At 52.9% G+C, this 140118-nt stretch overlaps 4 protein-coding genes, 1 long non-coding RNA gene and 3 pseudogenes across 6 annotated transcripts; 4 read left to right on the forward strand and 4 right to left on the reverse strand.

Annotated features, from left to right (window-relative positions):
- Window positions 1–13720: 13720 nt before the first annotated feature.
- Window positions 13721–15840, reverse strand: LOC148217922 (class II histocompatibility antigen, B-L beta chain-like; annotated as a pseudogene).
- Window positions 15841–18426: 2586 nt separating this feature from the next.
- Window positions 18427–23491, forward strand: LOC148217923 (uncharacterized). Its single transcript, XM_088158313.1, has 6 exons — window positions 18427–18450; window positions 19813–20404; window positions 20592–20655; window positions 21373–21421; window positions 22470–22579; window positions 23311–23491. The coding sequence occupies exons 1-6, from the start codon at window positions 18427–18429 to the stop codon at window positions 23489–23491; spliced, it is 1020 nt and encodes a 339-aa protein (XP_088014439.1).
- Window positions 23492–25465: 1974 nt separating this feature from the next.
- On the forward strand, window positions 25466–26244 carry LOC148217924 (uncharacterized). The gene is made up of 2 exons (XR_015800677.1): window positions 25466–25603; window positions 26022–26244. It is a non-coding gene; the product is annotated as an uncharacterized LOC148217924 (long non-coding RNA).
- Window positions 26245–30192: 3948 nt separating this feature from the next.
- Window positions 30193–34914, forward strand: LOC148217925 (class I histocompatibility antigen, F10 alpha chain-like). 2 transcript variants are annotated; one of them, XM_088158395.1, is made up of 8 exons: window positions 30193–30301; window positions 31667–31930; window positions 32186–32461; window positions 32651–32923; window positions 33016–33123; window positions 33222–33257; window positions 33377–33408; window positions 34440–34914. In XM_088158395.1, the coding sequence occupies exons 1-7, from the start codon at window positions 30226–30228 to the stop codon at window positions 33400–33402; spliced, it is 1059 nt and encodes a 352-aa protein (XP_088014521.1). In that variant the 5' UTR covers window positions 30193–30225; the 3' UTR covers window positions 33403–33408; window positions 34440–34914. The 2 variants fall into 2 exon arrangements, with proteins under 2 accessions (XP_088014521.1, XP_088014522.1); XM_088158396.1 differs by having other exon boundaries at window positions 34454–34914.
- An 8577-nt stretch (window positions 34915–43491) lies between these two features.
- LOC148217926 (H-2 class II histocompatibility antigen, E-D beta chain-like) lies at window positions 43492–48302 on the reverse strand (annotated as a pseudogene).
- A 10095-nt stretch (window positions 48303–58397) lies between these two features.
- LOC148217927 (uncharacterized) lies at window positions 58398–63194 on the reverse strand. Its single transcript, XM_088158397.1, has 2 exons — window positions 63124–63194; window positions 58398–60353 (listed from the first exon to the last, which is right to left on the reverse strand). The coding sequence occupies exon 2, from the start codon at window positions 60324–60326 to the stop codon at window positions 59421–59423; it is 906 nt and encodes a 301-aa protein (XP_088014523.1). The 5' UTR covers window positions 60327–60353; window positions 63124–63194; the 3' UTR covers window positions 58398–59420.
- A 1417-nt stretch (window positions 63195–64611) lies between these two features.
- LOC148217928 (class II histocompatibility antigen, B-L beta chain-like) lies at window positions 64612–118423 on the reverse strand (annotated as a pseudogene).
- Window positions 100735–101715, forward strand: LOC148217929 (uncharacterized). The gene is made up of 2 exons (XM_088158314.1): window positions 100735–101196; window positions 101281–101715. Exons 1-2 carry the CDS (start codon window positions 100975–100977, stop codon window positions 101713–101715), a joined length of 657 nt encoding a protein of 218 aa, XP_088014440.1. The 5' UTR covers window positions 100735–100974.
- Window positions 118424–140118: the final 21695 nt, after the last annotated feature.

The raw sequence follows: 140118 nt of genomic DNA on the forward strand, positions 1-140118 counted from the left end.
GGCACTGAGGGGGCTGCAGGAGGGGCAGAAGAAGCCCCTGGAGCACTTGGTCACAAAGGCACAGCAGGGGAATGCAAGAAGGGAGGAGGAAAAGGCCAAGGGGAAGGCAAAGGCCATGGCAGAGTTTCTACAGCCCCTGAGGGATGAACCCCAGGGCCCAAGGGGGCCCCAGCACCCAGGGGCTCTCACATCCTTACAACATCTTCAACCAGGTGCCCTCCTCACACTGACACCATTCAGTCCTTGATGGCAAAGATGCTTTCTGGGGATGCCCACTTACACAGGATGGTAAACTGGATTTTGCCTTTGAGGGGGAACAAGAGATAGAAGGGAAAATCGGAAAGACATGGACGGTCCTTCTGCAGGGATGCAGGGAAGCACCAGCCTTATTGGGGCAAGCCTTGCAGAAAATATCACAAGAATTTACCCCACCCCCAGGGATTGGGTTAATGCAGGATGGGGATGACTTGCTGCAATCAGGAGGACAAGAAGTGGCAGAAGAAGCCTCTGTGAAATGGCTGAATGTTCAGGCTAAAAAGCATCTTTGAGTATTTGAAATAAAAGAGGAAATGGTGGAGAAAAGGGTTAAAGATTTGGGACATATTTTTGACTGAAGGTTTGTGGTGTATTGACCCAGAGAGGGACCAGGGAATCTCAGAAGTAATCCAGGACGAAAAAGCAGCTCTAAGAATTCTCAGGATTAATAGGAAATTGCAGGACCTGGATTGAAGATTCTCTGCTCTAGCCACAACATTGTATGACTTCTTAAACCCAAATATCCTCAATGTTGAGGTATGGACAGGAGAAAAGGAAAAAAAAAACCTGAGAAAATGAAAAATAACAAAATTATTGGACCACCAGCTATGTCTCCTCCAGACTCAGAAAAAGAAATTTGAATTCTGTGTGTGTTATAAGTGTACATTATATTATTGAGTTTTTGCAAATATTAAAATGAATGCTATATGCTGGAAAACATTGCCGTGTGAATATAGTTTCTTTTAGTTCTGCAATCAACAAAACTCATAAATACTTGTGTGATAAATATATTTTTCTTGGAGTATAATGTAAAAATCTTTTGTTCATGTAACAAACTTGGAGAATGGTAAAAAAGATAATCAGGAAATTCTTCACATTCCTGGATTATGGGAAACCAGAACCCCAGGGAAGGAAAAAATGATTTACAGGTTGGAGGGGAATGATTCTGAATAATGCATGAAGGTCTATGAATATGCAACATGTTGCTGCATTTAGGAAGTCTTTTCTGAGTCAGTGTGTGCCCTTGGCTGAAGGCCAAGCATCCGGCCATTATAACCTTTGGCCAGAGCCAGGGCAGATATTCAATTATCTCCCTTGGAATTGATCTTTGCAATTCCTTTCCCTGGGAATTCTCCACCTAGTGCGGGCTGGAGATAAGGGATGTATATTTCAAGCAGTCTGTGGCCAGAATCCTGTCTCTTGTGAAATCTCTGCCACAGGAAGCTGGGCTGGCACAGAGCCTGCCTTGGCACTTTGCTGTTCACAGCATCCACCCAGGACTCTGCCTCTCAATTACACTCACACACTGGGCTGCCTGCAATTCCATTGCTGGAAAGTATACCAAATTTAAATTTATTTAATATTCCATTTTAATAGTCAGGCTCGGTTTGCCTTTCTCTCAGGAAAGAAATTTTAAAAGTTTTTTTTTAAGGGATCTTGCACCACTCAACAGAGATGAGTTTAACATCTCAACAGACTGGGAATAGCCCGAAAGATTCCCACAAAGAGAACGACATTCAACAAAACATCAAGGAAACATCAGCAAACATCAAGGAACACCCACCCCAGACACTGCCCCTGGCCCAGATGGAGACACCTGGTCTGGAAAAGACTGAAAAGGAAATCCAGGAATGTGGATCTAATTAACATCAGAAGAGGAGAAATCCATTTGCAATAGGAAACCAAATACTAAGAACTACACAACTTAGAAGCAATGAACACTAAACCAATGGATTTCAATGGGTTCGGACAGTAAAAAGTTTAGGAAAAATCTAGTAAAATTCACATCTCATGGAATGATTTTCTCTGCATACCCGGGCTATGTGTGGATGAAATTTTTTCTGTTGCACATCCTGACCAGGATCAAGTAATGCCTTGACTCTCTAACATTAAGATATTGTTGGAGAGTTTTTGTTTTTCTGCAGTTTCAGTGACAAGATTACACCATTAGAAAAATTTTTCATAGTAATCCTACTTTTATATTCTGAGTTGGGTTTGGACCAGTCGTGTGAGAATCAATTTTTACTCCTAGGAGAAGAAGTAGAAAAATCTAGATTGCATTGGAATTTCTTTGTGTGTATTTGTGGGTGGCTCTTAATGATGGCAAAATTTCAGAATGGGTTTTTCGATGCTCACCTTTATGTTGCATTTTGCAAAACTAGAAGAGTATTAATGGTGAGGCTTCAACACATAAACAGTTAGTACAAAATTGTTAAAAAAAAAGAGAAAAGAAAAAAAAAACAGATTGTGGGGGTGCACTTGTGGATAACCTAATGGCTGCTCTGGAATAAAAGCATTGGATCCAGGCACAGCCAGGAGAGGATCTTTAGAAATGCAAATTAACACTGCTAGGGCAATGTGTGCACAATGAACCAGGATCTTCATGCCTGGGGGAGGAATTTCGGTGATTGCCTCTGTCTCACATGCCAAGCTCTGCCTGCTTGCACAGATGGAATTTGCACAACTAAAGGCAGAGCCCACAGTGAGGATATCTGACTGCAACAGAAATTGGTTAAGCTGCAAAGGGAATCAGCAAACGGAGAATGTTGGGAAAGCTTTACTAAAAAAAGTGGGGGGGAATCATCCCTCTCCCTGCTCCAACCTGTGCTGTCACTGTCCAGGTTATATAGGGTGTATTGGGGCACTGGGGTGTTTTTGGTGCCACGAGTTCAGGGAACTGAGTTGGAAATCCAAGTATGAGGTGATTTAATTAGATGAAAGCGGTCAATTGATGCAGCCCTGGATGGAGGGGGCACCCAAAAAAGATGAACAGACACCAGAGCCAATCCTACAACACCATGGACCAGCCCCTGGGAACCCTAACGAATTCATATCAGGACACAGAAAATCCATCCATAATTTGATTGGCAGAATTAGGATAAAAAGCATCCTCTAAATAATAACCAACCACAGAGCTCCAGCTCCTGACCTTCCTGACGACCAATCCATTGAAATAAGGAAGGAGACATTTCACATGGGATAGGATCAGATTATCTATTAACAGAAGGGGGAGGAGTTTACGCAAAATTACATGACTCAAACTGCTGTTCGCAAATAGATGATAACTGAAAAGTGGTGAAACAGATAGCAAAGGAAATAAGAAAATAACTCGTATTCCAGAGAAAGGATGGGAATGGGACACGTTTTCGGGGTTCCCTGGCAGACCATGGCTTAAACGAATGCTGCTCCTCCTCTGACGTGCTGCAGCAACTCTCAGCTTTTTACCATGCACGACACCTTGCGCCAAAGAGGATGCAGGAAAAGAGACTGAGTCAATGGAAATTAAAAGTTAGTAAAGGCAATTCTTGAGAATATGAGAAAAGGAGGGATTGAAAACAGTAAGATTAATATCGTAGTAGGAGTGCATATTAACGAGGACATGCAGTAGGCGGATCGGGAAGTCTGAACCTTCCAAAAACGTCAGCCAGAGGGGAATGGGAGAGGGAGATGCAGACGGGAAAATGAGGATAAAAAGGAGGCGGCGCTTTAGAGACCGCATGGCAAATGCCGCATGGCCTCTCTCTTTGTTCATCAATAAAGTCACTTTTACAGGACTCCTCCATCTCCTTTGGGCACACAAACCTCTGCCCACGGGAATTTTCCCGCACAGCCCCGGGCACAGGGCAGACACCTCTGTGCCACCCACAGCAACCGGGACGAGCCAGCGCTGCTCCGGCACCGGCTCCTGCCGAGGCCCCAGCGGGAAGGAGACCGCGGGCAGCCGCTCCCGCAGCGCCCTCAGCCCAGCGCCAACACGGGCCGGCACCGGCACAACCAACCCGCCAGAGCCCCCTGCCGCCCCCGAGGCCCGCAGCGAGCCCCGAGCCCCCGCACAACCGAGCGCGGCTCCCACCTGCGCTGGGGCCGCCTCCGAGCTCCGCCGCCGCCTGTGGCTGAGGAATTCGATGGGATGTGTTGCCTTAACCTTTCTGACCACTCCCAGCCCATCTATGCCAGCATTCAAGCCCTGAAAGAAGGTGTGAATAAACTTCGGGTAGATAATGGGTACGACTGGCTGAACTGGCTCTTAGGGCACTGGGGACTCACTGGATGGGTTAGGAATTTAGTTCAAATAGGTTTGTATGTATTAGGCATCATATTATGCATTGCAGTAGTTATTCCTTGTATTTTACAGTGTGTTAAGAATTTAATCGACAAATCGCTGAAGAGTCTATTTTTAGTTAAAAGAAACGGGGGAGGTGTGGATATGGGTAATGCAAATGAGACTGATAGTACTGCAGATTGAATCAGCAAATGCAGCCTGACAACGAGGATGCCTGGCAAGAGCAAACAGAGACCTGACTGCAAGAGGACTGGATCAAGTCTGGGTTATGGGAAATAAGATTTTACTAAGTCCAAATGTAAAGTTTGTCTATGTGAGAGTTTGTCTATGTAAGGTTTGTCTATGTGATTGCAGTAAAATATTACCAGCCTTCCTGTAAATGGTATATAAGCACATGTAGTGCTCAGTAAAAATTGGATTTTGATCACCATTCAGTGTCCCCGTCTCTCTCTCATCGTCGATAGTTCAAGTACTCCCAGTGGGTTCCTGGAAAGAGAATGGTGGCACATCTACTGCCTGCTACCCCCCTCTAGGCAATATTCAACTGTTTAGTTCACAGACTCATCTTCTAGCACTCTTAGTGGGGTCAGCAGAACCACTTCCCACTGGTGGGGGCAAAGAGCACCCTCTGTGCCTTTGTGGTGGGAGCAGACAGTGTTGTCTCAAAGGAAAGGTCAAAGAGAGACCAAGCTGGACCTCTGCCTCCTGCCCCTCACCGCACAAGGGCAGGAGGGCACAAAGCTGAGCACTTTTTTTTTGGACCCATCTTTCCCTTGAGCTTGACTTGTTTGAAAGAGAGGATTCATAGGATTTCTTGAGGATCACTGCCAGTGCACAGCACACATGGCATCCCTCACCCCTTACATCATCATGGGATGGAGGGGTAGGAACCAACAACAGCCCTACCCCACTGCTCCAGAAGCCAAAATCCCCATGCAAGCATTTAGTTATGGCCTTCTTAGAGAACCACGTTCCCACGTGAGAGCCCTCCCGCACAGCCGAGCTGGTTCTCCACCCTCGGCCGCGCTGTCCGCGCCACCTCTGGGCTGGCGAACGCCGGGAGTTGCTGGGCTGGGTTTGATGGCCCCGCTCAGCGCTTTCGGCCGCTGCTCACGCCGCACCCTCGCGATTTTCGCTGGCAATCAATGCAGATTGGCCAGGAAAGTCCAGAAAGCAAAACTGGAGACCAAGGGCATTCCAGAAGGGGTTTCCTGCAGCCAGACACACAGCAGCAGTTTCCAGGAGCTGTCACTTGCTAGTCCACAGCTTTAAGGATGCTGTGGTGGTGCCGCAGGAGAAGACCCTTGGGTGTTGTGCTGGAACAGGTTCCTGCAGAAGAAAAGGTGATGTTCCCATGTACAGGGAACTCTGTCGTATCAGCAGTGGAGGAGCAGGGTGAGGAAGATCTCCAGCCTTGGGATATTTCTGCAAGAGCCTTCACCCCTGCCAGAGCCTGGGTGAGAGCAGCCAGAGTGCAGAGGGAGGCAGCCCTTTGGACAGGCGTCCCTGCTCCCTCAGAGCCACGGCTATGAGACAAACAGCCTCATCCCTGAGGATGCAGATGGGCAGAAAATGCCTGGAAGTAAAAAGGGGAGCCCAGACTTCTCCAAGAAGCTGTTCCCAGAGGCAAGTGTCCCAGCAGGAAGTGTCCTGGAGCCACTTGTGTTCAGCCTACAGTCAGTTCCCAGAACGCTGTCCCTGTTCCAGTGGGGAACCCCCCACGCTTTGCAGTGGGAAAGATTCACATGAAACCAAGGAGGCTCTTGCATCTGCTTCTCCCCTCTACTAGTGAGATGGCCTCTGACTACCAGGAATGTGTTTACAGATTAAGATCTGATCTTCTTCGGAGCATTCGTGTTAAATACGTTAGGATTTCTCGGAGACTTGTCAGAATGTTCCCACTGTTTTGGATTTCACTGGTGTGATAATTGATAAAAGATTCGTGTTAATCACAAAAGCATTGGGGTTTGTATAAACCAATACTAAGCTCTGAAGTGAAGCATGGACACTAGATAATGGAAATTATATGATAAAATAATTCTGTTTAAAATCACCTTGTTATGTTATATTATGTTGTATTATGTTACATTATATAATATGTTATGTTATGTTTTCCAAATGAGTTGTATCGGCTACCAGCTTTCAAAATCAGACTTCCCAAAAAGCCCTTCCTGCCTTTGTCTAATCAATACTGCTTATCTCAAGCACCAGACTCCCAGAACTTCTCTGGTGGTTATCTACAAGGACCGGATGGCTATCTGTGACTGATTATCACCCAAAGGCTTTGTGTAAGGATGTTTATTCAACCACCACTGCTTATGACAACAAAAAATCCAAAAAATTGACTACAACGAGAACCCACAGTATAAGAAGAGGCTGCAAACCAAGGTTGGGTGGAGCGTGGAGTGGGCGGTGACCCCTCACGTTCCCCAGCGCTGCTTGCTCTTTCTATATCAAATAAAGCAATCTAAATTTTGCTGAATATCGAGACTTTTGTCTCTCATTCATAACAGGGTTCACCTTTTCCTCCTCCATGTGTAACGTCGTCTGGAGCACAGAGGTCCCGGGAGCTGCTTCCTCCTGAGCCAGTGGCACTCCTGGCCCTGGGCAGCGCAGGGCCCTGTGCCCCGTATATACCCCTGCAGGGCGGGGCTGTGCCATGTCACCAGGACAACAGAATGGCCAACAGCACCCAGGAACCCGATAGAACGGCCCTGTGTCACAAAGGGCCCAGCCCAGCAGCCCTTCAGCAGCCCAAGCCCCTGGAAGTGGCATGGAGCAGGTGCCCAGCAGGTGCTGGCTTTGCAGGCTGGGCTGTGCGGGGCCAGAGGAATTGGCCGGATGGACGCAGGCAGGGAGTTGTGGTCAGCGGCTCCATGGGCGGCTGCAGGCCGGGGATGAGGGGTGTCCCTCAGGGAGGGCTCTGCCTCGGCCCCGGGGGGGCCCAATGCGAGGGCGAGGGGCTGGGGGGGCCATGGGGGCGTTCGATCAATGGGGAGGGCCCGGGGAGTGCTGAGAAGGGGGTGGTGAGTGGGGGGGAGGGAGGGGTCCCATGGATTTGGGGGGAGTCTTGATGAGTGTGGGGGGAGTCCCATGGATTTTGGGGTCCTGGTGACGGGGGGGGGGAGCGGTGAGTGGGGGGTCCCATGGATGGGGGAGGGGCGGTGAGTGAGGGGGGGTCCTGGCGCCCTGGGGTGGTCCCAAGTATCCGGGGGGGTCCCAGCGCTTTGGGGCGGTCGGTGAAGGGGGGGCAGTGAATAGGGGGAGCCCCGGTAAATTGGGGGGGTCCCTGGTGATAACCGGAGGAGGAAATGGGGGGAAAGGAGCGAGCCCCAAGGGACGCCCCCCGGTGCTGGGGACACCCCGGTGCCCCCCCAGCGCACGGCCCCCCCCCCATTCCCGCTCCTGTTCCCGGGGGAAGTCAAAGGGGAGGGGCGGAATCCCCGGGATGGGCAGGGGGGGCACAAAGGGGGGTCCGGGCCCTGTGCACCGGAGGGTGGTCGGTACACGAAGGGGGGGGGGGTCCAGTCCCGGTGCCCGAGGGGGCGTCCCGGTGCCCGGTGATTCGTGAGGGGGTGTCCGGTGATTCCTGGGGAGGTCTCCGGTGGTCCTGGTGCATGACGGGGGGGTCCCGGTGACTCATGGAGGGGTCTCCGGTGATCTCGGTACCCGAGGCTGGCGATGTTTGAGGGGGGGTCCGGCGGTCCCGGTGCACGATGAGGGGGTGTCACTGCTCGATGGTGGGGGGAGTCCCGGTGCACGGTGACGGTGCTGATTGATGGGGGAGGTCCTCTGGTGGTCCCGGTGCCCGGTGATTGATGGAGGGGGTCTCCGGCGATTCCTCGGGAAAGGGGGGGCGGTCCGGTGATGCCGGTGCACGAGGAGGGGAGAGAGGAAACTCGAGGGTCCTGAGGGGGTCCCGGTGCACGAGGACGGTTAAATTCGGGGGTCCTGGTGCTCGGAGGGGGGGTCGGTTCCTGGTGTGTGACACAGAGAGAGACCCCGGTGACACTGGGGACCCTGGCACGGGGCTGGTGACACTCAGGGGTTCCGGGTGGCACAGAGACTCTCCCCAAATTCTCTGGCACGAGGTCCTGGTGGCACGAGGGGCTCTCGGTGATACGAGGAGCTGGTGGCACTCCAGGGGCTCCTGGTGGCACAAAGAGCTGGGGGCACTTGAGGGGCTCTTGGTGACACAGGGCTCTCAGTGTCACTCGCAGGCCTCTCGGTGACACGAGGAATCCCCCCGTTCCTCCTGGTGGCACTCGAGGAGCTCTTGGTGACACTCGCGGGGCTCTCAGTGACACTAGGAGCCCCCAGATTCCTCTGGGTGACAGAAAAAGCTCCCCAAACTGGTCTGGGTGACACGAGGAGACGGTGGCACGAGAGGAGCCCTTTGCACGAGGATCCCTCGCAGGAGGACCCCCAAAATTCCTCGAGCGAACCCCCCCGAAATCCTCACGCGGGACCCCCCACTCAGAGCGAACCCAACCCCCCCCACCCCCCGCTCCTCACCCCGGGGGTCTCCGGGTGATCCCGCCCCAGGTCCTCCCCTTTCCCCCTTTTCCCCCAGGACTGGGAAGGTCGGAGGGACTGAAGGGGGGGTGCAGGTGCGGGTTTTTCCGGGGGGCTCCCGGCGGCCCCCGGGGCGGGGTCAGTGCTCAGCAGCGGGGCCGCGCCGCTCGCACCCGTTGGCCGAGATCGGGGGGGGGGGGGGCGAGGGCGGCCCGGGGACCCCGCTGGGCCCCCAAATCACACCCGGGTCTGCTGCTTTAGTCCTGTGCTACCAGCGCTGATTTTTCTTCTAATTCAGTCTTTTGGTGTATTTTTTTTTGCTAAGGTTTAATAAACCTTTATAATTTTACAAAGTGAGCGTCGTTTCTCCCACCCTGCACTGCCGAGGTAGGAGGTGCAGCTGGAAGAGGGAGGCGTGTGGAAAGCTGGTTTGAAGGGTCTTCATTTACTTCTCATTATCCTGCTCTGAGTTTTTGGAGTTTTCTGCCAGAAATCTCTCCCCTCTCCCACTCATCCACAGGGGTTTGGAGCAGTTTTCCCTTTTTGTGCGGGAAATCAAAGCCATGCACTGATGCTCCTAATTAAGGGTAGGAGAAATGAGGTTCCAGGGCTTCCCGCTGAGCCGGAGGCAGCGAACACGCAGGGCTGGGAAAGGCGTGCCGGGAGCTGCGGAGAACTTTGTTTGTGTTTCCAGGCCAATGGCGGCTCGGGCCCGGGCCCGTTCCAGGGCTGTTCCTCATCTCCGCCTTTGCCCTCCCACAGCCCGGGGGGCCCTGAGAGCGCGGGCCGAGGCTGGGCCGTGTGCAGAGCCCGGCCCTCGCTGCCATTGGCTGATTGTGCCAATGTCACTCCTGGTTGTCGCGCGCTGATTGGGCAGAGCAGCAAAGGCGCCATTGTGGCAGCGTCTGTGCGGGCCCGGCAGCGGCGGCAGCGGCCGGAGCCCGGGGAGGCGGCGGCGGAGCTCGGAGGCGGCCCCAGCGCAGGTGGGAGCCGCGCTCGGTTGTGCGGGGGCTCGGGGCTCGCTGCGGGCCTCGGGGGCGGCAGGGGGCTCTGGCGGGTTGGTTGTGCCGGTGCCGGCCCGTGTTGGCGCTGGGCTGAGGGCGCTGCGGGAGCGGCTGCCCGCGGTCTCCTTCCCGCTGGGGCCTCGGCAGGAGCCGGTGCCGGAGCAGCGCTGGCTCGTCCCGGTTGCTGTGGGTGGCACAGAGGTGTCTGCCCTGTGCCCGGGGCTGTGCGGGAAAATTCCCGTGGCCAGAGGTTTGTGTGCCCTCAGGAGACAGAGGAGTCCTGTAAAAGTGACTTTCTTCATGAACAAAAGGAAAAGCCATGCGGCATTTGCCATGCGGTCTCCCCCATTGTTGTAGTACGCAGCCTCCTTTTTATTCTCATTTTCACGGCTGCATTCCCCCTCTCCATTTCCCCTCTGGCTGACGTTTTTGGAAGGTTCAGACTTCCCGATCCGCCTACTGCATGTCCTCGTTAATATGCACGCCTCTTTTTGTATAACATGCGATATTCCTGGCTTTGTTAAGTGTTTCTCCTTCTCGAAGGTCAGGCACTGAGCAGGATCTTGGCTGAGCAGCTGTCTCTGGAAATTAGTAACTTTTTCTGAAGGTGATGGTTTCTCCCGTTACTTCCTTTTATACAAATCCCTGGCCCTATCTCCAGGCATATTCATCTTACTCCTCTCAAATCCCGTTCTCATTTTCTCAGTAATTATCTTTACGAAATTTAATTACCACTGGTTCACTCTCATTTCCTGGATCCTCTTTGGTTTGGGATTATTCTCAGTGACCTCACTGCCTGTCCTTTTGTAGCCGTTTCTGGATCAGGAGGCCTGGCTGCCACCTGCATCCCCTTGCTCACCTGCTGAATGAGCTGCACTCAGCAAGGTGTCGTGCATGGTAAAAAGATGAGAGTTGCTGCAGCTCATCAGAGGAGAAATTGCATTCGTTTAACCCATGGAACCCCAAAAACTTGTCTAATTCTCATCCTTTCTGCTTTTCTACCAGAATATGAGCTACTTTCTACTTTCCTTTGTTATCTGTTTCACCAGTTTTCAGTTATCATCTGTTTGCAAATAGCAGTTTGAATAATTTAATTTTCCACAAATGTGGCCTTCATCTTTGGCGTGGTTTGGCTTTCATGAAGGTCAGGAGCTGGATCTGTCTGCTTCATTATTATTTCGAGGACATCTTGTCATCTAGTCCTGTAGTTCGAATGATAAATGAGTACTTTTCCCCAGCACTGTTAATCTGCGTTTCTAAAGCTCTTCTGACTGCCTGGAACCAAAGGTTCTCTTCCAGAGCAGACATTGCGTGACTCACATGTGACCCCCCACAATCTGCTTTTTAGTTGATATCTTTAGTGTTAGAGAGTCAAGGCATTACTTGATTCTGGGCAGGATGTGCAACAGAAATCATTTCATCCATACATAAGTGCCCGGGTGTGCAGAGAAAATCATTCCATGACATGTGAGTTTTACTAGATTTTTCCAGAACTTTTTACAGTCTAAACCCTTTGCAATCCATTGGTTTAGTGTTCGTTGCTTCTAAGTTGGGTAGTTCTTAATATTTGGTCCTTGATTACCTCTGGGAGAATGTGCAGACTCCCTCAACATGCTGCCAAAGGACCCTTCAGAGATATTTTGGAATCATCATCCCTTTTGCCAGGAGCCCTTCGTGGCTTTCCCTTTCTACCCTCCACGGGTGCCCTGCCATGTTTAGTCCCCGAAGATCCCACTGCAGTCCCTGCTGAGATTTTCAGTGCTCTCTGACTGCCGACTCTTCCCAGCCCCCCCTGATCTGTCACTCGTCTGTCTCCTGGCCCCAGCGCCCCCCGGCAGGGGAATTTGGGGAGGTGGGAGGGGGGGAGCGCCAAGGCCGGGCCCCCCCGCGCTGTGGTGGCGGCAGCGGCTGCAGTGGGGAGCGAGTGCGGGCGGGAGCGGCCGAGAGCCCAGCGCTGCCCCAGCCCGAGCTGCCCCAGCTCCATCGCTGCCCCTGCGCTGGGATGCTGTGGGTTTGGGGGGAAGAGGGAGCCGGCAGTGGGTGCTGGGCCTGGGGGCAGCAGGAGAAGGGAAGGAGAAGCAGAATTGAAGAACAAAATGGTCAAACGATGCCTGTGGAAGGAGCAGATGGGATTGTGCAGGAGAAAGAGGAATAATGGGAGGAAGAGGAGTGTGAGGAAGAGTAGGGACACCAGAGGAGGAGCAGAAATGGGAAGCAGCACAATGTTCCACTCCTCCCTGTATCTGTAGCCTCTGCCCCAGCCCCAGGAGCGTTGGTCCCCCCGCATGCAGCAGGTGACTGAAGAGGACCATCCATGATTTTCACAGGGGTGAATCTTAGTGTTTGTGCGGTTTATTGGATTAAATGTTGGTGCTTTGATTTTTTGCAGAGGCTCAATCTTTATATTTTGTAAGGGATTTGGGCTGAAACTTGCTTTTTGGGGAGTTTTTTATCTGTGTCATGATGTTTTGGAGGATTTTTAGGCTGAATCTTGGTATTTTGTAGGTTCTTCCAGGCATCATATGCTCAATAACTTCCTGGTTTCCACTTGGGCAAGGAGGGACCCGCAATTTAAGGCACTCCCCTCTTGTTTTTTTCCCCAAACCAGAATTTTACGTTCCCAAGGTGTGAACAGATGGAGGAGGAAGAAAAGCCCCGGAGATCGCGTGGGACGAGGGGCTGCAAACCCAGCCTAGTGAGCTGTGAGGAGCAAAGACCCTCCTCGAGCCAGGAAGGAGGCTGGAGATGCAGGCGGAGCTCAGAGCTGGTGGAGAAGTCTCCTGGAGGAGAGAAGTCCCACAAGTGCTTGGAATGTGGGAAGGGTTTCAGCCGGAGCTCTGGGCTGATCCAGCACCAGATGATCCACACTGGGGAACGGCCCTACAAATGTGGGGAATGTGAGAAGGGATTCATGACGATCTTTAATCTGATGCAGCATGTGCTGGTCCACACTGGGGAAAAGCCCTATGAATGTGGGGAATGCGGGAAGAGCTTCCGCCAGCGCTCCAACCTGATCCGGCACCAGGTGATCCACACAGGGCAACGGCCCTACACCTGCTTGGAATGTGGGAAGAGCTTTGGGCATAACTCTGCCCTGAGAAGACACCAGCGCGTCCACACTGGGGAGAGGCCCTACGAGTGTCCCAAGTGTGGGAAGAGGTTTCAGACCAGCTCCAATCTCCTCCTACATGAGCGGATCCACACAGAGGAAAGGCCCTTCCGCTGCCCCGACTGCGGGAAGGGATTCAAGCAAAACTCCACCCTCACTGCCCACCGGCGCATCCACACTGGGGAGAGGCCCTACGAGTGTCCTGAGTGTGGGAAGAGCTTCTCACAGAGCTCAGCCTTGACCCGACACCAACGGAGGCTCCACTAAGGGAAGCCCTGTGAGTGCCCCGAGTGTGGGAAGAGCTTCGTGCTCTGCTCCAGCTCCATCCCCCATGGGAGGATCGGTGTTGGATGATCCTCAGTGACCCCCGTTGGGCAGAGCCCTGGTGATCCGTGGTCCTGGTGATCCCTGTTGGGTGGGGGGAAGGGGTTGGAGAGATTTCTTTCCCTTTTCCTTGTCCCGCTGTGATTTGGTTGGTAATAAATTCCCTCGCTGTGCCCAGGCTGGCTCTGTTGTTCCCGTGCCGGTGCTCGGGGCGGGATCTCTCCTGTTCCTTCTCTCAACTCCCGGGCCTCTCCTCAGCCAATCAGAGAATGCGATGAAGAAGATTCAGCCAATCAGGGAGAGCAGCTGTGATGACTCACCGGTTGCCGGGCAGACCAGCAGCACCCAGTGTTCCCCACCTGGACCCGCCCTCCCCGCCCAGTCACGATCCCCCCGCGGGGTCCCCCCGAGTCCCTCCCCAGTCTCACCCCACAATAAAGGGGACTGCGGAAACTGGGAAACTTTACTGGGAGCACTGGGCGCAGCCGGGCTCCCAGCGGGGCTGAGGAGAACACACGACACCCCCAAAATCAGTGTGGGATCGGAGCAGGGGGTCCTGGCTGCGTCGGAGGCCACAGGGCGGGGCTGAAGCCTCTGCTGGCTCAGTAGAGCAGAGAAAAGGGGGTGACACCCGGTTGGGGGCCTCAGGGGGAGCACATACGCTCCGGGACACCTCCCCCCCCATCTTCTTTCACAGGTCGAAGCCGAGCCCCAGCACCAGGAAGACGAAGCCAAACACGGAGCCCCCGATCCCCATCAGCACCTTGCTGCGGGCGGTGTCTGGTGGCATCTCTGGGGGTCTACAGGGGTCAGGACGCCCCAAAACCTCTCATGGACACCCCGAGACCCTCCAAGCACCCTCCCAATCCCCCCTAGCCCACCCAGGGCCCCCTTTAACCTCCTCCTAATCTCTTTCCAGCCTCTCCAGGACCCACCAAAGCCCCTCCTGTCCCTCTCAGGGTCTCACAGCCCCCTCCTACTTTCCCCCCACTACTCCGGGACCCCCAAAACCTTTTCCAGTCCCTTCCCAGCCCCTCCGGGACTCACCAAGCACCCTTCCACACTCTTTCCAGCACAACTAACGTCATTCCAACTCCTGCTTTTCCATCCCCAGTCTCCTTTCATCCCCTGCAGACTCACTCAAGCACTCTCCCAGTTACACTCAGCATCCCCACACTCCTTCCCAGTTACATCCAGCACCCGCAAACTCCCTCCCAGTGCCCACCAGCACCTCCGGAACCCCATAACTCCCTCCCCAGCATCCTTCAAATCCCTTCCCAGCCCTTCCAGACCCCGAGGCCCTCTCCCCATTTAGACCAGGCTCTCTCCAACTCCCTCCCAGTTACTCCCAGCACATCCCAGTGCCTCCCCCGTACCGAAGTGCTGTCTCAGCGGCTGCTCCAGGTTGACGTGCTCCACCTGGCGGGTGTAGTTGACCCCAAGCCAGGGGTGGTTTCCAGAAGCACCAGGAGCTGGTGGGTCCATTCGCCGTTGGCGACCACGTCGGTGGCTACCACGTGCTCCGGGAGCTCCTGCTGGCCCTGGAACCATCTCATGGATGTGGGCAGAAGTCCATCACGGAGCAGAGCAGGCGGCCGGGACCGGGCTGGGAGTTCGAGGGCACCAGCGAGATGGAGACACTGGGGGGCACTGGGAGAGAGTGGGGACGCACTGGGATCAGCTTGGGGGAACTGGCAGAGAGAGGGGAGGGGTGGTGTGGAACTGAGAAGGACTGGGAATGGGCTAGGAGAGACTGGAAATAGACTGGGAGGGACTAGGAATGGACTGGGAATACACTGGGGGTGGACTGGGAGAGACAGGAATGGATTGAGAGGGAACTGGGAGAGTGGGTAGAGGTCTGAGTTTGAAATGAGAATGAACTGAGATCAGACTCGGAATGGACTGGGAATGGGCTGAGAAGGTGCGGGAGGGACTGGGGCCTCACTGGGGGGTACTGGGGCAGCACTGGGAGGGTCTGGGGGAAAAGCGCCCGGCCCTGGGAGGCCGAGTCCAGCGCGGGGCACTCGGCGCTGCGGATCTGCCTGGCAACTGATGAGTCATCAGAGAGCCGCGCTCTGATTGGCTGAGAGGCGTCAGTTCCAACCATGCATGAGACAGACACGCGGGGGGGCACCAGGATGGACTGGGAGAGCCACGGGGGCCACTGGGAGGGATGGGAGGCCCCGGGAATCGGCACATGTACGCCAGGGGCTCTGGGGTGATTCCCAGAGAGGTTTTGAGGGGCTCCAGGGTCATTGCCAGGGCAGGGCCCGAGGGGACACGCTCTGCCCCACGCTCACGTCTGCGCTCCACGAGGAACGGGGCGTACAAGTCGTAGTTGTACCTGCAGGACGTGTCCACCCGAGCCCGATAATACTCCAGTAATTCCGGGTCGCTGTTTCGGTACTGGGCCAGTTGCTCCCCATGCGGGGTGTCCCCTACGTAAAGCCCCATATCGCTGCCGAAGTGTGCGAGCTGCTCCCGGTTGTAAATGTGCCTCAGCACGAACCTCACCTTCTCCGTGCCGTTAATGAAGTGACACTCGCACTTTCCCATCCTCTGGAACACCGCTGTGGGTGCAGGACACAGCTCAGGGGGTGCCTCCTCACCACCCCCAGAGGTCCGGGGGCCACCCCGGATCCCCACCCCGCACCCCCTGTGCCCCACGGCCGCCATGGGACCCTCCTGCCCGCGCTCCCACTTCCTCTTTCCCACCCTTCCCCCAATTTCCTTGTTCTCATCCTCTCCCCTCCCACCTCCAGCCGCTTCCCAAATCACTTTTGGGGTCCCATTCCTTCCCCTTTCCCACCCATTTCTTCCAATCCCCAACCCTCTCTCCCTCGATTTTGAGGTCCTACCCTCCCCTTTTCCCCACTTTCCGACCCTCTCCCACCCCTTCCTCACCTTCCCCCAATCCTCAGCCCCTCTCGCTCTTCCTTTGGGGGTCCCCTCCTCCTCCCCCTTCCATTTCGGGCTCCCACTGCCCCCTTTTCCCCCTTCTCCCCTCCCGCTCACCCGAGAGCTCCGCGCCCGCACCAGGGGGTGCTCCCAGCACCACCAGTACGGCCCCAGCTGCCGCCACTCGCCCCGTGGCCAGCGCCCAGCAGGTGCCGCCAGCCCCACAGCAGCCGCCGGGGCTGCACTGGGAGCACCAGGCCGGAGCAGGGCCGGGCTCAGAAGTGCCGCGCGCTCTGATTGGCTGAGAGCACTTTTGGGGACCCGTTTTTCTGAGGCTCCCCCTGGCAACTGAGGAGTCATCAACTCTTCGCACTTTGATTTGCCGCAGCGCGCTCCGGCTGCTTTTGGATCGCAGCTCCGGGTGGGGTTTCTTTGCGGAGGGGGAACCTTGGGGCGCTGGGCAGGTGGGAGCTCAGGTGTGCCCAGAAATGTGTGCCCAGGTGGGTGCGGGATCTCAGGGTGCCCATGGCGAGGGCTGGCCCCATGCCAGGCACCCCCCCAAAGTCGCCCTGTCCCTGCCCTCGGCAGCCGCACAGGGGACAAAAAAATGGAACCGAGAGTTCCTGGGTGGGGATAAGGACCGGGAGAGATCCCTCAGCAAACTCCGGCACGGGACAACAGAGCCAGCCTGGGCACAGCGAGGGAATTTATTACCAACCAAATCACAGCAACATGAAGAGGAGGGAAAGAAATCTCTCCAATAGCTTCCTCCCACCCAACGGAGATCACCAGGACCACGGATCACCAGGGCTCTGCCCAACGGGGGTCACTGGGGATCATCCAACACCGATCCTCCCGTGGGGGATGGAGCTGGAGCAGAGCACGAAGCTCTTCCCACACTCGGGGCACTCACAGGGCTTCCCTTAGTGGAGCCTCCGTTGGTGTCGGGTCAAGTGAGAGCTCTGGGTCCCTTCGTGTCTCCATCATTCGATCGGGCCTCTCCTTGGAGTGGACGTGCTGATGGGTGATGAGCTCAGAATTCCACATTCCAGGTCTTCCCACATTCCAGACCGTTCCCTGGTGTGGATCTTGCGGTGCTTGGTGAGGTTGGTGCTCCAGCTGAAACTCTTCCCACATTTCCCACACCCATAGGGCCATTCTCCAGTGTGGATGTTCTGGTGTTCCCTCAGCTGGGAGCTGTAGTGGAAGCTCTTCTCACATTCCAAGCACTTGTGGAGCTTTTCTTCCTCCTCCTCTCACATTCCAAGCACTTGTGAGGCTTTTCTTCCTCGTCCATCCAGCCGTAGCTTGGGAATGACAAATCCTGGTTTGGGGAGAAAAACAAGGTGGGGGCTCCTCGGGCTGGAGGCTCCTCCTGCCCAAATCCATCTCTAGAATGTAGGAGGTGTCTTGCGTCCATGAAATTCTCCAAAATATCAAGATTCAGCAAAAAAAAGCTCCCAAGGTGTTCCTCATCTCTGATCTCTCCACTTTGGGGTTCCAGAGGTTTCTCTTCCCTGGGATGATGGGGGTCCAATGGCTCCAGGGTTTCCCCCTTCTCCAGGGTCCTGCTTAGGGATGATCCAGGGGCTTTTGGGGGTCCATGGGGTCCCTTCTTCACTGATGCCTCACTTTGAGATCCCTGGGATCCCAGGGGTCCCTCCTCTCCAGACTCCCCCCCTTTCCAGGCTGCCGGAGATCACCCCTCTCTGCTCTCCCTACTCTGGAGGTCCCAGGGGTTCCTCTCCTCTGCTCTCCCGGGGTCCCCAGGACCAATGTCCTCCCCTCTGCCGACACTGGGCAATGGCCACATGGACCCCCAGAAGATTCCCCCAAGGGGCTCAGCTTTGGGGTCCTGCAAGATCCAAACATACACACACAAAAAAACCTCCCAGTGATGCCAGGCGATATTTGGGGTTCAATTCCTCAATCTGCGAGCTCCAAACACACCCCAATAAAAAAACCCTCTCAGGGACCCCCCGATAGATTTGGGACCAGCTTTCCCTCCCCGCTCACCTGCAGGATGCGGTGGGGGCGACGGTCCCGTGGCCGGGGCTGCTGCTGCCACAGGGAGCACAGGAACCTCCTGTTTCTCCTTCTCTGCCTGCTCCTGCTCCTCCTCTTACTGCTCCTCCTTTTCCTATCTTCCTCTTCCTACTCCTCCTCCTTCCTAATCCCACCTCCTCCCCAGTTTCTCCATTCTGTAAATTTAGAGTGGAGAACTTTGCTTGTTTTTAGAACTAGAACAAAGATCCCAGATGGAACAAGCCTTGCTGGTTTTAGTCAGAAGCATCAGTGACTAAAGGTCACGTTTCCTTTGGTTTTGTCCCTTCCTTGTTCCCACTCAGTGTTCAGGCTGGACTATGGGGTGTCCTTGTTTGCTGCATTTTCAGAGTTCCTCTTGGATCCTTCGGGCAGTAGGCTGTGCCCTGGAGGATTCTTTGTGCTCCTTTGGGACACAGAGAACCTTCCAAGCGTTCTTTCCGTGAGCTGCTGCTGTGATGTCACAGGAGCGTTGCCACATCCCAGTGCTGCTCCCGTTGCTGTGGGACACAGAGGCCTCAGTGCCCAGAGGCTCTGGGTGCCTGCTGACTGCCGGAGGATCCTCCTGCCCGAGGCATTCTCGGCAGCCAGCCCAGCCCTGACCCGTGTCCGTGTGTGCCTGCAGGGGTGCAGCCTGCAGACGTGTGCAGCGCGGCCACAATGATCCAGCAAGTGGTTGCTGCAGTTTGCACTCTGTACTCTGTGGCTTATTCGGGGTATTTTTTAACCCACTTGGCAAGTAAGTCGAGGTTTTATCTCGGTGCAGCATCTGTGGCTTTGGGCTTGCTGTGTGCTTTCTGTTCTTCCTCTGGACCTTTGAGTTGACTTTGTAACCAAATTGCCATGAAGACACCGTTGGTTTGGGAGAGCTCCTGCCAGCAGCTGCAGCTGGAAAAGGGGGTGTCTGCAGCCAGCGAGGCGTTTGCAATGAGGCCTGGGGGGTTCTGTTCCCTCGAGCAGGGCATCTGTGGCAGTGGAGCCTGGAACTCCCTTTGTTTGCTGACACAGCCCAGGATTTTGTGCTGTTCTCTTGCTTGCTCTGTGAAGGGACTGTGGCTCCTGGAGGGATGCTGTGAAAGCAAAATGTTCTCTTGGGGTTACCTTGCTCCATGGCATTTCCCACCACAGGCAATTTTTTTCCTACCAGCATCTGGTTCATGTTCCCTCTCCCATTGCAGGGCACCTCATGCGTGGATCCCAAGCAGCTCCTCCTTCGGTGAGTGGGAAGAAACCTCTGGTGCTCAGAATTGTGCAGCAAGTTGTGAACTCTGTGTGTGGCAGCCGAGTGCCATCCTGGGAGGCTGAAGGAAAGTCCCTGTCAGGGTCTTTGCAGCAGCAGCAGCAAAGGGATCCCTGTCAGTTTTCTCCTTTTCTGCTGAAGAGTTTTAGAAGAACTGCAGGTCTGGTTTTGCAGGCAGAGGATTGGCCTTAGCCATGGTGAAATATCGAATTCCCAACAATAAGTGGCAATGTCACTTTTAGCCCATTGTTAGTTTGTACAACTCTGTTTGTGCTCCGTGCAGCTGGATGTGTAGCTGAGGATAAATAAGGTGACAACTGAGACAGAACTTCCTGTCCCTCACGCTGCTGTCTGTCCTCAGGGCACCAAAGCTGCATCAGCACCTCCTCTGGCTCCCTCTGCTTCCAAAGAGGAAGAAGACAGCAGTGAGTTTCCCGCTGTTCTGGGGGACGATGGTGAACACCCCGTGGTTTGGGAATACAACAGCAAGGCTCCCGCAGTGTGGGACAAGGACAGTGGACATCTCCCGGCATGGGAGGAGGATGGTGGATATCCCCTAGCATGGGACAAGGATAGAAAAGCTCCCATGGCGTTGGATGAGGGCGATGGACATCTCCCGGTGTGGGATGAGGACAGAGGACATCCTGTGGCTCGGGAAGAGGAGGGTGAACATATCCCAGCACGGGATGTGGATGGTGAACGTCTCGTGGCTTGGAAAGATGATGGAGAACCTGCAGCATCTCGGGAAGAGGATGGAGAACCTGCAGCATTTTGGGAAGCGGACGAGGAACCTCCCTCTGCTTGGGAAGAGGACACTGAACCTCCCTCCGCTGCGGGATCCTGGGCTGAACATTCTGACAGCAGCACAGCCCTGCAGCCAGAGGGGACAGGGGAGCGGTGCCTGATGCAGCTGAGTACGTCTGTTCTGTTCCTGTGTGCCAGAGCAGGGTGCTGTGTGTGTGTCTCAGCATGAGCTGCACCCAGTGCTGCTCTGCAGCTGAATGTCACCGAGTCATTCATTGTCCTTCCCCAGCTGACACCAAGGGGCTCATGGCCCCAGGGAGTGGGGCTGCATTCTGGCTCTGCTGCAAGGGGGGGTCTCCATCTGGGAGGGAGCATCTTCCACGTGGTTTCTTTCAGGGAACATCGTGAGCGTGGGGGAGCCTGCTGAGAAATACCTGGGACTGGAGCAGATTGGCCAAGGGTAAGTGCATGGCAGGTCCTTCTGCACAAGCAGGGCCCAGGTATTTTGCTGGAATCAGGAGAGCTCCAAACACCTTCAGACACTGGGGGATGATCCTGCTGTCTCTCAGTCCTGGTCAGAATTGATAACTGTGGTCAGAAGGCAAAGGCCCCTGAGGCTGGCAGTGTCCTGCCTGCAGCAAGGAGCAGGACCTGCAAGATCTTCTGTGTCTGGAATTTGATTGCCCTAAAGAGCAACTCACCATCTGGTGACTCTCAGAAAACAGTTCTCAAGAAGAACTAATAAGTGCTTTTTTCAGCACAGGTAATAAACTCCATGCATTCAGTAACAGACACAGAGCTGCTGCACTCGAGGGGAAAATGCATCACCTGCCTGATGGCAGGGCCCTTGTGGATCCTGCAAGTCTTAGGCAGGAAATGCAAAAGGATGAAATACATTCTTTTCCAGTTCTTTAGACACCAACTCCCACCTCAGGTTTTGAACTAAAGGGATTCAGTGTGGACATTCACTCCAGCCCTTTTCCTTCGTGTTGGGCTCAGTTTTCTCTTGCACACCTTGCCTGGCAGACGGCTGGTGGCTGCTGCACTGCTGTTTGAAGGGTCGATGCACGCATGTGTTTTGTGAATGCTGCAGGCAGCAGAGATCTCCTGTCTGGGCTGCCTTTCACTCCCAGGGCCTAAAGCTCTGATTCTTTCTTCTCTGCTGTTTTGTCTCCAGGGCTTTTGGAACTGTTTATAAAGGACTCGACAGGGCCACTGGAGGAGAGGTCAGTGCCACCACGTCCAGCACGTCTGGCAGCTCTCGAGGGCTTTCCCCTCTGCTGGGAGCTGTGGCTGCAGCTTTGGGGGCCCAGCAGAGCTTTCCTGCACAGGCTGCTCCTCTGAAGGCAGAGCAGTGTCAGCCTTCAGAACACAGCTGGGACAGACTTGGTGCTTCTGAAGTGCCCAGAGGAATGCAAGGAGGGCAGTGGTGTCTGTCAGAGCCGGACACCATGGCTTGGTCTTCATATCTAAAACCATGAATGCATCAGCAGGTGGAATTGAGGCTCAATTTATCTTAATCCCAGCCTTGGACAGGAACGCTATTTAGCAGTTTTTCTATCCTGCTTTTCATCTTCAAAGGATACCTCACGGCCTATCTAGGGGGAGATCCTGTTTGGGCTCAGTTTGGGGTTTTAGTCCTACTGCAGCTGTTCACAGAGAGAGAGGGAGAGAAATGAGAAGATGGATGTCCAGAGCAAAGCTCTCTCCTCAACGCTGCAGTTGAAACACAACTGGGTCTGGTGTTAGTGACACCCTGTGACAGTGGATGTCTGTGTTTGCTTTGTTGTGCAATCCCAAACAGAGCAGTGGCACTTGAAATCATGACCAAATCCCACAGAATTGCTAAAGGGTTCTGGGCTGTTTTGCTCTGTTTCATAGCATCAGAATTACATCCTGCTTGCAAAATGTGTTTAAATCATAATAATGATGATTATGATCATCATCATCATCGGAGTGGTGATAAACTAAGGCCATTTGAGAAGATGCAGATTCTGTAGGTGCAGAAAATGTTGTTAAGAGCTTTGAGGCTGACAGCTGAGGGACCATTTCTGCAGAGCTTACAAGGCCAAATGTCTCTGGCCACGTGTCCTGTAAGCAGCCCCCAGCCAGCAGAGGAATGGGCTGTGGGAATGGCACTTGCTGAGCTCTGGTGTCCCATGCCAAGGCAGTTTGGCACAGCCTGGCTCTGTCGCTCCAAAAAGATTTGTTCTGTGTTTGCTGTGGTCTCCTGCCACAGACCCCTCCAGCTAAAGGTCTGCAATGTCACTTCAGGTGGCCATAAAGAAAATGAGTCTCAGAGAACAGAACAGGGAACGAGCTGTGAATGAGATCCTGGTCCTGAAAGGCAAGAACCACCCCAACATTGTCAACTCTTTGGACAGGTGAGTGCTTCAGGTCTTATCCTGTGCAAGGGCCCTGTGTTAATCTTTCATCCGTAGTCAGTAGCCTGTTTTGAAAAAGCCTGACCTGGACATATCTTCAACAACAGCCGGGCAGTTCACTCCCATGCTTCATGCTTTTGTTTGTTTTTTTCTTCATTCTGGAACCCTGTGCTGTGCCTTATGATAAGTGCTGATAAACCATGGCAGAAATTATTTCCCTTGGCTTCTTCTTCCCAACTCTTTTCCATTGCTGCAGATGCCAGGAAGTCCAGGTTTCCAGAAATGCCTCATTTGCCCATTTTTCAATGGCCTTGCCTGTTTCTGAAGGGACTTTGTGCAAGGTTTTCCAAACAGTTGATAACTTTTGTCCCAACTTTTGACCTCCTTGCCTGGATAACTCTGGAAGTTGCATTGCCTTGTTCTGGAGGGAATGGTGGAACTGATGAGTTCAGATGCTGAACCAGCTGGGGGCAAGTGTTGTGGTTCCACACTGATCTGGGCTGTTGCTAAACTGCGTTTTTCACTTGCTTGCCATCTAAGGCATCTCCTTTCTCACAGGTGTCTCCTTCTCCTTCAGACTGTGCAGATTCCAAGGCCTGTGCAGGAATGTCTCTCCATCTGATCATGTTCTCATGGACAAGTGACCTGGAAACAAAACTCCACTCGAGGCTTTTCCATGGGGGAATTGAGCAGTGCACATTCATCTCCATGCTGTTGTTTTCCTCTTCCAGCTTCCTTGTTGACGAAGATCTCTGGCTGGTGATGGAATACATGGATGGAGGAACTTTGCAGGACGTTGTCAGACAGACACACATGGCTGAAGGAGAGATGGCAGCTGTCAGTCGGGAGGTGAGGGATCCTGCTTGTGCTTCCCATGGCTTGGACACGATGGTCCTTCCAAACAGGCTGTGAGAGCAGGAGGGGCTCCATGCTCAGGGCTTTGTTTCTGTGTGGTTTTTAGGAATTGGAGAAGGAAGAGCCTCTGAAGTCAGTGGCCTGCCAGTATCACTACACTTCTACTCTGTTCTTGTCCTCTTTCCTGCTGCTGTGGTACTCTCTCTGTCTTTCTTTGATTTGATTTGATTTGATTTGCTGTTCTCAGTTTTGCCTTGAACCATTTTCCTGGAGCTTGTCTGCACTGTCTCCTGGCCTGTCACAGCAAAGTTGCTGCTGGGAGAATTCCAAACTGTCCTTTCTTGTGTGATGCGTTCTGGCCACTGATTTTTACCCTTGTGTTTCTTGTTGTCTCTCAGTGTCTGCAGGGCCTGGATTTCCTCCATTCCAACCAGGTGATCCACAGAGATCTGAAGAGCTCCAACATCCTTCTGGGAATGGCTGGCTCTGTCAAGCTGGGTGGGTGTTCGTGGCCAGGCACGGTGCTCCCGGGGTGTGAGTGTGAGGCTGTTTCCAGTGATGGTCAGAGCCCCACAAGTGCTGCTGCTGGCACTGCCCGGCCCCTGCTGCCAGCTGAGAGCGGCTGCCCCGTGCAGAGAGCTCAGGAGAGGAGCAGAGTGTCAGGAGTGGCTTTGCTCTGGGCATGGCCCTTCCAGAGGGACAGGAGTTGGAATCTAAACTGCAAGGGAATCAGTAAAAGCCACTGCATGAACGCTGAGGGTTTATTTAAGGGTCCAGTTCCATCATTCCTTGGCCACAGCCCTGAGGACTTTTCCAGCTGACTTCACTACTGCATTCTCACACTGAGAGTGGGGAATCTCTGTGCTTGGTTTCCTCATTGCAGCTGTCTTTGACAGTGTTTGTTTCTGTCCTCAGCTGATTTTGGCCTCTGTGCTCAGCTCAGCCCTGAGCAGGACCAGTGCAGCTCCATGGTGGGCACTGCTCACTGGATGGCCCCAGAAGTTGTGACCAGGTCTCTTTATGGCCCCAAGGTGGACATTTGGTCCTTCGGCATTGTGGCCATCGAGATGGTGGAAGGAGAACCTCCTTACTTCAAGGAAACAGGGGCTATGGTAAGAGGCAAATTCTCCAGGGTTTGCAGAGGCCTGTGAGCACAGGCTGACCCTGCACTGGGAGGAGCTGCTGGAGGTTTCTGCATATTGGGAAGGGAATTCCCAGAGGACTCGAGCCTGAACACAGATGAATATTCTGCAGTCTCCAGCAACAATTTGCTTTGGGTTTCAAATTGTTGCAGCTCTTCTGTCAGTGAGGATGACCTGAAAACGTGCAGCCAGTGTATCAGCTCTAATGTTATCTTGCAAAAAAACCACAAACCAACCCCAAAACCCATCCCCAAACCCAACAAGTTTTCTGAAGGAGTTTCTTAAAGAGGTTTTTAAGAGAGGTTTAAGTTGAACTCCCCCCTGATTTTTCTCACTGGGAAACTTATCTAAAACATGAAGATGATTGCTTAACATCCCTGTAGTCCAACATATTTCTTTCCTAGTCCAAGCTACTTTCTCTGTCATCAAGCCTGAGCTTTCAGCAACCCCAACCTCCTGTTCCTTGCCTGGCAGTTTCTGGGATGGAGCATCAGGAATTCATTTACTTCAGTGTCAGTGGCACTGCAGACATGTGTTTGATGCAAGAATCCTTTGAAATAACACACACAGACCACACTGACTCTTGAAAATGGCCTGTAAAGCTGGTGTCCGTATTTGGAGGAGCAAAATGTGCTGTTTCTGATGGAGGTTCCTACTAACAAAGTCAGACAACTAAATGGCCTCTCAAGGCAAGATCATTTGGATGTTGCAATGGCTGTGGCTGCATCAGGGTTTGGGGTTATTGGCTGGCATAGAAAAATGAGCCGTGAGCAGCATTTTTGCCAGGGAGGAAACTGCCCCCGGAGCTGGGGCTCAGTTACCGGGGTCGATGTGAGCAGCTGTGGGTGTGAAGGAAGCTGGCACAGTGCTGCCTTTGCTTTTCCTGCAGGCTCGGGCTCTGATCCGGCAGAACGGGACCCCGCAGCTGCAGGAGCCGCGGCGCCTGTCGGCTCTGCTGCGGGACTTCCTCGAGTGCAGCCTGGACTCGGACGACGAGCGGCGCTTCTCTGCCCAGGAGCTGCTGCAGGTGAGCGCGAAGTGGCTGCAGGGGAAACAGCAGCGCCAGGGAGGGCTTTTCTTGGGGGGGGACCTCCGATAATCTCCAGCCTCGCTGCTTTTCACACGCAAAGCAAGCAGAATCCTCGCCTGGTTGGGGTTGGCTGGGTCCATTCGAGGTCATCTGGACCTGGTGACCCACAACGAGAAGGGACATCTTCAAGTGGGTCAGAGCCCTGCCTGACCTGAGCTTGGATGCTTCCAGGGAGGAGGCACCTCCCACATCTCCGGGCTCCCTCTGTCAGTGTTTCCTCTGGTAAAAAAAAATTCTTCCTTAGACCTAATCTGAGCTCGCTTCCGTCTCTTGAGTTTCAAACCATTCCCCTTCGTCCAGGAACTTGACTCTGGAAAGTAATGGTTCATTTCTTTCTTTTTTATCCTTTGGGCAGCACCCATTTTTATCATCAGCCAAGCCTCTCTCCAGCCTGACCCCTCTGATCGCTGCAGCAAAGCAACCACGGGTGCAGCAGAGGAGACAAAGCACTTGAGAACAGCTTTTTGTTACAGTAGTTAGGACAGTTAGTTATGGTAGTTAGCACTGCTAGTTAGTTAGGGTCGTTAGGACTGTTTGTTATGGCAGTTTTTTGAATAAAAACTCTCTTAAAACCTCAACACCCTTGTGTCCCTGCCTTCTCCCCCTGTGACTCAGCTGCCCCGAGCAATGCGAGGGGAGAGCGAGCCCAGCCTCGCCCAGAGCTGAGCCCCGGCAGAGCCCAGAGCAGCCTCGGCATCTGCAGAGTCAGCCTGGAAGGAGGCGCTTGGAGCCTCCTCGGCTGCAGCCGCCTCTTAGTTACAAACTGTGCGTGGTGGGAAATGCCACTGGTTCTGCAAGAGGGCAGAAGGGGCCCGGGGAAGGCCCAAGTGCTCCATGCAAGGGAAAAACCCACCCAGCGCTGGAGAAAAAACACGCTTTTATCCCCTCCAAAAATGTAATCCTAAACCAAGTGGAACAGGGGAAAGGGAGGAACCCCGGACCTTCGGGCCCTGCGAACCAAAGCGTCCCGCGGGTGTTGGTTTCTGCCGGGCTCGCTGCCCCCAGCCCAGCCCAGCCCAGCCCAGCCCAGCCCAGCCCAGCCCAGCCCGGCTCAGCCCAGCCCGGCCCAGCCCAGCCCAGCCCGGCCCAGTCCAGCTCAGCCCAGCTCAGCCCAGCCCGCGGGCAGGGACACGCGTTTGGAGGAACCTGCGAGGGCGAGCAGGTGAAGGGGCTCCGGCAGTGACGGGTGAAAGGAACAGGGTGAATGTGACTTAAACAAACCCTGGGAATCTGCTTGGAAACAGGGCCAGGGACTTGTAGGTAAGAAGGAACGAAAGAGATTGTCACTTCTAGAAAATGGTGCTAATTGGCATGGACTGTTGTTCAGCCAAGGCTGTGTTAAATTCTTGAACTAGAGAAGAACAGACAAGAGAATTATGAATATTGTTTTACTAAAAAAAAAAAAAAAAAAAAAAAGCAGGTGTGTGTGGTGCACATTGGAGGGGGAGATGGAGTGGACAGAGCGAGAAGTCTGAACCTTCCAAGGTACAGTCCCGGGGACAGGGCAGCCACCTCTGTACTGCAGACAGGAACCCGGAACAGTGACACGATCTGACTGTGACCCCCATCCCCTGTGTGGGGACAGGGGAGGGAATGGAGAATAACAGGAAACCCGGGAAGGAGGGAAGGGTGAGGGGAAGATGTTTTCCTAGGAATTATTTTCTCATTCTCTTGCTCTGAGTTGTTTGATAATGTTATGAATGACGTTCTATTTTTCCAGTTTATCAAGCAACAAGACTAAATGTAGCAGCAAATTTTTAATAGTAACAATTATAAATGGATACAATTAAAGTATTGGAGAAGAATACAATCAAAATGCATATATTTGAGAATATAATTTAGTATAATTGAGGTTCGTATAAAGCATAAGCAAAACTGACCGGGGATACGGGGAGTGGCTCCCATTCCTCACGTACCAAAGCATCAAGGCCAAAAATCCTATTTATATACTATGTGCTACAGAAGTTTCTAGAGAACTCCTCCTAGTTTCTATTCCTAAAATCTACATCACTATGTTGTACGGCGCATGCTCTACTAATGGGTTAGGGGGTCTCTCATCCTTTTGAGGGTCTTATTTCCGATGAAGGCTCATCATCTTCATCAGTGTCTGCTGTGTAACCTGCAGGTAGCGCATGCCCACTGTGTGACTGAGCAGATGTTTTCCATAACAAGACTTGAATTAAATCCCATGCTTGGAATCGTCCCATTTTGGCCCATTTCCAGGTCAAAATTCTATTTCTAGATGCTACTTATCAGACCTATGTCCTTCTACTATTCGCTTCCAACATCCTCCTTCGACTCCCAACATGTGGAAGATGTCCTTTGTCCTGTCTCACCCATCTCCCCCCTCACTCTGTAACAATTATCTTCTATTGATCTAAATACAATTTTGCTAATATAACGACAATTAGCACGAATCACATTTATCACAATAATAAATTCAATTAATTTCCCCAAGTCAGGTGTATTGACCAGTGATTAAACTCTCCCCGCCCTTATCCAGACCCTCGAGCCTTTCCTAATGTGTTCTGTTCCCTGCGCAGTGTGAGGAGGGAAGAGACAGAGAGGTTTTGGCCTCTCTCAGGCATCCCGTGCTCCGGCCCGGGCTCCTACAGAGGCTGCAGGTGGGTCCCGTCTCCATCCTGGACTCACCCCGAGCTCCCGGCGGTTCAGGGCAGCAGCGGTTCCTTGGCCTCCTGCCCGGGCCGGGCCCAGCGCCAGGGCCCCGCCTCAGGCGAGGTTTCCGAGAAATGGCAGAGTTCGGGGAAAGGGAGGAGGAGTCCGTGCCGTGTGCAGAGCCCGCCCCTCGCTGCGATTGGCTGAATATGCCGTCACTCCTCGTTCTCGCGCTCTGATTGGGCAGAGGGGGACAAGCCCCGCCCCAGTGCTGCAGGCGAGGCGCCCCTGGCGCAGCAAAGGCGGCATTTCCGCAGCGTCTGTGGTGGCCCAGGAGGGGCCGCGGCGGAACTCGGAGGCGGCCCCAGCGCTGCGTCCCGAGGACGGGGCAGCCACCGCTGTGCTACCCTCAGGAACCGGGACGAGCCAGCGCTGCTCCGGCACCGGCTCCTGCCGAGGCCCCAGCGGGAAGGAGACCGCGGGCAGCCGCTCCCGCAGCGCCCTCAGCCCAGCGCCAACACGGGCCGGCACCGGCACAACCAACCCGCCAGAGCCCCCTGCCGCCCCCGAGGCCCGCAGCGAGCCCCGAGCCCCCGCACAACCGAGCGCGGCTCCCACCTGCGCTGGGGCCGCCTCCCCGGTGGTTCCCAGTCTCCCCCTGTATGATCCTGGGCATTCCCAGTATGTTCCAAATCACTCCCAGTAGGATCCCAGTCGCCCCCAGTCATTCCCAGTATGGTTCCTTTCACTCTCAGTCCCTCTCAATAAGAGTTCAGTGTCGCCCCAGTTCCAGTATGAACCCAGTCGCACCTTCTATGAAGCCATTTCCCCCCCCGATGGTCTCAGTTGCTCCCAGTATAAGTCTAGTCACCCCGGTATGATCCCAGTATCTCCCAGACACTTCCACTATGAGTCCGGTTTGATCCCTGCCACCTCCAGTATAATCCCAGTTACTCCCAGATACTTCCAGTGTTATTCCAGCCACTCCAAGTTGGACGCCGTCAGTCCCAGTATGACCCCAGCCTGGGCCAGCTGCTCCCAGTATGATCCCAGTTACAACTGCATTATTCCAGTTTCTCTTAATCACCCCTGCTACAGATCTGATCACTCCCAGTATGATTCCAGTCAATCCTAGGATGATCCATGCCACTGCCAGTCTCTGTAAGTATATATCAGTTGTCCCCTGCGTGCTCCCAGTAGCCCTCAGTGTGGTCCCAGCATGATCCTGGTGCCCCAGTTCTGCTCCCAGTGGGTTCTCGTCCCAGTCCTGGTGTACCTCGGCGTCCCAGTCTGTCCCAGTACCTTCCCATTAGCCGTCGTCGTTTCCCAGATCCTGCCCTGCCCTATTCCCGGGCACTGAGACCCCCCCCTGCACCCCCTTTCCCGGGAATCCTCCTCTGCCAGTCCCTGGCTCCCCTGTTTCCGTGACCCCGGGGACCCCCAGACCCCCATTCCCGGCCAGCCCGGGGCACCTCACCACCAGGCCTCCTTTTCCTGGGAAACCCGAACAGGCACGGGGCTCTCCAGCCGCTCTGGGATGTATGATCACCCAAAAGAAAAGGAGAGAACAGGAGAGGGATAGAGAGAAGGAGACTGGGAATCAGGGATCGGGGTCACAGCGCCCAGTCCTGCTCCGCCAGGGGTGGGACCAGCACCCGCAGGAAAAATTGGATCGCGGTGCTCCCCCCGCTCCGGGCCGAACCCGGCGGGTTCCGGGCAGAGTTCGAGCGCAGGGTCCGGGAGCCCAGCACAGCCCGGCCCGGGGGTCCCGCAGTGCGGGGCTGTGCAGGGTCTCAGGTGGATCTCTGAGGGATCCAGAGGTGTCCCAGGTGCGGATCCGGGTGAATTTCCTGGAATTCCCCCTTTCTCCCTCCCCCCCGCGCTCCCTCGGGCACTTTCGCATCTCTCGAGCTGCGCCACAGCTGCGACCGCCGACGGCAGCGATGGCTCCAGCGCTGGGTCTGGGGCTGCTCTTGGCGCTTCTGGGGCTCCTGGGGGGCCCTGGGGGCGCGACAAAAGGTGAGTGAGACCCTCCGAAACCGGGACCTCCCTGAACCGCAATTCCTGGGCACCAGGATCCCCCTAAATTTCCATTTCCGAACACCGGGAACCCCCCTAAACTCCGTTCCCGGGCACGACATCCCCCGGAATCCCCATTTTAGGTCGTGTGACCCCCCCAAATCCCCTTCCCCAGCACTGGGACCCACCTGTACCTCCTTCCACAGGACAGGGACCCTCCTGTACCCTCTCTTCTGGAGAAGATCTGGAGATCCCCTTGAACCCCAATTTCTGGTCACCGGCACCCCTTGAACCTCCATTTTGGGTAACCAGAACCCCCTTGAGCCCTGAATTCCGGGAAGGAAACTCCCCCTTAACACGCATTCCCCAGCACTGGAACCCCTGAACCCTCGGTTTTGGGTACGGGGACTCCCCCGTACTCCCTTCCCCAGCACCGGGACCCCCCTGCACCCCTATACCCGGAACTGGGATCCCCCCGCACTCCCGTCAGTGCCCTGGGAGCCCCCTGCACTCCCATTCCCAGATCCGCCCTTTTCCTCGGCTTTTGGACCCCCAGATCTCCCAAATTTCTGCGTCACCCCATTTCTCCATTCCCGGCGTTTCCTGGAACGGGGTTCCAGGGGGTCCCCCGGGGTCCTGGTCTCAGCGGAGATCCAGATGAATTCCCTGGAATTCCCCTTTACTCCCGTCTCGTTTTCGCGTCTCCCAAACTGCGTCCCCGGAATCCGCCCGCCTCTCCCTGCCGCAACTCCCCCTTTCCCGTGACCCAGGAAACCCCTGGACCCCCATTCCTGCCTTTCCCAGATCCCAAAACCCACTTGTCTCAACTCCAGGGACCCCTGGACCCTCTTTCTTGTGCACTGGGACCCCCTGGGTACCCCATCCCGCCTCTTCCAGGTCGTGGAGGGTCCCAGGGGGGATTCTGGGCTCTGGGACCCCCTGAATTTCCAGTTCCCGGGCACTGGGACCTCCTTGCACTCCCTTATCCAGTACCAATCCCCCCCTGCACCCCCTTTCCCATCCATCCCACCTTTCCCATTTCCAGACCTCCCTTTTCCTGACCCCATGGACCCCCATTCCTGCTTTTCTCAGCCCCCCTTTTCCTCTGCATCAAGGGCCCCCGAGCCCCTCATTCCAGTTATCCCGGGTCTCCCCACCTTGTGACCTCTCTTTCCTGGGCACCTTTCCTGGAACCCCCATCCCACCTCTCCCAGTCCTTGTATCCCCCTTTCCTTGGCACTGGGAGTCCCCTGAGCCCCCATTGCTGGACACTGGGACCCCATGCACCCCCTTTCCATCTCTCCCAGTTCCCCTTTCATTGATCCATAACTCTCTCAACGCCCCCAAATCTCCGTGTCCCCCCAGTTCTCTACTCCCTGCATTTCCTGCACGTGGCCGTGTCGGAGCCCAGCCCAGGGATCCCCCAGTACATGGTCACGGGGTTTGTGGATGGGATCCCCTTCGAGCGCTACGACAGCGAGCGGGGCCGGGCGGTGCCACTGGCACAGTGGATGGAGGATGGAGCCGAGCCGGGATATTGGGATAGGAAGACCCAGAACTACGTGAAGGACCAGGATGTGGATGCCTGGAACCTGGATAATCTGCGGGACCGGTACAACCAGAGCAGAGGTGAGTGGGGGGATCCATGGGGCTGGAATGGGATCGCTGGGGCTTGATTGTGGATTCACAGGGCGCCAAGGGGATGAGATGGGGATCCATTAGGCTGGTATGGATATCTTGTGATCCATGGGTTGGGATGTGGATCCATGGGGCTGGGATGAGGCTCTGTGGGTCTCCATCAGATTCTGGGGCTCCATCGGGCTGGAATGGGGCTCTGGGACTGGGACATAATTCCATGGGTCTCTGTGGGTGCAATCCCCTCAGGTCTCCACACTGTACAGTGGCTTTATGGCTGTGAACTTGTATCCGATGGGAGTGTCCGTGGATCCTATCGGAGTGGCTATGACGGGGGGGAATTTGTCTCCTTTGACCTGGGATCCAGGAGATTCGTGGCGGCCGACAGCGCTGCTGAGATCACCAGGAGGCGCTGGGAACGTGAAGAGAACGAGGCTGAGGAGTGGACAAATTACCTGGGGCAAGAATGCCCAGAATGGCTCCAGAAATACGTCAGATACGGGCAGAAGGAGCTGGACCACAAAGGTGGGAGCAGAATTCCTTTGGGAATGTGGAATTTGGGAACGGAGGACTTGGGAATGCAGTAATTCCAGTGGGAATTCCATGGGCAGATCTCACCCCCATTCCATTCCCCTGGAATTCCATGGACAGATCTCACACTGATCCCATTTCCATGGAATTCCATGCATGTCTCTCACCGTTATCCCATTCCAGAGCCCCCTGATGTCCATGTGTCTGGAAAAGAGGAACACGGGACACTGATCTTGTCCTGCCACGCGTACGGATTCTACCCCAGCTCCATCGCAGTCAACTGGATGAAGGGGGATGAAATCTGGGATCAGGAGACGGAGTGGGGCGGGATCGTTCCCAACAGCGACGGCACCTTCCACACCTGGGCCAGGATCGAGGCGCGGCCGGAGGAGCGGGAGCAGTACCGGTGCCGGGTGGAGCATCCTGGAATGTTGGAGCCTGGGATCTACGCTTGGGGTGAGGCTGGGAATGTGGAATGTGGGAATTGGGAATTTGGAATGCCCAAATGGGGATTCCCCTCCCCCTGCTCACCATCCCTCGTTTCCCAGATCCAACATCTGGCAGGAATCTCACTGTGGTGGTCGCTGTGTCCATCATCGCTGCCGTCCTCATCCTCATTGTCCTCATTGGATTCGTTGTCTGGAAGCACCAATCCGGTAACGCACGGGATGGGGGCCGGGAAGGGGCATGGATCCACCTGGCACTGTTCTGGGAATCCTGTGCCACCAACGCTGATCCCACTGTTTTTCCACAGGGAAGAGGGACAGGAATGAATACAGCATGGCAGCCAGTGAGTACCAGTGGTGGATCCAGCTCTGGATCCCCTCTGTGCAGATCTCAGGATGGATCCTGGGGTTAATCCTGGTGTGTGATCCGTGCTAGAATCTCATGGATTTTCTCTTTCTGCAGGAAATGATGTGGGAACAACGGCTTGACCGCAGGTACGGAGAGGGATGAGGGTGGGATTCCAGAGAGGGATCAGGGCAGGATTGGATAGATTGGGATCAGGGAGGGACTCTGGATCAGAGCAGGGGTCCAGAGCAGGATCAGATGGAATTGTGGAGTGGGATCGGGGCTGGATTCTGGAGCGGGATCAGCTGGGATGGATGGAACAGGATTGGTTGGAATTCCAGAAAGGAATTGGGGCAGGATGGGTAGGGCGAGATTGCGTGGAATAGATGGAGCAGGATTGGTGTGGGATGGATGAAGTGGGATCAGGGAGGTCTTCCAGAGCAGGATGAGTTGGATGGATGGAGCAAGTTTGGGACAGGATCAGGTGGAATTCCGGAGCAGCTCCCGCTCTCCATGGGCTCCAGCCAGGTCCATCCTGTGGGATGGGGACAGGGAAAGGGTGACAGCATGACCCTCTCTCATCCCAGCAGGAATCACTGCCTGAGCAATCCCCAGAGATGGATCCAGCCCCTTCCTGTGGTAGTCGATTTGGCTGAGATGGACTGGGATTTAGCCCAAATTCCCTATAAAGAAAGCACAAATTTAAGACCTTGGGAGGCAGGCTGTTAAAAAGCAAGGCCTTAGACATTAGGTCTGGTCCCTGCCCTGCAGATGCAGAGGCTTTAGCCTAAAACCATGGGCTTTGTAAGGACACGTCAGGCATGCCTAGGCACGTCCCTAATTCTCATTTGTCTTTGGACATTTGCCCTCGGTATCCCTGTGTATATCCCTCCCCCTGGTCTTTGGATGCAGCCTCTCAGATCACATGTTCACAGATGGATTAAAAGGATATCACAGGCACACCATCATTCCCATCCCACTTATTATTATTATTATTATTATTATTATTATTATTATTATTATTACTAGCCACGCTGTAACCCGGTCAGGCTGGTGAAGTTGTCACAAAGGGAAAAACCCCCATTGCATTACAACAGGCAGCCATATCAGATTCCACCTGTTCCAGGTTAAATTCACATGAAGGGGAAACTGGATTTACAGAGATATCTAATGGCTTTAGGTTCCATGTTGCAGAAGCTCCAGAATTCCATCCTGCTATCCAGACCCATAGGACTGGACACACCTGCACATCCCTTCCAGCCTGGACACTGGGTCTATGTGAAGTGGTGGGACAGTGATCCTCTACAAGCCAAGTGGAGAGGACCATTCCAAGTCCTGCCGACCACCCTCACCTCAGTCAAAGTTGCTGGCAAAGGACCCTGGATTCACTGCTCCAGAGTTAAGGGTTCTGCTCCTGAAACAACTGAAAATACAGAGACTGATGCAGATAAAAATATGTTTTAAATTATTCCTCTTCTGTGCCTAAAGAACTGTTTGTAATAATCAGGATTCGTCTTTGCATGATAGCCAACTGTGCAAGACATTACTACTGTTAGATATTTACTGTTAGATATTTATATATTATTAGATATTTATCTGTTGTTAGATGTTTACTGTTGTTTGATATTTATCTATTAGATATTTATTTACTGTTAGATATTTACTGTTGTTACATATTTACCTATTTATTGGGGGTTAGGTTTCTTTTCTTTTGTTCCTTCTTACCTATAGAATTTTTCCCATGAATTGCTAGAAAATTCTAACTGCAGCTACTGGTTAGTGCTTTAGAAAACAAAAGGTTGGCCTGGCCCAGGTAAAAAGGAGGGCGGGGGTGGGCAGCTACTCAAGGCTTTGGGTTTTGGAAGACACGTTTGGAGCTGCTCTTGCTCAAGGAGAGGAAGTCCCCGTGACCCAGCACAGAGCTGCTGCTCCTTCTCCTCTGGGGTGAGCCTCTGCTCGTAAGAGCAGCCACTGACCTAAGGCCTTATTAACCCCTTCCTCACTAAAAGAGGCACCGATCACCCTCTGCTCACACCCAGCTGCCGCTGCCCGCTGCTCCTTCAGCGCTGCTCTGAGTTTCTCTGCGCTGAAGCCCCGCCCTGCCCTGCCCTGCTGGGACGTCCTGCAGTTCCAACTCCTGCCGAAAAATTGCCTGATACATCTCGTCCACCAGCCCAACATCTTTTGTTCATTCCTGCTGTTCTAGCTTAGTGCTTTTCAGTCCTGCAGGGGCACTGGGATTGACTGCCCCAAGGCTTTGAGAAGCAAATCCTCTCCTCCATCCTTTCCCATCTCGGCCAGAAATGCTGTCACAGGCTCCCTGGTTCTGTTTGTTATTAATTCCATAGTTGTTGTTTTCTTGCCTTGTTATACATACCAGTAAGAAACTGTTATTCCTATCTCATATCTTCGATTAAAACCCCCTTAATTTCAAAATTATAATAATTCAGAGGGAGGGGGTTTACATTCTCCAGTCCGAGGGAGAGTCCTGCCTTCCCTAGCAAACACATGTCTTTCAAACTGAAAGAAATTTTGGTGCCCAACATTCTCTGCGGAGAACTTTGTTTGTGTTTCCAGGCCAATGGCGGCTCGGGCCCGGGCCCGTTCCAGGGCTGTTCCTCATCTCCGCCTTTGCCCTCCCACAGCCCGGGGGGCCCTGAGAGCGCGGGCCGAGGCTGGGCCGTGTGCAGAGCCCGGCCCTCGCTGCCATTGGCTGATTGTGCCAATGTCACTCCTGGTTGTCGCGCGCTGATTGGGCAGAGCGGGGACAAGCCCCGCCCATGAGGCGGGGTGCAGCAAAGGCGCCATTGTCGGACAGTTTGTGTGGGCTCGGCAGCGGCGGCAGCTGCCCAAGGCGGTGAAGCCGCGGTGGAGCTCGGAGGCGGCCCCAGCGCAGGTGGGAGCCGCGCTCGGTTGTGCGGGGGCTCGGGGCTCGCTGCGGGCCGAGGGGGCGGCAGGGGGCTCTGGCGGGTTGGTTGTGCCGGTGCCGGCCCGTGTTGGCGCTGGGCTGAGGGCGCTGCGGGAGCGGCTGCCCGCGGTCTCCTTCCCGCTGGGGCCTCGGCAGGAGCCGGTGCCGGAGCAGCGCTGGCTCGTCCCGGTTGCTGTGGGTGGCACAGAGGTGTCTGCCCTGTGCCCGGGGCTGTGCGGGAAAATTCCCGTGGCCAGAGGTTTGTATGCCCAAAGGAGACAGAGGAGTCCTGTAAAAGTGACTTCGTTCATGAACAAAGGGAGAGGCCATGCGGCATTTGGCATGCGGTCTCTCCAGTTGTTGTAGCACGCAGTCTCCTCTTTATCCTCATTTTCCCGGCTGCATTCCGCCTCTCCCTTTCGCCACCGACTGAGGTACTTTGAAGGCTCAGACTTCCCGATCCGACTACTGCATGTCCTCGTTAATATGTACCTCTCCTTTTGTATAACATCCGATATTCATGGCTCTGTTAAGTGTTTCTCCTTCTCGAAGGTCAGGCACTGAGCAGGATCTTGGCTGAGCAGCTGTCTCTGGAAATTAGTAACAGTTTCTGAAAATGATGGCTTCTCCCATTACTTCCTTTTATACAAATCCCTGGCCCTATCTCCAGGCATATTCATCTTACTCTACTCAAATCCTCTTCTTATTTTCTCAGTAATTATCTTTACTGACTTTAATTACCACTGGTTCACTCTCATTTCCTGGATCCTCTTTGGTTTGGGATTATTCTCAGTGACCTCACTGCCTGTCCTTTTGTAGCCGTTTCTGGATCAGGAGGCCTGGCTGCCACCTGCATCCCCTTGCTCACCTGCTGAATGAGCTGCACTCAGCGAGGTGTCGTGCATGGTAAAAAGATGAGAGTTGCTGCAGCTCATCAGAGGAGGAATTGCATTCGTTTAACCCATGGAACCCCAAAAACTTGTCTAATTTTCATCCTTTCTACATTTCTACCAGAATATGAGCTACTTTCTACTTTCCTTTGTTATCTATTTCACCAGTTTTCCGTTATTATCTGTTTGCAAATAGCAGTTTGAATAATCTAATTTTCCACAAATGTCGCCTTCATCTTTGGCGTGTTTGGTTGTCATGAAGGTCAGGAGCTGGGTCTGTCTGCTTCATTATTATTTCGAGGACATCTTGTAATCTAATGCTGTAGTACAAATGATAAATGGGTCCTTGTCCCCAGCAGTTTTAATCTGTGTTTCTAAAGCTCTTCTGACTGCCTGGAACCAAAGGTTCTCTTCCAGAGCAGGAGTTGCATGACTCACATGTGGCCCCCCCACAATCTGCTTTTTACTTGATATCTTTAGTGTTAGAGAGTCAAGGCATTACTTGATTCTGGTCGGGATGTGCAACAGAAATCATTTCATCCACACATAAGTGCCCGGGTTGTGCAGAGAAAATCATTCCATGACACGTGAGTTTTACTAGATTTTTCCTGAACTTTATACAGTCTTAAACCCTTTGGAATCCATTGGTTTAGTGTTCATTGCTTCTAAGTTGGATAGTTCTTAATATTTGGTATCCTATTGGCCCCGTATTACTTTTCCTCTGATGTTAATTAGGTCCACATTCCTGGATTTCCTTCTCAGCCTTTTCCAGACCAGGTGCCTCCATGTATGCCGGGGGCAGTGTCTGGGGTGGGTGTTCCTTGATGTTTGCTTCATGTTTGTTAGCCTTGTGGGTATCTTTTGGGCTATTCCCAGTCTGTTGAGATGTTAAACTCATGTTCATTTAATGTAACATCCCTTTAAAAACACACTTAATAATTCCTTTCTCCAAGACAAATGCAAATCAAGCCTGCCTAGAGAAATAATTCTGAAAACATTTTTCAACTTGGTATAATTTCCGACCATGGAATCCCCGGGCAGCCCAGTGTGTGAGTGTAACTGAGGGGCAGAGTGGAATTGTGCCGTTGTCTTCCCCAGCAGCTGTGGCAGTGCAGGCACAGAAAGCAGCGAAGCTCCAGCAGCAAGGATTGGCCCCAGTGTGTGGAGATGCCAAAGGAGGGTGCCCAGGCAGAGGATTTCAGCAGAGGATCTGTGGGCAGGCCCAGGGGCTTGGCCCGATGTGGAGCCCTGGCTGCTGCTGCGTTGCCTTCAGTGCAGGGTCAGTGGTGCCCTCCCATGCTGCTCCTGCAGCCGGGAATTCCAAATCTCCGGGGCTTGAGAGCCCCTGAGCCCAGGGTGAGGGGTCCCCCCGTGTTGAGCTGTGCTGGCGGCTGTTTCTGTGCTCAGGGACTCTTGGAATGGGCCACGGCACTTGGCCACCAGTGGTGCTTCTTTGCACTCCTTAGGCAGGACCCGATGGCCTGGGTGGATGTTGTGAACAGCAAAGTGCCAAGGCAGGCTCTGTGCCAGCCCAGCTTCCTGTGGCAGAGATTTCACAAGAGACAGGATTCTGGCCACAGACTGCTTGAAATATACATCCCTTATCTCCAGCCCGCACTAGGTGGAGAATTACCAGGGCAATGAATTGCAAAGATCAATTCCAAGGGAGATAATTGAATATCTGCCCTGGGTCTGGCTCTTATTCTTGCCCAAGCCAATGGCAAAAGCTGTATCCATTGCATCTTGGTTTCTATCACCAGCTTCCAAAGGAGTTTGTTTATTTCCCCATTCCTTCTTTCTACCTGCCCAGAGCTCTGGGGGTGCAAGGGCTTGTGGAGGTCCCATTGTATTCCTAAAGTAGCCATAACCCCCTGAAGGATCTTTGCTGTAAAATGAGTTCCCCATCTGAGAGTCTGTTTTTTCCACAATTCTTTATCTTGGAGTTGTTTTAGAAATACCTTAATAAACGATCCAGTGATTGCTGAACAATGTTACAGTGTTAGCTGGTTTACACTGGGCAGTGAATTTGGCCACTGCTAAGAGAAGTGGCCTGGCCTAATAGACAGGCCCCCAGAGAGCAGAGATAGGCTGGAACTCATTGGGTTACATCCTTGTCTGTCTTCAATTCTGTCCTAAGCTGCAGGGGCTATTGGTCAGAGGGCTGAGCAGCCTAAACTTGGAACCAATCACAGGCGCTTACCTGGGAACATTAAGAAAGATATTTAAGAAAAAGTCAGAAAAATAAAGAGGACTTTTTCATAAGGATCAGAGAGTGCTGTGTTTTCTCTCTCAAGTACAGCAGCAGTCGACTCAACAGAAGTCAGAATTGCTTTTTTCACCCTGTTAGCTGCCATGCTGTCACCAGAAGATATTTGAGCCTTCCTGCTCAGGGCATTTCAGTGCCAGGCTCTTCCAAGCACACCCAGCTCTGCCGGTTGAGCTGACCATGCAGGCGGTAACCTGAGCTTGGTCTAATTCCCTTTCCTTCATCAGAGCGTGTCTTGGAGCCCTTTTCCCTTCTCCTGCCCTTGCAGACCCATCCATAAACACATTTTATCCCGCAGGCCAGGGAATGTCTCTTAAATCTCTCCCAGCCTGGCTCTGGAGCTCTGTCACTCGAATGCAGTCATGGGTTTGTTCCCAGCCCCCTGTGCAGGCTGTTCAAACAGGAGCCTGGGTTAAACCCTTCCCCTGTCCTCAATTCTAAATCCTCCTGTGCCACTGAACAAGTTTCATTCTGTAATCACCGAGCACTGCTCATCCATGTAGAGGCTCCTTTGGTTATCAAAGCTTTCACTTGGTGCCAGACTTGAACAACAGGAGATCTCCTGCCATCAGTTTTTGGGCCTCAGGTCCCATTAAAGCTGTGGCTGCACAATTCTGCAGACAATGAGACCACTCTGGCCACTGGGCTAAACATTTTAGCACAAGAATTCCTTTGGCATGGCCCTGTTTAACATCCACATCCAATTCAAATTTTTTTTCTGAGTCTGGTAGAGCCATGGCTGCAGCATCAATCATTTGTTTATTTCATTATCTTAAGTTTTGTTCCATTTCTTGTATCCATACCACAGCATTGAGACTATCTGGTGTTTAAAAGTCACAAAGTGTTCTGGCTAGAACAGAGAATCCTCAATCCAGATCCTGCAATTTCCTATTAATCGTCATACTTCTTGCAACTCCTTTTTAATCCTGGGTTATTTCTGAGCTTCCCTGGTCTCTCTCTGGGTCAATACACCAGAAGCCTGCAGTCAAAATATGTCCCAAATATTTTACCTTTTTCTCCACCATTTGCCCTTTTTTTTTATCAAATATTTAAAGATGCTGTTTAGCCTGAACATTCAGCCATTTCACGGAGGCTTCTTCTACCACTTCTTGTCCTCCTGATTGCAGCAAGTCATCCACATCCTGCATTAACCCAATCCCTGGGCGTGGGGTAAATTCTTGTGATATTTTCTGCAAGGCTTGCCCCAATAAGGCTGGTGCTTCCGTGCATCCCTGCAGAAGGACCGTCCATGTCTTTTCCATTTTCCCTTCTATCTCTTGTTCCCACTCAAAGGCAAAATACAGTTTACCACCCTGTGTAACTGGCCTCCCTAGAAAGCATCTTGGCCATCAAGGACTGAATGGTGTCAGTGTGAGGAGGGCACCTGGTTCAAGATGGTGTAAGGATGTGAGAGCCCCTGGGTACTTGGGTCTTAATATGCACTCCACTTTTGTACAGCTAGTGATATTCTTGGCTCTGTTAAGTCTTTGTTCTTCTGGGAGTTCATGAACTGAGCAGGACCTTGGCTGAGCAGCAGTCTGTGTGGTCAATTAATAACATTTTCTGACCCTGATGGCTTCTGCTGTCACTTCCTTATGTCCACGTCCCCGGCCCTGTGTCCAAGCGGATTCGCAGCATGTGTTTGTAGAGACCCTTTGCTGTTGTTCCTTGCATGGGGGTCCCCCGTTTTGGGGCCATCCCCCCTGGAGCAGGGTGTCCCGGCTTGGTGCAGCCCCGCCCCTCGGGCAGCGCTGAGCCAATGAGAGCGCGCGGCGGTGATGACGCAGCAGTGTCCAGGCAGAGCCGCAGCTCCCAGCGTTGCCCACCTGGAGCCACCTGCGCCCGGCCCGGGCCCCAGCGCCCCCCGGCAGGGGAATTTGGGGAGGTGGGAGGCGGGGAGCGCCAAGGCCGGGCCCCCCCGCGCTGTGGTGGCGGCTGCAGTGGGGAGCGAGTGCGGGCGGGAGCGGCCGAGAGCCCAGCGCTGCCCCAGCCCGAGCTGCCCCAGCTCCATCGCTGCCCCTGCGCTGGGATGCTGTGGGTTTGGGGGGAAGAGGGAGCCGGCAGTGGGTGCTGGGCCTGGGGGCAGCAGGAGGAGGGAGGGACAAGCAGAGTTGAAGAACAAAATGATCAAACGATGCATATAGGAGGAGAAGGTGGGATTGTGCATGAGAAGGAGGAATAGTAGGAGGAAGAGAAATGTGAGGAAAAGCAGGGACACAGGAGAAGGAGGAGCAGAAAAGAGAAGCAACAGAAGTTTCCATCCCTCCCTCTATCTACAGCCTCACCCCTGCAGCCCCAAGTTCATTGCCCCCCTCCAAATGCAGCAGGTGACCAGAGAGGGGGATCTATGATTTTCTGAAGGGTCAATCTTGGTGTTTGAAAGCTTTATTGGGGTAAAAGTTGGTGCTTTATTTCTTTTGCGGGGACTGAATCTTTGTATTTCAAGGGGATTTTGGCTGAATCTTGCTTTGTGGGGCGTTTTTGATGTGTATCTTGAGGTTTGGAGGATTTTGGGGCTGAATCTTGGTGTTTCAGAGGTTCTTACAGACACAATATGGCCAATAATTTTCTGGGATGAACCTGGGCAAGGGGGAACCGCCAGCTCAAGGCACTCCCCTCTTGTTTTTTCCCCAAACCAGGATTTTTCATTCCCAAGGCGTTGGCAGATGGAGGAGGAGGAAAAGCCCCGGAGATCTCTCACAAGGAGGGGCTGCAAACCCAGCCCAGAGAGCTGCGAGGAGGAAAGACCCTCCCTGAGCCGGGAAGGCGGCCGGAGATCCAGGCAGAGCTCAGAGCTGGTGGAGAAGCCTCCTGGAGGGGAGAAGCCCCACAAGTGCTTGGAATGTGGGAAGGGTTTCAAGTGGAGCTCCGAGCTAATCCAACACCAGATGATCCACACTGGGGAAAAGCCCTACGAGTGTGGGAAATGCAGAAAGAGCTTCAGGACTATTTATTATCTGATGCATCACCAGGTGATCCACACAGGGGAACGGCCCTACACCTGCTTGGAATGTGGGAAGATCTTTGGGTGGATCTCTGCCCTGAAATACCACCAGCGCATCCACACTGGGGAGAGGCCCTACGAGTGTCCCAAGTGTGGGAAGAGGTTTCACACCAGCTCAAATCTCCTCCTACATGAGCGGATTCACACAGAGGAGAGGCCCTTCCGCTGCCCTGACTGCGGGAAGGGATTCAACCGCAACTCCACCCTCACTGTCCACCGGCGCATCCACACTGGGGAGAGGCCCTACGAGTGTCCTGAGTGTGGGAAGGGCTTTTCTGACAGATCAACCTTTACCAGACACCAACGGAGTCACCACTAAGGGAAGCCTGTGAGTGTCCCGAGTGTGGGAAGAGCTTCGTGTTCTGCTCCAGCTCCATCTCCCATGGGAGGATCGGTGTTGGATGATCCCCAGTGACCCCCGTTGGGCAGAGCCCTGGTGATCCGTGATCCTGGTTATCCCTGTTGGGTGGAAGGAAGGGGTTGGAGAGATTTCTCTCTCTTTTCCTTGTGCTGCTGTGATTTGGTTGGTAATAAATTCCCTCGCTGTGCCCAGGCTGGCTCTGTTTTTCCCGTGACGGTGCTCGGGGCAGGATCTCTCCTGTTCCTTCTCTCAACTCCCGGGCCTGTTCTCAGCCAATCGGAGAATGCGATGAAGAAGATTCAGCCAATCAGAGAGAGCAGCTGTGATGACTCACCGGTTGCCGGGCAGACCCGCAGCACCCAGTGTTCCCCACCTGGACCCCACCCTCCCCCCCAGCCACGATCCCCCCGCGGGGTCCCCCCAAGTCCTTTCCTAGTACCCCCCACTAAATGAACTGGGTGTAACTGGGAAGCTTTACTGGGAACACTGGGAGCAGCTGGGCTTAGGCAGAGTTCCAGCAGTGCTGGGGGAGACCCACAACCCTCCCAAAATCAGTGTGTGGATGGAGCAGGGGGTCCTGGCCTTCCGTGAGTTCATGGGGAGGGGCTGCGGCCGCTGCCGGCTCAGGAACTCTGTGGGCAGAGAAAAGGGGTGACACCCGGCTGGAGGTCCCCAGGAGGAGCACACCTACTCTGGGGGCGGGGGAATATGAACCCGGGGTCCCCCCCTCACGTTCTTGCACAGGTAGAAGCCGAGCCCCAGCGCCAGGAAGACGAAGCCCAACACGGAGCCACCAATCTCCGTCAGCACCTTGCTGTCAGCGGCGTCTGGCGGCATCTCTGGGGGATCACAGGGGTCAGGGCCACCCAAAACCTCTCACGGACATTTCAAGCCTCTCCAAGAATCCTCCCAATCTCCCCCAGCCCACCTAGGGCTCCCTAAAACTTCTTCTAATTCTTCTAATCTCTTCCTGGCTTCCTTGGGACCCACCAAAGCCCCTCCTGTCCCTTTCAAAATGCCATAACTCCCTCCCATTTGCCCCCCACTGCCCCAGGACCCCCACACCATCTCCCAATCCCTTCCCAGCCACACTAGAACTCACCAAGATCCTCCCAGTCTCTTTCCAACACAACCAACCTCATTCCAAACCCTGCTTTCCAATCCCTGATCTTTTTCCAGCTCCTCCACGCTCACTCAAATCCTTCCCAGTTATACCCAGCACCCCCAGACACCCTCCCAGTGCTCTCCAGGACCCCTAGAACCGCATCCCACCCTCCCCAGCATCCTTCAAACTCCTTCTCAGCCATCCTAGACCGCCGATCCATTCTCCTGTTTTAATCCAGGCTATCTCAAACTCCCTCCCAGTTACTCCCAGCACACGCCAATCCCTCTCCCAGCTCCCCCAGTGCCTCCCCCACTCCCCTCCCACTGTGGGGTCCGGGCCGTGCTCCAGGCTGACATGCTCCACCTGGAGCTGGAGCTGACCCCGTGCCGGGGGGGTTTCCAGCAGCACCAGGAGCTGGTAGAAATCCAGTCCCCATTAGGGACCAGATTGGTGGCCACATGCCCCGAGAGCTCCTGCTGGCCCTGGAACCATCTCAGTTGGATCTCGGCAAGGCAGAAATCCATCACGGAGCAGAGCAGGCATCTGGGGCTGGGCTGGGAGCTCGAGGGCCACAGTGAGATGGGCACTGGGGAGCGCTGGGAGAGAGCGGGGACACACTGGGATCAGCTGGGGGGAGACTAGGAGAAATGGAAGAGGGCTGTTGTGGAAGTGAGAGGGACTGGGGATGAAAGTGGAGAAAGTGGGGGAACACTGGGAGAGAGTGGAGTGGATTGGGGAACGGGAGAAAGAGTGGAGGTTCGAGATTGGACTGAAAAGGACTTGGAACAGACTGGGAGGGATTGGGAATTCACTGGTAGAGAGGGTGGAGGTCTGGGAGTGGAATGCGAATGGAATGGCTGTGGACTGAGAGGAATTGGGAGGGACTCTGGTGACACTGGGAGGGACCGTGAGGACACTGGAAGAGACTGGGATGGACTGGGAGAGCCACCGGAGTTACTTGGGGTGAGGGGCAGGAGGCCCCGGGGATGGGCACAAGAAGGGCTGACGTGTCTCGGGTGATTCCCAGGGAGGTTTTGAGGGGCTCCAGGGTCATTCCCAGGGCAGGGCCCGAGGGAACACGCTCTGCCCCACGCTCACCTCTGCGCTCCACGAGGAACGGGCTGGACAACTCGTAGTTGTGCCGGCAGTGCCTGTCCACCGCAGCCCGTCTGTACTCCATCCATTGCGGGTCGCTGTTCCAGTGCCTGGCAGCCTTGTCCCCAAAGGAGGTGTCCCCACGTGCAGCCCCACATCGCTGCCCAAGTGCAGGAACTGCTCCCGCTTGGAGATGTTCCTCTCCACGAACCTCAGCCGGTCGGTGCCGTGAATGAAGTGACACTCGGACTAAACCATCTCCTGGAACAGCGCTGTGTGTGCAGGACACAGGTCCGGGGGTGTCCCCCCAGCAGCCCCCCAGCAGCCCACAGTAGCCAAGAGCTCCGGGCCCCCGCCACACGCCCCATGGCCAGCGCCGGGCAGGGTCTGACACCTCCCCCCTGTTGGAACCCTGGAAACTGAGGGGTTTGGGCTTTCTGTGCTGACAGGCATTGACCTCCAGGAAAACACTGCTTTTGACCTGAGGCTGTGAAGAAGGTTTCCAGAATTGTGATAGAACTGGGATCACTGGTGTGTAGTTTGAATAGAAGTGTGTAATGTCCCATGGTGGAAAATTTAGAATTTGTGGTTTTAGACTATATTAATACATATAAAACAAGATGGAGGTTTTAGGGTGGACTTTTCTTTCTTTTTCACCTTCTTCACGGGTCTTGGTGGTACTTTTGTAATTGGATAGAAAAATCCACAGTGCAGGTCACGGGTGATTGGTTGTTGGGTTAAAAGTAAAAAGAATTTAGCTGTGTGTTCTTATTTGGACAGATTGGCCCTTAAAAGGCCTTGTAGAGAGAGAGAGTGTCCATTTTTAGCCTGTTAGCTAGAAGTGCTGTAGAACTCACTGTAATATAGATAAGAATTAATAAATATCTGAGTTCGAACACGAAATTCCGTCTCTCGAGCATTTAATCCTGACTCTGGAACAACAAAAAAGAAGATAAAACGCAATACCCCCCTCCCCAAATTCTCCTGGCGGGGGGCGCTGGGGCGGGGCGCGGGTGGAGTCCAGGTGAGGAGCTCTGGGCGCTCTGGGACTGCCTGAGGAGTCATCAGCGCCGCGCGCTCTGATTGGCTCAATTATTTTGGTGCCTTCTCTGATTGGCTGAGGAGAGGCCCGGGAGTTGAGAGGAGGACCGGGAGAGATCCTGCCCCAGGCTAGCGGTGGAAGAACATCCAATTAACAAGGCATGCAGATCATTTCCCAGCGGACCCCACACTCCTGTAGGAACTAAATGCACCGAGGATCTCACGAGGGTCACCAACTCTCTGGCGGCCAAATCCAGCCCTGCGCTCCCTGCGGGTGCGGGCACTCTGGGAAGGGCTCAGCTGCGGGTCAGATGGCCGGAGAGTGGCTTGGTGGTCACCTCGTGTGTGAGGCAGTGATGGGCTGGGGAGATGCGTGGACACCACATGATCAGAGAGCTGACTGGGTAAAGGGACACGGCAACAGCGACACCGCAGTGACAGGCAGCCAATGCGGGCTTGTTTCAGTAAAGTTTGGGTTAAGTTTCTCTTGGGGGTTGTTTTTATTTTCTTTTTTTTCCCTCGCCTCGCTGTCTGGAATTTTTTCCCATTGACATGCTAAGATGTCTAGTGATAGGGGGAGACTCCCTGACCCTTTTTGGAGTTTCCCTCGTAGGGCAGGGGGGATGGGGGAGAAGAGGGAGAACATCGCAAGATCAAGGGCAGGTAAAGGAGAGGTGTGGGCAGCTGCTCGCTCTCTCGCTCGTTTGGCTCGGAGAAGGATGGCCACTGGAAAACCTCGCCCTGCCATCCCAAGGATGGGAGCTGCCTTTCCTCGGCTGTGGGACCCCGCACCCTCCTGCTTGGACACTCTCCCACTTCAGACTGCCACCTCCACACAACCTATTGGAGCACTGGGACTGACACTGCCTCCAAGGATCCATGAGCAGAGTCTTTCCTCCACCCTTCCCACCCAGGACACAACTGCCATCACCCCAGCACTCCTGCAGCCACACGGGATCACCGCATCTGCCCCTGCCCACCGGGAGCCGGCTGGCACTGACTGCCAAACTGGGACGGTAACTGCAGCAGAGGGGAAAGGTGTCCACAACCAGAAAAACTGTTTCTGGGTTCCCGTCTTCTATTTGTTGTTAATTACTTAACTGTTGTTGTTTTGTTTGCCTTGTTATATATATATACACATACTAGTAAAGAACTGTTATTCCTATCCCCGTATTTTCGCCTGAAATCCCCATAATTCCAAAATTATACTAATTCAGAGGGAGGGATTTATTAGCTCCATTTCGAAGGAAGGCTCTGCTCTTCTCCAGCACACACCTGTCCTTTTTCAAACCAGGACAGATTTTTGGTGCCCAACATGGCCCCTTTCCCTCTGGGAGTGGCTTTTATTGAGTGTAAGAGAGAGGTTTGTCCACAGAGAGAGAATGCAGGAGCACCATCATAGAATGTGTTGGAAGACCCTTGAGGAAGGGATCCAGCAGTTGAGAGAAGTGGCAGTGCTGGAGGTGCTCTTTGGGAGGGATGGACAGCATGACAATGACCCTGACAAGGTCAGGTGCACAGGGCAGATGTTGTGGAACCTGGCAAACCTGGGCCCATCTCAATACACCACCTTCATTGCAATGGTTAGTGCTGACAGCAGCCGAGAAACAGTGGGTTCTGTCACCAACAAACTTAGAAATTAGGAGAATATGATCAATGGCCGATGCAGGCTCATGTCTCTGCTGTGATTAAGGAACACAAAGAGGAGTTTAAAGAGGAGATGAGGGAGGAGATGAGGAAGATCAGTGCAGCACCAGTGCGAGTCACAGGCCCCAAAGTCAGAGCCCAAATGTCCCCCAGCTAGAGAGAGGGTACACCTCATGAGCTGCCTGTGGTTCTTTCTGCGTGACCATGGGGAAGACATGAGAAGGTGGGATGGGAAACCCACTTCTGTCCTGGCAGCACGGGTGCATCAGCTCAGTGAGGGAAACACAAACTGAAGGAGTTCTGATAAAGTGAAGGTAGCCTCAGCCTCCCATGACTGAGGTGTTGGATATTACAGAAGGGAGGATGATCTGTCAGATTTCCTTGAAGGAATCTCCAGCATGTATCCTCAGGAAAGAAATAATAACCAGGGCTATAGGGGCCCTTTTTCTAGCCAGGGAGAGGCACAGGAAAACCGGGTCTTTTGGATGGTGTGGATCTGATGGCCTGGCACATCAGAGCCACAGAAATATAGAGTGTTAGTTGATCCTGGTGCACAGTGTACCCTAATGCCATTGGGACATGTGGGAACAGATCCTGTGTCAATTCCTGGGGTGACGGGAGGATGGCAGGAATTGACTCTGCTGGAGGCTGAGGTGAGCCTGACTGGGAAGGAGTGGCAGAAACATCCAATTTTGACCGGCCACTTCACTAGTGGGCGTTGCCCATGGTGTCTCTGCTGCAGCTCTTGCAGCCATGTCCTGTCCATGGCTCTGAGCCCCTTCTATTTCTTCTCTGGAAAATCACATTCCTGTATCTCCATCTGCTTCTTCTTTTTGGAAGAATCTTCTATTTACAAGGGTCCCCAGCACGTTCTTCTATTTACAAGGTCTGGACCTCCACAGCTCTCGACTGCTGGCAGCTCTTCCCAGTCACCTTCCCCCACTGGGGTTCCATCTCCACCACTATCCCCACAGCCGGGCTATTGCCTATCACGTCGGGGTCACCACTCATTGCAGTTGAGACAGAAGCGATGACAAAAACTCCGTGTTCATGCAACAAAAACCAACTTTTATTGAGGGCTGTTCTCCCTATATAGCCTTTGAAGTCTGCATGGTTAGCTCTGCTTGGCTAAATTAGTTGCCACCTGGCTAACTGGCCAATGTCTGCCCGTGTCCCAGATGGCCTAGACCTGCTCCCCAACAGCCCAGACTGCTCAAGTTATATCATTACGGTAGTTATAGAATTATTTACATTATAAAATTACAATTGGGATTAGTTATAACTGTAAGGCCTCCAGGCCAGCTGTTAGCTACTACAGGTTTAGTGCTGGCCAAATCTTCCACTAGAATTATTTACTCATTTCCTGCTGTGAGATAAGTTTAGGAGGAAGGCAAAGCCGGCTCAAACCTTAAAGGGTATAAAGAATGGACTGTACTAACAGAACTAAAAAAATTATAAGAATCAGAATAAAACCTTCACAACACTTCTCCTCCCCCCGATACCTTCTTTTCTTTCCCACTGACAGAGTGCAGGAACAATTCAGCCAGTTTACCGTCTCTAAAATAGTCTTTTTCCAGTTCACTTAGGGAGAGGAGTCTCTCTTGTCGTGCTATGGAGACTTCTCCACAAGAGACAATTCTCTCGTGGCTTCAAAGTCACAGTGCATCAGCTGCCCAGGAGAATGGAAATCTCATCACTTTGTAAAAGTCTCTCCCCTCGACCTACAGCTTTCCCCATAATTGTTTTTGAGGGCTCAATCTTTGGCTAATGGGGTACACTTTTAAGGATGAGCTGCTCAGAAGCAAAGGTTCTCTTCATCTATCTCTGAGATCATCTTCATCTCTGGGAACAGAGGTTCTCTTCTTCTTCCCTGGGGTAAAGGGTCTTCATCACTCTCATCTCTCTCTGTTCAAGCTACTTCAATATCTGCTTGTTCAGCATGGATGCTTTTGCTCATGCCTACAATTTGAACACTTCATCCTCCACGTGCTTTTCAAAAAGTTACAGGGAAATGGAGTCTGACGTATCTTCCCCATAGACTTACAAGAGGATTTCAGCCCAAGAGTGAGGCATCTCCTCAATCCCTCCCATCTGGGACCTGAATTCTACTTCTCTAACCTTGGGGTCCACATGTTGTTCCTCCAGGTGTCTTCACTCTGTCCTGTTCTCTCACTCAAGAGAGAATTGAAGGTCTGCAAGTCTCATCTGTACCGTGAAAGAGATAATATCTTGTTCCAAGGCCTGCAGATAATCATATGATCCCTGCTAGGTGGTGGCCAGAGCTGTTTACAGTGGAGAATTCTGGGGGGGGGTGTGCCAGGATTTTCAAGGGGCCCAGACAGGACAGTGTGGCCACTCTGGCTGCACAGCTTTTTCAGTGGTTTAACAGGTTGTCAGTTCTCAACACTAATCACTGATTAGATTTTGTCAGACATGGAGGAAGCTCTCAGCAGCTCTTGTCAAAAAAAGTCATTTCCAGTGGTGGTTTCTTCCCTCCTCACAAAATGTCAAATGTGCAAAACCAGCACAGAGGGACCCCCTTTCTGTTGTGAGGTCTCATGTTGTCACCCTTGGCTCCATGAGGCCCTGTAAAGTCAAAATGGATCCTTCTTTCCAGGAGACCCCACAATGTCACAATGATCTCTGGACACCATAAGGCCCTGAGGCATCACAATGGTCCCTTGGTTCCAAAAATCCCCGCAGAACCATAGGGGCCTCTGGATTCCATCAGACCCCACAGTGTCACAGAATCCCTTTCATTCCCTGAAGCCCCAAAATATCACAAAGGATTCTTGGTCCCATGAGGCCCCACAGAACTATAAGGGCTTCTGGATTCTACAAGACCCCAAAGTGTCACAGAGTCACTTTCTTTCCTCAAATCCTGAATGTGTCACAATGGATTCTTGGATTCAAGAGACCCCACAGTGTCACAGTGTCCCCTCAGTTCCATGAAGTCGTGGAGAATGACAAGGCCTTGTGGGATCACAATGGATCCTTGGTTCCATGAGGCCCTGCAGAATCACAGGGGCCTCTGGATTCCACAAGACACTGGAGTGTCACCATGGCCCCACGGTTCCATGGGACCCCTGAGTGTCACAATGGCCCCACAGTCCCACATGTCCCCTCAATGTCACAATGTCCATTCTGTTCCAGGAGGCCCTGCAGTGTCACAATGGCCCCACAGTTCCATGTGTCCCCTCAGTGGCACAATAGCACCAGCGTGCCATGTGACCTCTCAGTGTCACAATGGTCCCACAGTTTCAAGAGGCCCTGAGGTGTCACAACATCTCACCGTTCCATGTGTACCCTGAATGTCACAATGGCCCCATGGTTCCATGTGTCCCCTGAAATTTACCATATCCCCAAAGTTCCACGTGTCCCATTAGTGTCACAATGGCCCAGGGTCCCATGTGTCCCTTCACTATCTCCATGGTCCCACGGTTCCAAGAGACCCTGCCATGTCACAATGGTCCCATGGTTCCATGTGTCCCCTCATGTCACAATGGCCCCACAGTTCCATGTGTCCCCTCAGTGTCACCATGGACCCATGGTTCCACGAGCCCCTCAGTGACACAATGGCCTCAGGCTTTCATGTGTCCCCTCATTGTCACAATATCCGCATGGTTTCATGTGTCCCCTGAGTGTCACTTTGGGCCCAGGGTTCCATGTGTGCCCTCAATGTCACAATAGCCCCACAATTCCATGTGTCTCCTGAGTGTCACAATGGCCCCACGGTTCCATGTGTCCCCTCAGTGTCACCATGGTCCCATAGCTCCAAGACACCCTGCCATTTCACAATGGCCCAACGGTTCCATGTTTCCCCTCAGTGACACAATGCCCCATGCTTCCAGGAGGCTCTGCAGTGACACAGTCGCCCCAGTGTTCCATGTCCCCTCAATGTCACAATGGCCCCAAAGTGTCATGTGTGCCCTCAGTGTCACAAGGGACCCAGAGTTCCATGTGTCCCCTCAGTGTCACAGACGAGCAGCACTGGAGTGGGATCAGCACCACTGGAGGGGTTGCAGCTGCACTGGAACAGGAGCAGTGGCTGTGGAACAACAGGGGAGAAGCTGTGGAACACAAGTCCTGTGAGGAGCAGCTGAGGGAGCTGGGAATGTTTATCCTGGGGAAGAGGAGGCTCAGGGGAGACCTCATCACTCTCTACAACTCCCTGACAGGAGGGTGCAGCCTGGTGGGGGTCGGGCTCTTCTCTTAGGGAACAGGGACAGGACCAGAGGACACAGCCTTAACTGCACCAAAGGAAGGTTTATCCTGAACATTAGAAAAAATTTATTCACAGGGTGATTGGGCATTGGAATGGGCTGCCCAGGGAAGTGATGGAGTCACTTGTAAATGGGGTAACTGCACCACCTAATTAGTACCATGTCTTCATTTTCTCTTGTTTTTACTCAGAGTCAGGATTAAAAACATGAAGGAGGTGAATTTTCTCGACTTTGGGCTTGGTAGTTTAATAAATCTTAATTAAAGTACAGAGAGTTCTGCAACAAGTCTAGCCACCAGCTAAAGGCCAGCAAAATGGAGGCATATCGAGCTAGTTACAAGGTTTTTTAAAGTTAAAAAGTTCAATAAAGAACTAACACCTATATTATTTATACTTCTCACTCAATAACCAAACTCCTGTGACCCACTGTGCAGCATTAACTGTCAAACCAGAAACTACTACCTGAAAATATGAAGAAGAAGGAAGAAGACAGAAAGAGACAACACTTAAAAACTTCGATCTTGTTCCATACTTTTTACTATATTCTAAAAACCCCAAATTCCAAACCCTTCACAATGTGAAATCACACACTTTCATTCCAATAAGAAACCCGTGACTCCAATTCTATTATTCAAATTTGGAAGCCTTCTCTAAGGCCTCAAGTCAAAAGCAGTGTTTTCCTGAGGGTCAGTATCAGAAAGTACAAAAAGTTCCAAACTCCCGGGTTTCTGGGATCCAACAGTCACCATCCCTGGAAGTGTTTAAGGAAAGACTGGATGTGGCACTCAGTGCCATGGTCTGGTGACAAGGTGGTGTTGGGTCATTGGTTGGACTGGATGATCTCAAAGGTCTTTTCCAACCCCAATTCTGTGATTCCGTGATTCAATGGAGCATCAATGGCAAATGGGTGGATAAAGAGTGGAACAGGCCTGGCAGCTGTTCTGGGAGCAGTGCTGGAGATGCCGAAGGGAACGGCGGCGGAGCGGGAATGGAGCGGCGCCGGAGATGCCGAAGCTGCGGGACACAGAGCGGCTCCGAGCGCTGTGTCCTGCAGGAGCCAGCCCTGCACACCAGAGCCGAGCCCGTCAGGCTGACCCAGAGCAGGGGGCAGAGGCAGGAATTGCTGCTGGGCCATGGGAGCTGTGGATCGAGTGCATTTAATGGTGACTTGGGGGTTTGAGTCTTGTCACTGCAGCCACATTTTGTGGTGCCAGGACCCTTCCAGTTCATCTGAAGTCATGAACTCAGGACAAACTGAGAAAAAAAGGAATCAAACGGCCTTCTCTACTGCAGGGAAACACATCTTGGTTTAATGATTTCTGTTATAGGAGCCAAACTGGGTTAGCTATTGGTCTGTGGTTTGTTCTAATGCAGGAAAAAATTCCTAAGTACTGACATTTGGCATTAAAAATTAGCAACGTGCCTCATCATCTGGATATTGCACACAGAGTACAGAGCTATTTGTGGTTGTTCATATTAGGTTTCGTCTTCTTTTTTCTCCTCTACCAGAGTTAGAATTAAAAGCTCTACAGACGGTATGTTGTGTTTGGACTGAAATGTTTATTAATTCTTGTCTAAATTACAGCAAGTTCTACAGCACGTCTAGATAACAAGCTAAAAATGGTGATGTATCTCTGTCGTTACAAGGCCTTTTAAGACCTAACTGTCCAATTAAGAACAAACATCTAAATTATTTTTACTTTTAACCCAATAACCAATCACCCGTGACCTGCAATGTGGAATTTCCAGTCCAATTAAACAAGATCCCACCTAGACCCATGAAGAAGAAGGTGAAGAAGAAAGAAACCTCCTCCCTAAAACCTCCATCTTGCCTTCTACATATTACTATATTCTAAAACCCAAAATTCCAAAATTTCCACCATGTGATATTACACACTTCTATTCAAACTTCACACCAGTGATCCCAGTTCTATCATTCCGTTTTGGAAGCCTTCTCCACAGCCTCAGGTCAAAAGCAGTGTTTTCTTGTGGGTCAGTATCTGGCAGCACAGAAAGTCTAAAACTCTCAGTGTCCAGGGTTCCAACAGTTATGATCAAGGAAACAACAGGAATTCCTTTCTTTCCTGGTTTCACTCTTTCTTCCTCTCTCTGGATTTAAGCCTCCACCACTCCCTGCAGGTCAGCTTTCCATAATCTGCTCCTCTGGAGTTGGGATGTGACAAATGAGCAGTGGAAAGAGGGAGGATAATGGATAATGGACCATTCCTACTGCAAACTCTGCTTTAGTAGCCTCCGGATTTCCAGTGTTTAGAAATTCTCATGTTTTAAACTACCTGACCAAATCCCACGTTTCTCACTTTTGCCCTGGCAGAAATCCTTCCTTTGGCCTTGTTTAGGAACTCACCCTCAGAAACACCTCATTGCAGACGCTTTTCTGTTGGTTTTGATAAGAGATGACAAGAAAATCAGCACGAGGGGGAGTGATGACGGAGAGGGAACAAACAATTCCTTCCTTCTGTCTCCCTTGTGGAAAGTCTCTAGAGGTTGTGCTGCAGCTGGAGACTTGGCCAGAGGGAAGGGATTGAGCTGAGGCAGCAGAGGCATCTCCTCCCTGGTTTGTAGCCCTGGGGCTGGGAGGGGACACAGGTGCCCCCCTTGCACCCCACAACCCCCTGGAATGGGGGATTCTCCCTGCCTCTGCCAGGTGCTCCTTATCCATGCCTGGCCTGGGTGCTCCTGGTCTGAGCTCCCTCCCATGGTCATTCCTGATGGTGGGGAGTGGGAGGGAGGAGTTCAGTGCCAATCTGGGAGGTGCCAGCAGGGTCAGAGATGTGGGGAGGTGACAGTGACAGAGTGACAGGATGTGCAGATGGACACAGGGACAAGACAACACCTCTGGGGGAAACCTCTTGGAGATTTGGGCAGTTTTTGTTTGTAAAATACACACGGACACAGAGCAAAGCTTTGCTCAAAGGGTTTATTGATTATTCAGGGCAAATGGCCCAGGGCTCAAAGGGTTCAGGAGGTTCCTCCAGGGATGATCATCTCCTCATGCCACCAGAGGGGATCAGGACACCGGTGTCCCCACAGCTTGCAATCCTAAAAATCAAAACCCAGAAGGTGACCTCTGGTGCCCACTGGGAAATGAGAGGGGCCCTGTCCCCACCCCTCTCCCTGCAGGCACGGCTCACCTAGACACCCAGAGAGGCAGCCAGGCGCTTCTGCCGCAGAACAGCCTCCAGCTTCTCAACAAGAGGGGGCTGGGGACAAACACAGCATTAGAGACACACTGGGGGCACTGGGCTGCACTGGGAGGTGGGGAAAAGAACAGGGGTCATTGGGGAAGGGGCCTGTGGGGGGAAATGGGGGGCAGGAGCTGCTGTGCTCCTGCCCAGAAGCCCTGGGGTCCTGCCAAGAGGCACAGCTGGGGCAGGGGCTGCGTCCTGGGTCACCCAGGGGGGTGCTGGGGGAACAGGGATGGGAATGCAATGGGGGCCTGGGAAAGGGGCGCTCTGGGGGGGATCTGTGGGGCAGGGGAGTTGTCTGGGGTGTCAGTAGGGGTGCACTGGGCTGTTCTGGGACAAACTGAGATGGTCTGGGGTGTGGTGGCCATGCAAGGGGAGGGTCTGACACTGCCAGAACTCGTGGTACCCACCAGGGGCGTCTCCAGGATCACGACATCGTCTACATCAATCTGCAGAGAGACCAGGAGACCTCGCTGGGCACTGGGATGGCCCCGGTGCCAGCAAAGGATGGGGGGACACAACTGTCCCTAATTCCCAGAGGGAATGCCCTCCAATCCCAGCACCCCACTCACCTCCCGCAGATCATCTTGGGTTCCTTCCAGGAGCGCCTGGGAATCAAGAACAAAAGTTTGGCCTGGATTAGATCCAGTGGGGCTGTGGGGGGACAGGGAGCAGGGTGGAGGTGATGGGGTGGGAATTCAGGGCCTCCAAGGAGATCTGTTTGAGGTGGGGGGAGAGCCAAAGACACTGAACTGGGGTCAATGGAGGGATCAAGGGACTGGGCTGGGTCTGGGGAAGGGGCTCGGTGTGAGGTACAGGGGAGGAGAAAGGAATTGCAGGGTAGGGACATGGGAATGCAAGGGAGGGGCTGGGTGGGGACAGAAGAACGAGGATGGGTGGGGACAAAAGCGACAGGACCGAGTGAGGATTTGGGAAGGGTGGGGGGTGACTCGGGGAACTGTTGAAGGGGAACCCGCTGCAGTGACCAGGAAGAAAGGCAAAGGATTCACGGGAGGAGACATGGAAGGAAAGGCCTCGGGAATGGTCAGTGGGAGGCGTTTGGGGACCCTGGAGAGGACACAGAGGAGGAAGCAGGGACGGAATTCCTGAAGAAACCGAAAGGGTGGGATGGGAGGGGACAAAGGGCAGGGTGTGGGGACAGCGTTTGGCTGGTGCCTCACCTTGGCCTGTGCCGGGGGGCACAGCAGGATGGAGAAGAGCAGGGCCACGCTGAGCACAGCCACCTTCATCTTCCTCTCACCCTGGGCAGCGCTGGCTGAGGCTGCAGCAGGGCAGGAGCACCTTTATCCCTGCCGGGACTCCTCCCTGCGCCCTCCCTGACAGCCCCCAGGCCAAAGCCCGGCTTGGCACAGCCCCCAGCCCTGGCCACAAGCCCAGCCCTGGCACAGAGTCCATCCCGCCTGTGGCACGGATCCAGCCCCGCTCCCCGCATCCCTGCAGCTTCCTGCACGGGGCAGCTGCCCCTGGAGGGGACCGGGCACCCGGGGGGCCGAGGGGGGCAGGCAGGGATCCAAAGGCAGCTGGGGACCCTGTGGAGACACCCCCACTCCAACACAATCCATCCTCCAACAGCCCCCAGCCCCACATCCCCCATCTCCCGGTACCCCTCCTCTCCAAGGGTTTTTCCTTCCAGACACCCCAGAGCTGAGCCCAGCCACTCACCCAGTGGGTCTGAGCAGAATTGCCACTGTTCATCCTCGTGCCCCACGGGGAAACAGGAGATGGACTGACCCCCTCTTCTTGGGACAACGAGACTCCGGAATATTGGAAAATTGGGATATGATAGGACAGAGGTGTCATGAACCTGGGAAATAGCCAGGTGATTTGGATCTCCAGGCACTGGAGACACTGGAGAGAACTGGGAAATGATCACCTCAAGACAAGGCTGAAGCTTGAGGAATTGCTCAGGTGTGGCACTTCCCACATCCACACCAGCCATTATTTCCACAGCTCTGGGCTGTCCCACGGGGAAAGCTCTGGGAGCAAACAGGCAGCGGGGGAATCACAGCCATGGACAGCTCTCAGGAACCACTTCTCAGTGGATTTTCACTTCTTGGATGCCCAAGATGTCTGAATGTCTTCCTGGTGCTTCAGGCCCTGGGTAAACAGGGCTTATCAGAGATTCTGACAGGACCAACATCCCTCCCCTGACTGGGCACCTCTGTTTGTCCAATTAGATCCCAATGGCTGCTCTAGGAGAAGTGCCAACTTCCCCATATTCCTTGGGATGGGCACATCCTGCTCAGGGCCAGTGCTGGCCTGGGCAAAGGCCAGGGCATTGCAGAGACCCTGTATGGGGACAAGGGCCTTGGGGAGCTGTGGGCAAGTCCCAGGCAGGGACAGTGCTGGAGTGGGAGCTTTGTTGGGGATGGGGTTGCTGGCCCCGGCTGCCTGCTCTGCTCCCTGATGGATTTCTACTCTGCCGACATCCAGCTGAGCTGGTTCCAGGGCCAGCAGGAGCTCTCGGGACACATGGTGGCCACCGACCTGGTCCCCAGTGGGGACTGGATTTCTACCAGCTCCTGGTGCTGCTGGAAACCGCCCCCGGCACGGGGTCAGCTCCAGCTCCAGGTGGAGCACGTCAGCCTGGAGCACCCCCTGAGCCGGCACTGGGGCACGGCCCGGACGCCACAGTGTGGGGGGAGTGAGGGAGGTATTGGGGGGACTGGTAGGGGAATTGAGGTGTGCTGGGAGTAACAGGGAGAGAGTTTAAGATAGCCTGGTTTAAACTGGGAGTAAGGCTGGGGGTTCTAGAATGGCTGAGGAGTCTGAAGGATGTTGGGGAGGGTGGGATGGGGTTCCGGGGGTCCTGGTGGGCACTGGGAGGGAGTCTGGGGATGCTGGGTGTAACTGGGAGGGATTTGAGTGAGCCTGGAGGGGATGGAAGATCAGGAATGGAAAAGCAGGGGTTGGAATGAGGTTGGTCGTGCTGGAAAGAGACTGGGAGGAGATTTTAAGGGGTCCTACGTGGGCTGGAGGCAATTGGGAGGGTGCTTAGAGGGGTTTCGGGTATCTGTGACAGGTCTGGGGAGGTTCTGACCCTTGTGAACCCCCAGAGATGTTGCCAGACACCATCGACACCAAGGTGCTGATGGGGATTGGGGGCTCTGTGCTGGGCTTCATCTTCCTGGCACTGGAGTTCGGCTTCTACCTGTGCAAGAAGGTGAGAGGGGGTCCTAACGAGTCGTGGGCCCCCTCCTCCAGAGCCTGTGTGCTCCCCCTGGGGAACCCTGGCTCAGTGTTACCCCCTTTTCTCTGCCCACAAAGCTCCTGTCCCAGCAGCCGCTGCAGACCCTGCTGTCACCATCCGCTATTAATGCAGAGCGGGGGTCGTGATGGTTCTTTTGATCTCAAAGGTGCAAACAGGCAAAATGCAGGGGACAAAATCAGTTTATTCAACAGCAGAAAATCAGTTTATTCAACAACAGCAATGCATTTCATCAAATGCCAACAATTCAGTTACGGTAAAGGGGAGAGGTATAGGAAACAAAGTATAGGGAAAGGGGAAGGAAAGGAAGGGATGGGAGAATAGCTACCAACAGATGAGACGGGCGTCCTCGTGGGTCATCCGATAGACGAGTCTTCGTCCGTGGGGAGATCTCAGGGGTCTTCTCCAGGGGGTCTTCATCAGTGGAGAGATCTCAAAGGGTCTTTCCCAGAGGGTCGCTCTTTTATAGTCCTCCAAAGCGAGTGGCCTCTGGCCAAGAGGTGGGAAGTTTTATGGACCATTGTGTGGTGCTGCAGGAGACAGGTATGGACAAGCAGTCCTCAGTTGGTACAACAGTCTCTGGTTGGTGCCACAACAGCACAGTCCAGTGAACACAATACACCAGCACACAGTCACGAGCATCCACCTGGCCCGGCCAGTAAACCATTGTCCAGAGTCAGCCTGGGTGGGGTCCTCGAGGTCTCCTTGCGACGGTTGGGAGGCAAAATCGAGGGGAATTTCGGACCGACCCTTACACCTGCCCAGGTGGGGAACACTGGGTGCTGTGGGTCTGCCCGGCAACCGGTGAGTCATCACAGCTGCTCTCTCTCATTGGCTGAATCTTCTTCATCGCATTCTCTGATTGGCTGAGGACAGCCCCGGGAGTTGAGAGAAGGAACAGGAGAGATCCCGCCCCGAGCACCGAGCACCGGCACGGGAACAACAGAGCCAGCCTGGGCACAGCGAGGGAATTTATTATAACCAAATCACAGCAGCACAAGGAGAAGGGAAAGAAATCTCTCCAACCCCTTTCCCCTATCCAACAGGGATCACCAGGACCAAAGATCACCAGAGCTCTGCCCAACGGGGGTCACTGGGGATCATCCAACACTGATCCTCCCATGGGGGATGGAGCTGCAGCAGAGCACGAAGCTCTTCCCACACTCGGGGCACTCACAGGGCTTCCCTTAGTGGTGACTCCGTTGGTGTCGGGTCAAGTCGGAGCTCCTGGAGAAGCTCTTCCCACACTCAGGACACTCGTAGGGCCTCTCCCCAGTGTGGATGCGCCGGTGGACAGTGAGGGTGGAGTTGCGGTTGAATCCCTTCCCGCAGTCGGGGCAGCGGAAGGGCCTCTCCTCTGTGTGAATCCGCTCATGTCTGACGAGATTGGAGCTTCTCTGAAACCTCTTCCCACACTGGGGACACTCGTAGGGCCTCTCCCCAGTGTGGGTGCGCCGGTGGTTTATCAGGCTGGAGCTCCACCCAAAGCTCTTCCCACATTCCAAGCAGCTGTAGGGCCCTTCCCCTGTGTGGATCACCTGGTGCCGGATCAGGCTGGAGCTGTAGTTGAAACTCTTCCCACATTGCCCACACTGGTAGGGCTTTTCCCCAGTGTGGATCACCTGGTGCCGGATCAGGCTGGAGCTGTCGGTGAAGCTCTTCCCACATTCCCCACACTCGTAGGGCCCTTCCCCTGTGTGGATCATCTGGTGCCGGATCAGGCAGAAGCTGTCTCTGAATCCCTTCCCACATTCCCCACACTCGTAAGGCTTTTCCCCAGTGTGGATCATCTGGTGCTGGCGCAGGTTGGAGCTGTTCCTGAAGCTCTTCCCACAATCCCCACACTCATAGGGCTTTTCCCCAGTGTGGACTCTCTGGTGCCGGATCAGATGGGAGCTGTACCTGAAACCCTTCCCACATTCCGAGCACTCGTGGGGCTTCTCCCCTCCAGGAGGCTTCTCCACCAGCTCTGAGCTCTGCCTGGATCTCCGGCCGCCTTCCCGGCTCAGGGAGGGTCTTTCCTCTTCGCAGCTCCCTGGGCTGGGTTTGCAGCCCCTCCTTGTGAGGGATCTCCGGGGCTTTTCCTCCTCCATCTGCCAATGCCTTGGGAATGAAAAATCCTGGTTTGGGGAAAAAACAAGAGAAGAGTGTGTTGGGCTGGGTGTTCCTCCTTGTCCAAGTGCAACTCAGGAACTCATTGGGCATCTTGTGTCTGTAAGAACCTCCAAAACACCAAGATTCAAACCAAAAATCCTCCAAACATCATGACGCAGATCAAAACCCCCACAAACACCAAGATTTAGCCAAAACCCTCTCCAAAATAGAAAGATTCAACTGCTGCAAAAAACCAAAGCACCAACATTTAGCCAAATAAAGCTCAGAAATACCAAGATTAACCCATGTGAAAATCATGGATCCCCCTCTCCGGTCACCTGCTGCATGTGATGGGGACAATGCTCCTGAGGCCTGGGGAGAGGCTGCAGATACAGGGAGGGGGGAACCTTGTGCTCCTTCCTGTTTCTTCTCTTCCTACTCCTGTGTCCCTACTCTTCCTCCTATTATTCCTCCTTCTCCTGCACAATCCCACCTGCTCCTCCCACGTGCATCCATGGCTGCTTTAGGAATACAATGGGACCTTCACAAGCCCTTGCACCCCCAGAGCTCAGGTCAGGTTGAAAGAACAAACAGGAAATAAAGAAACACCTTTGGAAGCTGGTGATAGAAGCCAAGATGCCATGGCTATGGCTTTTGCCATTGGCTTTGGCCAGAAAAAGTGCCAGATCCAGGGCAGATATTCCATTATCTCCCTTGGAATTGGTGTGTGAAATTTTTTACCCTGGTAATTCTCCATCTAGTGGAGAATAATCCTACTTTTGTGTTGTCAGTTAGGTTTGGGCCAAGGATGTGACAAGCAATTTTTACTCCTTGGAGAAGAAGTAGGAAAATCTTGATTGCATTGGAAATTTTTGTGTATATTTTTGAATGGCTCTTAATGATGGCAACATTTCCATATGGGTTTTTCCATGTTCACGTTTAGGGTGGATTTTGCAATACCAGAAAAGCTTTAAAGGTGATGCTTCAATGCATAAACATTTAAGAAATATTGTTAAAAAGGAAAAAAAAATGGCAAAAAATAATGCAGATTGTGGGGGTGCACTTGTGGATCACCCAATGACTGCTCTGGAATAGAAGCATTGGATCCAGGCACAGCCAGGAGAGGAGCTTTAGAAATGCAAATTAACACAGTTAGGGCAAAGTGTGCACAATGTACCAGGGTCTTGTTCCCTGGGAGAGGAATTTCGCTGATTTCCTCTGCCCCTCACCCCAAGCTCTGCCTGCTTGCACAGATGGAATTTGCACAACTAAAGGCAGAGCCCATAGTGAGGATATCTGACTGCAACAGAAACTGGTTAAGCTGCAAAGGGAAACAGCAAAGGAAAACGTTGTGAAAACTTCATGAAAAATGTGGGAGGGGGGAATAATCCCTCTCCCCAGTCCAACATGTGCTGTCACTGTTCAGAGAAATCAGTTGGGAATCCAAGTATTTGATGATTATTTAGAGAAAAGTGGTCAATTGATGCAGCCCTGGCTGGAGGGAGCACCCAAAAATGGGAAAAAGATGAACGGCCACCAGAACAAATCCTACAACACCACGGACCAGCCCCTGGAAGCCCTAATGATTTCGTACCAGGAGACAAAAAAAATCCATCCATAATTTGAGTGGCATAATTAGGTTAAAAACTGTCCTCGAAATAATAACTAAACAGACAGCTCCAGCTCCTGACTTTACTGCCCACCAATCCAAGGAAATGAACAATGAGACATGTCACCATGGGATAGAATCAGATTATCTATTAAAAGAAGGAGAGGAGTTTGTGGAAAATTAAATGATTGAAACGGCTATTTGCAAACAGATGATAACCAAAAAGTGGTGAAACAGATAACAAAGGAAAGAAGAAAACAGCTCATATTCCAATCCAAATGTAGAAAGGATGAGAATGGGACACGTTTCTGTGGTTCCCTGGCAGACCATGGGTTAAACGAATGCTGTTCCTCCTCTGATGTGCTGCAGCAACTCTCATCTTTTTACCATGCACTGAGTGCAGCTCATTCAGCAGGTGAGCAAGGGGACGCAGGTGGCAGCCAGGCCTCCTGATCCAGAAACGGCTACAAAAGGACAGGGAATGAGGTCACTGAGAATAATCCCAAAATCAAAGAGGATCCAGGAAAAGATACTAAGTCAACAGTAATAAAGTTAGTGAAGATAATTATTGAGAAAATGAGAAGAGGGTTTGAACAGAGTAAGATGAATGTGCCTGGAGACAGGGCCAGGAATTTGTACAAAAGGAAGTAACAAGACAAACCATCAGTTTCAGAAAACTAATTGGCACGGACAACTGCTCAGCCAAGATCCTTCTCAATTCCTGAACTTCGAGAAGGAGAAACACTTAACAGAGCCGGGAATATCGGATGTAATACAAAAGGAGGGGTGCATATTAACGAGGGCATGAAGTAGGCGGATCGCGAAGTCTGAACCTTCCAAGTACCTCAGGCAGTGGGGAAAGGGAGAGGGAGATCCGGCCGGGAAAATGAGGATAAAAAGGCGGCTGCGTTTTAGAGACCGCATGGCAAATGCCGCATGGCCTCTCCCCTTGTTCATGAATAAAGTGACTTTTACAGGACTCCTCTGTCTCTTTTGTGCACACAAACCTCTCGCCACGTGAATTATCCCGTAGAGCCCCAGAGACAAGGGCAGCTACCTCTGTGCTACCCACAGCAACCGGGACGAGCCAGCGCTGCTCCGGCACCGGCTCCTGCCGAGGTTGCAGGTGGGTCTGGGCTCCATCCCGGACTCACCCCCAGCTCCCAGCGCCCTCAGCTCCCGCTCACCCCGAGCTCCCGGCGGTTCAGGGCAGCACCGGTTCCTTGGCCTCCTGCCCGCTCCTCAGGCGAGGTTTCCGAGAAATGGCGGAGCTCGGGCAAAGGGAGCAGAGTCCGTGCCGCGTGCAGAGCCCGCCCCTCGCGGCGATTGGCTGGTTCCGCTGTCACTCCTCGAATTCGCGCGCTGATTGGGCAGAGCCGGGGAGAGCCCGGCCCCGGGGCCGCCGCCACCAGGAGACAAAGAGCGAGCGAGGGGGACGGGGCTTGTGTGACTTAGAGCAAAGGATAAATCCATCTCAAACAAAAGATGTTCTTAACAAGCAAAAAGATTTTCACAGACAAACAAGAAAGCTGGCGTGGCAAGTAGAGAAAAGATCTCAGAATTTTCCAATGCAAGAAAACTGAAAAAGTACTTCTAGCTTAAACTGTAACATAGTAACCTTTTGTGATTGGACAATAGTAACATGAATATGGTAATGTTAGTAGTAAGGATTGGCTATAGGTAACAGTAAAGGATGCTCTGTAATGGAAAGTATAGAATGCACTGTAACCAGAACTAGAGATGCTTCAGACCAACCTACAGCTGTGGCTGAAAAGGCTCCACGACCTGTGGATTGCTGTATCATCTGGATACAATAAACAGCATTTTAAAGAGCCGTCTGGAGCCCCACATAGCTCGTTTTGGCTCTTACAGACGGGCACACACAGACAGACAGACACAGACAGACAGACACACACACACACACACACACACCCCCACCCCAGCACATCCGTGCTACACACACACCCACCTAGGCACAGTCTCCACTAATGCTCACCTGCCCACAAGCACAAGACCTGTTGTCCTTAGAGAGCTCGTGCACACGAATACGTGCAGTGTCATTGACACACGGATGTCCCACACAGAGCCGTGCTCACCCTTGCGGAGCTGTGCACACCTACAAGCACAGAGCTGTGCACAGACTCCACACACGTGTACACAGCAGTGCACAGATGTGAACAGTGCTGTGCACACCCGCACACATGGACACTGTGCAAAGCAGGACGGGCACTCTTACATCTGGACACGCTAGAAAATATCCGTGTGTGCAGCTGTGCACACTGACACACGTGTGCACTTCGGTGTCTGTGTGTGCACACAGAGCTCTGCACACTGGCACACGTGTGCACTGCACTTTTCTAGAGCCCTCCTGGCCCCGACCCCCCTGTGGGTCTCTCTGTGGGATCATGACACGGTGGGGATGGGGACAGGAGAGTGGAGTATGGGTGGGACATTGTGGCACAGTTAATGCCTACAATTAGTTAAAATATGTCACTAGAAGTTCTTCTTACTTCCCCAACCCTCCCCCACACTCGAATATAGGTGCTGCATTCCTGCAGGCAGCACAAGGCTACACAGAACGCTGTCTTTGGGGACAATTTCTTGGTTATTTCCCTCTGGCGAGGCTCAGGTGGTATAATGGGATGGTTCCTCTCCTCTGATGGTCCTCTGATGTTCTAGTACTCCCAGTGGGTTCCTGGAAAGAGAATGGTGGCACATCTACTGCCTGCTACCCCCCTCTAGGCAATATTCAACTGTTTTGTTCACAGACTCATCTTCCAGCACTCTTAGTGGGGTCAGCAGAGCCACTTCCCACTGGTGGGGGCAAAGAGCACCCTCTGTGCCTTTGTGGTGGGAGCAGACAGTGTTGTCTCAAAGGAAAGGTCAGAGAGAGACCAAGCTGGACCTCTGCCTCCTGCCCCTCACCCCACAAGGGCAGGAGGGCACAAAACTGAGCACCTTTTTTTACTTTTTTTTTTCTGTCCTGTCATTTCCAGGAACTTGACTAGCTCGAAGGAGAGGATTCATAGGATTTCTTGAGGATCACTGCCAGTGCACAGCACACATGGCATCCCTCACCCCTTACATCATCATGGCATGGAGGGGTAGGAACCAACAACAGCCCTACCCCACTGCTCCAGAAGCCAAAGTCCCCATGCAAGCATTTAGTTATGGCCTTCTTAGAGAACCACAGTTGAGAGGAATGTTGAATTTGTCTTTACAAATGAGCTGTGGATCTGCTTGTAGATAAGGCTAGCACTGAGAGATAAAAGAAACAATGGGATGGATTCCATTGATTGATGAATGGAAAAAGATATTTGCCTTTACAAACAAACTGTAGGGCTGCTGATAAATGAAATTGGATATCGAAAGATGAAAGAAGCAACGGGGGGAAAACTATGAGTTCTGTAAGAATTAAAAATTAAAAGGGAGGGTTATACATTAGAGGGTAATTTCAGCTATCAGGCGTTCTGGGAAGTCTGTGCCTCTCAAGTACCTCAGCCAATGGGGAAAGAGAGAGGGAAATGCGGCCGGGAAAATAGGATAAAAAGGAGGCTACGTCCTCCAAAAATTTGGGAGATCCCAGGGGAATGTCCCATGGCCTCTCTCTTTATTCGAATAAAGCAAAAAGGACTCCTCTGTCTCCTTCTTGTACATAAACCTCTGGTGTTTGTGGATTAATTTTCCTGACATAGGTGACCCGGGAGGGGGACCTCGCCCCCAATATCTTGGGCGGTCCTGGCAGGGTTTTTTTGAAAGGGGGAGGAATATTTGGAGCTCACCCGAAGTATCTTTGGGTCTCCCTGTTTGTGTATTTCGGGAGACGGCAGGCGGAGCGATGTTTGCATCTCGCAGGGCTCCAAAGCTGTCCCGAAATCCCCTTTTGGGGGATCCTGCGGGGTCCCCGGGTGGTTTTTTGGGGATGTCTGGGTGGCGGCTGCAGACAGAGCCCCGGCGGTGGGTGGGGGATGGAGGTCCCCGGAGCCCTGTGGCGATCGCCCGGGACTGGCAGGGCGAGGGGAGCAGCCTTGAGGGGGGGAAAGCGAAAAGGGGAGAGCCCCGGGAGTGCCGGAGCCTGAAATGGGGGCCTGGAGAGGGGGGACCCCGAGAGCCGGGAGTGAGGGGAGCCTGGAGAAGGGGCAGCCCGGAGAAGGGATGAGCCTGGAGACGGGGAACCCCTGGGACACCAAGGTGGGGACCCCAAAGCCTCCCAGGGCTCTGGCCACGCCAGGGGCTACAGGGACACGAGGCCGGGGCTGCTCCGGGCCGCTTCCAGGCTGTCCCTCTGCTCTTGGGTGCCGGGGGTGGCCCTTTGTGACACGGGCGTGTGTCAGGGCCCTCGGTGATGCGGGACATTGTGGTGCTGTCATGAATGAGAGCGTTTGAGATCGCTTAAAAATCGGTGACAAAGACATGAACAAAAGTCAGATTTAATATTAAGCAACAAAGTACAATAAGTTTTTTGGTAAGACTCACTCTACTGCCTACAGGACAGGTGAGGCACAACAAGGCAAGAACAACACCAAATAAAATCCATGCAATCAGAACAGAAATTAACGGGGAACTCCCTAGGGGAGTGTGGGTGGGTGTGTGCTGTGTTTAGGTGCATGCAGGGATTAAAAGGAACACGGCCTAAAAACTTAACAACTTAAAAAAAAAACTTAAAAAAAGAACTTAAACAACTCTTTAACTTCTACCTTAATTTGTAACTTAACTTATACCTTAGGCCTAGCAATTCAACAGAAAACAACACCGAACTTATACCTAACTTAACTGATAACATGAACAATTCCACAGAGCAGTAACACTTAACAGCATTTAACCTAACTTACAGCTGTAACTTCCAAGTTGTACTTAGCAACTTAATACAAAAACAACCCTGATTACTTACATTTAAGAACTTATCAAAACACTTAGCATTTAACAGCATTTAAGTATGTTCATAACTATAACTGGACCTTGCTTCCAGGCATAACTTAGATATCCAAGGTACTTCCACATCTAGGAAATCTGTATTTCTCCCAGATTTGCTATAGCATATGTTCAGGGGCACACACACAGACAGGAACAGTCAGTGCAAACAATTCCCCCCAGAGCTCAGTGAAATCCTCCTTTCAGATGTTTTTGCATCTCCCACTGGCCGAAGGATGGGGCCTTGAGCAGTGAGGGTATGGGCCCAGGACACGTCGTGTTTCAGCGATCCTCCAGGCACAGCAAAGCCGAGGGTTTGCTGGCTCTGAGAGCCCCCTCAGAAGGAGACTGCTGGTCACAGCACACGGTGGCCCAGGAGAGCTCAAAGGTCTCCTTTTGGATTTCTGCTGACAGGGTCACAAGAGAGTGGGCTCCAGTCATAACCATGTTTCATCCTGGCCTCAGTTTGGGTTGGCACTTTCTCTAGGAGTGGGGGAATGCATCACCACACTGGGATCTCAGGGGTGCCCATGGCCTGGGTGATGCTGGCCCAATGCCAGGCACCCACCAAAGCCACTCTGACCCTGCCCCTCCAGCTGCAAGGGAAGAGAAAGTTTAACCAGGAGCACCAGGATCAGATTAAGACAGGACAAGCAAACACAGCAAACAGCAAAACGGCGTCACAGACACAGCGTGGGCACAGCGAGAAAATTTATTCCAAATCAAATCATAGCAACAGAAGGAAAAGAGAGAGAAATCTTTCCAACCCCTTCCCCCCACCCAGCACGGATCACCCAGGCTCTGAACAACGGGCGTCACTGGGGACCATCCAACACCGATCCTCCCATGGGGGATGGACCTGGAGCAGAGCACGAAGCTCTTCCCACACTCGGGGCACTCACAGGGCTTCCCTTAGTGGTGACTCCGTTGGTGTCGGGTCAAGGTTGAGCTCTGTGAGAAACTCTTCCCACACTCAGGACACTCGTAGGGCCTCTCCCCAGTGTGGATGCGCCGGTGCCTCATGAGGGTGGAGTTGCGGTTGAATCCCTTCCCGCAGTCGGGGCAGCGGAAGGGCCTCTCCTCTGTGTGAATCCGCTCATGTTTGAGGCAATCGGAGCTGGTGTGAAACCTCTTCCCACACTTGGGACACTCGTAGGGCCTCTCCCCAGTGTGGATGCGCTGGTGGCTTCTCAGGCTGGCGCTCCACTGAAAGCTCTTCCCACATTCCAAGCAGGTGTAGGGCCATTCCCCTGTGTGGACCACCTGGTGCTGGATCAGGCTGGAGCTGTAGTTGAAACCCTTCCCACATTCCCCACACTTGTAGGGCTTCTCCCCAGTGTGGATCCTCCGGTGCTGGGTCAGCTGGGACCTGTAGCTGAAACCCTTCCCACATTCCAAGCACTTGTGGGGCTTCTCCCCTCCAGGAGGCTTCTCCACCAGCTCTGAGCTCGGCCTGGATCTCCGGCCGCCTTCCCGGCTCAGGGAGGGTCTTTCCTCCTCACAGCTCCCTGGGCTGGGTTTGCAGCCCCTCCTCGAGAGGGATCTCTGGGGCTTTTCCTCCTCCTCCATCCCCGCACACCTGAGGAATGAAAATTCCTGGTTTAGGGGGAAATAACAAGAAAAGAGCTCCATAAACTGGGTGTTCTTCTTCGCCCAAGTTCATCTTTGGAAGTCATTGAGCATCATGTGTCTGTAATAACCTCCCAAACACCAAGATTCCCACCCAAAATCGTCCAAACTTTAACACACGGATCAAAAACTCCCCAAATATCAAGCTTTAGCCAAAATCCCGTCCAGAATTGTGCTGGGTTGAAAGCAAAACCAGTGAAAGACTCCAAGTCAGAAATACAATTTGATAGGAAAAAAGAGAAGAGAAATAAAATACATGCAATAGTACAAAAGAAAACAACTGACAGAATCAGAATACAACCTGACACCCCGCTAGTTAGGGTGGTGGTAGCAGTCCCGATGAAGTGGTCTTGTTGTAGTAGTGATGCTGTAGAAAGGTCTGGTAGCTCTTGTCCTCTGGAATCCAGTGGGTAAGGGCTGCCTTGGTGTTCCAAAGCTCAGATTTTATCTAGGTAGGAAAGGCTTGGCTCCTCCCCCTGGCTGGAGCATCTCCCAATGGGATGATGGAATTTTATCAGTGATGCAGTGGCACTCAATGGCCCATTAACAGAAGATATCTCCCTGGAGGAAGGATGGGTTGTGGAAAAGATAAAGAACACTGCCCCACCTGGTTTTAACAGATGGCCCTTTAGCAGAGGATATCTCCCACACAGATAAGGATCACTGCTCCACCTGGTTTTTTCCACCACTCTTTGTTCTTTTGTTTCTTCCCGGGACCTCTGACTGGTTACTTCATGTTTGCTGCTGATTTCTTCTCCCTTTTGAAGATGAAAATGGTAAAAGTGTCTTTGACCTGCCTTGCTGGATATTGTGAAGAGGAACAGTCATCTACTGCAAGTGGAAGTGTCACAGGTGGAGCAGAGTTCTGTGAGTGCTGTATCAAACCAGACCTCGTCAGACCTGCCAGAACAACTGGTCCATGCTGCCCTTCACTGCTCTGCCTGTTCCCCACTGTTTCATGCCAGAGTAATTTAACTGCTGTTAATTGGGTGTGTGTTTCACTCGAGCCAGTCCAGCAGAACCAGCAGAAACCAGCCCCAGAATGAATGGGGCTCTGCAGAGGAGCCCCAGACTATTCATCAGCCTGCCTGCAGAACTGGCTCCAACTCTGAACCCTTGTGACCACACTCTGAAGAAGACACACTTCTGATATTTCTGAGGCACTTATGACTGAGGCACTGCACGTGCTTGTGCAGGGAAGAATCCCCAAGTTCTTTCTGTCAGGAAAATTAATCCACAAACACCAGAGGTTTATGTCCAAAAAGGAGACAGAGGAGTCCTTTTTGCTTTATTCAAATAAAGGGAGAGGCCATGGGACATTCCCCTGGCATCTCTCCAATTTTTGGAGGATGCAGCCTCCTGTTTATCCTATTTTCCCGGCCGCATTTCCCTCTCTCTTTCCCCATTGGCTAAGTTACTTGAGAGGCACAGACTTCCCGAAATGCCTGATACCTGAAATTCCCCTCTAATGTATAACCCTCCCTTTTAATTTTTAATTCTTATAGAATTCATAGTTTTCCCCCCCGTTGCTTCTTTCATCTTTCAATATCCAATTTCATTTATCAGCAGCCCTACAGTTTGTTTGTAAAGGCAAATATCTCTTTCCATTCATCAATCAATGGAATCCATCCCATTTTTTCTTTTATCTCTCAGTGCTAGCCTTATCTACAGGCTGATCCACAACTCATTTGTAAAGACAAATTCAACATTCCTCTCATGGCCTATCTTGTTCTAACTGAAAAATGTAAGCAATATTCTGAACTCTAACTATTATGTCTGAAGCGAGGTTCTTGGAGCCTCGGAGGAAACACTAGCATGTCTTTCAACCTTCACTACAACATGTACTACTTCTCTGGCGTCTAAGACCTTTTACTCAGTAAAAGCACTTAAAACTTATTCCATTTACTTACTTATTGTTCCCTCGTGCTACAACCTAAACCTTCACCTCTGCTTTATGTGTGAGAGTCTTAACATATTTCAATCCATCTCAAGACTTTAATTCAATCCCTGCACTCTGATCTCTCTCTGAAGGATTCAGAGAAACTCTTGACTTAGTGACTCCAACACATCCCCACACTGATTTTAGAGGAGTCGTGTGTCCCACACCCAGCCCCGCTGTCATTCTGCCCAAGCACAGCTGCTCCAGTGTTCCCAATAAAGCTTCCCAGTTCACACCACTCCCGTTTATTGGGGGGCGGGATTGGGGAGGGACCTGGGGGGACCCCACTCCTTACAAACAGAAAATCCTGGATTTGGGTGAAACACTGGCTTGGGGTTTGCTTTCTTTTCCTCTTCCTTTTTGCCAACTCCTGCTGTTTTCTGTCTCACTGTGAATGCTAATTTTTGCTGTACACTTTCCCCCAGATAATTTAATTGCTTACCATATCAAATGTAACAGTTGTTCTTCACCCAAATTTAACACGAGCAGGTGCTACTTCTCTTTCAGGTTAAAATCAGAGCTTGAATGCAGGGATTTCAAAGTGAATAAATTACCTTTCCCTCTTTCAGTCCAAAGTGAGCTACTGCCACCTGCACTTGCCCTTCCCTTCCTCTCCTGAACCACCGAGCAGCCCCACTGGGAAGGCAGGAGCTGGGCCTGGGAACTGCTGCCTTTGGAGTTGCATCTCCTCCTCCCGTGGCCGCTGCTCAGAGCCCAGAAGTGCTCTGAGAACTTGAAGTTCTGGCAGCTGGGTTAGAGCCTACATGGGAGGAGGAGAAGGTTCACCAGAGCCCTTCTCCTGCCGTGCCAGCTCCAGGGCAAGGAGTGCAATGGAAGCCAGCCAATGTCCAAAGCCCATCTGCTCTGCCAGTTCCTGTGGGAATGAGCTGCTGCAGAGGGGAAGATTTGGGTGGGAATGTGGTTCTCTAAGAAGGCCATAACTAAATGCTTGCATGGGGATTTTGGCTTCTGGAGCTGTGGGGTAGGGCTGTTGTTGGTTCCTACCCCTCCATGCCATGATGATGTAAGGGGTGAGGGATGCCATGTGTGCTGTGCACTGGCAGTGATCCTCAAGAAATCCTTCTAATCCTCTCCTTCGAGCTAGTCAAGCTCCTGGAAATGACAGGACAGAAAAAGAAAAAAAAAAGCTCAGTTTTGTGCCCTCCTGCCCTTGTGGGGTGAGGGGCAGGAGGCAGAGGTCCAGCTTGGTCTCTCTCTGACCTTTCCTTTGAGACAACACTGTCTGCTCCCACCACAAAGGCACAGAGGGTGCTCTTTGCCCTCACCAGTGGGAAGTGGCTCTGCTGAGCCCACTAAGAGTGCTGGAAGATGAGTCTGTGAACTAAACAGTTGAATATTGCCTAGAGGGGGGTAGCAGGCAGTAGATGTGCCACCATTCTCTTTCCAGGATCCCACTGGGAGTACTTGAACTATTGATGATGAGAGAGAGACGGGGACACTGAATGGAATCCAATTTTTACTGAGCACTACATGTGCTTACATACCATTTACAGGAAGGCTGGTAATATTTTACTGCAATCACATAGACAAACCTTACATAGACAAACTCTCACATAGACAAACTTTACATTTGGACTTAGTAAAATCTTATTTCCCATAACCCAGACTTGATCCAGTCCTCTTGCAGTCAGGTCTCTGTTCGCTCTTGCCAGGCATCCTCGTTGTCAGGCTGCATTTGCTGATTCAATCTGCAGTACTATCAGTCTCATTTGCATTACCCATATCCACACCTCCCCCGTTTCTTTTAACTAAAAATACGCTCTTAAGCGATTTGTCGATTAAATTCTTAACACACTGTAAAATACAAGGAATAACTACTTCAATGCATAATATGATGCCTAATACATACAAACCTATTTGAACTAAATTCCTAACCCAGCCAGTGAGTCCCCAGTGCCCTAAGAGCCAGTTCAGCCAGTCGTACCCATTATCTACCCGAAGTTTATTCACATCTTCTTTGAGGGCTTGAATGCTGGCATAGATGGGCTGGGAGTGGTCAGAAAGGTTAAGGCAACACATCCCATCGAATTCCTCACCCACAGGTCCCTGTGCTAAAAGCAAAAAGTCTATTGCTGCTCTATTTTGCAGAGTAGCATGTCTAACACAGTCAGCCTCAGTTAAAAGTCCTGTTCCTGGGTGTCCTCCTGCCATGGTGGTATTACAGGTGGGTCTTCAGGTGCTGCAGTTAAAGGCGAATCCTCCAGTGCTGCATTCAGGGGTTCTCGAAATGGCTTCACGTTATTTGCAGGGATCCACTTGGAACCATTCTCTGTAAGGACACATGAAAAACCTCGACCCCAGGTGATCAAAGGATAAGGCCCCAATATTTTACCGGATTCTGGATCTTTTATTAAAACAGGGGGCCTTTCCTTATGTTGCAATTGTGAATTACAATTAAAATGTCGAACAGTTGGTGGATTGGGGTCCATAAAAGAACAGTTCAAAAAGTTAAAAACATAAAGAGCTTTCTGCAGTCTCTCGGCAGGGGTGCCATCTCCAGCTCCCACTTTTTGTAGTATTAAAAGACGCTAAAGAGAGCCATGAGCTCATTCAATGCTAGATTGGCCTGTTGGGGAATGAGGGATACCTGTTTTGTGACTAATTCCCCATAGAGCAAAAAAGGCAGCAGCTCGATGGGAAGTATAAGCTGGGCCGTTGTCGGTCTTCACCTCAGAAGGTGCACCAAGAGTTGCAAAAGCAGCAGTAAAGTGTCTGCAGACATCTTCAGCTGTTTCCCCTGAATGGACTGATGCAAAAAGAGCGCCAGAAAAGGCGTCAATAGAGGAATGAATGTATTTTAAACGGCCAAACTCAGCAAAATGGGTAACATCTCTTTGCCAGATTTGAAGGCTTTTAAGCCCTCGGGAATTAACACCTCCTGCAATAGAAGGAAAATAACACCTTTGACAGTCAGGACAAACAGTGATAATTACTGAAGCTTGGGCTTTAGTAATGCCAAAGTTCTGAAGCAAAGCAGCAGCGTTCTGGAGAAAAAATGAATGACTCAATTTAGCTTGGTCCATCTTCTGTACAGAATTTAGTACATGCATTGCTAAAAAATCAGCCTGCCTGTTCCCTTCAGCCAAAAATCCAGGAAGGTCTGTGTATGATCGAATATTCATAACAAAATAAGATGTTCTATTTTCTAAGGAAAAAACAAGAAGCTGTAACCAATAAAAGAGTTGTGAAAATTCAACCTCTTTCAAAACTGATGCTTCAGCTGTCATCACAATTCCTGCAACATAAGCTGAATCTGTTACCAAATTAAAGGGATCAGAAAATTTTTTAAAAACTCTGACAACAGCAGCTAGTTCAACAATTTGGGGAGACCCCTCAACTGTGGACACATCTGATTTCCGAACACCAGGTGAGAGGTCTCTTCCATACCACCACTGATTTATGAGAGCGACCAGAACCATCTGTAAATACTGTTAAAGCTTTAAGTGGGACTTCACTTCTCTTTGGTTTTTCTATCAATTGGAATAAAGGGGTTAAAAGCTTATGTTTTGGTGGGTGTATTGAAATTTGCCCGCTGAATTCAGCAAAGGCCATCTGAATAGCCTCAGATTCCTGAAATATCCAATCCAAATAAAAGGTGGTAATAGGCATGTAAATAGTGAAAAAATCCACTTGTGCCAGGGAAGTTAGTCTCTGTCGGGCTTTAACAATCAGCTGTGCCATCATTCCATGCTGGGTACTGATGGCTTTGGTTGCTTGGTGTGGCCAAAAAATCCATTCCATGATAAACAAAGGGTCTGGTTCATCGGAGTCCCATTGAAGTATCAAAGCATGAGGCTGTTTAGCTGTGCCCAAAATTATGAAAAGAAGTGCACAGAGTGCACCTTGCCGTTTTGCTAAGCTCTGCCCTGCAGGGCTTGATGAGTTTGTGAATTGAGTCTTCTAGGTGATAAAAGGTCTGAGTCTCCTTTTAGCAGTTCAAACAAAGGACTCAGCTCTGCATTTGTGTAAGAGCCAGAAATGAGGGATGTGGAGCTCCAGGTGGCTCTTTCAAATGCTGTTTCTTGTATCCAGATGATGCAGCAATTCACGGGTCATGGAGCCTTTTCAGCCACAGCTGTAGGTTCGTCTGAAGCTTCTCTAGTTCTGGTTACAATGCATTCTATACGTTTCATTACAGAGCATCTCAATACATGACACCCAATCGATACCTTTACTGTTACCTATAGCCTGTCCTTACTACTAACATAACCATATTCATGTTACTATTGTCCAATCACAAAAGGTTACTATGTTACAGTTTAAGCTAGAAGTTCTTTTTCAGTTTTCTTGCAGTGGAAAATTCTGAGATATTTTCTCTACTTGAAACATTGGCTTTCTTGTTTGTCTGTGAAAATCTTTTTGATTGGTAAAAACTTTTTTCCAAAATCTTTTGTTTGAGGTGGTTTATCCTTTGCTCTAAATCATAAAAGCCCCTTCCAACTCACTTGCTCTTTGCCTTCTGGTTACCCAGTCAGACTGGCTCAGCAATTCTTTCCTTCTACATCGAAATTTGCTATGATTTGTATTCCTACTTCAGATTCTACATTCAAAGACCTTTCTGTTATACATACATATCTGTGAGACCTTCCTGTCAAATCCTTATCCTTTCCAACACCTGTCGCTTCTCACAAGTCACCTATTACATTTTTTAAAGATTTCATAAACCTTTAAAATGTTAAAAGTGAGCGTCGTTTCTCACACCCTGCACTGCCGGGGTAGCAGGTGCAGCTGGAAGGAGAGAGGAGTGGGGGAAAGCTGGTTTGAAGGGTCTCCATTTACTTCTCATTATCCTGCTCTGAGTTTTTGGAGTTTTCTGCCAGAAATCTCTCCCGTCCACTCATCCACAGGGGTTTGGGGTAGTTTTCCCATTCTGGGGAAAATCAAAGCCATGCACTGAGGCTCCTAATTAGGGGGTAGGAGAAGAGAGGCTCCAGGGCTTCCCGCTGAGCCGGAGGCAGCGAACACGCAGGGCTGGGAAAGGCGTGCCGGGAGCTGCGGAGAACTTTGTTTGTGTTTCCAGGCCAATGGCGGCTCGGGCCCGGGCCCGTTCCAGGGCTGTTCCTCATCTCCGCCTTTGCCCTCCCACAGCCCGGGGGGCCCTGAGAGCGCGGGCCGAGGCTGGGCCGTGTGCAGAGCCCGGCCCTCGCTGCCATTGGCTGATTGTGCCAATGTCACTCCTGGTTGTCGCGCGCTGATTGGGCAGAGCAGCAAAGGCGCCATTGTGGCAGCGTCTGTGCGGGCCCGGCAGCGGCGGCAGCGGCCGGAGCCCGGGGAGGCGGCGGCGGAGCTCGGAGGCGGCCCCAGCGCAGGTGGGAGCCGCGCTTGGTTGTGCGGGGGCTCGGGGCTCGCTGCGGGCCGAGGGGCGGCAGGGGGCTCTGGCGGGTTGGTTGTGCCGGTGCCGGCCCGTGTTGGCGCTGGGCTGAGGGCGCTGCGGGAGCGGCTGCCCGCGGTCTCCTTCCCGCTGGGGCCTCGGCAGGAGCCGGTGCCGGAGCAGCGCTGGCTCGTCCCGGTTGCTGTGGGTGGCACAGAGGTGTCTGCCCTGTGCCCGGGGCTGTGCGGGAAAATTCCCGTGGCCAGAGGTTTGTGTGCCCGCAGGAGACAGAGGAGTCCTGTAAAAGTGACTTTATTGATGAACAAAGGGAGACGCCATGCGGCATTTGCCATGCGGTCTCTAAAGCGCCGCCTCCTTTTTATCCTCATTTTCCCGTCTGCATCTCCCTCTCCCATTCCCCTCTGGCTGACGTTTTTGGAAGGTTCAGATTTCCCGTTTCCCGTTTTCCTATTGGATCTGGATTTCTCCTCCTATGATGTTAATGAGGTCCCACTCCTGGATTTCTTTCTCAGCCTTTTCCAGACCAGGTGTCTCCATCTATGCCGGGGCAGTGTCTGGGGTGGGTGTTCCTTGATGTTTGCTGGTGTTTCCTTGATGTTTTGTTGAATGTTGTTATCTTTGTTGGTATCTTTTGGGCTATTCCCAGTCTGTTGAGATGTTAAACTCTTCTCTGTTGAGTGGTCTAACAGTCCATAAAAATAACTTTTAAAATTTCTTTCCTGAGAGAAAGCAAACCAAGCCTGACTAGTAAAATGGAATGTTAAAAAAAAAAATTTCTTTCTACTTGGTGTATTTTGCAACAATGGAATCGCAGGCAGCCCAGTGTGTGAGTGTTATTGAGAGGCAGAGTCCTGGGTGGATGCTGTGAAGAGCAAAGTGCCAAGGCAGGCTCTGTGCCAGCCCAGCTTCCTGTGGCAGAGATTTCACAAGAGACAGGATTCTGGCCACAGACTGCTTGAAATATACATCCCTTATCTCCAGCCCGCACTAGGTGGAGAATTCCCAGGGTAAGGAATTCCACAGATCAATTCCAAGGGAGATAATTGAATATCTGCCCTGGCTCTGGCCCAAGGTTATAATGGCCGGATGCTTGGCCTTCAGCCAAGGGCACACACTGACTCAGAAAACACTTCCTAAATGCAGCAACATGTTGCATATTCATAGACCTTCATGCATTATTCTGAATCTTTCTCCTCCGACCTGTAAATCATTATTTTTCCTTCCCTGGGGTTTTGGTGTCCCATAATCCAAGAATGTGAAGCGTTTCCTGATTATCTTTTTTACCATTCTCTGAGTTAGTTACATGAAGAAAAGCTTTTTACATCAAAATTTTGTAGTCCAAAAAAATACATTTATCACACAACTATTTCTAAGTTCTGTTAATCGCAGAACTAAAAGAAACTGTGTTCATACAGGAAAGTTTTCCAGCATAGAGGACTCATTTTAATATTTTCAAACAGCCAATAATATAATATGTACTTCTAACGCACTTTGGATTCAGATTTCTGAGTATGGAAGAGCCATAGCTGGGGCACCACACATTTTATTATTTTTAATTTTCTCAGGTTTTTTTCCTTTTCTTCTGTCCATACCACAGCCTTGATGTTTTTGGGGTTTAGAAAGTAATAAAACGTTATGGGTAGAACAGAGAATCCTCAATCCAGGTCCTGCAATTTCCTATTAATGCTCAGAGTTCTTACACCTCCTTTTCAGTCCTGGATGACTTCTGAGATTCCCCAGACACTCTTTAGGTCAATACACCACAAACCTTCAGACAAAATATGTCCCAAATATTTAATTATTTTCTCTAGCATTTGCTCTTTTTTTTTTTCAAATATTCAAAGATGCTTTTTAGCCTGAACATTCAGCCATTTCACAGAGGCTTCTTCTACCACTTCTTGTCCTCCTGATTGCAGCAAGTCATCCACATCCTGCATTAACCCAATCCCTGGGGGTGGGGTAAATTCTTGTGATATTTTCTGCAAGGCTTGCCCCAATAAGGCTGGTGCTTCCGTGCATCCCTGCAGAAGGACCGTCCATGTCTTTTCCATTTTTCTTTCTACCTCTTGTTCCCACTAAAAGACAAAATCCAGTTTACCATCCTGTGTAAGTGGGCATCCCCAGAAAGCATCTTTGCCATCAAGGACTGAATGGTGTCAGTGTGAGGAGGGCACCTGGTTGAAGATGGTGTAAGGATGTGAGAGCCCCTGGGTGCTGGGGGCCCCTTGTGCCCTGGGGTTCATCCCTCAGGGGCTGTAGAAACTCTGCCATGGCCTTTGCCTTCCCCTTGGCCTTTTCCTCATCCCTTCTTGCATTCCCCTGCTGTGCCTTTGTGACCAAGTGCTCCAGGGGCTTCTTCTGCCCCTCCTGCAGCCCCCTCAGTGCCTGGGGGTGCTCATTCTCTGACAGCTGCTGAGCTTTCTGCTAAATCATTCCTTTCTGCAGTGACCCAAGGAAAATGCTGAAAAGCTGATCTCGATCCCCATTTCCCAGCTGTTCCTTTGTGCTGCTGCTCCTTGTGCTGTGGCTGCCGTGGCCAGCCCGTATCCCAGAGCCGGTGCCTGTCCTGCCGCAGTGTCCAAACGCGGCCCCCCCGGCGGGCAGGGCCGGCAGCTCCACGGGGCCGGGCAGCGGCCGGGGCGTCCCGCAGCCTCCTGGGGGCCGGGGGCCACTGCCGGGCCTGCAATTGCCGGGGGGTGCTGGGCTCAGGCAGCGCCCGGCGCTGAGCCCCGGCTGCCCCACAGCCCCGGCCCGGCCCCGCAGCTCCCCACAGGCCCCCAGCCCGTGCTCCCGGTGCCGCCCCTCTGCGCCCGCTCCTGCCGCTGCCCAGCACAGAGAAACCCCCTGGAATCCTGACCTCCCTGTGTGCCTGTCCTGGCAACCGGGGATACAAAGGATCTGCAGCAGCTGGCAACTTCTGAGGATAAGACCCTGCTGAAAAACATCCCCATCCTCAGTATTTTTCTCTTTCTCCTCTTTTCCATCATTCTTTGTCTTCCCACATAGATTCTTTCTGCTGCTTCTTGCCTGAACCATATTCCCTGCACTTCTCATCACACCAACAGCATCGATCCCCTGTTGTCTAAATCCCTTCTGGACTTCCCTTATTGCCTCCCTGAGTGTCCATGTCCTTGATTACCTCTGTGAGAATGTGCAAACTCCATCAACATGTTCCCGAGGGACCCTTCAGAGATATTTTGGGATCATCATCCCTTTGGCCAGGAGCCCTTCCTGGCTTTCCCTTTCTACCCTCCACGGGTGCCCTGCCATGTTTAGTCCCCGCAGATCCCACTGTAGTCACTGCTGAGATTTTCAGTGCTCTCTGGCTGCCGACTCTTCCCAGCCCCCCTGATCTGTCACTCGTCTGTCTCCTGGCCCCAGCGCCCCCCGGCAGGGGAATTTGGGGAGGTGGGAGGGGGGGAGCGCCAAGGCCGGGCCCCCCCGCGCTGTGGTGGCGGCAGCGGCTGCAGTGGGGAGCGAGTGCGGGCGGGAGCGGCCGAGAGCCCAGCGCTGCCCCAGCCCGAGCTGCCCCAGCTCCATCGCTGCCCCTGCGCTGGGATGCTGTGGGTTTGGGGGGAAGAGGGAGCCGGCAGTGGGTGCTGGGCCTGGGGGCAGCAGGAGAAGGGAAGGAGAAACAGGGTTGAAGAACAAAATGGTCAAACGATGCATATGGGAGGAGAAGGTGGGATTGTGCAGGAAGTAGAGGAATAATAGAAGGAAAAGGAGACAGGAGGGAGAGCAGGAAGACAGGAGGAGGAGGAGGAGGAGTAGAAATGGGAAGTAGCACAAGATTCCAAACCTCCCTATATCTACAGAGTCCCTCCAGTCCCAGGGTGTTGGTCCCCCCCTCCCAACATTCAGCAGGTGACTGGAGAGGAGGATCCATGATTTTCAGAGGGGTGAATCTTGGTGTTTCTGAGCTTTTTTGGGCTAAAAGTTGGTTCTTTTTTTTTTTTGCTGGGCCTGAATCCTTACATTTTTCAGGGGGTTTTGGCTGAATCTTGATGTTTGGAGGATTTTGTGCTGAATCTTGATGTTTTGGAGGTTCTTACAGACGCAAGATGCACAGTGACTTTGTGAGTTGCACTTGGGCAAGGAGGAACTCCCAGTCCAAGGTGCTATCTTGTCTTGTTCTTTCCCCAAACTAGGATTTTTCATTCCCATTGCGTGGGTAGATGGAGGAGGAAAAGCCCCGGAGATCCCTCACAAGGAGGGGCTGCAAACCCAGCCCAGGGAGCTGCGAGGAGGAAAGACCCTCCCTGAGCCAGGAAGGCGGCCGGAGATCCAGGCAGAGCTCAGAGCTGGTGGAGAAGCCTCGTGGAGGGGAGAAGCCCCACAAGTGCTTGGAATGTGGGAAGGGTTTCAGGCGGAGCTCCAACCTGATCCAGCACCAGAGGACCCATACTGGGGAGAAGCCCTATGAGTGTAGGCAATGTGGGAAGAGCTTCAGCATGATCTCTGGTCTGATGCAGCACCAGAAGATCCACACAGGGGAGAAGCCCTACGAGTGTGGGAAATGTGGGAAAAGTTTCAGGGACAGCAACTACCTAATGCAGCACCAAGTGATCCACACAGGGGAACGGCCCTACACCTGCTTGGAATGTGGGAAGAGCTTTCAGTGGAGCTGCAACCTGAGAAGCCACCAGCGAATCCACACCGGGGAGAGGCCCTATGAGTGTCCCAAGTGTGGGAAGAGGTTTCAGAGCAGCTCCAATCTCCTCATGCATGAGCGGATTCACACAGAGGAGAGGCCCTTCCGCTGCCCCGACTGCGGGAAGGGATTCAAACAAAACTCCAATCTCATCAGGCACCAGCGAATCCACACTGGGGAGAGGCCCTACGAGTGTCCTGTGTGTGGGAAGAGCTTCGCCAGGAGCTCTCACTTGACCCAACACCAACGGAAGCTCCACTAAGGGAAGCCCTGTGAGTGCCCCGAGCGTGGGAAGAGCTTCGTGTTCTGCTCCAGCTCCATCCCCCATGGGAGGATCGGTGTTGGATGATCCCCAGTGACCCCCGTTGGGCAGAGCCCTGGTGATCCGTGGTCCTGGTGATCTCCGTGGGGTGGGGGAAAGGTGTTGGAGAGATTTCTCTCTCTTTTCCTTGTGCTGCTGTGATTTGGTTGGTAATAAATTCCCTCGCTGTGCCCAGGCTGGCTCTGTTGTTCCCGTGCCGGTGCTCGGGGCGGGATCTCTCCTGTTCCTTCTCTCAACTCCCGGACCTGCCCTCAGCCAATCAGAATGCGATGAAGAAGATTCAGCCAATCAGAGAGAGCAGCTATGATGACTCACCGGTTGCCGGGCAGACCCGCAGCACCCAGTGTTCCCCACCTGGACCCCACCCCCCCCGCCCAGTCACGATCCCCCCGCGGGGTCCCCCCAAGTCCCTCCCCAGTCCCGCTCCCAAGTAAATGGAACTGGGTAAAACTTGGAAGCTTTATTGGGAGCTCTGGGAGCAGCTTGGCTTGGACAGAGTAACACAGGGTTGGAGGGGACGCACTGCACTCCCAAAATCAGCGAGGGGATGGAGCGTGGGATCCTGGCTGGGTCCGAGGCCACGGGGAGGGGCTGTAGGCACTGCTGGCTCAGGAGTTCTGTGGGCAGAGAAAAGGTGGTGACCCCCGGCTGGCGGTCCCTAGGAGGAGCACACACACTGGGGGAGGGGGAACACGACCCCCGGGACCCCCCCTCTCCTTGCACAGTTAGTAGCTGAGCCCCAGTGCCACGAAGACGAAGCCCAACACAGAGCCCCCATCCCCATCAGCACTTTACTGTGGGCAGCGTCGGGCGACATCTCTAGGGGACCACAGGGGTCAGGACCAACCAAAACCTCTCATGGACATTCCAAGCCACTCGAAGAATCCTCCCAATCTCCCCCAGCCCACCTAGAGCTCCCTAAAACATTCTCCTAATGTCTTCCCAGCTTCCTTGGGATGCACCAAAGCCCTTCCTGTCCTTCTCAAAATGCCATAACTCCCTCCCATTTGCTCCCCGCTGCCCCAGGACCCCCAAACCTTCTACCAGTCCCTTCACAACCCCAGCAGGACTCACCAAGACCCCTCCAGGTCTATTCCCAGCACAACCAACCTAATTCCAACCCCTGCTTTCCAATTCCTGATCTTTTTCCAGCTCCTCCAGGTTCACTCAAATCCCTCCCAGTTACACCCAGCACCCCCAGACTCCCTCCCAGTGCCCACCAGGATTCCCGGAACCCCATCCCACCCTCCTAACATCCTTCAAACTCCTCAGCCATTCTAGACACCCAATCCATTCTCCCAGTTTAAACCAGGCTATCTCAAAGTCTCTCCCAGTTACCCCAGCACAGCCCAATCCCTCTTCCAGCTCCCCCAGCGCCTCCCCCACTCCCCCCACACTGTGGGGTCCGGGCCGTGCCCCAGTGCCGGCTCAGGGGGTGCTCCAGGCTGACGTGCTCCACCTGGAGCTGGAGCTGACCCCGTGCCGGGGGCGGTTTCCAGCAGCACCAGGAGCTGGTAGAAATCCAGTCCCTATTGGGGACCAGGTCAGTGGCCACCACGTGGCCCGAGAGCTCCTGCTGGCCCTGGAACCAGCTCAGCTGGATGTGGGCAGGGTAGAAATCCATCAGGGAGCAGAGCAGGCAGCCGGGGCCGGGCTGGGAGCTCGAGGGAAGCAGCGAGATGGACACACTGGGAGAGAGTGGGGACACACTGGGATCAGCTGGGGGGGGACTGGGAGAGATGGGAGAGGGCTGGTGTGGCACTGAGAGTGACTGGGAATGAAATTGGAGAGAGTAGGGAAACACTGGGAGAGAGTGGAGTGGATTGGGGCAATGGGAGAAAGACTGGAGGTTTGGGATTTGACTGAAAAGGATTTGAGAGGGCACTTGGATAGAGGGGAGAGATTTGGGGAGGCACTGGGATGGCAGTGGGAGAGAGGCTGGAGGTCTGGGAGTGGACTGGGAAAGGAATGTCTGTGGACTAAAAGGAATTGGGAAGGACTCTGGTGACACTGGGAGGGACTGTGAGGACACTGGGAGAGACTGGGATGGACTGGGAGAGCCACCGGAGTCCCTTGGGGTGAGTGGACAGGAGGCCACAGGGATGGGTATCTTAGTTTGAGAGACGATTTTAAAAAGCACACTCTGGAGTGAGTGCTCTCTTCTCTGCAGGGTTCCAATAGTCCCTTTCCACCAATGGGAAATAAATATTAATATATGAAAGAGGAAAAAACTCCAACAGTTTATTAACAAACAATAAGCCTACAAAGCAAAAAAACCTCCCAGACTTCTGGATATTAAATTATCAGACCTTTCCCCACACTCACCAGGGAAAATGACCCAAAATGCCAGAGAAATCCCTGCTCACAACACATTGTACAGGTGGCGCCGCTTCTCCCGCAGGGGAAAAACCAACCCGGGTCTGTCCCGAAGGAGATGAAAGCCCGGGGCTCGCCTGCCCTTGAACTCCTCCCCAGCCGGGCTCCGCGGGCACGGTCCCGGCAGGCGAAGCAGCGGGGCTGAAGCCTCGGGCTGTTTTCTCTCCCGGCTCGGCCCGGCTCGCAGCGGCTTTGGGCTGCAGCGGCGCCGCTCCGCTCCTGCCGGCGCGGAGCCCCCGGGCTGCGACACAGCAGCTGCTCAGTTCGCCTCCAGGCACGGCAAGGCTGCCCCTGCAGCCTCTCCGAGCCGAGTAAAACCAAAAATTCCATTGTTTGTCTGTGCCAAAAACGCTTTTCAGCCAAACAGAAACCCACGGTGCACAGAGAGAGCCGCGGAAAACCCGAGCAGCGAGGCTTCAAAACGCCCGCGGAATGAACAAGGAGCCTCTCCCCGCCCCGGCCCCGCACACATCCCCTCCCGGGCTGCCGGGGTTTAGATACAATAACCATTCTTTGGGCACAAAGCAGAGCATCATGGAATTACCATCACAGTAACTCACTGCAAGAGAATCGTGTACACAATAATCACATGTATCTATCTGTAAAAGCACGTACTGAACTCTGGGTACAGCAATGTGCTCTAGGACAGGAGTGGAGAGGATGAACGGACACCAGGGGAGATGGGGAATGTACGGACACAGCAAACCCTCCAAGGACTTCAACCTGATTCCCAGCTTTTCCGTGCTTCCAGGGCTTTGACTGCTGGATTTGAATGAACTGAGATGTCACCGTGAAAAGCAGAGCAGTCTGGAACCAGAACTGGAGTCTGGAACTGATGCTGGAGTTAAAGTCTGGACTTGTCACATCTCAGATTTGAAAATACATTGAATAAAAAACTCCCTTAACCACAACCTTTCCCAGCACATACCTCTTCGCACATTACAAAACACAATGGAATTATTTCTATAGGGTAAAAAATAAAGTAAAATGAACATTGAAAATATTCCCTGATAAAAAGTGACGTTGAGAAAATACAAAATAATGAAGTGTGTCTAGAAAAGCCGGCTGTGATTTCTCAGGTATTTGGCTCAGTGTCAGCTCCGAGCCGGGCTCTGTCTCCCAGGTGCCCAAGTGCCCGGGCCAGCTCTGAGCAGCCTCTCCCGGCTCTCCAGCCCGGCTTTGCCCCGGCTCTGCCCCGGGCAGGCACTCGGTGTTTCCGTGGTGCCCCTGCCCCGCTCAGCTCCCCGTGCCCTGCAAAGGCGCCGAGGCTGCGCTCGGTGCCCCTGGGTGTCACTGAGCGAGGCACTGACGAGCCCCGGTGCCCGGGCACAGCCCTGAGGGACACCCCTCGTCCCCGGCCTCCCGCGGGACACGGAGCCACTGCCCACAAGGCCCTGGCACGTCCGGCCCGGCCAATTCCTCCTGCCCCGGCCAGCCCGGGCTGCAGCCCCAGGGCTCTGCAGGCCGGGGCTGGGGCTGCCGGCTCCCACCGTGGCCAAAGCCTCCCAGGGCTCTGGCCACGCCAGGGGCTACAAGGCCACGAGGCCGGGGCTGCTCCGGGCCGCTTCCAGGCTGTCCCTCTGCTCTTGGGTGCCGGGGGTGGCCCTTTGTGACACGGGCGTGTGTCAGGGCCCTCGGTGATGCGGGACATTGTGGTGCTGTCATTAATGAGAGCGTTTGAGATCGCTTAAAAATCGATGACAAATGCATGAACAAAAGTCAGATTTAATACTGAGCGACAAAATACAAGAAGTTCGTTGGCAAGATTCACTGTACTGCCTACAGAACAAGTGAGGCACAACAAGGGAAAACAAGCAACAACAAAACCAAACAAAATCCAGGCAACCAAAACAGAAATTAACTGAGAACTCACTAGGGGAGTGTGGGTGGGTGTGTGCTGTATTTAGGTGCATGGGACAAAAGAGAGTGCGAGCAAGAATTAAAAGGAACATGGACTAAAAACTTAACAACTCTGAGCAGCACTTTAACTTCTACCTTAATTTGTAACTTTAACTTATACTTTAGGCCCAACAATTCAACAGAGGAACAACAGTGAACTTATACCTAACTTAACTTATAACTTAACTTTAGCAACCAACAGAGCAATAACACTTAACAGCATTTAACCTAACTTATAGCTATAACTTCCAAGTTGTACTTAGCAACTTAATACAAAGACAACACTTAGCTTATAACTTAAATTCAACAACTTAGCAAAAGAACAACATCTAGCAGCATATAAATAAGTTCATAACTATAACTAAACCTTGCTTACAGGCCTAACTTAGATATCCAAGGTACTTCCACATCTAGGAAAGCTGTATTTCTCCCAGATTTGCTATAGCATATGTGCAGGGGCACACACACAGACAGGAACAGTCAGTGCAAACAATTCCCCTCAGAGCTCAGTGAAATCCTCCCTTCAGATGTTTTTGCATCTCCCACTGGCCGAAGGATGGGGCCTTGAGCAGTGAGGGTATGGGCCCAGGACACGTCGTGTTTCAGCGATCCTCCAGGCACAGCAAAGCCGAGGGTTTGCTGGCTCTGAGAGGCCCCTCAGAGGGAGACTGCTGGTCACAGCCCACGGTGGCCCAGGAGAGCTCAAAGGTCTCCTTTTGGATTTCTGTTGAGAGGGTCACAAGAGAGTGGGCTCCAGTCATAACAATGTTTCATCCTGGCCTCACTTTGGGTCAGCACTTTTTCTAGGAGTGGGGGAATGCATCACCACACTGGGATCTCAGGGGTGCCCATGGCCTGGGTGACGCTGGCCCGATGGCAGGCACCCATCAAAGCCACTCTGACCCTGCCTCTCCAGCTGCAACAGTGCGGAGAAAGTTTAACCCAGAGTTCCTGGGATGGTGTAAAAAGGGAAAACATCCCATACCAAACAGCAAAATGTGCATCACAGACCCAGCCTGGGCATGGAGAGGAAATTTATTACCAACCAAATCACGGCAGGACAAGAAGAAGGGAAAGAAATCTCTCAAACCCCTTCCCCCTCACCCAACGGGGGTCACTGGGAATCATCCAACACCGATCCTCCCATGGGAGATGGAGCTGGAGCAGAGCACGAATCTCTTCCCACACTTGGGGCATTCACAGGGCTTCCCTTAGTGGTGGCTCCGTTGGTGTTTGGTCAAGATTGAGCTCTGTGAGAAGCTCTTCCCACACTCAGGACACTCGTAGGGCCTCTCCCCACTGTGGATGCGCTGGTGGACAGTGAGGGTGGAGTTGCGGTTGAATCCCTTCCCGCAGTCGGGACAGCGGAAGGGCCTCTCCTCTGTGTGAATCCGCTCGTGTAGAAGGACACCGGAGCTGGTCTGAAACCTCTTCCCACACTTGGGACACTCGTAGGGCCTTTCCCCAGTGTGGATACGTCAGTGGATTCTCAGGTTGGAGCTCCACCCAAAGCTCTTCCCACATTCCGAGAAGGTGTAGGGCCGTTCCCCTGTGTGGATCACCTGGTGCTTCATCAGATAAGAAATAGTGCTGAAGTTTTTCCTGCATTTTCCACACTCATAGGGCTTCTCCCCAGTATGGACCCTTTGGTGCCAGATCAGCTGGGACCTGTAGCTGAAACCCTTCCCACATTCCAAGCACTTGTGGGGCTTCTCCCCTCCAGGAGGCTTCTCCACCAGCTCTGAGCTCTGCCTGGATCTCCGGCCACCTTCCCGCCTCAGGGAGGGTCTTTCCTCCTCGCAGCTCCCCGGGCTGGGTTTGCAGCCCCTCCTCGAGAGAGATCTCCGGGGCTTTTCTGCCTCCTCCATCCCCGCACACCTGGGGAATGAAAATTCCTGGTTTAGGGGGAAATAACAAGAAGAGAGCTCCATAAACTGGGTGTTCCTCCTTGCCCAAGTTCATCTCTGGAAGTCATTGAGGATCTTATGTCTGTAATAACCTCCCAAACACCAAGATTCCCACTCAAAATCCTCTAGACTTTAAGACACAGATCAAAACCACCCCAAATATATAGATTCAGCAAAAATCCCCTCCAAAATTGTGCTGGGTTGAAAGCAAAACCAGTGAGAGACTCTAAGTCAGAAATACAATTTTATAGGAAAAAAGAGAAGAGAAATAAAATACATGCAATAGTCGAAAAGAAAACAACTGACAGAATCAGAATACAACCTGACACCCCGCTAGTTAGGGTGGTGGTGGCAGTTCAGATGAAGTGGTCTTGTTGTAGTAGTGATGCTGTAGAAAGGTCTGGTAGCTCTTGTCCTCTGGAAACCAATAGGTAAGGGCTGCCTTGGTGTTCCAAATCTCAGATTTTATCTAGGTAGGAAAGGCTTGGCTCCTCCCCCTGGCTGGAGCATCTCCCAATGGGATGATGGAATTTTATCAGTCATGCAGTGGCACTCAATGGCCCATTAACAGAAGATATCTACCTGGAGGAAGGATGGGTTGTGGAAAAGATAAAGAACACTGCCTCACCTGGTTTTATCAGATGGCCCATTAGCAGAGGATATCTCAGACAGAGATAAGGATCACTGCTCCACCTGTTTTTTTCCACCACTCTTTGTTCTTTTGTTTCTTCCCGGGATCTCTGACTGGTTACTTCATGTTTGCTGCTGATTTCCTCTCCCTTTTGAAGATGAAAACAGTAAAAGTGTCTTTGACCTGCCTTGCTGGATATTGTGAAGAGGAACAGTCATCTACTGCAAGTGGAAGTGTCACAGGTGGAGCAGAGTTCTGTGAGTGCTGTATCAAACCAGACCTCGTCAGACCTGCCAGAACAACTGGTCCATGCTGCCCTTCACTGCTCTGCCTGTTCCCCACTGTTTCATGCCAGAGTAATTTAACTGCTGTTAATTGGGTGTGTGTTTCACTCGAGCCAGTCCAGCAGGACCAGCAGAAAGCAGCCCCAGAATGAATGGGGCTCTGCAGAGGAGCCCCAGACTATTCATCAGCCTGCCCGCAGAACTGGCTCCAACTCTGAACCCTTGTGACCACGCTCTGAAGAAGACACACTTCTGATATTTCTGAGGCACTTATGACTGAGACACTGCATGTGCTTGTGCAGGTAAGAATCCCAAAGTTCTTTCTGTCAGGAAAATTAATCCACAAACACCAGAGATTTATGTCCAAAAAGGAGACAGAGGAGTCCTTTTTGCTTCATTCAAATAAAGGGAGAGGCCATTGGACATTCCCCTGGGATCTCTCAAATTTTTGGAGGACGCAGCCTCCTTTTTATCCTATTTTCCCGGCTGCATTTCCCTCTCTCTTTCCCCATTGGCTGAGGTACTTGAGAGGCACAGACTTCCCGGAACGCCTGATAAATGAAATTCTCCTCTAATGTATAACCCTCCCTTTTAATTTTTAATTCTTATAGAATTCATAGTTTTTCCCCCGTTGCTTCTTTCATCTTTCGATATCCAATTTCATTTATCAGCAGCCTCACAGTTTGTTTGTAAAGGCAAATATCTTTTTCCATTCATCAATCAGTGGAATCCATCCCATTGTTTCTTTTATCTCTCAGTGCTAGGATTATCTACAGGCTGATCCACAGCTCATTTGTGAAGACAAATTCAACATTCCTCTCAGCTTTGATTTCCCCCAAAATGGGAAAACTGCCCCACAGCCCAGGGGATGACTAGAGGGAGAGATTTCTGTCAGAAAACTCCAAAATCTCGGAGCAAGATAATGAGAAGTAAATGGAGACCCTTCAAACCAGCTTTCCACACGCCCCTCTCCTTCCAGCTGCACCTTCTACCTCGGCAGTGCAGGGTGGGAGAAACATCGCTTGCTCTTTTAAAACTTTCAGCAATTTCTTAAATCTTAGAAAAATACAGCAAAAGACTGAATTCGGAGAAAAATCAGCACTGGGAGCGCAGGACTAAACCCCCACGTGCTCCCCTACAGAATGGATGTTCTGCCTTTTATGCCCCTGGGCCCTCCCAAAGTCTTGTCGCTGAACTCCTTCTCTGCCGTCCATTGCTGGAGACTCCTTTCTTACACCTGCACTGGAGGTCAGGTGTAGGAACAAGCCGGCCCTCCCCAAATGCCCCGACTACCTGAGCCATGTCGTGACAACAATGCAAGGGGGAGGGGAAAGAGGACTATGGGAGGATATATTACAATAACATCATTATACATCCACAAAACTTATCTTAACATACACACACTGTTCATTCTTTAATTGTGAGAGCCAACCACCACATTGCTCATCTGTAACAACAGCGACTGCACTGGCCCCCCTAGATCAGAGGGGGATGGAGCCAGTGCCAGTCCACCCGAATTGGTGAGGACAGAGACTACCCCCTGCCCACCTGGGTATTGCATCAGCCTAATACATATTTACAAAAGGCTATACATATTCAAGCACTTAAACAGAGTTTCTCCCCTGTCCTACCTTTTTCAAGCATGTGCAGTTTTCCCAGTCCTCATCATTTGTTACTTTTCAATACATTCAACAGGTGTGAATTCCTTCACTGGTTAAATGTTAACATTGCAACAACTCTTCACCAACATTCACAACACAACATTCACATTAAAAGATCTCTAAACTTTAGGAAAACTTCTTTTACAAAAGTCAACCCTAGAAAACACATAGTATTCACTCTAAGAATTGCTAAAACAGTGTAATATATTTATCACAATGGTCTTGAGATTAGAGCCAGGATTGGACTAGGGAGTGTGACTGGGGCTACCATTGGGCTTAGGACTAAGAACGGTGTTGGCCTTAGGGCAGGAACTGGGGCTGAGTTTGGGAATTCAAGCTAAAGCTGGCATTGGAGTGTGGGCTGGCACTCAAAGCTGCACTTAGGGCTTGAGACTGCCATTGGAGTTGGGCTTAGACTTGCTGTTGGGGCTGGTTTTGCCTTAGGGCTAAACGTGGCATTTGGTTTAGGGCTGAGCATTTGGTAGGGGCTGGAACTGGGGCTGGGCTTTGCAGTTAGGGCTTGGGTTTATATGAGAGCTGGAATTGGGGTTAAGGCTAAATGTGCCATTTGCCTTAGGCCTGGCCTTGAGATTGGCTCTGGGGCTGCACGAGTCTGGCACTGGGATGAGATTGAATCCAGGAGAGTGAGTGTGTCTCAACATGGAGTGAGATTGAGATCAGGATCAGGGTGAGCTTTGGGACCGAGCGCACGCCCAGACGGACAGGGGAGATGTCACTGCAGGATGTCCCTGGCATCGTCACAGCCCTGCTCAGGCACCACCAAAAGGCAGCAGGAGCTGGCTGGTCCCACATCCAGGTGCTCCCAGCACCGAGAATATCCCTCTGTCCAGTCCCTTTGGCTGTCCTGGACAGGCTCCCTCCGGGCTCTTTGTCACCTCCTCGATGGCAGAGCATGGGATATTGAGTGGCTTCTAGGACCCTGCAGAGTCCTTGAGGAGGGCAAGCCTTGCTTAGCCACAACCAAATTCTCTCCCTGTCATACACAGCATTCCCATCCTGCATCCAATCCCATCATTGTGCTACTCTGGGAAGAAATGAAGCCCAGTCAAATCCAGAATGGTAGGAATATTCAGACAGTTCTCTGAGAAAATCCTAATGTATTTAACACTAATGCTCGTGAGAGGAATGTTGAATTTGTCTTTACAAATGAGTTGTGGATCAGCCTGTAGATAAGGCTAGCACTGAGAGATAAAAGAAACAATGGGATGGATTCCACTGATTGATGAATGGAAAGAGATATTTGCCTTTACAAACAAACTGTAGGGCTGCTGATAAATGAAATTGGATATCGAAAGATGAAAGAAGCAACGGGGGAAAACTATGAATTCTATAAGAATTAAAAATTGAACGGGAGGGTTATACATTAGAGGGGAATTTCAGGTATCAGGCGTTCCGGGAAGTCTGTGCCTCTCAAGTACCTCAGCCAATGGGGAAAGAGAGAGGGAAATGCGGCCGGGAAAATAGGATAAAAAGGAGGCTGCGTCCTCCAAAAATTTGAGAGATCCCAGGGGAATGTCCCATGGCCTCTCCCTTTATTCGAATAAAGCAAAAAGGACTCCTCTGACTTGCCTCTGGGAACAGCTTCTTGGAGAAGTCTGGGCTCCCCTTTTTACTTTCAGGCCTTTCCTGCCCATCTGCATCCTCAGGGATGAGGCTGTTTGTCTCATAGCCGTGGCTCTGAGGGAGCAGGGACGCCTGTCCAAAGGGCTGCCTCCCTCTGCACTCTGGCAGCTCTCACCCAGGCTCTGGCAGGGGTGAAGGCTCTTGCAGAAATATCCCAAGGCTGGAGATCTTCCTCACCCTGCTCCTCCACTGCTGATACCACAGAGTTCCCTGCACATAGGAACATCACCTTTTCTTCTGCAGGAACCTGTTCCTGCACAACACCAAGGGTCTTCTCCTGTGGCACCACCACAGCATCCTTAAAGCTGTGGACTAGCAAGTGACAGGTCCTGGAAACTGCTGCTGTGTGTCTGGCTGCAGGAAACCCCTTCTGGAATGCCCTTGGTCTCTATTTTTTGCTTTCTGGACTTTCCTGGCCGATCTGCATTGATTGCCAGCGAAAATCGCGAGGGTGCCGCATGAGCAGCGGCCGAAAGCGCTGAGCGGGGCCATCAAACCCAGCCCAGCAACTCCCGGCGTTCGCCAGCCCAGAGGTGGCGCGGACAGCGCGGCCGAGGGTGGAGAACCAGCCCGGCTGTGCGGGAGGGCTCTCACAAAGCGCGGAGCTCGCCAAGCCAGTCCAAGTTGCTCTCGGCGCTGCCCAAGGCCTCGAGTCAGGCCCTTCTCCGGGCCCCCCGGCATAAAGCCGCCGCCGCGCCGAGCGGGGATCGGAGCGGGCGGAGCCGCGGAGCACCGGGCTGGGGGGCGGCGGCGCCGCTCAAGAGCGGGGCTGACCCGGGGAGCACCGAACCGGGCCGGGTTCCCTGCGGGATCCGCCGGCAGGAAAAAACAACACGGGGCCGCAAGAGCCCACGGCGGGGAGGGGCTTTGGGGCAGCTGTCCCACGCTAAGAAGCCAAAAGGCAGCGGGAAGGGGGAGGGTGCCGGGCTGTGCCGGTTCCCCGGGAATACCCGCCGGCATAAAGCCGTAGGAGCGGGGCGCCGAGCCGAGGAGGAGAGGAACGGCGGAACCCACCCGGTGCTATGGGGGTCCCTGCATCGTAGGCAAATTGGTTTTACTTTCCAAGACGAACCTAAAGCCTTCTTTTTCTACTCCTTTCTTTTTATTTCCTGTCTTTTCCCTTCTTTTTCCTTGTAGCTGACTGGGAAGGCAAGATTTCTTGCGAGGACTTATAACTGTCTATCAGGAAGTTGGGCTTTTGTTGTGAGAACCGGTGATTTTTGGGAAGAATGGGACTAAGAGCAAGGAAGGAATCCCCAGGGGGGAAGAAGAAATGGAAATATATCAACAGATATACCCTTAAATAGCTCCCTGGGAAGAAAAATACCCGTTGAAAATATCACTACAACGCCAAAGAACTTAAGATGATACAGTATTGTAGAATAGAATAGACTAAAAGAGAAATTAAGTCCGACTATGTTTACTGGCCATGAGATGAGTCAAGTAAGGAATAGATGTGTCAGGTTTAGAACATCCATGTAAAAGCTAGGAGCAAGCCCGGTACTGATCTGGAAGAGGGGATTTCTCACTGAACAACCTTTCTAGCTCTCGCCTCTCAGTCCTGAATTTCAAGGGAAAGCTACTCTACTCCATTCCATACAAACAGAAAATCCTGGATTTGAAAAAACACTGGCTTAGAGTGTGCCTTGTTTTCCTCCTTCCCTTTTCCCAACTCCTGCCTTTTTTTCTCTCTCTCTGTGAATGCAAATTTTTGCTGTACACTTTCCCTCAGATAATTTAACTGCTTACCATATCAAGTGTAACACTTGTTCTTCACCCAAATTTAACATGAGCAGGTGCTACTTCTCTTTCAGGTTAAGATCAGAGCTTGAATGCAATGATCTCAAAGTGAATAAATTACCTTTCCCTCTTTCAGTCGGAAATGAGCTACTGCCACCTGCACTTGCCCTTCCCTTCCTCTCCTGAACCACCGAACAGCCCCACTGGGATGGCAGGAGCTGGGCCTGGGAACTGCTGCCTTTGGAGTTGCATCTCCTCCTCCCGTGGCCGCTGCTCAGAGCCCAGAAGTGCTCTGAGAACTTGAAGTTCTGGCAGCTGGGTTAGAGCCTACATGGGAGGAGGAGAAGGTTCACCAGAGCCCTTCTCCTGCCATGCCAGCTCCAGGGCAAGGAGTGCAATGGAAGCCAGCCAATGTCCAAAGCCCATCTGCTCTGCCAGTTCCTGTGGGAATGAGCTGCTGCAGAGGGGAAGATTTGGGTGGGAATGTGGTTCTCTAAGAAGGCCATAACTTAATGCTTGCATGGGGGTTTTGGCTTCTGGAGCAGTGGGGTAGGGCTGTTGTTGGTTCCTACCCCTCCATCCCAGGATGATGTAAGGGGTGAGGGATGCCATGTGTGCTGTGCACTGGCAGTGATCCTCAAGAAATCCTTCTAATCCTCTCCTTCGAGCTAGTCAAGCTCCTGGAAATGACAGGACAGAAAAAAAAATAAATAAAAAGGTGCTCAGTTTTGTGCCCTCCTGCCCTTGTGGGGTGAGGGGCAGGAGGCAGAGGTCCAGCTTGGTCTCTCTTTGACCTTTCCTTTGAGACAACACTGTCTGCTCCCACCACAAAGGTACAGAGGGTGCTCTTTGCCCCCACCAGTGGGAAGTGGCTCTGCTGACCCCACTAAGAGTGCTGGAAGATGAGTCTGTGAACGAAACAGTTAAATATTGCCTAGAGGGGGGTAGCAGGCAGTAGATGTGCCACCATTCTCTTTCCAGGAGCCCACGGGGAGTACTCGACGGTGAGAGAGAGAAACAGGGACACTGAATGGTGATCAAAATCCAATTTTTACTGAGCACTACATGTGCTTATATACCATTTACAGGAAGGCTGGTAATATTTTACTGCAATCACATAGACAAACCTTACATAGACAAACTCTCACATAGACAAACTTTACATTTGGACTTAGTAAAATCTTATTTCCCATAACGCAGACTTGATCCAGTCCTCTTGCACTCAGATCTCTGTTTGCTCTTGCCAGGCATCCTCGTTGTCAGGCTGCATTTGCTGATTAAATCTGCAGTACTATCAGGCTCATTTGCATTACCCATATCCACACCTCCCCCGTTTCTTTTAACTAAAAATACACTCTTAAGCGATTTGTCGATTAAATTCTTAACACACTGTAAAATACAAGGAATAACTACTACAACGCATAATATGATGCCTAATACATACAAACCTATTTGAACTAAATTCCTGACCCAGCCAGTGAGTCCCCAGTGCCCTAAGAGCCAGTTCAGCCAGTCGTACCCATTATCTACCCGAAGTTTATTCACACCTTCTTTCAGTGCTTGAATGCTGGCATAGACGGGCTGGGAGTGGTCAGAAAGGTTAAGGCAACACATCCCATCGAATTCCTCAGCCACAGGCGGCGGCGGAGCTCGGAGGCGGCCCCAGCGCAGGTGGGAGCCGCGCTCGGTTGTGCGGGGGCTCGGGGCTCGCTGCGGGCCGAGGGGGCGGCAGGGGGCTCTGGCGGGTTGGTTGTGCCGGTGCCGGCCCGTGTTGGCGCTGGGCTGAGGGCGCTGCGGGAGCGGCTGCCCGCGGTCTCCTTCCCGCTGGGGCCTCGGCAGGAGCCGGTGCCGGAGCAGCGCTGGCTCGTCCCGGTTGCTGTGGGTGGCACAGAGGTGTCTGCCCTGTGCCCGGGGCTGTGCGGGAAAATTCCCGTGGCCAGAGGTTTGTGTGCCCGAAGGAGACAGAGGAGTCCTGTAAAAGTGACTTTATTGATGAACAAAGAGAGAGGCCATGCGGCATTTGCCATGCGGTCTCTAAAACGCCGCCTCCTTTTTATCCTCATTTTCCCGTCTGCATCTCCCTCTCCCATTCCCCACTGGCTGAGGTACTTGGAAGGTTCAGACTTCCCGATCCACCTACTGCATGTCCCCCTTAATATGCACCCCTCCTACATTATTAATCTTACTGCTTTCAATCCTTCCTTTTCTTGTTTTCTCAAGAATTGCCTTTACAAACTTTTAATTTCCATTGACTCAATCTCTTTTCCTGCATCCTCTTTGGCGCAAGGTGTCGTGCATGGTAAAAAGCTGAGAGTTGCTGCAGCACGTCAGAGGAGGAGCAGCATTCGTTTAAGCCATGGTCTGCCAGGGAACCACGAAAATTTGTCCCATTCCCATCCTTTCTCCGGAATACGAGATGTTTTCATATTTCCTTTGTTATCTGTTTCACCACTTTTCGGTTATCATCTATTTGCAAACAGCAATTTGAATGATTTAATTTTCCACAAACTCCTCCTTCTTCTGTAAGTAGATAATCTGATTCCATCCCATGGTGAAATGTCTCGTTCCTCATTTCAGTGGCTCGGTCAGCAGGAAGGTCAGGAGCTGGAGCTGTCTGGTTGGTTATTATTTCAAGGATACTTTTTAACCTAATTATGCCACTCAAATTATGGATGGGTTTTCTGTGTCCTGATATGAATTCCTTAAGGTTTCCCAGGGGCTGGTCCGTGGTGTTGTAGCATTTGTTCTGGTGGCCGTTCACCTTTTTCCCTTTTTTGGGTGCTCCCTCCATCCAGGGCTGCATCAATTGACCACTTTTATCTTATTAAATCATCAAATACTTGGATTCCCAACTGATTTCTCTGGACTAGCAAAAACACCTCAGTGCTCTGGGGAGAGGGATGATTCCCCCCACACACTGTTTTTCATTAAGCTTCCACAACATTCTGCGTTTGCTGTTTCCCTTTGCAGCTTAACCAGTTTCTGTTGCAGTCAGATATCCTCACTATGGGCTCTGCCTTTAGTTGTGCAAATTCCATCTGTGCAAGCAGGCAGAGCTTGGGGTGAGGGGCAGATGGAATCAGCCCAATTCCTCCCACAGGTAAGAAGGCCCTTGGGCATTGTCTGCACTTTTCCTGAGCAATGTTAATTTGCATTTCTAAAGCTCCTCTCCTGGCTGCCTGGAAGGGATGTCTTTGTTCCAGAGCAGCTATTAGGGGATTCACACGTGCAAGCTCACAATCTGCTTTATTTTTCTTTTTTTTTTTTTAACGATTTTGTATTAACTATTTATGTGTTAAAGCCTTACGATTAATACTCTTCTACGTTTGCAAAATGCGACTTAAAGGTAAGCAGGAAAAACCCATTCCGAAATTCTGCCATCATTAAGAGTCAGCCACAAATATATAGAAAAATATTCCAGTTCAAGCAAGTCTTTTCTACATCTTCTCCTAGGAATAAAAATTCCTTGTCTCACCCCTGGTCCAAACCTAACTGATAAAATAAAAGTTGGATTAATATGAAAAAAAATTCTAATGGTGTAATCTTGTCACTGAAACTGCAGGAAAAACAAAAACTCTTCAATAATGTCTTTAGTGTTAGAGTCAAGGCATTACTTGATTCTGGTCAGGATGAGCAACAGAAATAATTTCATCCACACATAGCCCTGGTGTGCAGAGAAAATCATTCGATTACACGTGAGTTTTACCAGATTTTTCCTAAACGTTTTAGAGTCTGAACCCATTATAATCCATTGGTTTAGTGTTCATTGCTTCCAGGTTGTGTAGTTCTTAGTATTTGGTTTCGTATTGCAGGCGGATTTCTCCTCTTCTGATGTTAATTAGATCCGCATTCCTGGATTTCCTTCTCAGCCTTTTCCAGACCAGGTGTCTCCATCTGGGCCAGGGGCAGTGTCTGGGGTGGGTGTTCCTTGATGTTTGCTGATGTTTCCTTGATGTTTTGTTGGATGTCGTTCTCTTTGTGGGAATCTTTTGGGCTCTTCCCAGTCTGTTGAGATGTTAAACTCATCTCTGTTGAGTGGTCTAACATTGCTTAGAAAAAACCTTTTAAAATTTCTTTCCTGAGAGAAAGGCAAACCGAGCCTGACTAGTAAAATGAAAGGTAAAAAAAATTAAATTTGGTATACTTTCCAGCAAGGGAATCGCAGGCAGCCCAGTGTGTGAGTGTAATTGAGAGGCAGAGTCCTGGGTGGATGCTGTGAACAGCAAAGTGCCAAGGCAGGCTCTGTGCCAGCCCAGCTTCCTGTGGCAGAGATTTCACAAGAGACAGGATTCTGGCCACAGACTGCTTGAAATATACATCCCTTATCTCCACCCTGCACTAGGTGGAGAATTCCCAGGGTAAGGAATTGCAAAGATCAATTCCAAGGGAGATAATTGAATATCGGCCCTGGGACTGGCTTTTATTCTTGCCGAAGTCAATGGCAAAAGCTGCTACCATGGCATCTTGGTTTCTATCACCAGTTTTCAAAGGTGTTTCTTTATTTCCCTTTTGTTCTTTCTACCTGACCTGAGCTCTGGGAGTACCAGGACTTGTGGAGGTCCCATTGTATTCCTAAAGCAGCCATAACCCCCTGAAGGATCTTTGCTGTAAAATGAGTTCTCAGTCTCAGTCTGTTGCTTCCACAATCTGTTCTCTTGGAATTATTTCTTTAAGAAATACCTTCATAAGCGATCTGGTTATTGCTGAAGAAGTCAGAATTGCTTTTGCCACCCTGTTAGCTGCCATGCTGTCACCAGCAGGTATTTGAGCCTTCCTGCTCAGGGCATTTCAGTGCCAGGCTCTTCCAAGCACACCCAGCTCCGCCGGTTGAGCTGACCATGCAGGCGGTAACCTGAGCTTGGTCTAATTCCCTTTCCTTCATCAGAGCATGTCTTGGAACTCTTTTCCCTTCTCCTGCCTTTGAAGAGCTATCCATAAACACATTTTGTCCCTCAGGCCAGGGAATTTCTCCTAATTCTCTCCCAGCCTGGCTCTGGAGCTCTGTCACTTGAATGCAGTCATGGGTTTGTTCCCAGCCCCCTGTGCAGGCTGTTCAATCAGGAGCCTGGGTTAAACCCTTGCCCTGTCCTCAATTCTAAATCCTCCTGTGCCACTGAACAAGTTTCATTCTGTAATCACCGAGCACTGCTCATCCATGTAGAGGCTCCTTTGGTTATCAAAGCTTTCACTTGGTGCCAGACTTGAACAACAGGAGATCTGCTGCCATCAGTTTTTGGGCCTCAGGTCGCATTAAAGCTGTGGCTGCACAATTCTGCAGACAATGAGGCCACTCTGGCCACTGGGTTAAACATTTTAGCACAAGAGTTCCTTTGGAATGGCCCTGTTTAACATCCACATCCAATTCAAATTTCTTTTCTAATTCTGGAGGAGCCATGGCTGTGGCACCAATCATTTTGGTTGTATTTCATTTTCTGAAATTTTGTGGTTTCTCATGTCCATACCACAACATTGAGGCTATTTGGGGTTAAATAGTCATACAGTCTTCTAGCTAGAACAGAAAATCTTCAATCCAGGATTGAGGATCCAATTGCAGGTCCTGCAATTATCTATTCATTCTCAGAATTCTCCCAGCCCCGTTTTAGTGCCGGGTAATGTTAGTTCTGAGATTCCGTAGTCTTTCTCTGGGCCAATACACCACAAACCTTCAGACAAAATATTTAACCTTTTTCTCCACCATTTGTGCTTTTTTTTTTTCAAATATTCAAAGGTGCTTTTTAGCCTGAACATTCAGCCATTTCACAGAGGCTTCTTCTGCCACTTCTTGTCCTCCTGATTGCAGCAAGTCATCCACATCCTGCATTAACCCAATCCCTGGGGGTGGGGTAAATTCTTGTGATATTTTCTGCAAGGTTTGCCCCAATAAGGCTGGTGCTTCCCTGCATCCCTGCAGAAGGACCGTCCATGTCTTTTCCATTTTCCCTTCTACCTCTTGGTCCCACTCAAAGGCAAAATCCAGTTTACCATTCTGTGTAAGTGGGCATCCCCAGAAAGCATCTTTGCCATCAAGGACTGAATGGTGTCAGTGTGAGGAGGGCACCTGGTTGAAGATGGTGTAAGGATGTGAGAGCCCCTGGGTGCTGGGGCCCCCTTGGGCCCTGGGGTTCATCCCTCAGGGGCTGTAGAAACTCTGCCATGGCCTTTGCCTTCCCCTTGGCCTTTTCCTCATCCCTTCTTGCATTCCCCTGCTGTGCCTTTGTGACCAAGTGCTCCAGGGGCTTCTTCTGCCCCTCCTGCAGCCCCCTCAGTGCCTGGGGGTGCTCATCCTCTGACAGCTGCTGAGCTTTCTGCTAAATCATTCCTTTCTGCACTGACCCAAGGAAAATGCTTAAAAGCTGATCTCGATGCTTGCACGTCCAATGCCCATTTCCCAGCTGTTCCTTTGTGCTGCTGCTCCTTGTGCTGTGGCTGCCGTGGCCAGCCCGTATCCCAGAGCCGGTGCCTGTCCTGCCGCAGTGTCCAAACGCGGCCCCCCCGGCGGGCAGGGCCGGCAGCTCCACGGGGCCGGGCAGCGGCCGGGGCGTCCCGCAGCCTCCTGGGGGCCGGGGGCCACTGCCGGGCCTGCAATTGCCGGGGGGTGCTGGGCTCAGGCAGCGCCCGGCGCTGAGCCCCGGCTGCCCCACAGCCCCGGCCCGGCCCCGCAGCTCCCCACAGGCCCCCAGCCCGTGCTCCCGGTGCCGCCCCTCTGCGCCCGCTCCTGCCGCTGCCCAGCACAGAGAAACCCCCTGCAATCCTGACCTCCTTGTGTGCCTGTCCTGGCAACCGGGGATGGAAAGGATCTGCAGCAGCTGGCAACTTCTGAGGATAAGAGCCTGCTGAAAAACATCCCCATCCTCAGTATATTTCTCTTCCTCCTCTTTTCCATCATTCTTTGTCTTCCCACATAGATTCCTGCTGCTGCTGCTTCTTGCCTGAACCATATTCCCTGCACTTCTCATCACACCAACAGCATCCATCCCCTGTTGTCTAAATCCCTTCTCGAATTCCCTTATTGCTCCCCTGTGTCTCCCTGTCCTTGATGACCTCTGGGAGAATGGGCAAACTTCCTCAACATGCTTCCAAGGGCCCCTTCAGAGATATTTTGGGATCATCATCCCTTTTGCCGGGATCCCTTCCTGGCTTTCCCTTTCTATCTTCAATGGGTGCCCTGCCATGTTTAGTCCCCGAAGATCCCACTGTAGTCACTGCTGAGATTTTCAGTGCTCTCTGGCTGCCGACTGTTCCCAGCCCCCCTGATCTGTCACTCGTCTGTCTCCTGGCCCCAGCGCCCCCCTGGAGGGGAATTTGGGGAGGTGGGAGGGGGGGAGCGCCAAGGCCGGGCCCCCCCGCGCTGTGGTGGCGGCAGCGGCTGCAGTGGGGAGCGAGTGCGGGCGGGAGCGGCCGAGAGCCCAGCGCTGCCCCAGCCCGAGCTGCCCCAGCTCCATCGCTGCCCCTGCGCTGGGATGCTGTGGGTTTGGGGGGAAGAGGGAGCCGGCAGTGGGTGCTGGGCCTGGGGGCAGCAGGAGAAGGGAAGGAGAAGCAGGGTTGAAGAACCAAATGGTCAAAAGATATACGTGGGAGGAGAAGGTGGGATTCTGCGGGAGGAAGAGGAATAGTAGGAGGAACAGGGATGTGAGAAAGAGTAGGGACACAGGAGGAGGAGGAGCAGAATCAGTAAACACCACAAGGTTCCAGGCCTTCCTTTATATGCAGCCTCCCCCAGCCCCCGGCACGTTGTCTCCCCACATGCAGCAGGTGACTGGGGAGGGGATCCACGATTTTCACAGGGGTGAATCTTGGTGTTGCTGATCTGTATTTGGCTAAAAATTACTGTTTTGTTTTTTTACAGGGACTGAATCTTTATCTTTGGAGGGGATGTTTGCTGAATCTTGATGTTTGGGGGATTATTTAACTGGGTTTTGGTGTTTAAAGGAGTTTTGGGTTGAAGCTGGATGTTCTGGAGGTTCTTACACATACAAGATGCCCAATACCTTTCAGAGATGAACTTGGGTAAGGAGGAACCCCCAACCTAAAGCACTCTCCTCTTTTTTTTACCTCTCAAACCACGATTTTTCATTCCAAAGGCGTGGGCGCATGGAGGAGGAGAACAAGTCCCAGAGATCCCTCATGAGGAGGGGCTGCAAACCCAGCCCAGGGAGCTGCGAGGAGGAAAGACCCTCCCTGAACCGGGAAGGCGGCCAGAGATCCAGGCAGAGCTCAGAGCTGGTGGAGAAGCCTCCTGGAGGGGAGAAGCCCCACAAGTGCTTGGAATGTGGGAAGGGTTTCAGCTACAGCTCCAAACTGATCCGGCACCAGGTGATCCACACTGGGGAAAAGCCCTACGAGTGTGGGGAATGCGGGAAGGGATTCAGAGATAGCTCCAAACTGATCCAACACCAGACAATCCACACTGGGGAAAAGCCCTATGAGTGTGGAATATGTGGGAAGAGTTTCAGCGACAGCTCTGGCCTGATCCGGCATCGGGTGATCCACACTGGGGAACGGCCCTATGAGTGTGGGGAATGTGGGAAGAGCTTTCGGTGGAGCTCCTCCCTGAAGGGCCACCAGCGCATCCACACTGGGGAGAGGCCCTACGAGTGTCCTGAGTGTGGGAAGAGGTTTCAGACCAGATCCAGTCTCCTCCTGCATGAGAAGATACACGCAGAAGAAAGGCCATTCCGCTGCCCCGACTGCGGGAAGGGCTTCAAGCAGAATGGCAACCTCACTGTCCACCGGCGCATCCACACTGGGGAGAGGCCCTACGAGTGTCCTGAGTGTGGGAAGAGCTTCTCACAGAGCTGTACCTTGACCCGACACCAACGGAGTCACCACTAAGGGAAGCCCTTTGAGTGTCCCGAATGTGGGAAGAGCTTCGTGCTCTGCTCCAGCTCCATCCCCCATGGGAGGATCGGTGTTGGATGATCCCCAGTGACCCCCGTTGGGCAGAGCCCTGGTGATCCGTGGTCCTGGTGATCTCCGTGGGGTGGGGGGAAGGCGTTGAAGAAATTTCTCTCCCTTCTCCTTGTCCCGCTGTGATTTGGTTGGTAATAAATTCCCTCGCTGTTCCCAGGCTGGGTCTGTTGTTCCCGTGCCAGTGCTCGGGGCGGGATCTCTCCGGTTCCTTCTCTCAACTCCCGGGTCTCTCCTCAGCCAATCAGAGAATGCGATGAAGAAGATTCAGCCAATGAGAGAGAGCAGCTGTGATGACTCACCGGTTGCCGGGCAGACCCGCAGCACCCAGTGTTCCCCACCTGGACCCCACCCTCGCCCGCAGTCACGATCCCCCCGCGGGGTCCCCCCAAGTCCCTCCCCAGTCCCGCCCCACAATAAACGAAACTGGGTCTAACTGGGAAGCTTTATTGGGGAGGGGGGATATGCACCCCGGGACCCCCCCCCCCCCCACCTTCTTGCACAGGTAGAAGCCGAGCCCCAGCTCCAGGAAGACGAAACCCAACACGGGGCCCCCGATCCCCATCAGCACCTTGCTGCGGGCGGTGTCTGGCGGCATCTCTGGGGGTCCACAGGCGTCAAGACCTCCCAACATCTCTCGCAGACACCCCAAGCTACTCCAATCACTCTCCCAGTCACCTCTAGCCCACCCAGGACTCCTCGAATCCTCCTCCCAACCACTTTCCGGCCTCCCCACGACCCACCAACGCTCCTCCTGTCCCTCTCAGGATCCCATAACCCCCTCTCAGTTGCCCCCCACCAGCCCAGGACCCCCAAACCTTCTCCCAGTCCCTACCCAGTCTCACCAGGACTCACCAGGACTCCTCCCAGTCTCTTCCCATCACAGCCAACCTTATTCCAACCCTTGCTTTCCAGATCCAGATCTTTCTCTATCCCCTCCAGGTTCACTCAAACCCCACCCTGTTCCCCCCAGCTGATCCCAGTGTGTCCCTACTCTGTCCCAGTGCCCCCCAGTGTGTCCATCTCACTGTGGCCCTCGAGCTCCCACCCCGGCCCTGGCTGCCTGCTCTGCTCCATGGATTTCTACCCTGCTGAGATCCAGGTGAGGTGGTTCCAGGGCCAGCAGGAGCTCTCAGGGCATGTGGTGGCCACCAGGACCAGGTCCCCAACAGGAGAGGGCTGGTGTGGCACTGAGAGGGACTGGGAATGAAATTGGAGAGAGTGGGGGAACACTGGGAGAGAGTGGATTGGATTGGGGCAATGGGAGAGAGAGTGGAGGTTTGGGATTGGAATGAAAAGGACTTGGAAAGGACTGGGAGGAACTGGGGGGTCATTGGGGGAGAAGGGAGAGATTTGGAAGGGCACTGGGAGGGCATTGGGAGAGAGGATGGACGTTTGGGAGTGGAGTTAGAAGGACTGGGAGTGGACTGGGAATGGAATGGCTGTGGACTGAGAGGAATTGGAAGGGACTCTGGTGGCACTGGGAGGGACTGTGAGGACACTGGGAGAGACTGGGATGGACTGGGAGAGCCACTGGAGTCACTTGGGATGAGGGGGCAGGAAGCCCCGGGGATGGGCACAAGAAGGGCTGACGTGTCTCGGGTGATTCCCAGGGAGGTTTTGAGGGGCTCCAGGGTCATTCCCAGGGCAGGGCCCGAGGGGACACGCTCTGCCCCACGCTCACCTCTGCGCTCCACGAGGAACGGGCTGGACAACTCGTAGTTGTGCCGGCAGTGCCTGTCCACCGCAGCCCGTCTGGACTCCATCCATTGCGGGTCGCTGTTCCAGTGCCTGGCAGCCTTGTCCCCAAAGGAGGTGTCCCCACGTGCAGCCCCACATCGCTGCCCAAGTGCAGGAACTGCTCCCGCTTGGAGATGTTCCTCTCCACGAACCTCAGCCGGTCGGTGCCGTGAATGCAGTGACACTCGGACTAAACCATCTCCTGGAACAGCGCTGTGTGTGCAGGACACAGGTCCGGGGGTGTCCCCCCAGCAGCCCCCCAGCAGCCCACAGTAGCCAAGAGCTCCGGGTCCCCGCCACACGCCCCATGGCCAGCGCCGGGCAGGGTCTGACACCTCCCCCCTGTTGGAACCCTGGAAACTGAGGGGTTTGGGCTTTCTCTGCTGACAGGCATTGACCTCCAGGAAAACACTGCTTTTGACCTGAGGCTGTGAAGAAGCTTTCCAGAATTGTGATAGAACTGGAATCACTGGTGTGTAGTTTGAATAGAAGTGTGTAATGTCCCATGGTGGAAAATTTAGAATTTGTGGTTTTAGACTATATTAATACATATAAAACAAGATGGAGGTTTTAGGGTGGAGTTTTCTTTCTTTTTCACCTTCTTCACGGGTCTTGGTGGTACTTTTGTAATTGGATAGAATATTCCACAGTGCAGGTTACAGGTGATTGGTTGTTGGGTTAAAAGTAAAAAGAATTTAGCTGTGTGTTCTTAATTGGACAGATTGGCCCTTAAAAGGCCTTGTAGAGAGAGAGAGAGATACGTGTCCATTTTTAGCCTGTTAGCTAGAAGTGCTGTAGAACTCACTGTAATATAGATAAGAATTAATAAATATCTGAGTCCGAACACGAAATTCCGTCTCTCGCGCATTTAATCCTGACTCTGGAACAACAAAAAAGAAGATAAAACGCGATACCCCCCTCCCCAAATTCTCCTGGCGGGGGGCGCTGGGGGCGGGGCGCGGGTGGAGTCCAGGTGAGGAGCTCTGGGCGCTCTGGGACTGCCTGAGGAGTCATCAGCGCCGCGCGCTCTGATTGGCTCAATTATTTTGGTGCCTTCTCTGATTGGCTGAGGAGAGAACCGGGAGTTGAGAGGAGGACCGGGAGAGATCCTGCCCCAGGCTAGCGGTGGAAGAACATCCAATTAACAAGGCATGCAGATCATTTCCCAGCGGTGCCCACACTCCTGTAGGAACTAAATGCACCGAGGATCTCACGAGGGTCACCAACTCTCTGGCGGCCAAATCCAGCCCTGCGCTCCCTGCGGGTGCGGGCACTCTGGGAAGGGCTCAGCTGCGGGTCAGATGGCCGGAGAGTGGCTTGGTGGTCACCTCGTGTGTGAGGCAGTGATGGGCTGGGGAGATGCGTGGACACTGCACATAATCACTTCCAAGCAAAAATCATTCCAGGAAGGAGTAACAGCTTCTGACAGAGACCAAGTGTTGCCACCAGGTGCTCCTGCCAACAGCCGCCTGCAGAAAGGAGCACACACACCAATGCACGTGGGCTTTGGCTGTCCTCTGACAGAGAAGTCCCCAGGGGACACAGGTCTCTGTGGCAGGAGCAGGAACGAGCATTGGCAGGCCTTGGGGGCGGCAGGTCTCCTTTGGCAGGGACTCTGCCACACCTGCTGATTTCACTGCTCCCAGGGCTCAGAGCAGCATTCGTGCCCTGGGCCATACGTCCCGTGTCTGTGTCACACTCCTGTGTGTGTGATGGCCACCCAGCACCGGGTCTTGTCCCAGAGAGGCCCTGGCAGCTGCTGTGGAAGGCCCCGATGCCCTTCCTGCTGCAGCTGCATCGGCAACCGTGGGGGCTCCTTCTGCTGCCCTGAGCCGGCAGAGCAGAGGAGCATCTGCTTGTTGTTTGAGCCATTCCTAAAATTCCTGTTGGGCTGTCCTCGAACCATGGGGGAACGTCTTCCTTGCAAGCTGGGCCACTTTGGGGGGGGGGGGGGGGTGTCCCCAGGGCACGTGGAGGTGTGTCCTAGGGCTCTTTGTGACACAGTGCACCGTGGTCACCGTGCAATAGGAAAGGGACAGAGCGTACAAGGGTGACCCTTTGTGACACGTCGTGACATAGGTGCTGGCGGTGACACGGCCACACCACAGTGCTCGGTGCACTCGTCGGGACAGGACGGAGAGAGCGGTGCTGTGAGGAGCCCCCACACAGCCAGCTTGTTCCCTACTGACCCGGAGCTTTTCCAAAGCGTTTCCTCTGCAGGTGGCCTCGAGGACAGACTGCAGGACACGGTGTCCTGTAGCCTTCCCAAGGCTTCTCTGTTGCAGCTGCCTACAAGGCACAACTGCAGCACTTGCTCATCTGGAGCTTTTCTGAGACATCTCTCCTGCAAGCAGTCCCAAGTCCAAACAGTGACATGGAGCAGACACCACCCAGAGTGCCCAAGCTGGCCTGGGTGAAGGAGGAGGAGGCTGCAGCTCCCTCAGCACAGCAGCCTGAAGAGCTGGAGCAGATCCAGCTGCTGCAGGAGGGTGAGTAGCAGAGCTGGGCCACAGGGCTGGTGCCTGCAGCCAGCTTAGCCCCATCCCATCCCATCCCATCCCATCCCATCCCATCCCATCCCATCCCATCCCATCCCATCCCATCCCATCCCATCCCATCCCATCCAACATGCCCATGGATAGGACAGAAGAGGGGCTGGGGCTGAACGCCCAGGCAGCCACACCCCATCCCTGGAGCATCCCAGGGCTGTCCCTGCCTGGGAATGCAGGGCTGGCCTGTGTTCTCCGGCCTCTCCCACAGCCCCTCAGCCCTGGCTGCGCTCGCTCTTTGCCAGGTGCCGCCATGGACCCGACACAAGAGCAGGACCCTGCCCGTGGCCGCTTCCGCAGAACAGCGCAGGTACTGCAGCCATCCCCACCTGGGCTGGGCCTGCTGTCACTGCTCAGCCCAGCACCCTGCTTGGAGCACTCCATGGATTCTCCCTCTCTTCCTTCCCTTCTCCTGCAGATGATCTATGAATTCATCATGTGCATTTGGCGGGAAGAGCCCACCGGTGTGGGCACTGGGCTCTTGGCAAACTTTCACCTCTTCACTGCTGAGACCGGGGCTGCCATGCTGGATTTGCTTGTGGAGAAGGGTGTCTCCAATCCAAAGCAAGTAAGCAGCCTGTGGCCAGGGCTTGATCACCCCAGGAATTGTGTGGCGCCTCAAGCCAGCTCTGCTGGGTTCCTTCAGTCTTTGAGGCCCAGACCAATAGGGTGGGAAGGGCAGCACTTCTCAGGGGAAGCTGGGGAACCTGCTGCTCGGGCAGGTGTCCAAGTCTCCCCGGGCCTTCTGCAGGTGCCAGCCATGGTGAGGTACATCCACAAGTGGCTCACGGCCAATGAGTCTGCTGGGCACAGGCTGGACAAGGCCCTTCTGGAGCTGACCAGGGAATACCCCTGTGATGTGCTGATGACTCTCTTGCGCTGGGCCCCATCGGGTGACAGGTATGGCAGCCCCACCTGCCTTGAGGGTTTAGGGTTCCCCGGCCCGTTACCCTGTAGAGCCTGTCCCTGGTGACTGCCAGACAGGGGGACAGTTCCAGGAGCCTCTGGCTCCTCCGTTTGCCAGTGCTGCCATGTCAGCCCCTGAGCGTGCTGCCACGCTCCCTCCCTGCCCCTCAAGATGCCTGCACCCCCGTGGGCTGGCTGGGTGCTGCCAGCGAGGGCCGGTGGGCAGAGGCAGGGCTGACGGCCAGCGCGGGCCCCTGCAGCAGCCCAGGCCACAGTGCTGTGGCCCAGACCCCCCTGACACAGAGCTCTGACCCCACAGAGCTGCTACGGCCATGTGGGGAGTGATCATGTCCTCCACTGGGACTGCGGAGCCGGCGCTGCAGATACTCCTCAATGTGCTGAACGCCTGGCCAGTGGACAGTGTGTACACCTCCGATGGCGACAGCACAGGAGTCTTTGCCCTGGCTGTGAGTTCCTGCAACTGACCTTGGCTTGCCCCTAGGCCACCTCTCCAGCAGCTAGCTCTCTGTCCTCCCCCGAGCTGCATCTCTCTGCCTCAGGCACTGCGTTGAAACCTGCCTTAGGGGCAAGGTTCAGGGGCACCAGGCTGGGTGACCCCGAGGTGTCTCCCCCGGCCTCTCCCTGGCATGCTCGGGCCCTGCCACACGGATGTCTTGGCACTGAGTGTTGTCTCTGGGTGGTTCATTTTTTGCAGGCAACCGTGACACTGTGGAGGGTCTTCAACCTGACCTGGTGCCCACCTATAGTGTTGGAGTATTTTCCCCGTCTCTTTCTGTGTCTGCTCTTCCAAGTTTACATCAGCGCACTGGATACGCCAGAGGAGGTTGATACCTTCTGGAAGGGGTGCCAGGAGCAACTGGGCCTTGCCACCAACCCCCAAAGGTGCTCCATCCCAGTCCTCCCAGTCTCCCCATCCCTTCCAAGGCAGGAGCCAGGGCTGCCAGCATCACCTGGGCTTTGCTCTGCACACAGGTTTGCGGTGCAGACCCTGAAGGTCCTGCTCTGCCGAGTGCACTGTGAGCGTGTTGTGGTAGCCATGGAAGGCAAAGCTGGCTGGGACACGCTGCTCTGTACTGACACCCACCACTATGCAGTGGGACTCCTGGCCAGGTGAGACCCCCTTCTCCCTGCTGCCCCAGGCACTTGTGCCCAGGGTGCCCCACACAGTTCCCATGGGCATGGGTGAGAGGGCTTTGTCACAAAGAGACGGACGAGCAGACTGGAAAAGGCTGGCACAGGAGGGTGCCCGGGAACAGCCGCCTCCCAAAGCGCCCATGGGGTGCTTGGGAAAAGACCAGAGCTCTGTGAGTCAGTCCTGGGAGAGCTTTGCCCTCTCGGCTCAGGGGCAATGATGCCTTTTCCCCCCCACCAGGGAGATGCGCTGTGTCTCCATGATCTGGTGTTGCAGCTTCATCTCCTGCCTCTTGGAGCTCCTCAGCCAAGACATTTCAGACTGGCAGCTGCCTGCCATGGCGTTCCTTGTGGAGGTGAGCCCCATGGGCAGCACAGCTGAGCTGCCTCCCACCTCTCTGCCCTCTCACAGCCGCAGCTGCCTGGGACGGTGCCCGTGCCCTGTGCTGCTGCCTTGGCTCAGCCCTGTGCAGTTCTGAGCTCCTGCCAGCTGGGCACCCCGGTCACTGCTTTGTGCCTTTCAGGTCCTGGACCTCCTGGACATCAAAGAATGGGGTGACAGCCTCCTGGAGATCATGGCAAGGCGCCTGCAGAGCACGTCCAGGGAGATGCGTCGCCTGGTGCTCAGAGGCCTCGTGCAGCTCAGCAAGGACCCCTCGATGGTGAGAAGACAGCAGCGGCTGAAGCTGTGCGGGCAGCGTGGGGCTGGGGAAAGCAGCCCCTTGGGCTTGGCTGGGCTTTGGGAGCTGTGGCAGCTGCTCCCAGCTCTCCTGCGTTGCTGTTCAGCTGCCCGAGTGCTTCAGGACAGGCCTTCGGCCCCTGGGCTCCACGGCAGCAGCAGCAGTGTGGGCTTGCCCTGCCTTGTCTTCCATGCAGAGCATTAGAATGTACAGCCTGACAGAAAGCCTTGTGGACCTGTTGCGGGATGCAGATGAAGACATCGTTGAGATGACCGTCGCGGTGCTCAGCTTTCTGCTCTCGCACAGACACCTCGCAATACCCAGCCCCATCGCCCTGCGGCTGGCTGGCGCGCTCTGGCCACTGCTGGACAACGTAAGGCTCTGTGCCCCCAGCCACGGCCACTGGGTGCTGCCCCCAAGTGTGGGGCCCCATGGATTTTTGGGCCTGTGCACAGAGGGGTCTGGAGCAGCTGATGAGGAGGGCTTTTGCTTCCTTTCCAACAGGACAACCGCCATGTGCAGCTGCTCTCCATTCGCCTCTTCCAAGAGGTGATGAGGTTGGTAGCGGCCAAGGGTAAAAAGCCCCTCAAGATGCTTGTGAGCAAGAGCCTGCTGCCACTCTTCTTCAACTGCCACCATGAGAACATGCGTGTGGCAGAGGTGAGGACTCCTGGGCGCTGCTGTCCTCCTGGCAGGGGGCTCAGCTGTCTCCCTGCACCCGGGCACCTCATGGGCTCCAGCCTCCTCCTGGCCTTGGCACAGGGAGGCAGCTCCTGTGCCCTGGGCTGCGGTGCCATCTCTGGGTCTCTGCTGCTCTGCAGGCCTCTTGTGAAACGCTGCTTTCTGCGCTACGCTTCCTGAAGAGGAGGGATCTTGAGCACCTGCTGATGGCGGATCAGATGTGGAGGTTTGGCGAGTGCTTGGTAAGAACGCTGCTCCCTTCCCTGGGCTGCCCACGCGGGCTCTTCTCCAGGCTCCTCTGGCGCCAGGGCCGGAGCTGATGGAGCCCCGAGCTCCATCAAGCCCGCGCCTTGCCGGGCCCTCTGCCCCGCTCAGGGCTGTGCGGGCAGGGCAGGCCGGGGCCAAGGGACAGAGCCCGCGCCAACCCTTCCCTCCGTGCCCTGCCGCTCTCTCCAGCTGGCACAGGACAGGAGCCGAGCGGCCGAGCTGCTGCGCCAGGCGCTGCCGTACCTGCGGAGCCCACAGGAGCCCCTGCGAGAGGCGGCCCTCAGGTTTCTTGGTGAGCCACAAGCCCGGCTCCCTCCCCGCCCCGCCGCAGCTCGGCCCCAGCCCCGCCTGCTGCCCCGGCAGCGCCATCCGGGCCGGGGCTCTGGAGCCCCGCCTGCCCTCGGCGCCGCTGCCGCCCTCTCGCAGCCGTGTCCTTGGGCGTCAGGATGCGGCGAGGGCCGGGCCTGAGCCCTGCAGGGGAAGGCGCTGCTGTGGCCGCAGGGCTGGCAGCGCCGCTGCGGGGCAGCTGTGCGGCTGGGGCCGTGACAGGCTCTGTGTTGGCAGGGATGGCCGGGCGGTTCCTGAGAGAGCAGCAGCGAGAGTTGCAGCTCATGTGCAGGGGTGAGTGAGGCCAGCGGGCTGTCAGCGGGGGCTGGCGCTGGCAGCTGCGTTCCCTGCCCCGGCTGGGAGGGCTCTGCTCCCTGCGCGCACGAGGGGCGGCGTGGGCAGAGCACAGAGACCTTCCAGGGGCCTGCGGGAGGGACATTCGTGGCCAGCGCCTTCCAGCTGATCCTCGCTGTCTCCTGCTTCCTCCAGGCTATGGCAAGAGCTGCCGTGTGGGATGGATGGGGCAGGAGGGTCTCCCCAGGTCCCTGCAGATGCAGGCTCTGACTGTGGCTCTGTTCCTCTCTCTTCCAGCCCTTCAGGACATGACAGATGACACCAGCCCTGCCATTTCATGCCTGGCTCTTCAGACTCTGTACATCACCAGAGTTGTACAGAGCATTCCCTCCTCCCGACTCCAGCAGATGCGAGATGGATTCCGCCGCCTCTGGAAGTCACGGCCTTCCCTGTGTCGCAGGGGCTGGTTGTCCTGTGTGAGCACTGTGGAGAACTGATCTGGTAGGCTGCGTCTGCTGGGGCCACCTGAGCCTGCAGGGAACACCTCTGCTCTGCAAGCACTTTGTTTCACCCCACTGTAGGATTAGTAAATTGCTGTTGTCATACACAGAGGTCCAGGAGCTTTCTTTTGGTGCCCAGAGTCTTCAGGCCAATGGGGAAGAGGGCAAAAAGGGTGCTTGTGCTCACCAAGTTGGCCAAGCGTGCGGTGTGGAAGGGAAAGTGGCCAAAAGGCCCTTGGCCTTTGGTGGTTCTGTGGAAGCCTTAAGGCTTCTGACAGAGCGGGCGGGCAGAGGCCGGAGCTGCGGCGGGGATCCCTGAGAGACCGGTCCCTGGAGATGGCCAGCACCCCTCTGCCAGCCTGGAAGCGCCATCTGTGTCCTGCCCGTGTGTTGCTGGCTGGATTGCTGAGGGCTCTGAGGTGCCTCTTGATGCGGCTCCTCTGGAGCTCCTTCAGCAGCCAGGCAGGCCTGGGGGAGGCGTGGAGGGCACGGGACAGTGGGAGGCCATGAAGGGCTGCGGTGCTGCCAAGGCCTGCCCGGAGAAGGCAGTGGGAAGGCGTGAGGGGGATGCGTGTGGCGCTGGGTGGCGGGAGGCTGTGATGGGCCAGGAGGACTTGTGTGGATGGGTTGGTGGGAAGCCCTGAGGAACTGGGTGGCAGAGGCCACAAGCAGCCCCCAGACAGCCACCTTCTTCCTGCCAGCCGGCTGCTCTGGCGCTTCCCCGACGCGTCTCTGGTGCCCGTGGCAGAAGCCCTCGAGGCCTGGCCTCAGCAGGACGGTGGGGACAGCCCCGAGGTGCCCAAGCTGCTTTGGCCAGGGACAAGGAGGGACAAGGAGGGACGAGGAGGCCCTGCTGGAGCACGGCCACTGGCTGCTGCAGGCGAGGAGTAGTGGGAAGTGGCAGTGCTGGCGATCAGCCCGGGTCCCCAGAGCTGTCCAGGCCACTGTGCTGTGTGGCCAAGACTCCCCTGACACTGAGCTCGGGACCCACAGAGCTGCTGCCACCATGGCAAGAACGATGTCTCCTGGAGCTGGCCTGTGGAGCTGCTGCTCTCAACGTGGCTCTGGACATCAGAGAAAAATCACCAGAGTGTGCACAGGAACAGCAGCACCCAGAAGGCTTGTACCTCCTCAGGAAGACATGCACACCAGACAGGATGCCAAAAGAGGGGATGCTGTGTGCACAATTTTTCGTGGCTTGGCAAAGGGTGTAAGGCAAAGTGGTCACCATGGATTTCTCTTGACTTGCCAGAATCACAGCAACGCTTGGCAGCTTCAGCTGCAGCCTGTCCCCCTGACTGACCTCAGCGGCTCTGCTCGAGGGCACACTCGCCTTCCAGAGTCGGCTGTCCCAATGCAGCAGCGTTGGTGCCATCGTTAGAGACTCTGATGGGACACGAGCCCTTAGCTGCAGCTGCTGACACTCTCCTCCATTGTTATAGTTTTGACTTGCCAATTTAAATATACTCATTTTTCTGTTGTGAGACCGAACTAGGAGCAAAAGAGCAAGGCAGGACTAAAACTTAAAAAAGGTATAAAAGACTTTATTAACTACACAAAGAAAGAGAAAGAAAAGCAAATTCAAAATAAGATCTCTAGAGCACTCCTTCCTTCCCTCTCCCAACCTTCATAACAACAAAACAAACATACAAAAAACTACTTCAGCCAGTTCCCAAGTTAAATAGTCCTTTTCAGTTCACTTTGGAGAGAGAAGTTTCCTCTTGTCAGGCCATAGGGACTTCACCACAAGAAGGGAAAAAAACAGTCCCCTCGTGGCTTCACTTTCACGATTTGCATCTGCCCGGGAAAAAACTTGCAAAGTCGTGAAGTTCCTCCCATCTTCACAGCTTTCCCAAAGCTGTGCTTATGGGCCATACTCATGGGGTATTTACTTTTAAGAATTAACTGTTCCAAACCAAACATTTTCTTCATCTCTCTTTCTCTCTGTTCATGCTCCATCTCCAGAAAAAGAGATCTCCTTTTCTCCTCGGGGCGAAGGATTCTCAACACAGATGCATTTTGATTAACAATCTATCAAATGGAACATCTCCAACCCCCCATGTCTTTCTCCATGGTTTATAGGAATATTCAGTACATCAGTTCATCCCTACAATCTTACAAAAGGATTTTCAGCCATCTTCACAGCATCTCCTCATTCTCCTTTCATCTAAAGAAACTTAGCTCTTGCTTCACTGACTTTGGAGCATCTCCTTTTTCCCCTCTCATATTCAAAGTAAAGCCGGAGGTCTGCAAAATCTTACCTGAGCACTGAAGAGTTAAAGTTTCCCACAGAAGTCACGGCGCTGGGTGTGGGGGCGGCTGAGATGTTAATCAGCTTTTCTGGAGCTTGCTGCAGCCCCGCACTGCCCATGGCCACCCCTGCTTCCAGACAGGGCCCGGCTGCCTCCCCCAGGCCGTGCGGGGGCTGGGCGGGCTCGGCCCCTCCAAAGCTGCTCCGGGCCAGCAGCAGGAGCCGGGCCCCCCCAGAGCCGCGGGCTCGTAGGGGAGGAAGCCGGGCTAAGGTCTCATCAATGAGCCTTTCCTCCCCCCGGCCATCGGGTTCCCTGGTTTGCAAACGGGGCCCAGCGGCCTCCCGAGCTCCCCCCACATGGGAGGGGGCCCGGGCTGGGCCGTTGTTACCTGCTCAGCCACCGGAAATAAATGAGAGTTTTTTCATGGGTTACCGCCTTCAAAATGTGTGTTCACCGAGCGAACTAACTTTCTCCAGTTGGTTGTTCAGGCTGTCAATAACCAAACCAAGCCTCTAATTGGTCCCATCAACTCCCAGAGGGAGTTCTCACAGAGAGAATTTCTCTCTTGAGTTTCTTCTCCCCAGGTGTAACTAGCACAGAAGTCGATATTAGGGAAGATCCTGCTGCTTTCCACCAGTTTTAGAGGTCATAAACGCTTTGGGGGATTCCCCGGTTAGTTTATGGGCAGATGTGACCCCTTTTTTGGGAGAATCCTGATGCTTTCCGCCAATTTTGGGGGTTCTAAACGCCTTGTGGTGGACTCATTTCCGTGGGTTCTGGTGCCGCCCGCCCACGCTTCCAACTGGTCCGGACTGGTGCTCCCAGTGCCGCGTGGGGCGGGGCCGCGGGGACCCCCCCAGGGCACAGCGTGGCTGCTTTGGGGCTGGCGGCACCGCCCGGCGCTGGCCATGGGGCGTGTCGGAGGAGCTGGGGCCCTACTGGTGCTACTGGTGCTGCTGGGAGCTCACCTGTCTGGGGCCAGCGGGACTCGGGTGAACGTGTGTGCTCCCCCCGGGGACCCCCAGCCCGGTGTCACTCTGCCCCTAAATGGCTGCTTCTAGTATTCCCAATAAAGCTTCCCAGTTTGCCTGATCCTGTTTATTGGGAGCCAGTGGGAAGGACTTGGAGGGACCCCGCAGGGGGAGCCATGATTGAGGGGGGGGGGGGGGTCACAGAACTGGCCCCAGCATGGATCAGGAATGGGGACCCCCAGGAATGGTCGTGTCACCCCCTTCTCACCCTGCTCTAGGGGGCCTTGGGAAGACCCTGAACCCCAGCATGGCACCGCCCCAACCCCAAAGGTGCCAGGACCCCGATAAACAAACAGGGGAATTTGGGGAGGGGGTGCATGGGGGGTGCCCAGGCTGGCCCAAGAGCCCAGCGCTGCCCCAGCCCGACCTGCCCTGGCTTCATCCCAGCTCCTACCACAGGATGTGATGGTGTTGGGAAAACAGGGGGGTGAACGGTGGGTGCTGGGCCCAGGGTGAGCAGGAAAAGGGATGGAGACAGAGGAGGGCTGAGGAAGGACTGGGAGAAGGACTGGAGAGGAGGCAGGACTAGAAAGGAGGAGGAGTGGGACCTCTCTAAATGCAATTTGGCAGTCCCAGGGCCTTGACCAATTCTTTAGGGGTACCAGCCACCTCTTTTCCCATGCTCTTCCAGTCCTTTTCCACTGTCCCCCAGTCAACCACCCCTGACCTCATGCTTCTTTTTGAAAGAGGTTTCCAGGTCCCTCCTGCTCACTCTCGGGGTCCTATCCCTCTTTTCCTCAATACGGGCAGCTCCTCAAAGATTCTTTCTAGTGAAATCCCAGTTTTGGGATTTTCGGTGCTCAGTTTTGCGACAGCTCTGTCTGGCTTTCCCCTCCCTGTTGTGGCCTCTCACCTGCCCCTGACACCCTGGGGGGGCTGGGATTTCCCTGCTGGGGACAAGGACGTTCATTCCCTTCCAGGAGCCCAATGCCCGGCTGGGGCTCCAGGGCAGGGGGTCCTTGAGCAGCTGCCCCAGAACCTCCGCCAGGGTCTCCCAGCGCAGCCGGAGCCGCTCGGCCTGGGGTCCCCAAAGGCCTCAGCGAGCCCCAAGTCCCTGCCAGGAACCCTCAACTCCCTCCAAGCCAGCATCCCCCACAGCCCCTGCAAGTTCCCCCCATGGCACCGGCCGTGGCCGTGTCCCCACATGTCACTGGCCACGTCCCACCATGTCCTCACCCATGGCTGTGTCCCCACCATGTTTCCATCCCTGTCACTGTCCCCCACATCTCCATCCATGCCTGTGTCCCCCCATGTCCCCACGAATGGCCACGTCCCCCACCATGTCCATGTGTCCCCATGTCACTCTCCATGTCTTTGTACTACCATGTCTTTGTCCCCCATGTCCCCACCCAAGTCTCAGTTCAGTGTCTTTATTTTTACCCCAGTGTTGGATGTTTTAAAGGGATGAAGAGAAATGAAAAGCAAATCAAGCCCAAAATAAAAGGACTTCTGTGTCCATGCTGGCTGAGAATCCAGCAAGGAAGGAGGGAGGGAAGAATATTTTTGGAGGTGTTTCCACCCCACTGTCTCCAAAATCTTAGTCTTTGCCCCAGTTCATCACCATTTTGCTGTGGAAGACACCCTCGGACAATCAAAAAATCAAAAATCAAAATCAAAATCCTGGAATCTCAGGGGATGGAAAAAAACACCAAGACCATTCAGTATTCCTTGAAGCCACCAGAAGACAGGACAGAAAACAGAAGATTTTCTGGGGTTGAACATCAACAAATTCACTCTCCCCAAGGAATTCCCAATGTTGGTTTCCATCCCGATGAACGTTCCTGTCCCTGCATTCATCCAGGGAGACAGGAAGATGCACAGCCCCCCCAGCCAGGTGTCTTCCCAACACGGATCACCAGGACCACGGATCACCAGGGCCCTGCCCAACCGGGGTCACCGGGGATCATCCAACACCGATCCTCCCATGGGGGATGGAGCTGGAGCAGAGCACGAAGCTCTTCCCACACTCGGGGCACTCACAGGGCTTCCCTTAGTGGTGACTCCGTTGGTGTCGGGTCAAGTCGGAGCTCCTGGAGAAGCTCTTCCCACACTCAGGACACTCGTAGGGCCTCTCCCCAGTGTGGATGCGCCGGTGGACAGTGAGGGTGGAGTTCTGCTTGAATCCCTTCCCGCAGTCGGGGCAGCGGAAGGGCCTCTCCTCTGTGTCAATCCGCTCATGTCGGAGGAGATTGGAGCTGGTCTGAAACCTCTTCCCACACTTGGGACACTCGTAGGGCCTCTCCCCAGTGTGGATGTGTCGGTGTTTCTTCAGGTAGGACATCCATCCAAAGCTCTTCCCACATTCCAAGCAGGTGTAGGGCCGTTCCCCTGTGTGGATCACTTGGTATTGGATCAGTGTGGAGCTGTCTCTGAATCCCTTCCCACATTCACCACACTCATAGGGCCATTCCCCTGTGTGGATCCTCTGGTGCCGGATCAGGTAGGAGCTCCATCTGAAACCCTTCCCACATTCCAAGCACTTGTGGGGCTTCTCCCCTCCACGAGGCTTCTCCACCAGCTCTGAGCTCTGCCTGGATCTCCGGCCGCCTTCCCGGCTCAGGGAGGGTCTTTCCTCCTCGCAGCTCCCTGGGCTGGGTTTGCAGCCTCTTCTCGTGAGCCATCTCTGAGGCTTTTCCTCACAAAAATTATCGAAACATCAAGACACAGATCAAAAACTCCCCAAAAAGCAAGTTTCAGCCCAAATCTCCTCCAAAATATAAAGATTCAGCGCTTGCAAAAAACAAAAGCACCAACATTTATCCCAATAAAGCTCACAAACACCAAGATTCACCCCTGTGAAAATCATGCGTGGTCCTCTTCAGTCACCTGCTGCATGTGGGGGGAGCAACGCTCCTGGGGCTGGGGCAGAGGCTGCAGATACAGGGGAGGGGTGGAACATTGTGCTGCTTCTCATTTCTACCCCTCTTGCGGTGTCCCTACTCTTCCTCACACTCCTTTTCCTCCCATTAGGGAGCCTCCCCTGGGCTCTGTGAGGGGAAAGGCGGAGATGAGGAACAGTCCTAGAACGGGCCCGGGCCGGGATTAGCCTGAAAACACAAAGTTCTCCGCAGCTCCCGGCGCGCCTCTGCCGACCCCGCGTGCTCGCTGCCTCCGACGCAGCGGGAAGCCCTGAGAGCGCGAGCCGAGGCTGGGCCGTGTGCAGAGCCCGCCCCTCGCTGCGATTGGTTGATTCTGCCGTCACTTTTGGTTCTCCGCGCTGATTGGGCGGGGTGGAAAAGGCCGGCCCCCTGGGGCCGGGTGCAGCAAAGGCGCCATTGTCGGACAGTTGGTGCGGGCCCGGCAGCGGCGGCGGAGCTCGGAGGCGGCCCCAGCGCAGGTGGGAGCCGCGCTCGGTTGTGCGGGGGCTCGGGGCTCGCTGCGGGCCTTGGGGGCGGCAGGGGGCTCTGGCGGGTTGGTTGTGCCGGTGCCGGCCCGTGTTGGCGCTGGGCTGAGGGCGCTGCGGGAGCGGCTGCCCGCGGTCTCCTTCCCGCTGGGGCCTCGGCAGGAGCCGGTGCCGGAGCAGCGCTGGCTCGTCCCGGTTGCTGTGGGTGGCACAGAGGTGTCTGCCCTGTGCCCGGTTCTGTGCGGGAAAATTTCCGTGGCCAGAGGTTTGTGTGCCCGCAGGAGACAGAGGAGTCCTGTAAAAGTGACTTTATTGATGAACAAGGGGAGAGGCCATGCGGCATTTGCCATGCGGTCTCTCCAGTCGTTGTAGTACGCAGCTTCCTTTCTATCCTCATTTTCCCGGCTGCATTCCCCGTCTCCCTTTCGCCACCGACTGAGGTAGTTTGAAGGTTCAGACTTCCCAATCTGCCTACTGTATGTCCTCGTTAATGTGCACCTCTCCTTTTGTATAACATCCGATATTCCTGGCTTTGTTAAGTGTTTCTCCTTCTCGAAGGTCAGGCACTGTGCGGGATCTTGGCTGAGCAGCTGTCTCTGGAAATCAGTAACAGTTTCTGAAACCGATGGTTTCTCCCATTACTTCCTTTTATACAAATCTCTGGCCCTATCTCCAGGCATATTCATCTTACTCTGTTCAAACCCTCTTCTCATTTTCTCAGTAATTATCTTTACTAACTTTAATTACCATTGGCTTAGTCTAATTTCCTGGATCCTCTTTGGTTTGGGATTATTCTCAGTGACCTCACTGCCTGTCCTTTTGTAGCCGTTTCTGGATCAGGAGGCCTGGCTGCCACCTGCATCCCCTTGCTCACCTGCTGAATGAGCTGCATTCAGCAAAGTGTCGTGCATGGTAAAAAGATGAGAGTTGCTGCAGCACATCAGAGGAGGAACTGCATTCGTTTAACCCATGGAACCCCAAAAACTTGTCTCATTCCCTACTTTTCTACATTTCTACCAGAATATGAGCTACTTTCTACTTTCCTTTGTTGTCTGTTTCACCAGTTTTCCGTTATTATCTGTTTGCAAATAGCAGTTTGAATAATCTAATTTTCCGCAAATGTCGCCTTCATCTTTGGTGTGGTTTGGCTGTCATGAAGGTCAGGAGCTGGATCTGTCTGCTTCATTATTATTTCGAGGACATCTTGTCATCTAGTCCTGTAGTTCGAATGATAAATGGGTATTTTCCCCAGCAGTGTTAATCTGCGTTTCTAAAGCTCTTCTGACTGCCTTGAGCCAAAGGTTCTCTTCCAGAGCAGGAGTTGCATGACTCACATGTGGCCCCCCCACAATCTGCTTTTTACTTGATATCTTTAGTGTTAGAGAGTCAAGGCATTATTTGATTCTGGGCAGGATGTGCAACAGAAATCATTCCATCCACACATAAGTGCCCGGGTTGTGCAGAGAAAATCATTCCATGACACGTGAGTTTTACTAGATTTTTCCTGAACTTTATACAGTCTTAAACCCTTTGGAATCCGTTGGTTTAGTGTTCATTGCTTCTAAGTTGGGTAGTTCTTAATATTTGGTATCCTATTGGCCCCGTATTACTTTTCCTCTGATGTTAATTAGGGCCACATTCCTGGATTTCCTTTTCAGCCTATTCCAGACCAGGTGCCTCCATGTATGCCGGGGGCAGTATCTGGAGTGGGTGTTCCGTGATGTTTGCTGATGTTTCCTTGATGTTTGTTAGCTTTGTGGGAATCTTTTGGGCTATTCCCAGTCTCTTGGGATGATAAACTCATGTTCAATGAGTGTAACATCCCTTTAAAAACACACTTAATAATTCCTTTCTCCAAGACAAATGCAAATCAGGCCTGCCTAGAGAAATAATTTTGAAAACATTTTTCAACTTGGTATATTTTCTGACCATGGAATCCCGGGCAGCCCAGTGTGTGAGGGTAACTGAGGGGCAGAGTGGAATTGTGCCGTTGTCTTCCCCAGCAGCTGTGGCAGTGCAGGCACAGAAAGCAGCGAAGCTCCAGCAGTGGCAGCAAGGATTGGCCCCAGTGTGTGGAGATGCCAAAGGAGGGTGCCCAGGCAGAGGATTTCAGCAGAGGATCTGTGGGCAGGCCCAGGGGCTTGGCCCGATGTGGAGCCCTGGCTGCTGCTGCGTTGCCTTCAGTGCAGGGTCATTGGTGCCCTCCCATGCTGCTCCTGCAGCCGGGAATTCCAAATCTCCGGGGCTTGAGAGCCCCTGAGCCCAGGTTGAGGGGTCTCCCCGTGTTGAGCTGTGCTGGCGGCTGTTTCTGTGCTCAGGGACTCTTGGAATGGGCCACGGCACTTGGCCACCAGTGGTGCTTCTTTGCACTCCTTAGGCAGGACCCGATGTCCTGGGTGGATGTTGTGAACAGCAAAGTGCCAAGGCAGGCTCTGTGCCAGCCCAGCTTCCTGTGGGAGAGATTTCACAAGAGACAGGATTCTGGCCACAGACTGCTTGAAATATACATCCCTTATCTCCAGCCCGCACTAGGTGGAGAATTACCAGGGCAATGAATTGCAAAGATCAATTCCAAGGGAGATAATTGAATATCTGCCCTGGCTCTGGCTCTTATTCTTGCCGTAGCCATTGCATCTTGGTTTCTATCTCCAGCTTCCAAAGGAGTTTCTTTATTTCCCCATTCATTCTTTCTACCTGCCCTGAGCTCTGGGGGAGCAAGGGCTTGTGGAGGTCCCATTGTATTCCTAAAGTAGCCATAACCCCCGGAAGGATCTTTGCTGTAAAATGAGTTCCCCATCTGAGAGTCTGTTTTTTCCACAATTCTTTATCTTGGAGTTGTTTTAGAAATACCTTAATAAACGATCCAGTGATTGCTGAAGAATGTCACAGTGTTAGCTGGTTTACACTGGGCAGTGAATTTGGCCACTGATAAGAGAAGTGGCCTGGCATAATAGATAGGCCCCCAGAGAACAGAGATAGGCTGGAACTCATTGGGTTACATCCTTGTCTATCTTCAATTCTGTCCTAAGCTGAGGGGCTATTGGTCAGAGGGCTGAGCAGCCTAAACTTGGAACCAATCACAGGCGCTTACCTGGGAACATTAAGAAAGATATTTAAGAAGAAGTCAGAAAAATGAAGAGGACTTTTTCATAAGGATCAGAGAGTGCTGTGTTTCTGTCTGAAGCACAGCACCAGTCGACTCAACAGAAGAAGTCAGAATAGCTTTTTTCACCCTGTTAGCTGCCATGCTGTCACCAGAAGATATTTGAGCCTTCCTGCTCAGGGCATTTCAGTGCCAGGCTCTTCCAAGCACACCCAGCTCTGCCGGTTGAGCTGACCACGCAGGTGGAAAACTTAGCTTGGTTTAATTCCCTTTCCTTCATCAGAGCGTGTCTTGGAGCTCTTTTCCCTTCTCCTGCCCTTGCAGACCCATCCATAAACACATTTTGTCCCTCAGGCCGGGGAATTTCTCCTAAATCCCTGCCAGCCTGGCTCTGGAGCTCTGTCACTTGACTGCAGGCATGGGTTTCTTCCCAGCCCCCTGTGCAGGCTGTTCAATCAGGAGCCTGGGTTAAACCCTTGCCCTGTCCTCAATTCTAAATCCTCCTGTGCCACTGAACAAGTTTCATTCTGTAATCACCGAGCACTGCTCATCCATGTAGAGGCTCCTTTGGTTATCAAAGCTTTCACTTGGTGCCAGACTTGAACAACAGGAGATCTTTCTGCCATCAGTTTTTGGGCCTCAGGTCCCATTAAAGCTGTGGCTGCACAATTCTGCAGACAATGAGGCCACTCTGGCCACTGAGCTAAACATTTTAGCAGAAGAATTCCTTTGGCATGGCCCTGTTTAACATCCATATACAATTCAAATTTTTTTTTCTGAGTCTGATAGAGCCATGGCTGCAGCATCAATCATTTGTTTATTTCATTTTCTTTCTTAAGTTTTGTTCCATTTCTTGTATCCATACCACAGCATTGAGGCTATCTGGTGTTTAAAAGTCACAAAGTGTTCTGGCTAGAACAGAGAATCCTCAATCCAGACCCTGCAATTTCCGATTAATCGTCATACTTCTTGCAACTCCTTTTTAATCCTGGGTTATTTCTGAGCTTCCCTGGTCTCTCTCTGAGTCAATAAACCAGAAACCTGCAGTCAAAATATGTCCCAAATATTTAACCTTTTTTTCCACCATTTGCGCTTTTTTTTTTTTTTTTCAAATACTCAAAGATGCTGTTTAGCCTGAACATTCAGCCATTTCACAGAGGCTTCTTCTACCACTCCTTGTCCTCCTGATTCGATCAAGTCATCCACATCCTGCATTAACCAAATCCCTGGGGGTGGGGTAAATTCTTGTGATATTTTCTGCAAGTCTTTCCTGAATAAGGCCGGTGCTTCCGTGCATCCCTGCAGAAGGACCGTCCATGTCTTTTCCATTTTCCCTTCTACCTCTTGTTCCCACCCAAAAGGAAAATCCAGTTTACCATCCTGTGTAAGTGGGCATCCCCAGAAAGCATCTTTGCCATCAAATACTGAATGATGGCGATGTGAGGAGGGCACCTGGTTGAAGATGGTTTAAGGATGTGAGAGCCCCTGGGTGCTTGGGCCTTAATATGCACCCCACTTTTGTATAGCTAGTGATATTCATGGCTCTGTTAAGTGTTTGTTCTTCTTCTGGGAGTTCCTGAATTGAGCAGGAGCTTGGCTGAGCAGCAGTCTGTGTGGTCAATTAATAACATTTTCTGACCCTGATGGCTTCTGCTGTCCCTTCCTTATGCCCACGTCCCCGGCCCTGTGTCCAAGCGGATTCGCAGCATGTGTTTGTAGAGACCCTTTGCTGTTGTTCCTTGCATGGGGGTCCCCCGTTTTGGGGCCATCCCCCCTGGAGCAGGGTGTCCCGGCTTGGTGCAGCCCCGCCCCTCGGGCAGCGCTGAGCCAATGAGAGCGCGCGGCGGTGATGACGCAGCAGTGTCCAGGCAGAGCCGCAGCTCCCAGCGTTGCCCACCTGGAGCCACCTGCGCCCGGCCCGGGCCCCAGCGCCCCCCGGCAGGGGAATTTGGGGAGGTGGGAGGGGGGGAGCGCCAAGGCCGGGCCCCCCCGCGCTGTGGTGGCGGCAGCGGCTGCAGTGGGGAGCGAGTGCGGGCGGGAGCGGCCGAGAGCCCAGCGCTGCCCCAGCCCGAGCTGCCCCAGCTCCATCGCTGCCCCTGCGCTGGGATGCTGTGGGTTTGGGGGGAAGAGGGAGCCGGCAGTGGGTGCTGGGCCTGGGGGCAGCAGCAGAAGGAAAGGAGAAGCGGGGTTGAAGAACAAAATGGTCAAACGCTGCACGTGGGAGGAGCAGGTGGGATTGTGCAGGAGAAAGAAGAATAATGGGCGGGAGTGTGAGGAAGAGTAGGGACACCGCAGGAGGGTCAGAAATGAGAAGCAGCACAATGTTCCACTCCTCCCTGTATTTGTAGCCTCTCCCCCAGCCCCAGGAGCGTTGCTCCCCCCATATGCAGCAAGTGACCGAAGAGGATGATCCATGATTTTCACAGGGGTGAATCTTGCTGTTTGTGAGCTTTATAGGGCTAAATGTTGGTGCTTTGGTTTTTTGCAGGGGCTGAATCTTTATATTTTGGAGGGGATTTGGGCTGCAACTTACTTTTTGGGGAGTGTTTGATCTATGTCTTGATGTTTGGATAATTTTTGTGCTGAATCGTGGTGTTTTGGAGGTTCTTATAGACACAAGATGCCAAATGACTTCCTGAGATGAACTTTGGAAGGAGGAACCCCCAGCCCAAGGTGCTCTTTTTTTTTTTCCCCTCAAACTAGGATTTGTCATTCCCATGCCGTGGGTAGATGGAGGAGGAGGAGGAAAAGCCCCAGAGATCTCTCAGGACGAGGAGGGGCTGCAAACCCAGCCCAGGGAGCTGCGAGGAGGAAAGACCCTCCCTGAGCCGGGAAGGCGGCCGGAGATCCAGGCAGAGCTCAGAGCTGGTGGAGAAGCCTCATGGAGGGGAGAAGCCCCACAAGTGCTTGGAATGTGGGAAGGGTTTCAGCCAGAGATCCAGGCTGATCCGGCACCGGAGGATCCACATTGGGGAAAAGCCCTATGAGTGTGGGGAATGTGGGAAGAGTTTTAGGGACAGCAACTACCTGATGCGGCACCAGGTGATCCACACAGGGGAACGGCCCTACACCTGCTTGGAATGTGGGAAGAGCTTTGGATGGAGCTCCAACCTGAGAAAACACCAGCGCATCCACACCGGGGAGAGGCCCTACGAGTGTCCCAGGTGTGGGAAGAGGTTTCAGACCAGCTCCGGTGTCCTTCTACACGAGCGGATTCACACAGAGGAGAGGCCCTTCCGCTGCCCCGACTGTGGGAAGGGATTCAACCGCAACTCCCATCTCACTCTTCACCAGCGCATCCACACTGGGGAGAGGCCCTACGAGTGTCCTGTGTGTGGGAAGAGCTTCTCACAGAGCTCTCACTTGACCCAACACCAACGGAGGCTCCACTAAGGGAAGCCCTGTGAGTGCCCCGAGTGTGGGAAGAGCTTCGTGCTCTGCTCCAGCTCCATCCCCCATGGGAGGATCGGTGTTGGATGGTAGAAAAAAACACAAAAACACAACAAACAAACAAACCCCCCCCCCAAACAAACAAACAAAACAACAAAAAAAAAAACCAAAAAACCAAAACCAAAAACCCACCAAAATAGTGATACGCACAGAAGCAATATAAAAACACCGAAATCAAGCAAAAGGAATAGTCAGCTTCGAAATAAAGAATGGAGAAAAGTCATGAACTAACATTTCTCTTTGTTTTTAAACTATGGAGAAAAAACTCTTGTTTCCTCTAAAACATGTAAAAATATTTTGAAGTGAATATGACTGTTCCAACTGTACATATAAAGAAAAGCATTAATATTAAAGTAAACAAATGTTAAAATTGCAGTAATCTCCTAGGTTTAAATAATAAGAAAACCCCTGCTGACCCCCCCAATAAAACAAAAAGGAAAAAACTCTATTCTCAAAAATGAAGTAAGGTTTTGTTTAAACTGTTATAATCCTTAAACTGTGCATCAGAAGTTAATATAGTCCTCAATAAAAGTTATGAGAAAAATTGTTAGTCTGTATAAAGGATTTTTAGATAGTAATCAGATTTCCATTCTCCTGGGTAGCTAATCACTGTAATATCAAAACAAGAAGAATCCGTTTTCTTATGAAGAAATCTCCATAGACTGAAAAAAAGTCTCCTCTTTCAAGTAAATGAGTGAAAAACTATTTTAGAGATGGTAGACTGAGTTGTTTTTGTACGTGTTTAGTATTAAAAAAAATGTATTGAAGAAAAAGCTGTAGCCTAAAGTTTTCTTCTAAGGGTTTTTTCTTATAGTTTCTAGTAATAAAATTTCTCTTTATACCATTTAAAGTAAAAGCTGTTTTTTGTCTACTTCTTAATCCTCTCTCACAACAAAAAAATTCAAATTAATAAACCAAAACTACTACATTTAACCTCAGTGATTCCAGGATTTTGATTTCCTATTACTCTAGGGTATCTTCTGGAGCCAAATGGTGATTGACTGGGGCAAAGACCAAGATTTTGGAGACAGTGGGGTGGAAACTCCTCCAAAAATGTTCTTCCCTCCCTCCCTCCCAAGCACGTGGATCCTCTACTTGCACAGACACAGAAATTCTTTTCTTTTGGCCTTGATTTGCTTTTCCTTTGTCTTCATCCCTTTAAAACATCCAACACTGGGGTAAAAATAAAGACACTGAACTGAGACATGGGTGGGGACAGGGGGACAATGACATGGTGGGGACACAGACATGGAGAGTGACATGGGGACACATGGACATGGAGGGGGACATGGCCATTCCTGGGGACATGGGGGGACACGGGCATGGATGGAGATGTGGGGGACAGTGACAGGGATGGAAACATGGTGGGGACACAGCCATGGGTGAGGACATGGTGGGACATGGCCAGTGACATGTGGGGACACGGCCACGGCCGGTGCCATGGGGGGAACTTGCAGGGGCTGTGGGGGATGCTGGCTTGGAGGGAGTTGAGGGTTCCTGGCAGGGACTTGGGGCTCGCTGAGGCCTTTGGGGACCCCAGGCCGAGCGGCTCCGGCTGCGCTGGGAGACCCTGGCGGAGGTTCTGGGGCAGCTGCTCAAGGACCCCCTGCCCTGGAGCCCCAGCCGGGCATTGGGCTCCTGGAAGGGAATGAACGTCCTTGTCCCCAGCAGGACAGATTTCTTATTTCTTGCAGGTGCAAATGGTTCACTTACCAGAATAGCTTGTTGAGTTAATTGTTTTCATGCTTAAGATTGTTTTCACCTGGGAACAAGCAAGTAACTTAGCTGCACACAGAAGAAGTGACAGGCTAGCTATTAATTTAGCAGAGAGCAAGACCTGATTTTATGAAGCCTTTTATAATTTGTCTACCTGACTGCAGCATCTCACCCTTTTTCATTAATTCAAAGAAGGTTCATATGTTCTGATGATAAAATAGCTCTCTCTTGTGAGGGTGTTCTCTCATTAAGGTTATCACTGGTTATCTGTTAGATAAGGGATAAGATACATAAAAGATCGATTACAATCAACAAAACTTAGCCAATTCTATCATGTAATTGACCCAGGGTTTCACAGCATGAGAAAACAAAAGAATAATGTCCAGTGTGTCCTAGGGAAATGGGAATAAATGACCATTGTTTTAAAGTCAAAATAGTCCATTAGCTGGAAATGTTGATCTTTGACATCACTGAATGTGCTCTTGGATCCTGGAACAGGGAATAACTGAGGAAGGTTAGTAGGAATGCTATACCATGATGTTGACACAAGGCTTTTGTTGGCAATTTGCCTGTAAATTTCCAGACACAGCCATGTCTTGGCACTCCTACTTCTGGTTTTGTTCTGGCCACGAAGGCTGCATGGTGATTAGGTTCTTTTTCTTCTCACTGGGCTTCATTTTCTTGGAGGCAACTGATGTTTGGCTGAATGAACAGGTGACTACTTTGAACTTGTTGATGATAAAAACAGATGCATACCTTCTCCTTAAGTTAATGACTTAATTAGTCTTTGTAAATTCAATTAATGAGGTTTACCTAAAAATATTTTCTTTTTTTTTTGTATAAATATTGCACTATTCATATTTCCTTAGGTGTTAATTTCCCCTTCTTTGTTTTAAAAACAGCATGCGTTACTCTTGCCATGAACATGAAGGGAACATCAAAACAAAACAATATATATAGTAAAACCAAACACTTACAGCAATCGGGAATAATTCAGATACAACAATATAAAACATTTCTGATAACAGATATAATTAATAACACATGTGAAATTACAGGATTACCAATCACTACAACATTGTACCATCAGCCCAGCGTCTGCAACAGCTGATAAGCCTCAAATCAGTGAAGAAGTGGATAATCATCACCGGAAAATGATTTGGGACGAAATGAGCGCACAGCCGCCTGTGGCTGCAGTGCAGAGGCAGCTCCCAAGTCGGGCAGCAGACGGCGGGGGGGGAGCTCCGGGCCCCGCGGGGAGAACGGGAGCCTGAGCCGGCGGCGCTGAGCAGCGGGGGCTGCAGCCACCCGAAAGGGGGGTGGGAAAGCGCCACAGCGGGGAACGGGGGGGCTGTGATACCCCCTGAGCCGGGGCCTGAATCCTTAAAAACCGGAATAATCACGGACAGAGACCCTGTAACTAATTAAAGTTACAAAGTGGTGTGTTTATTCACCGGCACGGGAGTCAGCTCCCAAAGGCGTGACCACCCCGAACAAGGTTCTTTGCCCTCTATTTATTGCCCAAGATCTTACATACAATACATGTGCATAACCACAGCACCTCCCATCCCCATCCCATATTAAAATGAGCTCATTAGTCCTTCATGCGTGCACAGTTCTTCTCTTGAATTGGGTCGGTGGTCTCAAAGGATGAAGTCAGGAGAGTCTTCATCAGGTCTCTGTGACCCCCTGGAACAATCCAAGGCCTTGTGCTTTGTGATTAACAGTTTATTATTTTATGTTCTTCTATACATAAATTCATAATAGCAGATAATTATACCAATTAGCTCTAGCCTAAGCATCTAGTAATTATTAACTTAGCATTTACCTACCTAACTTACATCTTGGTCATGGAAACTACTTTTACCCTTAGCAAAAATCTTAACTTTTTAAAACCATGATTCACCCCTTTCTGTCTCTCTCTCTTTAATTCTCCTTCTATCACAAAACTGAGTTGTTGGCCCTCAATACAGTGTAATATTTTTTGAGCAAACTGATTTGTCCTTCTGTTGTTGTCTTTTGTAACTCTGAGATCAAAACGAATCATCACGACTCCCGCCTCGATTAACCGCCGATTGGGACACCTTCCCGCCCCTCCCGCTCACCCGAGAGCTCTGCGCCCCCAGCCCGGGGGGCTCCCAGTGGCACCAGTAGGGCCCCAGCTGCCCCACGCGCCCCATGGCCAGGGTCTGACACCCCCCCTCCCCAAATTCTCCTGGCGGGGGGCGCTGGGGGCGGGGCGCGGGTGGAGTCCAGGTGAGGAGCTCTGGGCGCTCTGGGACTGCCTGAGGGAATCATCAGCGCCGCGCGCTCTGATTGGCTCAATTATTTTGGTGCTTTCTCTAATTGGCTGAGGAGAGGCCCGGTAGTTGAGAGAAGTAACGGGAGAGATCCCACCCCAAGCACCTGCATGGGAACAACAGACCCAGCCTGGGCACAGCAACGGAATTTATTACAACCAAATCACAGCAGCACAAGGAGAAGTGAAAGAAATATCTTCAAACACCTCCCCCACCCAATGGGGATAACCAGGACCACGGATCACCAGGGTTCTGCCCAACTGGGGATCATCCAACACCCATCCTCCCATGGGAGATGGAGCTGGAGCAGAGCACGAAGCTCTTCCCACGCTCGGGACACTCACAGGGCTTCCCTTAGTGGAGCCTCCGTTGGTGTCGGGTCAAGGCTGAGCTGTGTGAGAAGCTCTTCCCACACTCAGGACACTCGTAGGGCCTCTCTCCAGTGTGGATGCGCCGGTGCCTGATGAGGGTGGAGTTGAGATTGAATCCCTTCCCGCAGTCGGGGCAGCGGAAGGGCCTCTCCTCTGTGTGAATCCGCTCATGGATGAGGCAATTGGAGCTGCTGTGAAACCTCTTCCCACACTTGGGACACTCGTAGGGCCTCTCCCCGGTGTGGATGCGCTGGTGTTTTCTCAGGGCAGAGCTCCACCCAAAGCTCATCCCACATTCCAAGCAGGTGTAGGGCCTTTCCCCTGTGTGGATCACCTGGTGCCACATCAGGTGAGAGATCCTTGTGAAGCCCTTCCCACATTTCCCACACTCGAAGGGCTTCTCCCCAGTGTGCATCCTCTGGTGCCGCATCAGATCAGAGCTCCACCTGAAATTCTTCCCACATTCCAAGCACTCGTGGGGCTTCTCCCCTCCAGGAGGTTTCTCCACCAGCTCTGAGCTCTGCCTGGATCTCCGGCCGCCTTCCCGGCTCAGGGAGGGTCTTTCCTCCTCGCAGCTCCCTGGGATGGGTTTGCAGCCCCTCCTCGTGAGAGATCTCCGGGGCTTTTCTGCCTCCTCCATCGCTGAGGAATGAAAATTCTTGGTTTAGGGGGAAATAACAAGAGAGCTCCATAAACTGGGTGTTCCTCCTTGCCCAAGTTCATCTCTGGAAGTCATTGAGCATCTTGTGTCTCTAATAACCTCCCAAACACCAAGATTCCCACCCAAAATCTTCCAGACTTTAAGACACGGACCAAAACCTCCTCAAATATCAAGATTCAGCCAAAATCCCCTCCAAAATCGTGCTGCTTTGAAAGCAAAACTAGTGAGAGACTCCAAGTCAAAAATACAATTTTTTAGGAAAAAAGATTGGAGAAATAAAATACATGCAATAGTACAAAAGAAAACAACTGACAGAATCAGAATACAACCTGACACCCCGCTAGTTAGGGTGGTGGTAGCAGTCCAGATGAAGTGGTCTTGTTGTAGTAGTGATGCTGTAGAAAGGTCTGGTAGCTCTTGTCCTCTGGAAACCAGTGGGTAAGGGCTGCCTTGGTGTTCCAAAGCTCAGATTTTATCTAGGTAGGAAAGGCTTGGCTCCTCCCCCTGGCTGGAGCATCTCCCAATGGGATGATGGAATTTTATCAGTCATGCAGTGGGACTCAATGGCCCATTAGCAGAGGATATCTCCCACACAGATAAGGATCACTGCTCTACCTGTTTTTTCCTATACTCTTTGTTCTTTTGTTTCTTCCCGGGATATCTGACCGGTTACTTCATGTTTGCTGCTGATTTCCTCTCCCTTTTGCAGATGAAAATGGTAAAAGTGTCTTTGACCTGCCTTGCTGGATATTGTGAAGAGAAACAGTCATCTACTGCAAGTGGAAGTGTCACAGGTGGAGCAGAGTTCTGTGAGTGCTGTATCAAACCAGACCTCGTCAGACCTGCCAGAACAACTGGTCCATGCTGCCCTTCACTGCTCTGCCTGCTCCACACAGCGCTGGGCGCTGCCTGAGCCCAGCACCCCCCGGCAATTGCAGGCCCGGCAGTGGCCCCCGGCCCCCAGGAGGCTGCGGGACGCCCCGGCCGCTGCACGGCCCCGTGGAGCTGCCGGCCCTGCCCGCCGGGGGGGCCGCGTTTGGACACTGCGGCAGGACAGGCACCGGCTCTGGGATACGGGCTGGCCACGGCAGCCACAGCACAAGGAGCAGCAGCACAAAGGAACAGCTGGGAAATGGGCATTGGACGTGCAAACATCCAGATTAGCTTTTAAGCATTTTCCTTGGGTCACTGCAGAAAGGAATGATTTAGCAGAAAGCTCAGCAGCTGTCAGAGGATGAGCACCCCCAGGCACTGAGGGGGCTGCAGGAGGGGCAGAAGAAGCCCCTGGAGCAGTTGGTCACAAAGACACAGCAGGGGAATGCAAGAAGGGATGAGGAAAAGGCCAAGGGGAAGGCAAAGGCCATGGCAGAGTTTCTACAGCCCTTGAGGGATGAACCCCAGGGCCAAAGGGGCTGTGTTTTTCCAGGGAAAATCGAAAAGACATGAACGGTCCTTCTGCAGGGATGCACGGAAGCACCAGCCTTATTGGGGCAAACCTTGCAGAAAATATCACAAGAATTTACCCCACTCCCAGGGACTGGGTTAATGCAGGATGTGGATGACTTGCTGCAGTCAGGAGGACAAGAAGTGGCAGAAGAAGTCTTGGTGAAATGGCTGAATATTCAGGCTAAAAAGCATCTTTGAGTATTTGAAAAAAAAGGAGCAAATGGTGAGATGCTAAATATTTGGGACATATTTTGACTGAAGGTTTGCAGTGTAATGACCTAGAGAGGGTCTGGAGAATCTCAGAAGTGATCCAGGACTGAAAAGTAAGTGCAAGAATTCTGAGCTTTAATAAGAAATTTCAAGACCTGGATTGAGGATTTTTTCTTCTACCCATAACATTTTATCACTTTCTAAACCCCAATAGCCTCAATGTTGTGGTATGGACAGAAGAAAAGGAAGAAAATTTGAGAAAATGAAAAATAAAATGATTGGTGCCCCACCTATGGCTCTTCCCGACTGAGAAAATAAATTTATATCCTAGGTGTATTATTAGTACATATTACTGACTTTTTGAAAATATTAAAATGAATGGTCTATGTTGGAAAACTTTGCTGAATGAAGAGTTTAGTTTAGCTTTGCTATTTACAGAACTTATAAATAATAGTGATAAATATATTTTTTTGGACTACAACATTTTGATGCAAAAAGCTTTTCTTCATGTAACTAACTCAGAGAATGGGAAAAAAGATAATCAGGAAGTTCTTCACATTCCTGGATTATGGAACACCAAAACCCCAGGGAAGGAAAAAATAATGATTTACAGGTTGGAGGGGAATGATTCAGAATAATGCATGAAGGTCTATGAATATGCAACATGTTGCTGCATTTAGGAAGTGTTTTCTGAGTCAGTGTGTGCCCTTGGCTGAAGGCCAAGCATCCGGCCATTATAACCTTTGGCTAGAGCCAGGGCAGATATTCAATTCTCTCCCTTGGAATTGATCTTTGCAATTCCTTACCCTGGGAATTCTCCACCTAGTGCGGGCTGGAGATAAGGGATGTATATTTCAAGCAGTCTGTGGCCAGAATCCTGTCTCTTGTGAAATCTCTGCCACAGGAAGCTGGGCTGGCACAGAGCCTGCCTTGGCACTTTGCTGTTCACAGCATCCACCCAGGACTCTGCCTCTCAATTACACTCACACACTGGGCTGCCTGCGATTCCCTTGCTGGAAAGTATACCAAATTTAATTTTTTTTACCTTTCATTTTACTAGTCAGGCTCGGTTTGCCTTTCTCTCAGGAAAGAAATTTTAAAAGGTTTTTTTAAGGGATGTTGCACCACTCAACAGAGATGAGTTTAACATCTCAACAGACTGGGAATAGCCCAAAAGATATCCACAAACATAAACAGCAATAAAACATCAAGGAAACATCAGCAAACATCAAGGAACACCCACCCCAGACACTGCCCCGGCATAGATGGAGACACCTGGTCTGGAAAACAGAAGGAAATCCAGGAGTGAGAACTAATTAACATCACAAGAGCAGAAATCCGTGTCTGCTAAGAAACAAAATACTAAGAGCTACACAATTTGGAAGCAATCAACATTAAACCAATTTATTTCTATGGGTATAGACTGTAAAATTTTAGGAAAAATCTAACAAAATTCACATCTCACTGAACGATTTTCTCTGCACATCCGGGCTATGTGTGGATGAAATGATTTCTGCTGCTCACCCTGACCACAATCAAGTAATGCCTTGACTCTCTAACACTAAAGATATTGTTGGGAGAGATTTTGTTTTCCTGCAGTTTCAGTGACAAGATTACACCATGAGAAAAATTCTGCAGAACAATCCTACTTTTATATTGTCAGTTAGGTTTGGACTAGAGGTGTGAGAATCAATTTTTACTCCTAGGAGAAGAACTAGAAAAAACTTGATTGCATTGGAATATTTTGTACATATCTGTGGGCGGCTCTTAATGATGGCAGAATTTCGGAATGGGTTTTTCGATGCTCACCTTTAGGTTGCATTTTGAAAAACTAGAAGAGTATTAATGATGAGGCTTTAAGGCATAAACAGCTAATACAAAATCGTTAAAAAAAAAGAGAAAAACAAAAGCAGATTGTGGGGGTGCACCTGTGCATCACCTAAGGGCTGCTCTGTAACAGAAGCATGGGTTCCAGGCATAGCCAGGACAGGAGCTTTAGAAATGCAAATTAACACTGCTAGGGCAATGTGTGCACAATGAACCAGGATGATCTTCATGCCTGGGGGAGGAATTTGGCTGATTCTCTCTGCCCATCACCCCAAGCTCTGCCTGCTTGCACAGATGGAATTTGCACAACTAAAGGCAGAGCCCATAGTGAGGATATCTGACTGCAACAGAAATTGGTTAAGCTGCAAAGGGAAACAGCAAACGGAGAATGTTGGGAAAGCTTTACTAAAAAAAGTGGGGGGGAATCATCCCTCTCCTCACTCCAACCTGTGCTGTCACTGTCCAGGTTATAAAGGGTGTATCAGAGCAGTGTTTGCTTGCCCAGAGAAATCAGTTTGGAATCCAAGTATTTGATGATTTAATTATAAAAAAGTGGTCAATGGATTGTTCCCCGGCTGGAGGGAGCAACCAAAAAAGGGAAAAAGATGAAGAGACACCAGAACAAATCCTACAACACCATGGAGTAGCCCTTGGAAACCCTAACGAATTCATATCAAGATATAGAGAATCCATCCATAATTTGAGTCGCATAATTAGGTTAAAAACTGTCCTTGAAATAAAAACAAACCAGACAACTCCACCTCCTGACGTTCCTGCCGACCAATCCACTGACATTAGGAACAAGATATTTCACCATGGCATGGGATCAGATTATCTATTAAAAGAAGGAGGCAGAGTTTGTGGAAAATTAAATCATTCAAATTGCTGTTTGCAAATAGATGATAACCAAAAAGTGGTGAAACACATAACAAAGGAAATAAGAAATTAGCTCATGTACCAGTCCAAACAGGGAAAGGATGGGAATGGGACACTTTTCCGTGGTTCCTTGGCAGACCATGGCTTAAACGAATGCTGCTCCTCCTCTGACGTGCTGCAGCATCCGTCAGGTTTTTACCATGCACGACTCCTTGCGCCAAAGATAATGCAGGAAAAGAGATTGAGTCAATGGAAAATAAAAGTTTGTAAGCGCTGTTCTTGAGAAAATGGGAAAAGGAGGAATTGAAAGCAGTAAGATTAATATCGTAGTGGGGGTGCATATTAAGAAGGACATGCACTAGGCGGATCGGGAAGTCTGAACCTTCCAAGTACCTCAGCCAGTGGGGACGGAGATGCAGACGGGAAAATGAGGATAAAAAGGAGGCGGCGCTTTAGAGACCGCATGGCAAATGCCGCATGGCCTCTCTCTTTGTTCATCAATAAAGTCACTTTTACAGGACTCCTCTGTCTCCTGAGGGCACACAAACCTCTGGCCACGGGAATTTTCCCGCACAGCCCCGGGCACAGGGCAGACACCTCTGTGCCACCCACAGCAACCGGGACGAGACAGCGCTGCTCCGGCACCGGCTCCTGCCGAGGCCCCAGCGGGAAGGAGACCGCGGGCAGCCGCTCCCGCAGCGCCCTCAGCCCAGCGCCAACACGGGCCGGCACCGGCACAACCAACCCGCCAGAGCCCCCTGCCGCCCCCTCGGCCCGCAGCGAGCCCCGAGCCCCCGCACAACCGAGCGCGGCTCCCACCTGCGCTGGGGCCGCCTCCGAGCTCCGCCGCCGCCTCCCCGGGCTCCGGCCGCTGCCGCCGCTGCCGGGCCCGCACAGACGCTGCCACAATGGCGCCTTTGCTGCTCTGCCCAATCAGCGCGCGACAACCAGGAGTGACATTGGCACAATCAGCCAATGGCAGCGAGGGCCGGGCTCTGCACACGGCCCAGCCTCGGCCCGCGCTCTCAGGGCCCCCCGGGCTGTGGGAGGGCAAAGGCGGAGATGAGGAACAGCCCTGGAACGGGCCCGGGCCCGAGCCGCCATTGGCCTGGAAACACAAACAAAGTTCTCCGCAGCTCCCGGCACGCCTTTCCCAGCCCTGCGTGTTCGCTGCCTCCGGCTCAGCGGGAATCCCTGGAACCTCATTTCTCCTACCCCCTAATTAGGAGCATCAGTGCATGGCTTTGATTTCCCGCACAAAAAGGGAAATCTGCTCCAAAGCCCTGTGGATGAGTGGGAGAGGGGAGAGATTTCTGGCAGAAAACTCCAAAAACTCGGAGCATGAGAAGTAAATGAAGACCCTTCAATCCAGCTTTCCACACGCCTCCCTCCTTCCAGCTGCACCTCCTACCTCGGCAGTGCAGGGTGGGAGAAACGACGCTCACTTTGTAAAATTATAAAGGTTTATTAAACCTTAGCAAAAAAAAATACACCAAAAGACTGAATTAGGAGAAAAATCAGCGCTGGTAGCACAGGACTAAAGCAGCAGACCCGGGTGTGATTTGGGGGCCCAGCAGGGTCCCCGAGCCGCCCCCGCCCCCCCGATCTCGGCCAACGGGTGCGAGCGGCGCGGCCCCGCTGCTGAGCACTGACCCCGCCCCGGGGGCCGCCGGGACCCTCCCGAAAAAACCCGCACCTGCACCCCCCCTTCAGTCCCTCCGATCTTCCCAGTCCTGGGGGAAAAGGGGGAAAGGGGAGGACCTGGGGCGGGATCACCCGGAGACCCCCGGGGTGAGGAGCGGGGGGGAGGGGGGGGAGGGGTTGGGCTCGCGCTGAGTGGGGGGGTCCCGCGTGAGGATTTCGAGGGGGTTCGCTCGAGGAATTTTGGGGGTCCTCGTGCGAAGGATCCTCGTGCAAAGGGCTCCTCTCGTGCCACCGTCTCCTCGTGTCACCCAGACCAGTTTGGGGAGCTCTTTGTGTCACCCAGAGGAATTTGGGGGCTACTCGTGTCACTGAGAGGAATTTGGGGGCCCCTCGTGTCATTGAGAGCCCTGCGAGTGTCACCAAGAGCTCCTCGAGTGCCACCAGCAGGAACGAGGGGTCTTCTCGTATCACCGAGAGCCCTGCGAGTGACACTGAGAGCCCTGTGTCACCAAGAGCCCCTCAAGTGCCCCCAGCTCCTTCTGCCACCAGGAGCCCCTGGAGTGCCACCAGCTCCTCGTATCACCGAGAGCCCCTCGTGCCACCAGGACCTCGTGCCAGAGAATTTGGGGAGAGTCTCTGTGCCACCCGGAGCCCCTGAGTGTCACCAGCCCCGTGCCAGGGTCCCCAGTGTCACCGGAGTCTCTGTCTGTGTCAAACACCAGGAACCGACCCCCCCTCCGAGCACCAGGACCCCCGAATTTAACCGTCCTCGTGCACCGGGACCCCCTCAGGACCCTCGAGTTTCTTCTCTCCCCTCCTCGTGCACCGGCATCACCGGACCGCCCCCCCTTTCCCGAGGAATCGCCGGAGACCCCCTCCATCAATCACCGGGCACCGGGACCACCAGAGGACCTCCCCCATCAATCAACACCGTCACCGGGCACCGGGACTCCCCCCTCCCCCCATCGAGCAGTGACACCCCCTCATCGTGCACCGGGACCGCCGGACCCCCCCTCAAACATCGCCAGCCTCGGGCACCGAGATCACCGGAGACCCCTCCATGAGTCACCGGGACCCCCCCGTCATGCACCAGGACCACCGGAGACCTCCCCAGGAATCACCGGACACCCCCTCACGAATCACCGGGCACCGGGACGCCCCCTCGGGCGCCGGGACTGGACCCCCCCCCCCCTCGTGTACCGACCACCCTCCGGTGCACAGGGCCCGGACCCCCCTTTGTGCCCCCCCTGCCCATCCCGGGGATTCCGCCCCTCCCCTTTGACTTCCCCCGGGAACAGGAGCGGGAATGGGGGGGGGCGTGCGCTGGGGGGGCACCGGAGTGTCCCCAGCACCGGGAGGAGTCCCTTGGGGCTCGCTCCTTCCCCCCCTCCTCTGGTTATCACCAGGGACCCCCCCCAATTTACCGGGGCTCCCCCTATTCACTGCCCCCCCGTTCACCGACCGCCCCAAAGTGCTGGGACCCCCCGGATACTTGGGACCCCCCCAGCGCGCCAGGATCCCCCCCACTCACTGCCCCTCCCCCATCTATGGGACCCCCCCCACTCACCGCTCCCCCCCCGTCACCAGGACCCCAAAATCCATGGGACTCCCCCCACACTCATCAAGACTCCCCCCAAATCCATGGGTCCCCTCCCTCCCACCCACTCACCACCCCCTTCTCAGCACTCCCCGGGCCCTCCCCATTGATCGAACGCCCCCATGGCCCCCCCAGCCCCTCGCCCTCGCATTGGGCCCCCCCGGGGCCGAGGCAGAGCCCTCCCTGAGGGACACCCCTCATCCCCGGCCTGCAGCCGCCCATGGAGCCGCTGACCACAACTCCCTGCCTGCGTCCATCCGGCCAATTCCTCTGGCCCCGCACAGCCCAGCCTGCAAAGCCAGCACCTGCTGGGCACCTGCTCCATGACACTTCCAGGGGCTTGGGCTGCTGAAGGGGTGCTGGCCTGGGCCCTTTGTGACACAGGGCCGTTCTATCGGGTTCCTGGGTGCTGTTGGACATTCTGTTGTCCTGGTGACATGGCACAGCCCCGCCCTGCAGGGGTATATACGGGGCACAGGGCCCTGTGCTGCCCAGTGCCAGGAGTGCCACTGGCTCAGGAGGAAGCAGCTCCCGGGATCTCTGTGCTCCAGACAGTTGCACATGGAGAAGGAAAAGGTGAATCCCAACTCCAAAGCAGCCAGCCCCATGCCCAGCAGGCTGGAAGAGCAGGCCCTCAGCGGGCAGGGGCTGGGGACAGGCGACAGCTCAGGCCTGCAACCATGCAGCAACCTCAGCAACAGCTGCCATGAGGGATCCCAAGGGGAAGCCTGCATTGAGCAGGAGCTGTCCCCACTGAAACCACCAGAGACCATCAGGCATCCTGAGGGGAAGCCTGCATTGAGCAGGAAGTCTCCCTAGAAAAAAACACCAGCAACCATTAGGAATCCTGCCCCGGCTGGGAGGGCTCTGCTCCCTGCGCGCACGAGGGGCGGCGTGGGCAGAGCACAGAGACCTTCCAGGGGCCTGCGGGAGGGACATTTGTGGCCAGCGCCTTCCAGCTGATCCTTGCTGTCTCCTGCTTCCTCCAGGCCATGGCAAGAGCTGCCGTGTGGGATGGATGGGGCACGATGAAAGCAACCCCTTGGATGCTAATGCATGCAACAAGTCCTTTAAAAGGTCAAAACACATGCCAAATTTTGTGATGCAAGACAGAAACAGCTGGAAGGGCTTGAAAATATGTTCCAGGAACTCGTGATACGACAGCACTGGTGTTGCTTGGGAACTGTTCTTCCTCACCTCCTCCCTCATCTCCCTCATCTCCTCTTGGAGGCTCACAATTACAGCAGAGACATGAGCCTGCATTGGGCCTTGATCATACTCTCAAAATTTCTAAGCTTGTTGCTTGTTGGCAACAGAACCCACTGTCTCTGTTATTATCAGCGTTAATTGTTGCAATGAAGGTGGTGTATTGAGATGGCCCCAGCTCTGTCAGATTCCACAACATCTGCCCTGTGCACCTGACCTTGTCAGGGTCATTGTCATGCTGTCCATCCCTCCCAAAGAGCACCTCCAGCACTGCCACTTCTCTCAGCTCTTGGATCCCTTCCTCAAGGGTCTTCCAGCACATTCTATGGTGGTGCTCCTGCATTCTCTCTCTGTGGACAAACCTCTCTCTCACACTCATTAAAAGCCACTCCCAGAAGGAAAGGAGGCCTGGCTCCCTTACAAATACCTGGTCCACACCTGAGTCCTGGGTCAAGAGTCTCAAATTCCTTGCCTCAGTACCGTCCAGTTGCACACCTGTACCCATAAGATCTCACACCTGCAGTAACCAGGTGGTAAAAGCCTCACGGCCTCATCACTCAATGTCTTTTTGCAGAGTATGGAGACTTTTCTACGACAGGGACTTGGTGATGATCTCAACCTCTGGCTCCCCTGTTGGTTGTGAGGGCCCTCCTTTCTTATCCTTATTAACTACGTGCTTTGTTTCCATCTTAGACTTCTTTGTTTCCACAGGGGTGACTGCTGCTGTCTGTGAGTGCCCTTGTGGTACATTTGGAACCTGGACAGATGTAATGTCTGTGGGTTCCACTGCTGCACCATCAGACTCTCCCTCTTTAAGGCAGAGGGAGGGTTTCTCACCAGCTGGGGAAAGGTACTCCTTCAGCATCTGGCCCATCTCCTTCCCCTACCCACTCTGGGTGTTTCATTTCTGAAGTGGGCTGTGGGGCAGGGTCAGGCTCTGCAGCAGCATCCCAATTTCCTGGGGTAGGTATCAGGGTTGTTATCCAAATCAATGTCCCCTGTCTCTGACTGCTAAATAGAACAGGCATATCAGCAACACCAACCACTGTATGATATCATTAGCATTTAGAGTGGATCTGAACTCCTTCAAATCTGGTGGAGAGGACTTTAAAAAGTGGGTGATGGGTTGGGAATACATTTTCCCTGCTGACACTTCTTCACAGTAAGTACCATTATTGAAGTAAACCCCAAAACTACACACTTAGAGTGCAATAGCTCTGAATCCATGTGATTGTCTTCCAGAGGAAGTTAAAAATCCATTAATTTCTCTGCTGATCAACCCACAGAATGAACTGGATAATAGCCACAATAACCTCAGTGATAAGACCCATGTTCAAAAAAGGGCTTGCAAATGGGAGAGATATAGCAGTGACCACATGGAGCCCAAACCAGGGAAAGCTGGACAGCATGGTGTCACCTACCACAAAACTTAGGTAACTCAAGAGAGCTGTTATTCCTTTTTCACCCTCCTCTCAATGCCCTCAGGCCCAAATCTGTCTTGGTTTGGAAGACAGGTATTTGCCAAAAGAGACAGCAGCCTCTCTTTGAAATGGAGAGTATAAACCCCCACTCCCTTCACTTTACTATAATTTTGAAATCAAGGGGCTCTCAGGCAAAGATATGGGGGGTAGGAATAGCAGTTCTTTACTAATATATCTAACAAGACAAACAAAAACAACAGCTATGAAATAAACAGCCAACAGAACAATAACTCAGTTCTAGTCCTTTTTTGGCCGCAGACACCCTCTCCTTGCCCTGCAGTTACCGGGGCTGTGGGCAGGTCCCGTCCCCGCAGCTGCGGGAGGACCGGGGCAATGGCTGCGGCCTCGTCCCGGGTGGGAGAGGGATGGGCAGAGACTTCTCTGCTCACGGTGTCGGTCACGGTGCCCAGCAGGGTGTCCGGAGCTGGGAGACCGAAAGCGGGAAAGGGAGCAGTGCGGTGTCCCACAGCAGAGAACGCGGCTCCCGGCGCTGGGATGGCGAGGGGGTGGCGCAGCAGCACCGGCGTCTTTCCTCCGACTCCACGAGCGAGAGAGAGACTCCCAAACCTCTCCTTTACCTGCTGCCTGCACATCGCGGTGTTTCCCCCTCTTCCCTCCCCCTCCCCTCGAGGGAAAACCAGCCGCCTGAGCCAGGGGGGAGCCACAGCTTCTTAGCATAACAATGGGGAAAATTCCACAGAGAGAAAAAGGGGAACAC

This window comes from Sturnus vulgaris, unplaced genomic scaffold (genome assembly GCF_052056855.1).
Source record: "Sturnus vulgaris isolate bStuVul1 unplaced genomic scaffold, bStuVul1.hap1 Scaffold_198, whole genome shotgun sequence".
In the NCBI taxonomy this organism is placed as follows: domain Eukaryota; kingdom Metazoa; phylum Chordata; class Aves; order Passeriformes; family Sturnidae; genus Sturnus; species Sturnus vulgaris.

Coding starts and splice junctions, on each gene's coding strand:
- LOC148217927 (XM_088158397.1), bottom strand. CDS start 60,326: ATGGAGGAGGAAAAGCCCCGGAGATCCCTCACAAGGAGGGGCTGCAAA.
- LOC148217929 (XM_088158314.1), top strand. CDS start 100,975: ATGGAGGAGGAGAACAAGTCCCAGAGATCCCTCATGAGGAGGGGCTGC. Junction 101,197..101,280: donor CCAAACTGATCCGGCACCAG/GTGATCCACACT, acceptor ATCCAACACCAG/ACAATCCACACTGGGGAAAA.
- LOC148217923 (XM_088158313.1), top strand. CDS start 18,427: ATGGAACAAGCCTTGCTGGTTTTA. Junction 18,451..19,812: donor AACAAGCCTTGCTGGTTTTA/GTCAGAAGCATC, acceptor GTCTGTCCTCAG/GGCACCAAAGCTGCATCAGC. Junction 21,422..22,469: donor ACAGGGCCACTGGAGGAGAG/GTCAGTGCCACC, acceptor ATGTCACTTCAG/GTGGCCATAAAGAAAATGAG.
- LOC148217925 (XM_088158395.1), top strand. CDS start 30,226: ATGGCTCCAGCGCTGGGTCTGGGGCTGCTCTTGGCGCTTCTGGGGCTC. Junction 30,302..31,666: donor CCCTGGGGGCGCGACAAAAG/GTGAGTGAGACC, acceptor GTGTCCCCCCAG/TTCTCTACTCCCTGCATTTC. Junction 32,924..33,015: donor GCCTGGGATCTACGCTTGGG/GTGAGGCTGGGA, acceptor CTCGTTTCCCAG/ATCCAACATCTGGCAGGAAT.